Below are 117,898 nucleotides of genomic sequence, written 5' to 3' on the forward strand. Positions count from 1 at the left end.
CGCCGGGCAGCCCCTGGGAGCCCCCCAGGGTGGGCGGGTACCCCGAGCCTGCCGCGGGGAGCCCCCGCCTGTTACCTCAGCACCATCTGGCATCGCCGCTGCTGCTGCGGAACCACAGCCGGTGCTGCTGTGCCAGGAGGAGAGCAGGGATTTACAGCCCCGGGGGAACGGCTTCATCTGGGTACTGGCTGCACGCCAAAACAAGTAGCAATAAACACATTGGCCCAACCGGCTCAGTTTCTTACTTAAGTAATTTCCCGGACTGGGAGAAAATGCAGAATTGCACAATGTTCCTGGGCAGCTGTTTTCTCCCTCTTGTGTCACTTTAAGGCACAGGGGATGCCACTAAAAGTGACATAAAATGCTGAGTTTCAGGTGTGACCATATCCTTTGGCTTTTGATAAATTCAGTGAGTCTGTGTCCCTCCCTGGCTCACGGGAGCATGCTCTGCATGTGACTGGGGGAGAATGGCATAAAACCACGCCTCGGTTTGGGCAGAAACAGCATTGGTTTAGACACAAGTCAGCTGGGAGCTTTTGCAAGACTTTGAGGCACTGGATGAAGTCCACAGGCAACAGGAAATAAGCACTGCTCTAACATCAGTGCTCCTCGTTTGCAGCCTTCACTGCGAGCTGGCGTGGGTTCTGAAACTCCTATTCCAGCACAGAAGCGTTCACACTCCTTTATCCCAGCATCTTTAAACAGCCCCATTCTGTGCGAATATTGGTGGCCATTTTGCTGTGAATTCCAAGTGCTGAGATCTCAGCCCTGCACAACCCAAACATGTCAATATTTCAGATTTTCACCTGAGTTTAGCAAAGGCGATCCTTCATTCCCACTGACAGAAAAACACTGCATTTTCTCTATGACCTCATCATTGCTCTCTTCCTGACATGACTGCAGAACAGCTACCCGAGTAACTCGATAAGCCCTCCAGGGCTGGGTTGTTGGGGTTTATTTTTCCCACTTTTAAATCGGTAAGAACTCCATTGTTGCTACAGATAAGCAGTCATTTGGGGTTATTTGAGTGCAAACTGCAGATAAGAGAGTGTCTTCTGAAGGCTTTTGTTGTCTCTTTTTGCCAGCGGCTTTTTGTTTCTCCTATCTTTATGCATAAGCTCTCTGAGGTTGTTCTGCGTGTGAGGGAAAGTACAGCGATCACAACTGCTTCCACAAGTGGTTGGGGAATCTGTACTGCCCTTGGGACTCCCAGCCTCAATTTGCCAGTCTCACTTCCATGGTGAGGCCATTAGAACTTACCAACTGAAACATCTTCCACAGCCCAGGTCAGGGGGATTTAGTGTTTATAATCACTTGTTTTTTTCCTCTTTGCCAAATAATTGGAATCACAAAACTGGTATGAAGAGCTGACCTACAAGCATTGTTTCTGTGTGCAGATGAGCTTCTGCTGGAGTTGCAGCACGATACTCTGCCTTTCATCTCAGTTTTTGCAGCTCTCAAGAGCAGCAGGGAGGTGTTGAGACCATCCAGCACACATCTAGAGAGCCCAGGTCAGAGCCTTCTGTGACACCCTGACTGCATTCCTGTTCTTTGCTATCACAGCCCCAGGTAATAATCAGAAGGGAGTGCCCAGTCACGTGAGGGATGAGCCAGTCCAGCCTGTTTCCTGATTTTCAGGGTCAACAATTTCTTATATCATTCCATACTTACAGAGCATTTCCCAGATGGAACAGCTGCAGTCCACTTTTCAGTTCTGCCAGTAGCCCACAGCTTCAGGCAGACACTTTCCTCCCTGCCCTTCCCAGGTCCTGCAGGACTTTGAACAGCACTCATGTCTAAAGGCAAGTTTAGAGCTTGCCTACTAGGGCTTGCCTCCAAGAAGTACTCTACATAGGAGTCATCATGATAAATTACTCCTAATAAAATAACCAGCCTTCTCCAAAACCTTGTGAAAGAGACAGTTAGGTAAGTTCTATCAGCCCCAGTTTACAAGGAAATCAAAAGATCACCTGTGATATGTGCCCAGAGCTACATGTGGCACACAAGGAGGAGGCAGCCAGTTCTGCCTTCCTCTCTGCTGTCCTCTCCAGAGCATGCTGCCTCCAAACCCAGCCTTTGGCAGCACAGCCTCTCCTCAGAGCCCTCTTTTCTTCACCTTTCTACATGGTAGATTTTGCTTCTTTAACATGCAGGAAGAGGCACCTGAGCTGCACCGGTCTCTGAGGGGCCCACCCTTGTTCCAGGCTACTGCACCACTTACTAACCCTGCCTTGCATCTTGGTGGGGCTGTCTAGGATGACCACTTCATTCTAGAAAATACCCTGGGGAAAAAAAAATCCAAACCTAGCAGGTGTTTACTATTTCTGCATCTCCTGGTAGTCTTACTATTTCGTCTTGTGGTATATTTTCAATTTCTATGCATGCAACTACCTCAAGCCATATACCTTAGAAGCACCTGTTGAAAAGAAAGGGTTAAATACAAACGGTGTGTGCAGCAGATGTGCATTGGGATGACTTAGCTCAGTATTACCCCTCTCCATTATTCACAAGCTCCTACCAGTCTGCTCTCAGCAGGGATACCGTATGTGGGATTAAAGGAAGAAAGGAAACAAGAACCAAAGTCAGGTTTCCCTGGCAGCACAGCTTATGTGCCTTCCTAATGTGCTGCTTTATCTGTCTAACTGAATTGCAATAGCTGCTGCAGAAGAGAAAAATAAATTATGCCTTAATTAGGCACTTCTTGGATGCTTTTCTAGTGTCCCCAGGGAAGCAAGGCTGTGTCATTCTAACTCCATCCATTTAGGAAAAAACCCCATGTACACTTGGGACCCTTGGGAATATTCTGGAAGGCACGAAAGCCCCTGGTACACCCAGCACACTGCAGTCCATGTGGGGATTTTTCACTTGCCCAAATGCAACCCTCTGTGTTCTTTTCTCAGCTCAGCTGCTAATGTATAACTTTACTTTTCCTTCCTCTCTATAATTCCCAATTGATTCTCTTGGAGCAAAGCTACTGTGTTTGGGAATGTCAGGTTGTGCTGACTGCAAGAGCCTGGATAACCTGAGGTAACAAGCTCCAAACAAAGCATTTCTAATGGGAAAGACATTGCTGAGAACCTTTCTTTGGTGTCTAATCAGCAATGAGTTCATGCTACGGCTTGGCACTTCCATCCTAAGATTATTTTCCCTAATCAGGCAGGGATTTAATTATCACTAATACCTTTACCCTTCTATGACATTTGTTTGAAATAAATAAATACTTTATTAGGGAGTCACACAAGCTGCCTTGCTGTACCCACTACTTTCCTACAGGCAGACAGCACAGCGTGTGGAGCAGAACTCTGTGTGCCCCAGCTCCATGCTGAGAGCACAGCCCACTCTACCTGCATGCCTCACGCCCCAGGACAGTCCCTGGTTTGGACTGGGAGCTGTCTGTGGAATGACTAGTGCAATCAGAAGCCAATCTGGATTAGTCCCTCCACCCATCACTGTGTGGAAAAAGAAGTGCATTAAGCCTGGCCTGCTAAAAGCTGGGTCAAAATGCTTTGACCACATCACAGTAACAACACTTAACAAGGCAAAACGTCTCCTGTCAGAGGCTATTCCCAGCCCTCCCTCACTGCTGCACCAAGCGAAGCAGCCGGTTTGCTTTCCTAGCACAAGCTGACCTTCTGTGCAGCCAACATCTGAACCACATTGTCTGAGGAGAGGGAGCTGGATCTGGCAGCACTGAATGATGCAATCCTGCCGACTGCACCGTCCTGCAGAGCTGGGAGGCTCGGGGCCTGGCACACACCTTTGGGCTGGGAATTCTTTGCAGATGGCTGTGTCTGCTCGGCAGAGGGCAGAGGCAAACCCCACCGGGGACTCCCAACAGCTCTGCCCTATGGCAGAGGGGAGATGTGAGCACAAAGGCACCTGCAGCCCCGGGACTGCTGTTTGCCACATGGGCCAAGGCTGATGAGCTGAGCCAGGCAAATTCCTCTAACAGCTGGTGACAGTGGAACTTTCCCGGTTTGAAGGATACCAGAGGGGTCAGGATGTGGAGGGAGTACATGGAGCATTGGCTGAGCTAAAATTCCCAGCCTCACAGCACAGGTGAACAGCATGTTATTTTGGAGACATCTAGGACAACCAACAACTGCTAAAATTCTACAGACGTCTCATTTTTTAACAGAAATGCAGGATGGAAAAGGACCACATGGGTTCTTTCATAGCTTGAACATCTACATAAAATTATCAGCAACTCAACATCCTGATTATCCTTCATGAAAATACTTGGATGTTTGTGGGTTTGATATTTCTGATTTCCTATTTTAAATGTGAAATTTTTGGGGTAGATTACAGTGCTTATGGTTTGAAATGCTTTGTTTCATGTTTTGGTTAAAGGCAATACAATTGAACGAGGCTCTTGAATTTGGAGGAGTTTGCAAAGGGGGTTCATGGATAGATGGGAGCTGGAAGCATTCTATCGAATGCTCTGACCACAGTCTCATCAAAGGAACACCACAATGAAGCATTGAAGTCCAGTATTCTAAGTTCTGACTTCCCTAAGCTCAGTGAATATGTGGAGTAACTCCACTAAACCCACGGATTCATGTTTTATTATGCCCATTGTAATGGGCAAAATCTGACCTTTTGAAAAGGGTTCTGGGAAGCGCAGATGTGGATCACATAGACCCCTTTCATCTTCTAAGTTTAATTCCTCAGTGCTCTCCATGGTTTAAATAGACATGTCAGACAGAGGAAACATTCTCATCTCTGGTTCATGGGGGAGGCAGACAGACGAGATGATTTGCCCATGGCTATACTTTCTAAAAGAGCCAGGAACTGAACCAGACTGGTCCAGTTTCAATGCCTCAACCACAGGGTCATCATTCCCTGCCTTGAAATGGTTTCTGAAATCCTGCACTAAAGTATGGATATAGACTTCCAACTAACTCTGTGCTTATGCAACATTCTGAATACAACCACTTTCCTGCACTGAGCCCTCTGTCCTTATGATGATCAAGCATTATGGTCTTGTCAGGCCATATTCCCCCTCAGAACCAATGGGACCTGCACCCTTTGCATGGCAGAAACAGCAGCCAGGGACAGCTGCCTATTCCTTAGCTGCTGAATTCTCCCATTTTGCACTCAGAGCAGGGGTAAAACATACAAGCTGCTGGATCAGAGAAAACTCAAGTATGAGGGAAAGTGGTAAGGGTTTACTTTGTCCTTTCCTGTCCATTATGCCATGAATGCAGAAGGTTTCCTATTTGGTGCTGTGGAGTAAGAGCCAGAATTTTCAAAACTTTGGCTCAGCTCCTGCCAGCATTCAAGTTCTCTTATCTTGCTTCCGGTGCAAACTATTTCCAGAGATGGTGCTATTGAGAAAGTCAATGACTGTGATGGAAACTGAGGAAGAAGAGCGAGCAGAAAATCAGGAGACTGAATTCAAATGCTGACAAGAACTGGCCAAGACCATTCTCTCCTCAGACACTCTCAGCAAGATCAGAGTGTGCACTCATGCAGAACTGGGGCAGCTGTGCCCCAGCATGCTGGCAGTTACTGACAGTTTCTCCTTTCAAAATGAGAAACTCAAGTCAACAGTTAACGTAAAACTTATGCCCGTTTGATTTTATAAAGACTTTTACTGTGTTTGAGTGGACTGCAAGTGTGTAGCTCACTATTTCCTCTGGCATCATCAGAAAAAGGTTTATCTGCTTGTGCATTTGTTCTTGGTGGGTAGTTTGGGCAGCATCTGTCTCCTCTGTGAGAAATTAAGCATATGCATGAAGCTCTGAACCCCCATTTAAAGGAGGATTTGCACAGTCCTGCACAGAAAGTTTGGGCTACCATACTCCTCACACTCATGCTATGCATGCTATTAGCTGGCTAATTAATGGGTGCACTAAATAGCTTATGTATTGTATGAGTGCCATAATCCACAGCCTGAACTGTACACAGGGTTCAAGCAGAGATTAGGACAGTACATGCCCTTAAAGGTGAGGTGACTTTCAAGTGAAAAAAATAAGTCAGAAATATTTCTTTGCTGAGAACCAAGGTGTACAGAAACAGCCTAAAGGTATTTTAAGGACATCTCTTTTTATGTCTCTTTCACCTGACAAACTCCAGCTGGACCAAAATCGTTCACTATTTATAAACATACCATCAAGTGAAGACTGCTGGTACAAATGTCCACACCCTAATGGGATGGGAGCATCATTCTGTGAATACGAACAGAACCTTGCTGGCATCTCTTCACACCACCACAGTCAAGGCAACAAAAATTTGCAACTCTCAAGGGCTCACAAATCAAGACACAAACCTCCTTTATGTCACAAATTTGGCCTACAAATTTTCACAGAATAATAGGGGGTAGGTTTTTTTCTTTAACTTCAGAGCTAAAACTGCAGATTCTTCCTGCTGCTTTTGTTTTCTTTGTAGTCTGACTTGCCCTGGACCTCCAGGCTTTGTTTTAAAAAACTGCAATTGTCCAGTGGATGCTCAGTCACAGTTTCTGTGTGCCCTTCAGTACTTTCCTCCTAAACTTGAATTTCAAGCCATTGACTACCTTGAGACCTGACCCAGTTTTACACAGCATGGCACACAGAACCCTTGTTCCCAGGGACTGACACCAACTTGAACAGAGCTCTACACACAGCTTGTCTTGCAGCTGTGGTCTCTGGAATACAGCATGAAAGGAAAGGGTTAAGTTTTTTAGCTAGTTCTGAAAAATAGGGTGCCACTGTGAGACAGAATTAAAATGAGAATGAATCCAGACTGCAGTTCTTTAGGATACACAGTGTTTTCTATAAATCTCATTTTGCATCTTCCCTTCAAAATCCCACTCTGTCTTTAACACATATTACAAGTATTATGCTGTTCGACAGAATTCTCATTAAGCATAATTAAGTAATGTCATGAAATCTAGTAGATCAGAAACCAAGATTTTCCCTTTAAATATGTTTCTCTCCTAAACAACTTAGCACTACTGTAATCACTGTGAACAAAGAAAAACTGCCAGACTCTAATCAGCACACAGCCGGGATGGGTCATGGACACATTTATCTTCCTTCTCACAAGCCTCCCCTGGATAAAGGAAATGCCCTAATACTCAAGGCATCTTGGACACCAGATGGCTGATTATTAGACATTTTATGTAGAGGAAGGAAGTAAAGAGAAACAGCCTGAATTTTCATGGTACTGTAGGGATAGGGGAAAGGAGGGTGGAACAAGGACTTAATCCAAAACTTACTGGCTGGGAAGACACTGATTTCAAAGGACTTTGAATTGGAAGCAACTAAAGATCTGTGTTTGCTTTTCCTTCTGCAGATTAATTCTCAACTCTTCAAGAGTGAGAATGACTGATAGTTGCATAAAATGTCCTTTCTATTGTCATACTCTAAGGACTTCCTGCTGAGCCTTTTTTTTTTGCAGCAGCATCAGCAGACAGGTTTAAGTTTCTAAATATTCTTCAGAATGTTGCAAGCTTTCTTTAGGCCATCTGCAGGCTTTTCACAGACCTGCTTTCCAAGAGCCTGACTCAGTAGAGCAGGATCAGGCTGTGAGGCCAGGAGGAACAGCAGAACTCATGGGCAGTTGCACCCAGAATTCCATCTCCAATGAAGGAATGCCACAGGCAATGCCCCTCAGATGCATCAGGGCAGTCCCTGCACTCATATCATTTGGCCCAGCCTCTTTTACTGTGTCTCCATGTTTAGAAACCTGTAGAACTCAGCTCCTTCCATTTTATCTATGGCAGAGTTCTTGCAGCTCTTCTAAAACAGAGCTGTCAGTGCATGCAAGCTCTCCCCAGGGACCACTATGTAACTGAGAGCTACAAGACAAGCACCAGAATGCTTCAGAAAAAGATATTTCCTGGATGTTTCACAGGTGGAAGATGGCAATAGATCCTCCCAGGTCCCACCATGCACAGCACAGGGATACAGCTACATCAAACGTGCAGGTGGATCTTGGGAAGAACGTGGATATTGGATCTAGTGATCTTTGTGATGCTGCTCCTCCCATGGAAAGGGATGTGGAATATCCAGCAGACCCTGATGATCCCAGGACAGCATTCCTGCTAGGTATGTAATGAGACACATAATGTAGTGCTTGAGAAATGGCTGTGGTCACCCCACTTGAGAGGCACCGCACACACAGCTGTGGAGGAAGGGTTGCAGAACTGGAAGGGAGGCCTCCCACAGAGCAGGACAAGAGTGGTGGTAAAATCTCCACACAGAAGTGGCTGCATCAGGAGAAGTTTGGGGTTTTTTTCCTTTTCACCAGAAAAACTGGCATTGACTCAGAGCTGCCAAGAGACAAAGGGCACGGGGATGGGAGGAGTTTGTTCTCATTTTGCTAATCAACATAACTGCTGGCAAAGCCCGAGCTCAGGACCAGCCTCAGCGGGGCTGCAGAGCAGAGTCTGGGCCCGGGGCCCTCCCAGAGGGCTGTCACATCAAACGGATCCCAGCACGGGAATAATGGCACCAGACGATTAACCCGCCCAGCTCCTCTCCTTTATTTAAACACCAAGAAAGGGCTCTGGGGAATGAAGCTAATAGCCATGTGGAGTCCCAGCTCCAGAATCATAATGATGGACCTGGAGCCTTTTCTCACCCAGATGAAAGAGGGGCTGCTGCTGCAGTCACAGCGTGCTAATGACAAACACAACTAAAACCTTCAGCCTGTTTCAGACTCGGGCCTGTAATCTCCTTATGCAATACACTTGACAAAGCTCTCTTGTGGAATATGAGCCTGCTTTTTCCACCACGGTATATACCCCCTCCCTCACCAGACTGCGTGCTACTGGACTTGATAAATTGAATTATTTATTAATTATTTTTACTCTGAGAGCATTTAACAAAATAAACAGGTTATTTTGCTGCAAATAAAACAAACATCAGGAAGCTCTGCTTGCAGGGATATGCCCGTCTGAGGGGAAGAGCAGCAGCTCACCTGCTGCATTGTTCTGAGAGGTAAAGCTGCCTAATTATTTTTTATTATCCCTGTGTTGTTTCATTAACCAAATATTTGTCTTTTTGCCTCACACACATATCTAATGCCAATATACAAATTGCACAAGGGGATTATGCCAGCATGAGTCAATCTAGGGTGTGTTTATCCTTGGAGAGCCATAAGCCTCTGTTTCTAAAGGCGGGTGTTTCTTATCCTTGTTAGACCTACGAATATCTTTCGCCAACAAAATTTGTCACTTTTCACTGTTGGCACGTCTGCTGCTAGAACAAACCCCGCGGGCTGGCAGGGCTCCAAGTGGGGTGGGGGCTAAAGCCTCTGGGCCTGTAATTATTGAGTATTTATATTACAGCAGAGCTCAGAGGCTTCTCGCTGAGATTCAGGCGTTGCCGTGCAAGCAGAGAGTAAAAGACTCTTCCTGCCCAAACAGTTTATTTTACTGGTGATAAATAGCAGACAAAAAGGCAGCACTATTGCAACACAGCTAATGCTAAAGAAAGACTGCAAAACCCATGAGATTACTCTAAAAATAAATGTTAGGGGTTTTATTTGTTTTATAAAAAACTAAAATTCTTATGTTCTTAAAGCTAGAAAGTTTCTGGTTGCTGTAACAGCTGCAATGCTTGTTTACTCACGTGACTCCAGAAAGTAAGATGAACACATCACTGCAGTCCTCCTCCTCCCTGTCCCATCTCAAAGTTTCTTTCTGTTGAAGGGGAAGTGGTGGTGCTTAGCTGCCAGCTGGGGTTAAACCACGACACCTGTCCACAGAAAGCACTGAGTGAAGCTACATAGCAGTTTCTTCTGCCTTCTACTTGTGGGGCAGAAATTCCCTCAAGATTGCCCAAACACAACTGTTTTCCCCACCCATGAAAATTATTTTAAAGAAAAGGAGTAGTGTTTAATTTTCACATCTTTTCCTCCATTATTGTTAGCACACAGTTCAGTTTCCTGTATCTATCCCTGACTCACTGGGATTCACCACTGCCAAAGCTGTGGATTTGCTGGTCCATCCCTTGCATTTGACTGTGCCATTTGACACAGACAGCTGAGCAGGAAAAAAATCCATGGAAGAAGTGGACTTGGACTAAAATTTTTCCTAAAGGTGAAGGTCATATCTTATACTTGTGTGAACTGGTTTGGCTCAGTTGCAAGCTATGGAGATATCGAAACTGGGGAATGGTGAGGATTTGTTCTGGGAGCACCATCTCACCATCCTCACTTTCTTTGTATATCCTAACAAGAATATCCAGCAGCATGTCTAAAAATAGGACTTAAGTTTCTCAGCTTCCCAGCAGAGGAGCATGCCAGAGCTACTGTGTATTCCTGTGCTGTGCCGGGAGAGGAATACTCCTATGGCTGTGTAGGAGGAAGCCTTTGAGGGGAAAATCACTGATAATAAAGGCCTCTTTTATCTGAAATACCTAACATTTCAGCTCTTCAAATCCCAACACTGCATTTTCTTAAAACAGGTCTCTATTATGTGTTAAACACATCAAATAGAGCAATTCAGTCTCATCATCTAAATTCAGTGTTGTGATAGCTGAATGAAATTGGGGCAAGATAGCTAAAAAGGTAATAGAGGCTTTTCATACAGGCAGCATGTGAAATGCATGAGTGCTTTTCTTTCCCCAGGAACAAAAAAAAGGTATTTTTCCCCAGTGAGCTTATTTTACTGAATCCAAGACCATTGCTTTGGTCCAGGATTTCCAGGGGTGCTTAGCAAGGTTTGGGCTTTACTGAGGTAGCTAGAACCTGATCTGTGTGGGCAAGAGAGATGGGGGCAGTGGGGAAGAGAAATCCCCTCAATCCTTAGGCCAGCGGCTTAACCAAGGACTTATCAGTTTTCTCCAATCCAGTTCAGGCATTCCACATTTTATTGTTGTTTTCAAAACGATTGTTTTTTGACAGGGTGGCAAAAAAGGCCACTGTACAATGATGTTGACAATGTGGGTACGGTTCACTCAATTCAAGAAAAAAGCAGTTGTTTTAGTCTAGAGAATGCAGTTCTTATGTCCACCCTACATAAACTGTACATTAAAAGAAAAATCCTAACAGGTGCATCAACAAATGTGTAAAGTACAACACGAAATATGTCACTTTCTGAAATCTCTGGGAAAAGAGCTCATTCAGTGTGCTCACACGGTCCTCCTAGCATGGCCCAGGCATGGTATTTCTTTTTTCAAACCCTCCGATAAGCAGTGCTTTTACCCCATCTCCCGATAGAAGCTGTGGTTTCAGACAAACTACCAGGACTGCACACAAAGTCTGTGGTGGAAGAGCAGCCTGAGCTCCTGGGAAGGGCGCCAGCCCCACAACCTGCGATGCTGAGCGATGCTGAGCAGGGATGGACGCAGAGGCAGTGTTTAGTCAGCACATTCTTCCCGCAGGCCCAAGGGCAGCCCTGTGCGCTGCTGGGACTGGAATGCTGCCCACGGATGGCAGCCGGGTAATGAGGCCGGCACTCCCAGCACACAAACACTGCAGGGAATGCCAAGTATCCTGTGATGCACGGCCCACAAGTTTCCTAGGTTGCTTTCTTATGCAATGTGCTCAGCCTCTTGTCTGTAAGCAAATGGATATTCTCAGGTGGGTACACAGCAGAGAATGTCTACATATCCTGTTAATAACATTCCCGAGTTCCACAGTCACCTGTATTTGAGGATTTCAACCTGTCAGAGTCCTAGAAACTAAAATTTCCAGTGCTAAACTTCCAGTGCTCCTGAGCGCAGACAGGGTAGATAAAGGCTTTTTCACAAGGTCAGAAATATGGAGGTAATAAGCAAAGTTACTTTCCCAAAACCACAGGACTCATCAGATGGCAAACTAATTAAACCCTAATCCAGCAAAGCCCTTATTGCGTATGAAATTTGCAGCATGTGAATAATGACAATGAAATCAAATACTTAACCTGACCCACATTCTTAAGAAAATTACTAAACAGCATGTGCCACACTACTTGATGCAAATCCACACAAACTAATGTGGATACCAGTATTTATTTAACCATGAGAAAAACAGCTCAGTGCCACCTGCTATGCCCTGCTCCACTGCCTCATGTCCTAAATTCAGTTTATTTTTTTAATTTTTTTTTCAGGAATCTCCCTTCTGTATTGCCACACGTGGCTCAGATGTCATTTAAGCTTTTAAAACCTGATATCAATTTAGTGCAAATTAAGGAGGCTGTCTTCTTCTGTCAGTAAGGTACAACCTAACTGCCTCTCTGGATCCCTCATGTCAGGTGAACAGTCCCAATTCTATTAATCGGGAGATGAGTGGTTCCTGCACTGACAGCTCAGCTCTATGCAAGTCCATCAGACAGGCTGGATATGAAACCAAATGTAACACAGTTACCTGGACTATATTTCTCACATCACCATTGTGAAAACTGAAACCACAGCGATTCCACAAGGACATCATGAAGTTCCCCCCTGCCCATGACAGGGATGAACGCATATACCTATTGCAAAACTTATATTCACTAAAATATGTTTATCCTAATGCCTGCTCACGTCTCCCCTGGGCTGGACAGGCCGCCCCTGCCCCGGCCCTGCTTCCTCCAGGGGCGCGGAGGGGAGCGGAGCCGACCGCGGGCTCCTGGGAGCGAGCTGCGGGCCCTGACATACCTGAGGGGAGGCTGAGGGGCTGAGGCCGCGGCGGAGAGGGGAGAGAGACGGCGAAGCGGGAACCGAGGGGTGAGGCGGGAAATGAGGGCTGAGGGACACGCTGAGGGCTGAGGCGGGAAATGAGGGGTGAGGCGGGCGCTGAGGGGTGAGGGACGTGCTGAGGGCTAAGGCGGGAAATGAGGGCTGAGGGACGCGCTGAGGGGTCGGGGACGCGCTGAGCGGGCGCTGAGAGGTGAGGCGGGAAATGAGGGCTGAGGGACGCGCTGAGGGGTGAGGCAGGCACTGAGGGGCGAGGGACGTGCTGAGGGGTGAGGGACGCGCTGAGAAGAGCGCCCCGGGGCGGCGGCGGGCGCTGAGGGCGGGCGCTGAGGGCGGCGGCAGGGGCGGAGCGGGCGCGCTTGCGGAGCCCGGCGGCCGCGCATGTACCGCACGGTGATTGCCCGGCGAGTGCAGCGGGGCGGGCCGAGCCGAGCCGGGCCGCCTCCCGCCCGCCTCCCTCCCTCCTTTCCTCCCTCCCTCCCTCCCGCTGCCGCCGCCTCGCCTCCCGGCCTCCCTGATGCCGAGGGATGGATAGAGCGGCTGCCCTGCGAGCCGCCGGCATGCTGGAGAGGAAGGAGCGGAGCGGCGGCGAGGCGGCGGGGCCGCGGGGCTTGCCGGCCGTGCGGAGCACGCTGCAGCAGTGCGGGCTGCTGCAGGACCTCATCGACATCTCGCTCTCCAACCTGCGCGGGCTCCGCACCAAGTGTGCCGCGTCCAACGACCTCACGCAGCAGGAGATCCGCACGCTGGAGGTACGGCGCGGGCTGGCAGCCGCGGGCGCCGCAGCGGGGCCGCGCTGCCGCCTCTGCCCCGCACGGCCGGGGCTGCGGCCGGGGCCTGCCGCTGCCCGCCGCCCTGTCCCCTCGGCACCGGGGCCGCGTCGCGCCCGCTCCTTCTTCCGCGGGCCGAGCGCTGTTGGCGGGGACAGCGGCGCCCCGGCCCCGGCGCGGAGCTGTCAGCGGGCTCGGCGCTCCCGGCGCGGGGCCCGCTGCCCGGGGAAGCCGCGGAGCGGAGCGCGGTGCCGGCGGAGCGCGGACAGGTGCGGGGCAGCCCCTCGGGTGCCCCGGGCTGTCGGGCGGGTGCGCGGCATCTCCGTGAGGCAGTGTGCGGCCGCCCCGCCGCGCCCCGGGGCCTGTGCCGGGCTCCCGTGTCCCTGTGGAGCGGGATGCGATGTGAGGCGCGGAGCAAAGGTGACTCGAGGCTCGCTGGCAGGAGGTGTGTCCCCACTCCGCTGTCCTGGCGTGCTGGGAAAACTCCCCTTTGCCTCAGGTCCTTGGTGTTTGCTCCTGATGCTTCCTGTCCTCTGCTCCAGGCCTGTCTCTCTATCCCTGGCTCAGTTTCACTGATCTAATCTGATCCTACTTTTCCCTCTGTTGCTGTGGCTCAAACAGCACCATGGACCGGGCTGGAGAGACGTTCTGCTGTGCAGAAAGGTTATATGAATTTCTTCAAACACAAAACATGCGCTGCTGTGATGCTCTCAAAAAAGAGCTGGATCTGTATAAAAGTCTGTATAAGTACATAGGAAAGGAAACTATATGTATTTTTCCTTAGTTATTTTGACCTTTAGAAACTTAAATAACATTTTCTTTTACCTTCTTTGCAGGTAGTTTTGCTCTAAGCAATCAATCCCCTCCTGTCCCCTTCTTTGATTCAAGTTTGATGTAAATGCTAATGCTCCTCTTCTCTACCTGGCACTGGAGACAGTGGTGCTGGATAGAGTGTTAGGCTTTTTAGGAAGAAAGGATCATCACAACACTGTAACTGTAATAAACCTACTGCTGAAAAATCCATAATATGAGAGATGAAGGTTGGGAAGAAAACTATGAAACAATAGGTGGTAGGTAGCTTTTGGCACAGCCTCCTGGAAATCTATCATTCTTCCTTTATTCTTTGTCTGACTTTTTTTGTGGTTTTGGTTGGTTGGTTTGTTTTGTGGGGTGTTTTGTCTTGGTTGGTTCTTTTCCCCCAAAAATGTATAGTGCTGTTCTTCCTCCTGTCACCTCCAAATAGCATCCTAAAGGCTATTCTCTGTGAAACAATATTTGCATAGCCTTTTGGCAGCCCTGCTTGAGGGCCTTTTCGATGCCCAAACAATGTCAATCAGCATCATTTTGGAAAGTGATCATCACTATTTTGCTTGTGGACCTGTTCTAAAAGAAAACCTTTATTCACAAAGTATAAAGGCCTTTTATGATCTTGAGGCTCTTCTTAAAGCAACGAAAGCTGTTTCTGCTGATAGTTGTTGAGTGTGTGCACACCATCCTCTTCAGCATTTATCTGTTTAAACAAATGGGTGCCACATTCACCAATGATCATAAAATTTATGTTCAGAAGAAAATCTCTTTGATCTACAGTCCAGTATGTGATTTTTCTGGGAGTTCAACCAAGTGCTGGATCTCTGCCCGCACATGGAGCTGTGGGCATGGGTACAGATCCGTGTTCCTTGCACTGTTGGGTTGCCAGTACCAAAATACATGTCAGGCAGAGCCCGAGTCTTGTGCTTGACTGTGCCAGGCTGCAGTCACAGAGCCAGACTGCGGGAGCTCAGGGGCTGCGTTTGCTTCCCCAAGCTGTCATTGCTTGTGGTGCCCCTGAGGGGGGTGGGCCCAGAGCTGTCTCAGGCACCAGGTGGAGTTCCTGTGCCCTGATTCCTGTGCCAGCAGTGCCACTGTGGCTGTGTGCCTCTGCCTGTGGGCTCATGCCAGCAAAGACATGAGCTCTGGTCCTGCAGGGAGCTGGGTACTGGTGGGTGGACTCTGCAGGCAGCTCCTGAAGAGTCCAGAGTGCAGCTGGGAGCTCGGAGATCTCCAGGGCCTGCTGTGCTTCCCTGGTGGCCTCCACAAGTCACCAAATGGCTCTGTGGGTCATGATTAGTGTCTACTGGTGTTGCAGTGCTGTGAGCACTGTACTGTACCATACTATATCTGTACTATGTGTCAGTCCTGGACTGGGAGCTCATCTAGGCTGTGGCTGAACTCCCACAGGGCTTTTCTTCTGCAAACACTTCAGAGGAAAAAGAATTGTGAAAACTTAGTTCCGTTAATATGACTGGTAAACTGTGTAGTGATGTGTAGTTGCCAGGTAAAGAACACCAACCTAACCAAGGGCACTTGGGCTCAAGCTTAGCTCCCTCCCCATTTACTGCAATGCTTTAATTCCTTCCTCATTCCTCTTGCTTGTAAGGTGTTCTTGAAGTAAAAACACATGGTAGATAAAGATTTCAAACTGGACCTTGGCAGGTACAGATAAGCACTCACGGTGACTCAGAAGAGTTCAGGGAAAACTGAGATACAGGAAGGAGAGGAAAGAAAGGGCTGTGGGAATTGCTTGCAAAGGATGTGTTGAGTGTAATGTGTTATATGAGCTGACCCTATTTCAGGGTAGGAAGGCCATTTCTTAGAAGGGCTGGGAGTTTCCCTGTAGTGGAAAGTAGGTTCTGTTAGTTTGGTTATTAGCAGACTGTGTTCTTTGATGCGACAAGGTCTGGTTTGGGTTTTTTAAGCTTTATATCTTCTGCCCAATAAGTGCTTGAGTGTTTTTCTTTTTACCTGGTGCTGGTAGTCTGTGCTTTCAGTTCTGTCCTAGCATGTTTACTCACTTCTCAAGTTGACTACAAAAGTGAAATGGAAAATAATGGTAATTTTAACCCATATGTAAGCAAAAAATGTCTGCCGTGTAGTGAGCATCCAGTGTGTTTCCAAGCATCCTTGGAAAGAAATAGATCTGTCAGTCTTTACCTCTGTCCTTACACTAATCCCTTGTATGACTCAAATTGGTTTTGCAAAGTTAGAAGCGTATTATTTTTAGCTGTATTTCTTTGTGAAGGCAGTATCTTTCTGGATTCATTTCCCTGGCTGGGAAACTGCTGGTGGGACTAGACATCTGTGGTGAAGCACATCCAACTTCCAACTGCAGCTCAAGCCAGTCTGCTGGAGGTGAGCAGGAGAACACAGTCGCAGGTGCTGGCAGCAGGAAAGGTTCCTGTGTTTTCTCAGCTGGAAACAGCTGGTTTGGTGAGCTGTGGGAATCCCCAGACTAAGGGGGACACCTTCCCCCAGCACCCCCCAGTTTTGACTGCAGCGAAGATGAGGGAGGAAAGGCAAACTGCGAGACCTGGAGTGGATTTAGACTGCAGATGTATTTTCTTTCTAGCTGGGTTCTTGCCTCAGAAGAGCTGACTGCAGTGCCTCTGGCATGGCAGCTGCCTCCAAACTGGTTATGGTGGGAGTGTCGGGGTGAGGCAGTAGCACACATTCTGAGGTCTGCCTGCTCTTTGGGAAAACTGTCCTCCTGGCTCTCTGGCCAGACTAGATCCATGATAGAGACACTCCTGGCCCTGTCTGTGAAGGTCAGTTTGGCTTCTTCCTCGGGAATGTCTTCTGTTCAACACCTTCAGCAAACAGAGCACCAGATCAGAAAGCCTGACTCCAGCTGAGCTGTCTCACAAATAAGTCAGTCTGCTCTCCACAAATCAGCCATTCAGTGGCTGAATGGTACCTGTGCATTAAATCTGTTTGAACTTGCTTTGGCATTATCTCAATTCATTTGGCAATTTGTCTAGAAAAGGCTTATCTTACCAAGCAATCTCTGAACAGAAACAAATGCTTTGAAAATGGGGGGAGGCATGAGAGGAGAAGGATTGTAATAGTCCACACTTGCAAATTGGAAGCTGGGCATGCATAAGGGAAGGACAACTGTGTTTGTAAATTGGAAGCAGTGGGAGTAGTGGATTTTTCAGGCCAAACTGCAACCTGTAGCCACATGTTTATGAGCTTTGTTCAGCTGAAAAGACTTCCTTTCCCAGCAGGTCTTATGTAAGAGAAGACGAAAGTCTCTTACTTCATCTTACTTTTTGCATATATGCAACACATTTGTTTTTCTTAAAGTGTCTTTTGTTTTTTTAGGACTCTTTCTCCTTTCTAAAATTTGTGTACTTCTTGTACAAGATAGAATCTCTGCTGAAGACCATTTGAGTTGGAAGAAGGGAAGACTATATATTATTATCTAGTCTGCAGACATCATTTTTCCTTTGTGACAGCTATGATCAGAATTTCCACATCATAATGGAATTTAGCACATCTCTTACCACTGATTTTATATAAATGTTGTCATGAAAACCCAGCAGCAATGTTTTGATTTACCTGGAGTTCCCAGGACAAGCTCTGGTGAGCAGGTTTTCATCAGTATGAAGACACTACGAGGGACTCTTCACTTTTCTGTCAGGCTCAGTGTACTTCTTGCCTTGTGTTGGATTCCATGGTGCACTGATTGAGAAACAAGAAAGGAAGTGTCAGAGTAAGGCTCTGTGCTGCCTTTATCTTTGAGGCTGCCTGTGTGGTCACTGGTAACAAAGCATTATTGCTGCTCACCTTCCTGCAGCCCTGGAGCTGCAGGGCAGGAGCCCAGCAGAGCCTGGCTGGGAGCTCTGTCTGTCTGTGCCTGCACACAGCGACAGGAACCCACAGCCTGTGGTGCCACACCAGCCTTGTTCTCTGCATACAGCTTCTAACACAGAACTGATCTAATCAGGGAAGTAGCCAAGCTGGGCCCCAGCTGTGTCCAGCTGAGCTCAGGTCAAGCTTGCCCTGATCCCACCTGCACAGACCTTGGGCTGCTACTTCAGTTCCAATGCTGTGAACTGCATTTCACCCAAGGAAAGCCCCAATCAGTGTTCCAGCTGCATGCTAGAGACAGATGTACAGCAATGAGTCAGCACTGGGTACACAAATTTATCACCTGCTTAGGTCATAAATAGGAACACTTAACAAAGTCAGGTGACATACCAAATTATTTAGGGGATAGTGTCTGTTACAATGAGTTACAATGATATTTCCAACTAAGTGTAATCTATCAGATGCTTGAGGGATAAAGCCTCACCTTTCTTTTAAGATTAATATTTCTTACCCTCATTTTCAGCTTAGAGGGATTATTTTTTTTTCCTTTTCTTTTTTCTTCCCCGTAATAAAAGGAAAATGGTGATGAAAGTAAGCCTGGCTTTCTCCACTGTTAGGGGGTTGGAGAATGTATTGGCTGGATTACTGCTGTGGTGAAAGGCACAGAGTGATGTATGGATGATCCTGACTCAGCCAGCTCTCAGACTTCCCCTCCCTGCTCATTTCTCACTCCTGTGGAGCAATCCCACACAGTTGACACTACCAGCAGCGCAGAGTTGCCACAGCAGGCAAATACAGGGAACAGAAGCTCTCTGAATCTGGAAACACACCTGCTCCAAGAGAAACGGGGAGTTCTTCCAGCACATGACTTGTGAGCAGTTGTGCATGGAAGTGTCCTGGGCATTCCTGCTTCTTGGTGGGAGTCTGAACCTAGTCAGACTGGCACATGATTAGGAAACAGTTTGGCATTCTGGCTTAGCAGCCAGTCCTCAGTGGCATAGCCCCTGGAATCTAGGACAGGATCAGTCCCCAGTTAAACTAGATAAACTCTGCCTTGCTTGTGGGAGGACAACTGGGAAGCACCAAAGTTTACAGGTGGTCAGAGAGGCCTTTTGCCTTAAGCCAGAGCTGCAGAGAGCTCCTGTGCCACCTACAGATCCCAGAGGCGTGTCCCAGCCAGCCCTGCTCCCACTGCACACCTCCAAGGACATGAGGTAATCACTGCTGCAGCTGTGGTGCTCACTTGCACTTGGGCTAGGTGATAGTCACGTCTTTCTGTGCTCGGCTCCCTGTCCTCCTTGAAAACCTGCTTTTTGCATGACCTGTTTAAAATGAACCCTGGAGCATTCCTGAGGTGGAAACTCAAGCCTTCGCTTAGGCCCTGCTCTTGGGGTTCGAGGCAATCACAGCCCAGGCTGATCGTAGGTGTCTGGTGTTTATCCTGCTCTAAGTGCAGCACAGAGGCCTCAAGTCTGAGCTGTTGGGGCTGGAGGCAGAAAGAGGATCCAAATCTCATTGGATTTACACACCTGAGCTCAAGACTGTTCAAAATCTGTCTTTAAAGGTAAAATACAGTTGTCATTTGTGTATATATCCTAAATTGAGCAGAGGCCAAGTCTCTCATTCCTCTTATGCCTAGTGAGAGCATCCAGCTGGTTCTGTGTGCGTCTTGGGGAAGCAGGGAAGGATCACAGGACACTTAAGCAGCAGAGTAAGGAATCACGCTTTGGTCGGGGTTGTGGAGTGCCCCGATAGGATGATTAGTAGTTATCCCACATGGAAGAGGTCTAATAGCAGAGCCTGTGAGCTCTCTTTAGAGCAGTAATTAACGTGGCACTGAGGAATGCTGCTGGGATGCAGCAGATCCAGGCTCTGATCTGGTCTGATCTGATGCTGCCAGAACAGGTCATTGACCCCAGTGTTCAGCATGCAGCCAGGAGCCTCAGGGTTGGGGCCCTGAAAATCTTCAGAAGCTTTTTGCAATGAGTTTAGTACCTTCCTCCCAGTTCTGCTTCTAAAATGTGGGTTTGTCGATTTATCAAAGAACTTTCACTTCTGTTTGAAGCAACCTAAATTTGGAAAGAAGTCTTGATCTCCTTGTTGTTGTGTATGTGTTATTGTTGAGGCCCGCAGGTTCCAGTGTGAGGTTTTATTTATAAACTGAAGAGAAGAAATAATTCGTAGGTTTTACAGATTGAGAACTGCACACTGATTTTTGGCCATCAGCAGTAAAAGACAACTGCTAGAGGAGGTGATGGGTTTGTCAGTAAGTGCAGTCACGGGGAGATGTGTGTCCATGCCCCTCATGCTGCCTACAGTGCTCTTGGAGAACCTCTCCACACCCAGTTCCTACCAATTTTCTAGCAACATTTCTCTTCTTCCAGAGCAGTTTTTCCCTTTTATCTCTAGAGTAAGCTAGAGGATTGAATCCTGCTTTGGAATACAGTTACGTAGCTCCTCTGAAATGAGCTGAAGTAGGGAGATTTTGTTTTTAAAGGCTTCCTGACTTTTTTAGATGTCTCCTTAAAAACTGTTCTTTATCTGCCAAGCAAAAGACTTGAGGCCTTTCGTCTTTATGAGCAAAACTGAAACTTTCCACAGTTCTCTTAATGCAAAATGCTTCTGGTTCTTCATCTTTCCTAGGCAGGGCTCTGTGATGTCCTGCTGCCCAGTGCCTCCTGCCTGTGCCTGCAGTGGCTGTGTCCTGCCTGTCCCCACCCTGCAGTGTCTGCTCAGCTCTGCCTCAGCACAAGGTTTTGTCCTCTGGCCCTGGCGCGGTGACAGCCTCTCCGAGGCCCCACAGACATGGCCTGACTCAGCAATTTTCACACCTCTGGCTTGATCTTTCCTGCAGCTGTAAAACCAAGGTGCAGAAGGGAAGGGGAAACACATGAGGAAATGCATGGTCTGATCCCTGCCTCTCCCTTTCACTCCTCATGGATCCTCCACATAAATAGGCTGGCTCAGCCCTTTCAGTCTTCCTGTATTCCTGACAGGAGGAGCCTGGTGTGAGCTCTCTGCCATTGCAGGCATGGCCCCTTTATACTGCAAAGAATAAAGTCTCCACATTCAGGCTGTATTTTACATGCTGGGTTAGCAGCATGGTCTGTCAGCTTCCCTCACAGAGCCTCAGTGTTGTGGGAACAGCATCAGTGAGCTCTGCAAGTCTCTGCATTGCTAGAATTCTTTAAGAGTTCTTCTAAGTGCTGAGCCTTCAGCCTCTTCATGCAAGTAGCTGTGGCTCTGAGATTTATCTAACCTCAAACTCTGTGAGAGAGAACGGGGGGAAGTTAGAGAGCCACCCTGATGCATGGGGGAGTTTTGAAATTTATCAGTAAGAAACACTCATTTCTTTGGGGAAAATAATTTTGGGAGCTTTTCCCCTAAGACTGACTGACTGCAAACAGACTGTGGCTTCTGGGAGGTCAGGGTGGGTACCATGGCACAGCTTTGCTTTGATCTCAGGTAGCTGCACCAGGATCACATTTAATTACTTTGAAAGCCTGTCTCTGAGCAGTAGATTCTCTTCCCCCAACTGGGATGGACTTCATTATACAGAGGACAAAAGTCTGTGTTTTCTTCAGTAAATTCTTATTTTCATGCAAAACTTTGAACTGGGTGATAACGCATTTGAACTTTGGGGCTACTTTAGATTTATACCTGACGCTCTGATGTGAGTTTTATGTTCATATCTTTTCTTAGATTTGAGGTATGAAATAAAGCTCTTTTCTTCTTCAGAAGTTGAAAGACATGGAAAATCTTCTGTGAGCTGTGTTGCTTTATCTCAAAGCATATCTCATTTCCAGTAAGGTAGCTGTTACATTCCTATAACATATTGTCCAACTATTATTTAATCAATAAGACATATATTTCACAGCACAGCAGATACACAGCTCTAAAGCCAACAGCCTTGCAAAGCTTATAGTATTGGCTACCAAGTACTGTCCTCCAAATGATTTTCTCATGTTCCAATGAGCTTCTGCTTGCCATCTGCCCTTCACACAGTCGTCATATCATGTCTGTTCTTTAAAAGACAATTTAATTAGATCTTCTTTCAGTAGGTTTTAATCAAGTGTTATGGGGTTGCTGGTGAATTATTTACAGCCATATCACTTGATGGAACACTTGGTCTGCTAAAGGTATCATGTAAGTGACATCTGTAGCAAAGAGTAGAGCTGGCTTTGACTGAGAACCTCACTTATGTTCCTTGGGGTTGTCCAGTTGACATCAGATGAATGTCAGGTTATGTGAGCCCACTTTCCTTTACAGGAGTAGCAATTGAATGTAGCTGCACTGAAAACAAAGGAGTTGAAGCAGTTTAAAACTAGGGTAAGAGCTGAATTTAGCTCTAGTCTCTGCTGGCTCAGTTCTTTTATAAGTGCCTTTCAAGGCTGAATACCTTAAACAGCATGGCCTTGACCCCCACTTGAAGCTCCAGCTATTTAAACACAAGTACTGTTGTACTGTCTTCAGACTTAGTCTGATGTTAAAGTGTGTTTTGAATGAGCAAGGGACTAAAAAACAGCACTCACATAGCAAAGGATAACCAACTGAGAAAGGGGATATTTTTAGAATACAGAAGGATTCTTTCTGTGCCTTTTTCACCTGACTCTTGGTAGAAATTCTACAGTTATACCTTTCATTTTTCATCTTGTTGAATGCATGTTTCAGCAACATTGCTCTTTTGCCAGTTCAGCTCCCATTCTGCATGAGACAGCCCCAGCATGAGGCTGCCATCCACCCAAGTACACCTGGAAGTTTACAGCAATAACTGTTCAGCTCTCTCTTGGCATCTCGAACTGACAATTGTTCTTCTCCCTTTTAAGCCATGTATGTGGCAAGAAATTATTATATGATGCTCTCATCCATAACATGCAAGTGCTGCTACCCACGGCCTAAATAATATTCACTGTTTGTATGAAGATTTAATTTGCTCGCATCTATCTCTGAAATCTCTGCCACTGAAATGATTACAGGAATGCTTTAAAGTCCAATTACTCTTAAGCTCCTTCTCTGAATTTTTAAGTGCATGGACCTTTTCCTGGGGCTGATAGTGAACTACTAGTACAGCTGGCAATCAAGAACTGTATGTAGGAAAGCGACCCCTACCATTGTCCAATCCACGTGTTCTTTCAGTGGGTAAGTGCAGCTGTTTGACTTTAGGGAATGATGTACAGGGAGGTCCTGCAAACCCCCAGGAGACCAATGGAGAATTTAGTAGGTCATTGTAGCTGTTGGAGATCATTTTGTGTCATGAACCTTTTGTGAAGGACAAGACTAATTTACAATTTAATTGTGTTGAAATCCTGGATGTGTCAGCATGCTTCATAGGCTCCTCAGAAGGGACAATAGGCTGAGAACTTGTGTACTCTGCAGTTCCCTCTGCAATAAGAGGGACACTGCTTACACTCAACCCATGCTTTGATCCTTCCTCATTCTCTAGAATGACCTAAGACGAGGAGGGGATGGCAAGTGAAAGCTGAGTAGTTACAGTCTCAGAGGAACTGAAAGCAGTCGGCCTATGCATGAGAGGCTTTTCTAACTTCTCTTGGCAAGTAGCAAGGGCGGAGGTATTTCAGAGAAAGTGCTTCTAGTCCTGATTTTATTTAGTGTTTGGGCCAGGACAATGTGGAAGTTGGGATAAGAAGGGAATTAACTGCACCTTTATTGCCCTGTAATTCTCATATTGCTGCTGCAGATGGCCTGGCTGGGAGACAAAGGGAGCCTTAGCATTGCTTATCTGGGTTGGATATCTGGAGCACACACCACCTGACAGGTTACCTTCGAGTCTCAAGGTTCACGTTCAGGTGAGGCTATATAGTAGATAGCTTTATAGTAGTTCCTCTCCTTTCAGCTGCTGGGGAACCCACAGGTGTTTTCCTCTCTCTGTCTGCCATTGCTGTTTGCTCCTTCCATATGGATCATCTCTGGTCCCAAGCCTTGGGCAGCTGCTGGGAGAGCCTTTGCAGCAGAAGGTGCTGCTCCGTGTCACTGAGAGCCTTCCCCTCCCCCAGGTTGGGATATTCCTTGTGCAACGTGATCTAACCCAGAGTGGTTGGGAACTGATGGTCCAGAGTTCATTTCCAGTTATTATTGTAGTAGGGAGTCAGGCTGGATCGAGGTACTCATTTCCAGCACAGACCATATACCCTTTGAAAAGCATAAACAACCTCTAGGTCAGTTTTTCTTAGCTTCATACACAAGGGTTTCAGCTAAACAGGAAGAGCAAGCGGGAGCTGAGGCACTGCAAGAAGCTGGTTCAGCACTCATCCATACTGGACTAAGTTAGGTCCCTTTTTTAAGTAGAAAAATATATACATGGAGGACTAAGCTGTAAAGCAGAAGTAGGAGCTCCCTGTTTTTGTCTTTTGAGCTGGTCATCTTAACTGCAATGCCTTTTTTCTCATTATCCAGGATCCTACAGAAGCCCTTTGTAGACAGGATATAGGACAGCTTTGAAGGCAGGCATGTTCAGAAGTTATTGCCGCGGTCTCTTAGATAGCCCGGAGATTAAAGGGGCTGAACTAGGTGAATCATTACCCTCAGAGTATGAAATTGTAGTGTTGGGGAACCATCCCTGGTGTTTGTGCAGACCCAGCAGCAGCAATCCATGTGTAACTGCAGCCAGGATGGGAGCACCAAGTTAGTAGCAGTAAGGCCTCCCTCAGCTGTACTTTGCTGCAGGCTAATACAGCCTTCTGTTAAGATTTGGGGCTGAAACCACACTTTGCACAGTTCAGTATCTGTACATGGAGATGAGGCTAACTTGTGATGGTGGCTGTCATTGCCCATTGCAGCTGAATTTGTGCTGCCCTGGGAAACAGGGCTCAGGCAGCTCATGGAGCAAACTGGGGTCAGAGGCTGTTAAATTCAGAGTGCAGTAGGGCTGCACAGCCAGTGGGGAAGGGGAGCCTCTGGGCTGGACAAACAGGTCACACAGGTTTGCAGATGCTCTGTCCTACCTGAGCAGAGCTCCAAGGCTGCAGGAGCTGGGTGCTTTCAGGTAGGAGCAGCACCAGCACTCTGTGAGATAAAAGTTTGTCAGAATTGAGTTCCATCAAATACTAGTGTTTAAGCTTAGTTTAGCAGGCATCCATCAGAATAGTCAATAATTTGACTTCTTTGCAGTTAATAATTAAGTTCCTCCTACAAAGCACCACTGATACAATTAAATTTAATTTCTGACTCAAGATTAACAGCTTCACTTGGTCCTTGCTATAGCCTTTCCTTTAGGGAGAGACCAGCTTGGATATGAGGACCTGACCATTTGTGCCCTCTTTAGGGAGCAGAGGTCACATCCTGCTCTGTCTCTGTAGAGGTGACTCCTACACTCCTGCTCTTCCTGTTGCCTCGCTCGCTCTGCCCGTGGCCCTGCAGAGTAGCAGAGGAGTAGGAAGGAAGAACTAATCCTGTACAAAACCTCACTGAACAGTCAAAGACACCCAACAACTGACCAGCAGCTTTAGAGCAGAGTAGAACACACAGCTCATCCCAGTAACTTCAAAACAAAACCAGGGAAAAGGCCATAAATAAAACCTTTCTGCAACACCATCTTCTGTCTCACAGCCTTTCCCCACATCCCACATTTAACCCAAACTTCTTCAAGTAATCCTTCATTCTCACTGCAATTATACTGCCTCCATCAGTGGTATGGTCCTGGGCTTTCAGAAAGGTCTGCACAGAGGTTTGTCTGAGACTGTGATGTTCCTGATCTTGAGAGAGCCAGAAGGCTAACCTGAGGACGTGGAACTGCAGAGGGAGGGGGCTTTGGACAGGTGCTGGTGAGAACATTTATCTCTTGTGAAGCAAAGACAGCTGACCTTGGAAGCAGACCCACTGGCAAATGGCATCACCAGTCCTGGGGGGGAAGATAAAGCTCATACAGTCCACTGACACCCTTTTACTTTATAACTGTTTTAGGAGTCTCTCCTAGACCTGAGCTGTGGGGGACTCAGTTAATCTTGATAATTGGTGAGCAGACTGAAAATCTCTGATCCCACTGCGTGGCAGAACATACCAAAGCTTTTCTTTTTTCCCTCTTAAAAGCTTGGGTTATAGGTTCAAAGCATTTTGAACTGAGTGGGGTTTAGTGTATTTTCTTCTTCCTGACAATCCCAAAGTACAATCTCATAGCAGCTTGTTAAAATAAAGCTGTTTTGCTGTTTTAAAAGAGAGAATGTGGCAAGTTGCCACATTCCAGTTAAGCAATTTCCTATAGTTGACTTTTTTTTTTAATGTACGTTTTTTTTCAGCCATGTCTCTACTCTGTTTTCTCTGCAAGAAGACAGAATACCCCAGACAAGACAGAGGCCCCCACCTCTGTATTAATACTTGAAGCAAACTCCCCTTCCTGAGTCTCATCATGAGAACAGAACATGGAGCCTTGGCACGAGGGACTGTAGTGTATGTGGCAAACTGGAAGTTTTAGGAACTGTGGCTTTTTTTGGAAACAGCATTTTCCTTTGTGGGGGTAGATTTGCCCCTTTTTATTGCAGCAGCCCTCAGAAGCAGCTCGGCGATGGAGTGGTTGGGATCCCTCCGTGGGCAGTGCGGAGCTGTGAGCGGGCGGCTCGCTCCGCGGCTGCCGGAGGGGAGCAGGATGTGCCTGGCTGAGTTCAGTGGGTGGATGCGTGTCCTGTGAAATCGGGCTTTGGCAGGTGCATGCAGAAACTGAGTAACTGATTGAAGAACATCTGCTGAGTAATTGAGAAGGAGGAGCAGGCAAGTCCTCAAGGTAGTGAGTAATACTACAGCTTCCTATTTCTGGGTGACTGTGCTCAGTCCTCTCCCTTTCTCTTTTCAGCTGAAGGAAATGATTGGCAGTGGCTGTGCTGAAGAGGCAAGACTGGACATGCAGGGGCTTTGCAGGCCATGGAAATGGGCTCGAGAGCCTGGGCAGCCAGACAGCTTCTACTGAGCTCCCAGATGCCTGTGTTTGTAACCTAACCCAGCACAAGGCTCAGCTGTACTGCTGGGGTAACAGGCAGCACGGGCAGGACCTTGTCCAGCATTCAGGGAAATCAGGGTATCTGGAAGTTTCAGATAACTTCAGTGTTCTTTGAATGAGATCACAGCTGGAAAGCTAATAATAATGTGCTGCTGATTATTTGCACTTTCAAGATTATACTGTAAACAAGCTAGTTGAATTTATAAATTTCCTTTGCCGAAGCACAAAAGAGAAATAAGACTATCTGTGAAGGAAGGATGGAGGTAAAAAGGTTTTTTTTTTCTTTTTGTTCAAGACATTTTTGGATTCAGAAGCTGATTCTAAAGCAAGACTGCTGATACTTAGGGAATTCTGCTATCTTGTTTGCTCATCCTGAGATGGTGGAGCGCTGTAAGTTTTGCATTTGTGGAAGTCCTCAGCGTGACTGAGCTGTGGAAGGACAGCTTGTGCTCTGTTTTGGATCAAGCCAAGTATTAGGAAAGCTGAGTGTGGGCACTGACTTTGTGCCTGTGAGACAGGTAAGAAGCTGTCTGCAGATCTGCTGGATCCCTTAGCCATTTATAGGCCTTTACTGTGTTTCTGGCTTTGGTATTCTGGAGGAGTGCTAGAAAGAATTACTCCCAGCAGTGTTTTACAGCACACCTGGCAGGAGGTGTAGTAGAGCAGCAGTGGCATTTAGTCTGCCACTTATAGGTGTGGCATTGCAGCTTTCTACAGCATTCTCAGGATCCAGGATTTTCAGTAATGCCTAACTTATCCATGTTCCTGTTGGAGAGATCAAGGTGAAATACTGTAAATAAAAAGAGTTGGACAAACCCCTGAGTGATCTTTGTATAACGATGCAGAGCTGCTTGGCTGCAGTGAAAAATCTCAACTCCTGTGGCATGAATTTGCATCCAGCACTCAGAGCTGTCCGCTGGCAGGCAGAGAAATCCAACACAGAATCCCTTTGTGTTTCCCTGCTCCTTGGGAGGAGAGTATTTCCATGACAGACTAGCACACAGGCTGTTACAATGGCTTTTTCTTTTCTCCTCAGCAGTTTGGGGTTTGTGTGTTTCTGGTGGACGTGGCTCAGCACAGTGAGTCCCTCCTCTGGGCTGAGCAGGGGCAGTTGAAGCCCTGAACCAGAGCCTGCTCAGCTTCTCTCCAACACATAACCCAAGGACATTAAGACAAAAGGGATGTAACTCAGCACAAGGAATGCAGAGGGGTGATGAGGAAGTTTTCTGAAGAGTATTTCCTAAAGAGCCTGAAGATCATGAAAAGAGAAATGGAATGAAAGCATACAAGTGTATAAATAATGTTTTAGAAATGTTTCAAGGCTGATACTCTGGAATTTTTTCTGAATTCTGGAAGTGATGGCAAATGTGAGAACTTTGCTGCTCCAAAGGCCTTTTTCCAACCCCCAACTGGTGCAAAAATGTCAGGCTCAGATTTTTCACAAATTCTGCATAAAATACTTTTTGGACACACAAGCAAAATGCTTAAACTCTGATTCTGAACTGGCACATTTTCTTCCATTGTACATTTAATGCCAATTTTTATTAGAAGAATGTTTTGAGAACTTTAATTTGCTTCCGTAGAATGCTTTGAAAATGATAAACTTGGTTTTAGCCAACTGTCACAATACACTTCTCTTAAATGAACAAAACCAAAGGAAAACCAGCCCCAACCCCAACCTCCTGTTCTGCTTAGGTACAGAGACAAATGTGGTGTGTGAAGTTTCCGTGGAAATTCACGAAAGTGAATGGATATTGTACCTGCCTGAAAGATGCTGAGCTTGGAGCTTGTTATCTTTGTATCTGTGATCTTTTTTCAAGTGTTGATTAAAATCTTTCCAGGCTGCTGTATGATGCCAGGTAGCTGTTGCAGAACTGCCTGGTATATGGCCAGTTGCTGCTTATCAGTCCCCTCTGTATTTTTCCTCATACAACTATTACTGGGTCAGCAGCTGTACTTTCCTCTACTTTTTGTGTGGGGACAACATGGTTTGGGTGAAGGTCTCAGGGTCATAAGAAAAAATGTTCTTTTCGGGGTTGGGAATCTGGGTTCAGGTGTCTGCACTCTAAATCCTGTATTTGTATTTAACTAGTGATAGAAACCCCTCATGGTTGCTATGGGCAAATGTGAACCAGTAAGAGAGAGCCTCAAGGAGATTTTTTGAAAAACAAAATGTGAGCAGTGAGCCATGGCAGCTTTCTCACTCAGTGTCTGTGAAAAGAGAAATGTGACCCCAGTCCTTGCCAAAATAGCTCAATTCTTTCTAGCAGAAACCCAATAATTGGGAGCATTTCAGAGAATACAGTTTCTTAGCTGAGATTTCCCAGGGTACAGAGACAGAACGTCTTCAGCTCCAAGACCTGCAACCTGCTCCTACAGAGATTTAACACTTTTCTGTGTAAACCTCTTCCCCAAAGCCCAGCCCGGCAGCAGTCTGGGGAACTGTGTGTGCCGTGGAGGAGGGGAAGGTGGAACTCTGTAAGTGCTCGAATAATTGAGTCAAACAAGCAGAGGATTTGATTTTGTTGTGTTTTTGTTTCCTTCCCTTGGTGTGCTAATAAGCCTGAGAACAAACTGCTAATCTGTCTCATTCCCCAGCCAGTACGTGAGGGAATGGTAGAGACGAGGTTTGTGCTTGTATTTTATTGAGGCTACAGAAAAAGAAATGTGTAAGACAAAAGGAAGATGGCTGGGAAGGCAGGGGAAGAAAAATGGGGAAAAGCCTTTGGGATTAGGGACACCATCCTGGGCAGTAAAATGCTCCATTGAAGGAGTGTGATTACTTCCAAGACCTCTCAGTTCTGTCCTGGGGAGTGTTCAGACCTCATCCAAGGTGTTTGCCTTGGAGCTCACTGTCTGTGCCAGCTCGAGGTGCTCAGGACCTGCAGAATGAGGCTTGCACTGAGGAAAGGGAAGTGCAGGAATATGACGGGGATCCACAATTAGTCATTCTCTTCCTGACCTTGCTGAAGGAAATGTCTGGCTTTATATTGTCTGCTGTAAACTCTCCTTTATTTAGGCTCTAAGTTTACACATGCACAGCTTGGTGGTGTCTTTATTTCCACTTCCTGAATCATCAGCCAAATATACCTGAGAGTTCTTTCAGAGATGTGTGAGAATGATTAGTGCCATCATAAAAACTATGGAGGATATTCTCTTTAAAGGCACTTTAAGTTTTGAATTTTACTGAGAGATCCATGGGCTGTAACACAACTCCTATCCCCAGAGCATGGCCTGGTGTTTCCTTTCCAGATTCTGAGCCTTCCATAGTCTTTCTCCCTGTCACTTGCTGCCTTCTGCTGCAGTTGTTGGAAAGCCCACAGGGATGGGGGGTAATTGTTTTCTTAATGGGAGGAGAGGTCCAGTGGGTTTGCCAAGATACTGAATAATTATAGAGAGAGGCAGAGTATTAATGTTATGTTTGGGCTGCATTTGCCTCTGTAGGACTTCACAGGGTTGGGCAGGTACTTGTTTATCTGCACTACTTGGAGAAGCCTGTGGTATTCTTCACAGCAGGGTAAATCCACTGGCCTGCTCAATGGCCATGCACCAGCTCCACGAGGGATGGGAAACCTGAACAGGTCTGTAGGGCAGTGTGAAGGAACAATACCCTGCAGGAGAGGCTGGGCCAGGAGGGGCGTGCTGTGCTCCGTGTGGAGGCACAGCTAAGCCTGATGAGGTGTGGCTGAGGTGAAGAAGCTTGCTGGGTGCTGGAGAGCTGTGAGCTGAGAGGAGCAGAGCTGCAGATCTGATGTGGCAGCAGCAGGGCTGTGCTCAGCAAATGGCAAGTACAGTTCTTACTCTTGCAGAATGCTCTCAGTCATTCTGTTACACTTGTGTGTCCTCGGGTTGCAAAGGAAGGGGGAGGGCTTTCATTTTCAGTGTTCAGTGGGTGTGAAATCTCTGATCTTTAAGCAGAGGACTGTTCCTGTAGCTGCATTAGGCTCGGATGCCTCGCTGGGATGGAATCTTTGAAGAGAATTATGTTATGAGGCTCAGGGAACTACTTGATTGTGCAGTTTCATCCTCCCACTCTTAGCTGGGAAGGCCTCAGCTGAATGTTTACAGCCTCACTTGCTGGGATTGTGGAAAATGGAAGAGTGGAGAAGAAAAGGAGTGGTATGTGACCTCCAAGTGACCCAGAAATGATGCTGTCTGCATCATTTGACAAAGCAGAAATAACATACTGTAGTGTTTGGGCAGTGGCTATTGTGTCAGCCTCAGGCATGACTGAGGGTTCAAAGGAAAATCCATCCATCTGGTGTTCCATCTCTCCCTACCCCTCTACCTCTCTGTTCTTGTATTTACCAATTTCTCCTAAGGCTTTCCCCCCCCAGCACACCTTGCCTGCACATTTTCCTGCTGCTTTGTGCTGGGTCCTGTTTTGCAGGGTTTGTTTAGCAATGCATTGAGAAACTATTTCCTTTTCTGTTACAAGTGAGCCCAAAGTCCCTGAGCAGCACAGCTGGGTCCTACAGGAGCAGCAGGGCTGGCAGCAGGGCTCCATGGTGGGACTGCCACCCGGGGGCTTGTTCCACCCCTGACATCCTTCTAACACCCTCTGCTTTTCAGAGTCCCTGCTGCTGGGAGGCACTGGTTAGAGCAGAGCACTGAGAGAGCTTTCATGGCCCCTTTTCAGAGCTGCTCCTTCACTTTGTGCAAATTATTTTAATCCTTCTTCCTCTTTCTTGTTTTTAACAAGGTGCTACTGCATGGGGTCCTTTGAGTACATTGATGTTCCTGGGGTGTTTGTGGCATTCAGAGCAGTGTCACTGTTCTGCAGCCAGTCTAGTTCAAGGGCATTGTGCCTGTGGCCCAGCACAGCAGTCACCTCCAGAGCCTGTGACTGCACCTGTGTGAGCAGGGCAGAGGGGGATAGCAAGTGCACCCAAGCGAGCAGGAGCTCTGCTACTGTTTCAGCACAGCTAAAACTACAGAAACCAGGCCTCCCTTTCTGGACAGGTGTCCTGCTCACTGCCAAGCTTCTTGCTGAATGAGTCAGCTGGGTTCAAGTAGAGAATGAATTCCACAGGCTGCAGGTCAGAGGCTGACGTGTAAGTAAGTAAGTGAGCCCCTTTTTTTTCTCAGATGCCACCTCAAATAAAGCAAATGACTTTGCTGCCAGTTATTTCTCTGTAATATTTTGTATGATACCTATTTTACCATGCATGGCTGGTGAAAATACAGGTCACAATATCATCCTTTAGTAGCTTCAGCTCTATTGGTTTTGAGGGCAAAGCCATGTGGGTGACAAATGGAGTGACCTAATTTTTTAGGATACAAATAATTCCTTGAAATGAAGTGTTTTGCTTCTCTTCCTCGTACTTTGGGTCCTGTGCAGATCCTGTGCTTGCCTTGGGAAGAGCTGTTTGAGTTTCTTGCTGATCTCAAGGTAGTTTGGAAATTGGTGAGATTGTGAGACTCTCCAGCTGAATCCTGTATTATGTGACTGTTCCTAATGGAAGCACAGATGGGAAGGATGGTTTTCTCTGTGGCTGAACGAAGTGTTCTATGAACAGGTTTGGATCACATTTCACTGCAAATTGAGCATATGTCATGTGAAAAGGGTACAGACCCACTCTCTCAGTTTAAGCAAGCAGATTTGGTTCTAAACCAGTCAAAACCAGGCACTGGTTCAATTCTCCCTGTATGAGAAAGGGAACACTTCTCACTGTCATCAGGTATCTTTATACCTACAGGCACAAGGAGGAGTTCTCTGAACAGAGGGGGAAATGAGAATTTCTGAGGCTGCAGTTGGTGCTGGTGGTGCTGTGATCAGATGCTGATAACCATCCAGATAGCTGGGGGCACTCAGATGAGTCAGCTGCTGAGAGCCTGAGTTCACAAAGGAGCAGCTCAGTGCTCTGTGGGCAGAGCTGCAGGCACGGTTGGGTTGTTGTCAGCTGGAGGGCCCTGCGGCCCCTCACACTGGAGCAGAACTGGTTTGGATGGTTGGCTGCACAGCACAGAGAAGCCTGTGCTGTGCCTGCAGATCCCTGGCAGAGCTGAGCCTAGAGCTGTGTGCTGTGATGCCCCATCCTGGCTCCCAGGCACACTGGGAATACCTCAGCTCTCTGTGCCATGATTCCTCCGCCCTGTTCTAGGCCCCTCCTCAGACACTTGTCCTGGCCTATTCTTTGGAGACCCCTCTGGCCCACACCAGTGTTCAGGCTCAACAGCACTCTGATCACACCTGAGATTGCCTTGATTCCTGCTTTTGGGGGAAGGTTCTGCTCAGGACATGTTCAGCATTGCTGCATTTCAGTCCCAGCTGCAGAACCAGCCAACACTTCTACCTCTTTGGTGTTTGCTATTTCCACCAGTTTGGCATTCCCACACGGTTAGTGTGGGATCTGGGGGACCTGTTAGTTCTGTTGTGCTCCTCTCTCCAAAACCCACAAGAGCAGGGCTGCTTTGGAGGCTATTTCTGAGGTAGATCCTGAGGCAGACCATGCACTGACCCCGTATTTCAAGTGGCTGTGGTGGGTGCCTCACAGGGGAGGGATTGGTTCCTTGTGTGGGCACCTGCTCAGGGGCTTTCTGAGCTCTCCAGAGCCCAGGCTCTGCCCCAGATCTCAGTGTGCTGTATAACAGTGATATCCTAGGTCTTTCCCTTGCATGGATCAACCCCACTGTACCCTTTTTTCACTTTAAACTACATGACTGAGAGAAAGTGCCCTGAAGTATCCTCACATGCTGCTGCTCTCCCAGTAGCTGATGAGATCTTTATCAGTTTCTCACATGGTTGCCAAGCACGACTTCAGAGACAAATTTGGTAAGTCCAATTCTGACCTTTTTATGTTCTCTTCAGTGCTCAGATGGCCTAGAAGGATTTTTTGGTCTGACATAGCATTTGTGTATATAATGGAACTGGGGAGAATAGATAAGAGTCAGCAAAAGGTGTGAAGGGAATCCACTTTCACTGGATGCCTTCAGATGACTCGTCTGACTTTCCCCAGTGCCCCGTGCAGATAAACTCCAGCTCAGAAGTTTTGTCTTGTGTTTGAGGAGGCAGAAATGCAGAACATCCCTCGCACTGTGATCCTGATCTGGCCAGTGCAGTGTCCTGCTGCACCAGGAGCTGCTGCCATGCTTCAGGGAGTGCTCCCTGCCCTCTGGGCTGGTTCTTGGCAGGTTAATAGAGGAGTTCCTTCCTGATTAATTCCTGTCTGAGGCAAGATGGATGATTTGCATTTCTCTTAACCACATGCAAGAGCTGGGCCATACATTGATCCGATCCTTTTAAGGCCTCAGCCACCAGCTGGGTAAATTGCAGGGCAGGACTTGGTTGTAGCCTTGGAAGTTTCCGTGCAAGCTCATGTTTATTGTCTCTCCAGTGCTGCCAGGCTCCCTCAGATTTCATCTCCAGGCACAGGAGCAATAGGATCTGCTTTTGACCATGTGCTTGATTTGTTGACTAAATCATGACAGTTGTTTGTTTTGGGTATTGCAAAACTCCTCTTCTAAACATTGCGTATGTTTCAAGTCAACAAGAAAAGTTGCAGGCTTCACTGAGCAGATTATAACTTTTGTGAAAGTGTGAAAACATGGCATTTGGTTGTGAAACGTATGATTGAATCAAACTTGGTCTCCAACTGTTGATATTCTGAAGAAATCCTGGCTGGCACCTTGGTATAGCAGAGTCCTCCCTCTGCCTGTCCCCAAGTTGTTTAATTTATAATTTCCATTCTCTGCCATGGTTTCCCTTTTTTTTTGTGAATTGAAAATTACTATTTTTGCTGCATCTGTAGGGTATTTCAAGATAAGCAGATTAAAAGCATGGGACTAAGCTGCAGAAGACCTTAGAGAAATGGGGAGTCTTCTAGCCTTTGCTCCTTTTTCCATGTTTATTTGGATCAAGTGCATTGGATTCAGACTGGGTTTTGACCAAGTGCAGAAGCTGCAATAGGTCTAAGTTTAATGCCTTTTAGTGACTCTGGAACAAGATGCCACTTTTCTAAACATGAATAAAACATAATCAACAAGAAGCTTGGGGAGAGTTGACCCCCAAATGCATGAAACTTGATTTATCTGGTTAGTATCTCCTGAATTCTGCACCTCGGTGTCAGTGATCTGGTTTTTCAGATGCCTTTCTGTGCCATGTCTGCAGAAGTGCAGCTGAAAAACTTGTGGGCATTTGCTTTTTGTTTATTGTCCTCTAAAGTCCCAGCTGTCGGCTGGAGGTCATGGATGCGGGCAGACTTGCATCTCTAGAGATCTGCTGTTTATTTTGCAGAAATAAATAGAAAAGTACAAGCTTGGCAGTTTTCTCCTAAGCTTCTTGGACTTGCTTCTCATCTGTGCTGTAAAGGGATCTTTTAAAGGTGCTGTAAGGAGATGGACATGCATCCAGGAGCACCTGGCAGCATGTGCCCTTCTCAGAGCAATGAGGACTGGTGTCCTGGCCATCAGCTGCACCAGGCAGAGCAGCAGGGCTCTGCCCTGGAGTCAGTGATGTGCTCCAGCTGTTCCGTGTCCTGTCTCTGTTCTTGTTCTTTCCCATCTCTGTGGGTTCAAGGCAGTTGGAGTATTGGTCCTTCTGGTGTGGGGTTTGCCATTTGTGATGAGTAGGACGTGCCATTTAGCAAGCAGGCAGTGAGTAGCTACTATTGGCTTTATCTCTCAGTCTAGTTTGTGGTTGGAGACCTGTGTGCTAGTTGTGGGTTTTTATGTGCGTCACTGAACCCAGAAATTTTATTATATTCTCAGAAAAGGGTTTTGCAACAGCTCAGCTATTAAAGCCAAACCATGTAGTTTAGTAAAAAGTCTGGGCAGGAAACAACAAAATGAAATTCATCCTAGGGGAGAAGCGTGGTGCATGTAGGCTGGGACGAGAATGCAAATACACTATTTATAGGACTAGGGGAAAACAAATTTGGACTTGAGGAGTAAATACGAAAGAGTTATCCGGGAAAAACCAGCCTTGGCCCTCTGAGACACTCGGACCTGTGCTGCCAGGAGTGCAGCCCAGCTCTGTTCTCTTACTCATGTGATGCTTCTGGTGTTGCTCTGAGGCTGGCCAGGAGCACTTCTGTGAGGAGTACAAAAGCAGTGGCTGTACCTCAGCAATATCCTGCCTCGAGCAGCGTGCTGTCCTCGTGACACTGCACGCTGGAGTTGGATAACGTGGCGCACACACTTTCTGGGCAGTTTCTTTTACATAATTTGTGATTTTTTATTTATAAATAGATGCTAAGCCCTCCTTTCCTTCCACTGTGACTTTTGGAACAGATTCTGACACCTCCATTGCCTGCAGTTCCTTGCTTTATTCTGGATCATGTGCTACTTTTAGGGCATTTGCCTGTAATTAGTGTTCCATATAACGAAGCATGGAGCTTTGGCTTTACAGAGTATGCTGATAGCTCATCCTTCTTCCAGGAGAAATAAATCTTGCCTGATGGGACATCCTACACTAAAATAACACGTTACAGTCAGACTGCAGAGCCAAGCTGCTGCTTTAGACACAGACCCATCAGGGCTGGCTGTACCAGTTCCAAGATCACTGTGCAATCTTGCCTCTGTCCTTAGGTGCTCTGCAAACCTGAGGCGTTCCCAGGAATGGGGAAGGGTGAGGTGAGCCAGGGGCAGCAGCAGCTACATCCTGCAGTGCCCTGGGAATTCCATGGACAGGCTCACAAACACACTGAGCTGTTTGCCTGGGGCTGGATGTTGTGGTTGCAGTTTGTATATCAGAACACATATTGTCCTTGGCCCTTCCCTCGAGTGGCCTCTGGAAAGAGACAAGGCTTGGGTGATTTCTGTCTTCCTTCTCTTTTCCATGACATAGCTATTGCACAGTTGGGAAGCTGTTTCTCATTTGTGTAAGCTGATTTTTGGCATACTGGAGGCTGTTGAGTCTACAGACTTCCTGCAGCCTCTTCTTTCTGCTTGTCCTGAGGGGCCCTTGCCCATCTACTCATCCCAGCCTGCCCAGTGTCAGTGTCCATAGCAGGAAAAAGCACACTGAGAAGAAAGAAAATTTAAACCAAGCCCCGAGCAGGAAAATCCTTGGGACAGCACCTGCAAGCTCCTTTCTGCCATGGCAGAGAACAGGAGAGCCCTGTGGACAGGCTGTTGTGGGAAAGGACGTGTGGCAGTGAGAAAGCAGAAGGTCAGCACTGAGGCAGCCCGTGACACATGTGTGCCCCAGAGTGCACAGGGCTGCCTGGAGGATCCCAGCTCCCCTGTTCCAGAGCCAGGGGAACTCGGGGCAGGCCACGGCTGAGGGGCTGGTGCAGAGAGAGGGCAGCCAGAGCACAGCCAGCAGCAGCCCCTGCCCGTCACACAGGGCCCAGCACATGGCACACATGGCAGGCACAGAGCCCCTGGGCTCTGCCTGGCACACAGCAGCAACACAGCAGCGTGGCAGCCACTGGGGCCCAGGCACTGCTGAGCCCACAGCCAGTCCCTCCCGAGGCTGGCCCTGCCCTGCCCTGCTTGCTCTGCTCTGGCCAGAGGAAGTAGAGCAGGGGTGGAAAAAAGGAAGTGCTGTCAGCCCCTTTATATAAAAAGAGGTACCGAGAACGAGTGGTTGGGATTTCCAGTTCATTGTAGAGCTGGTGCTCCAAAGCCCTGTTGGGAAGTTGTGGTGAAAAGGCTCCTCTGGTTTCAGCAGGGGTGGTCAGGGTGAGAATGCAAAGGGATGGCTGAGTTTCTAGGACATGGCAGTCCTGGATTGCCTCTCCTGGGAATGGCAGTGCTTTGCATTGCTCTGGGCATTACAGGAATTGGAATCACTTCAGTGTTCACACACTTTTTGATAAATCTCCAGCTGCATGGCACTGCTGTCAGAATTTGGTGTGTGGGCAGGGACAAACTTGTTATAGTTGTAGCTGATAGTTGTAAGGAATAGATTGCTCATAAAACATGCTCTCAAGTAACTTCATAGGAAAGCACTTAAACTGTAAGAGACACATCATAATGGTCAAACAATCCATGTTTGTTTTTTCCTTTACATTTTCAGTCTGATCATGTCCCAGATGCTAAAATTTGTTGACTAAGAACATGTTTTGGTTTATAAATCATGGATCAGCTAACTTGCTTTGAGGCATTGTTTTGTTAGGAAGGTTTTGAAGCTTAAGCCTCCCTCACAGGAACGTGTGACACAGTGAGCAATCTTTGGAGAGTATTTTCTTTTTGATAAGCAAACATAAGGCACAAACAATACTCCTTTTTGCTGTTTTATTCTTTTGTGCCTTAAGTGAAGAATTCTGTGTAGTGCATTTGCCATGAGATGGTCAGGTGATAAAAGCTTTGGAATAAAACTTTAGAATAGAAGATGTGCAGAAATTATCTAGTCCAACTGCCTGAATTTTGGTTCTTTTAAGTTAGCTGGTTTTAATGTTGATTTTGTAATAGAAATGCCCATCACATAATAGGCCTCAGAGTCTTTGGGTACTTTGGTTATTCCTGCCTCAGAACTGCTGTTGATGGGGGCTCAGAGCAGGTCCTGCCTTCTGCTGAAATGCTGAGGAGCAAAGATGCTCAGTGCGAGGGAAGTGCACTGCACAGATTTCCCCGAGAGCTCTGAGGAGGGTGTCACTTCTGTGTCATGGAAGAGCCCTGCTCAAAGCCAGCACGCCCCGTGTAGAAGCACAGCCTGGGAAGGGTCAGCCTGTGCCAAGGAAGCTCACAGTTTGTGTTCTGGCTCCCAGGTGAAGCTGATTGACTACATCCACCGGCAGCGGCAGTGCAAGCTGAGCGTGCCCCTGAGCGACCGCACCGCCGAGCTCAACAGCTACCCCCGCTTCAACGACTGGCTGGACATCGTCAACGTCAGGAAGGAGGTGGTGCAGGTAAGGAGGGGACACAGCCCTCACAGAGCCCTCCTGGCCCTTCAGTACATTCCCAGCTGCCTGCTGGGTCTGAGAGCCCCAGCAGGACTTAATCACTCACTACCTTTTGGATACTAATAGTTCTGTGCTGCGCTGTGTTCTGTGTCCAGCATTAGCCAAAACAGGACCATTGTTACAGTCTCACACACACACACGTAGAGCTCAATTCACTGACAGCTAAACAAGGCAGAAAAGGCTTTTTCTGTTCTATTTCCCATGTTGCCTCTGCAGGCCAGGTCACAATGTTCTCATTCAAGTTTCCTTTGATCGCTAAAAAACCAAAATTTTTCTTTGACCTCAGCAGGAATCTGCCTGGGTGAAAAATTCCACAGATTTTCATAGAAGTTATTCCAGCTTGGTTCTGATGTAACTAAGTGGTCTCTGGTTAAACAGTGTGGGTTCAGGACCAAGTTGTTCCTTTTATTTCCTACTGTTCATTTTGAAGGTGGTTCTGGTGTTGCCTTCCAGCCCAGCGAGGTTTTGGGTGGCACAGCCAAAGGTGCAGCAGTGACAATGAGAGGACAAAAGCAGCCTGTTGCTGTGGCCAAACTGCCAGGCTCCCAACCAGTGCTGGTTTCTAAGGTTACTGGAATTGCCTGAGTCTAAAAGAATGTCTTTGTAGCTCTTTTATAAATCCTTTGTGATGCCTTACAGAAAAGAGGGGGGAAGAGGTGAAGGAAAGGGAGGAGGGAGGTGGACAGTTCAAATCTGCCACATTCTGCTAATTCAGGAAGCAGAGAGGGTTGAGACTACCCTTCTGTATGCGTGGTCACTAAAAGGGGTGAACAAATTCGGGTTTGGTCTAAGGCAGAAAGAACTTCCCAGATCTATATTATTTTGATTTGTGCTCTCTTGCTGCCCCCTTCCAAGCAATGCCCAGTTGAGTGAACTCTGTTCCTTCTGGGACAGAACTGTAAGAACTGTACAAAGCACTGAAATTCCTCTGGGATTCCAAAAATATGGCTATCTTTTAAGGGTTCTGCATCCATTTCATGCAGCTGCAGGCAGCTTCTGTAGCACTTGTATTAGCTGGACAGCAGAACTGCAACACCCTGTGGGTCATTAAAATAATTTCTGAGTAGGCATGCTGGAACAGGCTGTGAGCTGGGGGAAGCGGAAATAGCTGGGCTAATAAACTAAGTGCTCTGCTCTTGCAGTGGTTTTTTTTTTGGTCCTGTTATTTCACTGCTCAAAAAATAGCCATGCAGCCACTGTTGGTGTTGGACACTGACATCAGCACAATGCTGAGCTGTCTGGGATGAGTTACCTTTCAGAAATGTCTCAGGTATCATGGGATCATTCCTGCTGTTGTTTAGATTTCATACAGCACGTTGAACTGCATTTCACCTGAAAGCTTTCAAAATGGAAATCACTGACAGAAGGAGCTTTAATAGGTTAGTTATTACAAAATCTAGAGTGGTGTCCTGCTTCTTGCACACTGCCTGTGACAGGATGGGGAGGAGCCTTTGCAGACAGGGTTGAGCAGGTCATGCTGTGAAAATGGGGACCCTCAAGTGGTTCTGGCTCTGTGCTACTGGGAACAGCTTCCCATCTTTCAGATAGTTAGCTCGCTGTAAAATGGAAATAGGCATGCTGGGTTTCCTTCTTAACGCTTCCAAAAAATGGTGCAGAGAGGAGGAAAACTGCACAAGTGTCACAGTGTGGTCACGTGGCACACAGCCCTCTCTTCTTGTGCCTTTTAGGCTCTGAAACGAGTTGGAGAGATTGCCAAGTACCTGTGGAGTCTCAGAAGAGCTGCCTCAGCGCCCTGCCCTGGGCACCTCTGAGAGCTGAACAGAGCAGCAGGTCTGGCACAGGAGGAGGTGCAGTGGAGGGCTCTCTGCCTGCTGCCTGTCAGGGACAGACCAGGAGAAAGGCCTGGCTTGATGGAGTTTTTGCTTTTTCAAATGGCTCTGATTCCCTTTGCATTTCTCGTGCTACTGGAGGGAGTATTTTCAAGACTGTGCTAATCTGTGACATAACACTGTTGAAAAGCAGCCTAATTGCAGCAGTTCTTTAGCTCAGCGGTGAGAGGAACAATGCTCTGTTTCTCTGTCTCCCCTCCCCTCCCCTCGCTCCCCCCAGTCCTCTCCCAAATAAAGCTGCCATGCAGGGAAGCACAGAAGCTCCCAGGCTCTCCTGTCAGAAATAGAGCAGCAGCTCCAATTTAGAATATCTGCTGACTCCTCTACTCCTGAGTGAAGACTATTTTTGCTCAGTGACTTGCTCTAGACATTGTGAAGCTCGAAAGCTCTGGTGATTATAATTGCTGGGCTCCTTTATTTCTTTGAAAACCTATATTTAAAATGAGAATAATGACTGCCTGTAAAATCCTTTAGTTCTGGAAGAGATTACAGCAATAACAATGCAGTGTTTATGGCGTTGGGCAACAGCTCGAGCTGCCGAGAGCGCGGACAGCAGCGAGCCGGTGACGCTGCGCCGGGTGCGAGGGCTGGGCTGTGCCGACCTCGCGGGCCTGCAGGTAGGTGGGCACTGCCAGCCCCAGCCTGGCATCCTCCTTGGCAGTACACAGCTCCTTCCAGAGGGTAAGGGAACTTGGAACCCCCACCCCAACCTGTGCTAGTTCTGTGGCTTTGTTACTGGTCCTCTAATCAGTTGCCAGAGAGATTTTTATCATAGAAAGTGGTAGCAGGCTCTGCTCTGGAGCTGGGCTAATGTGGTGCTGTAACTTGCTGTTTAAGTGTTTTTCTAGGGAATGCTGGAGTCCTTGTTTTTGATTAGGAGTTCTAGAATCTGATCAGATTTATAGATTGATTAATTCTAGAGATTGATTATGTGTTTAATGCCAACAATTATGTATAAATGGTTAAATATGGTGGGGTGAAAGTGAGCAAAGAGGTACTTGAACTGAGGTCTAGAAAAGACAGGGCAAGGAGCCTTACAGACAGAAGGTGTGTTCATGCTATGTAGTCATCTTGAGTGGATAAAAGTTGCTCTGAAAATGGTCCTAGAAAAATACATTGATCTCGATTGTCCTGCTTGCCTTGGGAGTTGGAGTCAGGAATTGGGAGGGCAATGGGAGGGAAGGAGGATGAGAACAGAGTGCTCTCTCCACTCCTGAGCTGATGGAAGATGTCTCTTGCAGAGCTATTTACTAGGTTCTGAGCTTGGAGTATTTCTGTCAAATAGAAGAGACTAAAAAAAATTCTGTTGGCTTATTTTCTTCAGCCCAGAAAGCGATTTTCTCTGCCTTTATCACTGTGCTTCCCAGAAACATAACTATTGTATTTGTTCCCACATGTAACTTGTCACTGTCATAAAAACTAACTTAAGCACAGAGTCATCTTCTTATCATCTTCTGAAGCATGTCTGGGCCAGCCCTGCTGGCTGTGGAGCAGGAGTGCCAGTCAGTCAAGCTTGGAAAGCTGTTTTTAGAGTGGATAACTGTCCTGCACAGGGAGGGGCACATCCTGCCCCGGGGTCTGGCCATCAGCAGGGCTGTGTCACCAGGGAGACTGGGAGCAGGTGGAACAGGGCTGTGGTTGTTGCTTTGAGGCTGTTCCTTTTGGGAACAGATTTGAGTCCCAGTTGTACCCTCGTACCCTTTTCTGGGATAGCTCCTGCCTGCCTGTGAAGCCCATCCCCAGCCAGCATTGATGCCAAAGAGCTGCAGAGCTGAGCAAGGCAGGGGCAGGGCTGGGCACAGCAGGAGCAGAGCAGGAAGGGCTCATGCCTTGAGCAGGAATTGAGTGCCCAGAGCCTTGTGCTGCCCCTGTGAAAATGTCCCTGCCAAGGGTGAGCCACGGGCCTGGGGCTGCTGCTGTGAGCCTGTGGCAGAGGGTTCTGTTTGCACAGGGTGGCCCAGCTCACAGCAGATCTGTCACTGGAGGAGCTGTGAGGGGTTTTTGTGAGTGCATCCTTTGGATGGGGGATAGAAGAGGCAGATCTGCCTACGCCTATCAGGTTTCCCCAGCTGTATCCTCTCATCTTTTTCTGTCAGCATATCTGCATGAACAGGCCATGAGGACCATGGCTGTCTGTTGGGGATTTCCATGGGTCTGGCAGCAGAAGCTCTGGCTGGCTGGCCAGATAGCAGAGATCCTGGATGTGCTAATTGTGTGTATGCAAATTAATTCTGTCCTGCAGGCTTCCTTGAGCTATAAAATTCCTTCAGTGTTGCAGCTGAAGGCCCCTCCCCAGTGTAAACAGCTCCTGGAAGATAGTCTCTACCACTGCCAGGGCTCCCCTTCCCTGCCAAGGGCTCCGGGTGCCCCTTGCAGCTTTGGGCACTGTGAACCCTTCATGGCTTGAGGTCAGCCCAAGGGATCTGCAACTGCTTCACCTGTCTGCCACAGAAGAGTAGTGAGAGCAGCTCTCCTGTCCCCAAAGAGCCAGCTGGACAGGATGCCCTGAGCCTGTCAGCTCCCCTCCAGCCTCTGCTGTGAGGTGGAACAGTGAGGAGGGTGATGTTAGGTGGAACCATGGCCTGTTTATGCTCACGGCTTAATGCAAGCTGGAAATTTCAAGTGAGAGGCTTTCCAGAATGCCCATAAAATCCCCAGGAATTTAATAATACAGCAATTTTTCAGTACCTTCATTGCTGGGCACCAGAAAAACACTGCAGAATAACAACTAGCAGGCACAAGATGTTCTTAAGAGCATCTTTACATGCTTTGCTTAGAGCTATCAGTGGGAATTTAAGCACCTTATGTAATGGGCTTTCTCTTCTAGCATCTGCTGCTTCACGGGAGGATGATTGGAGAGGGAATGTATTGATTTAAGAGGAGGCATTTGGGGCCTTGACAACTGTCCAGCTTTACAGGAAGAGCTGTGGCTAGTGGGTCGAGGAGCAGGTCAGGCTGATTTTGCAGAGTGCCTGCAGCAGCATTAGCTACGTAGGCTTATTTGCAGGGTGGAATCTTTACCAAAAATAACCCCTCCACTGTGTTAGATACCAGCATTTTTGCCATGTTTCAGGGATTTAAGTTGGACACCAGGCAAGATTAAAGACTGTTGTGAACTCTTCACCCGGACTAATTGAGACTGACCCTTGGATGGCTCCTTGGATGCACTGGTACTCACTTTTCTCTCTTTAGACATGTGCACCACGAAGTGCAGTCTGTGTCTGATAAGCAGGAGGGCTTCAGGGAAAAGTCCTCTTACCTGTTGTAGGGAGGAGTAATTTCCTGCTTTGGACTTTTTAGCATCCCTTCTGCTGAGCAGTGCATGGTTAGGCTTAAGATTTTGCTGGCAGTTATGAGGTGCTGAAGATTGAAAGCAGATTCTGTCTTCTGCTTTTTCTCTGTTTTTGAATCTGACCTTAATAGTAGAGTACTGTCTGAATATCTTGCAGCTCTCCCTGTCACGACAAGGTGTGCCCAGGGAGGTGGTGTTGAGCTTGGTCCTGATGCAAGCCTTTAATCTGCATTTTTAAAGCTGTTTTTTAAAAAAGCCTCAGCACCCACTGAAGAAGCAGGTGAAGAGATGTCAGCTGGACCCACATGTCTCACCCTCAGTGGTGAAGAGTGGGAGTAACCCCTGTGCAAGGCCCCAGAGCTGCCCTGAGGGGCCAGAGGCCCCCACGTGCCCCTGAGCAGGGGCCCTTCTCCTGCCACAGCAGCTGAGCCAGGGCAGCAGCAGAACCTGTTTGAGAGCCACCCTGAACTAGTGACCCTCCTCACTGTCACACTGCCTGGGGGGTGACACACAGCCAAGGCAGAGCAGGCCAATCTTACAGGGATCAGGTTGACCACTTTTAAATTAAGCCACCACATATGTGCAGCACATGAGTGGCTGTTTAAAGAAAGCCTCTTACTTCCCCTCCCTCCCCCTCTCTGAAGGCTTATTTCTTTTGTCGCGTGTCATGGGGGCTGGCAGCAGGTTCAGAAAGTCTGAGCTCTCCCAGCTCAAGGTCATTGGGATTGTTTAAATATAATCTCCTTTTCTGTACTTTCTACTTTCCTACAACTTGCTATTCTGTCTTTCTAAAATGAAACTACTGAGCAGAAGAGGAGCTTGGGCTTTGTGTGTGGGTGCAGTCCCCTCAGGCAGGGTCTGTGTGAGAGCTGAGCTGGGGGTGCACAGCTGGGCCTTGTGGGGACCATCACAGACCAGTCAGCTCTGGGCAGAGAGAGACTGTGTCCTCCAAAGGGATGGGGCAGTCTTATGTCCTGCATCATGGTGGTGCAGGTGTGCAGAAAAATGAATAATACCCAGCATCAATTGTGATGGCTGTGCTTTTGTTATTCTGCAAAGATTAGTTACAGGGGAAAAGAAAGAAAGTCTACCCAAACTTCATTGAACACTGGCTCTGCTCTGGTCCTGCTTCGTGCTTACTGCTCATTTAAATTCCTGGCCTCCCCTTGAGTCAGCTGTGTTTTGTGTTTCATCCAGTTCAGGGCATGTGACAGAAGATACAGGATGTGTTTCTTAGACTTCTGCCCTTTCTTAATTTATTCTTTTTGTTTGCTTCATGCCACAGTTACTAAAATTGGAAACTCGTGTTGCCACCTACAGAGCTCCAAAGGTTGGGGCTGTTGGGCACTGTCACAGCTGAAAGTCCTGCGTCAGCTCTCAAAGCAAGAGTCTGGCTTAAGAAAGATGCAATTGTTAAAGGACATTCAACACATTCACGTTTGCTTTTGAGTCGGAAGTGGGGTTTAAGGACTGGAGGATTCCAAGCTTTTTGTTTCACCAAGCAGTGACACACACTTTTGAGTTTTCCCTTCAAATAAAGTTCAAAGCCTTTTATATAGTTTGATTCCAGGAGTCGAAACTTTAGGATAAAGGCCAAATATTGTGAAATTTGTGATCTCATTGTGAGAATAGGCAACAGGGAGGTTTGTTTAGGCAGAACTTTACAGGGAAATTCCTGGGTAACTGGGCTAAGTATCCTGGTTTTGTTTATTAACCACAATTGCTGCAGACTTACACTGGAAACATTTGAATGGGGGAGGAGAGAGGCACACAGCTCAGTTCTGTGTCAGGAAATACCAGATCATTTTGTGTTTTCCAGGCTCTTGTATCTTTTGTGTCTGCCTGATCTGAGCCTTATCACTGTGGGGCTTTGGTGTATTAAGATGTAGAAGGAGTTCTGCAGAGATATCTCTCCAGGCAGGATATGGGTAAGGCTGGTCCTCTGATGAAGGAAAAACTGCTTGAGGAGGAGGCCACTATCTTTGTCAAAACATTTCTTTTTTGTTCAAATAAAGAAGTAATTTTCCTCACTGTTTCTGCTGTTCACTTCAGTACTGAAAAGCCAGACATCCTTATCTGACTCTTTTTCAGGTTTTAGACCTGTTTTATTTCTGACCCTATTTTTAATGAGAAAGTTAAGTTTCATTAGTAGCTTTGCAAAAATTTTCCACAAGGGGAGGCGTATTTTGATCCCCTGTAATCCTAAGTGGAGTAGCAGAGGATGACCAGTCCTGGAGGTACAGAGCACACTCACACCCCAGGCAGGGGAGGGAGCAGCTGTGGGCACTGCTGGCCGTGCCAGAGGGGCACTGCCAAAAGGAGTGAGCCATGAGTCAGCCCAGGCGGTGAGACAGTGCCACTGCTGAAAGCACCCGACAGGTGACACTCCTGCTTATACACAGAGAGCAGCAACAAGGGTCCCTCTTGCTTTCCTGCAGAGAATACCAGAGGAGCTGACCCTGGATGCCTTACTAGAAATGAATGAGTCAAAGGTGAAAGAAACGATGAAGAGATGTGGAGCCAGAGATGAGGAGTGCTCCAGGCTCAACGGGGCCCTGAGCTGCCTGCGGAAGGTGACGGAGTCAGGTACACACTGCCTTGTTCTCCTGTGGCACTGGTGTCCCAGCAGCCCAGCCCCATCTGCTGCCTTGCAGACACTGTTTGGGGAAGTTCTGTGAGCAGCATATGGCTCTGGGGTGTGCACTGATCAAACCTACCTAGAGCTGTCAGCTGGGTTTGGTTTGGACATCGATTCAGAGAAATAAATGGAAATAAATGTATGTAGAATCCTCTCCTACTCAGTAGAGTATATCCTTATTAACCCTTTCTGTTCAGAGTTGTGTTTAATGCTCCAGTTCATTCTCCATTCTCACACATCCTTGACTTACTAAAATACATCCAGATTCCTTGTAGGTGATGCCTTTCCCAAATATTGCCAGCTCAGAGAGAAACCTTCCCGTAGCACTTCCACGGGCACTGTAAAATCTGTTTGTACAAGAGCCTCTCCCAGCAGACTGGGACTCACATGCACCACATCTTTCTTTGTAGCAGTTATCAATCTGTCACTGAAAGGTGATGTTTCCTGTTGGTATTATGACAGTTCTTCCAATTGCAAATGGTAAAGATTAGTTAATGGAAAAAATCAGCAAACAGCTCAGTCTCATGTTTCCTTTTTTCTAATCTTTCTTGTCCCAGGCTGTCAAATATTTCCCATCCGCACTGTATAAACCAGCCATTGCTCAGGAGTTATGGCATTCACCTCTTAGAAAGAAATGGCATTTTTAAAACCCCAGGTATATGTCTCCCAAAAGCTCAGATCAGGCCCTGTGCTGAGTTTTCGCAGCCTGGGGTCCTGCTGAGGCTCAGGGGAGATCATTGCCAGGTGAAACGGGCACCCGCAGCCCTGCCCTGAGCAGCGCGGGGCTCGGTGCACGCAGAGCCCTCCCTGCCGGCCGCCACTAACGCTGCTCCCTTGGACAGGAGGGGAGCTGAGGGACGATGTGCCGCTGGCCCTCCCCGAGCGCCGGGACAGCTCCTGCTCGCAGCCGGACCCCGCCTGGTCCCCGTGTGGCCCGGCCAAGGGCAGCCAGCAGCAGCCGCGCTCCGCGCCCACCGCCGCGCCCTGCGAGCCCTGTCCCTGGGCAGAGAGCCTGCTGGAGCCGCTGGTGCTGCCCGCGGCCGGGGGCAGGCCCAGGACCCCGCACAGCATCACCGTCACCCCCCCGGCCACGCCGCAGCCCAGGCGCCGGCACCGCCTGAAGCCGCCGCGGACGCCGCCGCCCCCCTGCCGCAAGGTGTTCCAGCTGCTGCCCAACTTCCCCACCCTCACCAGGAGCAAGTCCCACGAGTCTCAGCTGGGCAACAGGATCGACGAAGTTCCTCCAATAAAGTAAGTTTCCTCCCAGACTGGAGCTGGGGCTCTCCCCGGCAAAGGCTGCCCTAGGTAGGCAGGAAAAGATTGGCAATGCAGCAGCCTCAGGAGCCTGTGCAAAGCCAGAGGTGTCTGTAAACCTGACAGCACATGCTGCAGTTCCTGCTCTAGCAAAGTGTGTACCTGCCACAGGAGTATCAGTGCCTAAAAAAATCTATCTTTTCTTCTTTCTAGGTTCGGTAAGAGATTCTCACAGGGGCCTCTGCAGTGCCTTGCTGAGAGAGAAGAACCTGTGCTTGTCAGCTCCCTGCTGGCCATCCCTGGGCAGCCAGTGGAGGTTCTCCACGGGCCCTCCTGTCTCAGAGCTTCTGTTAACTGAGTGGGAGCTTGGCCTGCCACAGAACCACCGGCTTTTACTTGGTTCCACCTGGTATTTTCTAAGATGACACAAGCAAGGCAAAGGAATGCTGGTGTTTCAAGGGTTAAAGCCAAGGGGGTGCTTATCTGTGACCTCAGACAGCTGGCACAGATGCCTCTTGGTGCAGGAATTTCACATCTAACCATTTAGTGGCTCTGGATATGCATTGCCCAGTGTCTCTGCAGTGAAGTTAAGACACTTGGTGCAGCTTTCTGGGGAAGCTGCAGCATGTGCTGGAATGTGGGGTGTTCCCTGTGTGCTGAGGAGTCTGTTCATGTGGGTGATGGCTGGCAGGAGCAGGGCTGGGTTTCTCCAGGGCCACTGGGAGTTCTGGCCATCCTGAGGTGTGTCCCAGGCACAACCTGTAACCTTGGAAGCTAACAGAGAGAGATTGGAGCAGCTTGGAAAGTATCCAAAAGTATCTGAGTATTAAAAACAAGTATGAAAGTCCAAGCACTGCACATATAGCTAATGCCCTTGAAAACAAAAATCTCAGGAATTACTTTCAGAAATAGAAAGATTGTAAAATGAAAGTGCCAGCAGAAATCTGAGCATTTCCCTGGGGAGAGGAGATAATTGGTGCAATAAATGAAAAAGGCATTAGAATAAACTCAAACAGAAATGAAGGATTTTGATGCTCCTCTTCATACAGACCTATTGGCTGGGGTGAAGTGTCTGCTGTGGGCCCTGGTGAGTCCTGGACAATCCCAGAGTGGATGATATTCATTCAGTGAGGATTTACCCATCTGACCCAATGTTCACAGCCTTTTTTACTGCTGTGCTGGGATTGTTTGGATGGCCACACTAGGCCAGCAGCATTTCTAGGAAAAGCAGTTAGCCATTCCAGCCTTTTCCAAGAGGCTGAAGATCACAGATGCCTTTAGGAGCTCCCTGGACTAATGATAAAAAAGACTGTGGTGCCACCTATGGTCAAGTGAGGAGACTGGCTCTGAGCCAGCCCTGCTGCTGTGCTGGCACTTGCACGTTGGGGTTTGCCTCAGACGTGCAATATTTCTGTAGATTTCGTTCAGGAAATATGCCAGAATTCTTGGTATTGGAGAGTTTTCAGGAAGTTATGTGCTCTGACCACTGGCATGCTGGTTTGGCATTTGGAAGTCTAGATCTTACTTTCTGCACTTAGCAGAAAGGTGAGCTCACATGTATGTTTTCATTTTTCGGGGTTATGCTGGCCCTGTCTAGAAACCTGAGATAATTTTTAGTGAAACAGAATATTCTGAAATCTACTGACACTGCAGGAAAACTGGGTGATGGCATTTGTGGTAAACCAATTGGGAGTAAACCAATTAGGAGTAAAGTCTGACTTTCCACTTTAAGAGTGGCTTAGGCCTGATCAGATGGACTTCTGTAATCCCTAAACATAAAACATCATGATTTATCCAATCATATGGAAACAAATACAAGGGCAACTTCACAGGGGGCAAATCAGTGTCTGAGCTGTGACACCTCATGGCTGGAGGTGCTGACCTGGGGCAGTGACTGCTCAGTTTCTGTGCAGGATGGTGAGCACATGTCAGCAATGCTTCCCTGAACCCTCCTCTTGTTCTCCATCAGAGCTCTCCCAGGGATCCCCCCAGACGGTACGAAGAGACTTTGGCCTGGCTGTGACTCACAGGTGAGCAGCCAGGGGCTGGGGCTGGCTGTAGCTCACAGGTGAGCAGCCAGGGGCTGGGTCTGGCTGTAGCTCACAGGTGAGCAGCCAGGGACAGAGCCCAGCAGCCCAGGCAGGGCCGTGGTGGCACAGGACCCTGAGATGGGTTTGGAGTCGGGTTGGTTGTCTCAGCTGCCAAGTTCAGCTACCTACAAATGTTCAATTTCCCTTGGACCCCAGCTGATGTCAGTTTTCCCTCTCTTGTCTCTGGTAGGTTCTCTACAAAGTCCTGGTTATCTCAGATTTGCCAAGTGTGCCAGAAGAGCATGATGTTCGGGGTGAAGTGTAAGTACTGCAGGTGAGCACACGGGGATGGTCTCCTTCAGAACAGCCTGGACTCACCACAGCCTGCAGTAACTCCCGTCTCTTGATGCGATGCACTTTTGGCAGTGCCATCATTTTTTCAGTCCTTCTGACCTGGCAAAGGGATGCTCTGGCACAATTCACACTTGAAGGTGGCAGCCTGGCACATGAATGAACCAAATTTGTTTCCCTGCCACAGGCTTCCTACCTCATCCTGGGCAAATCTTGTAGTGGGACCTGGGTCCCTAAGTAACAGCCAGGATATTAATTTTTGCTTCTCTCTCAGGCTGGTTAGTCCAGAGGACTGAGATTTTACTACTTCATGGTTGCTGGCTGAGAGTCAGTTAAAGTAACTCTTATTAAAAATAAATCAGGTGCGAAGATATGTTTGTGGTTTCATTAGCCTGAATAATAGAATTCTCCATACAAATGCCTGCTGCTCTGGGGCTGAGCATTCCAGAACTCCTTCGGAGATTAGCATAAGAATTACAAATGAAGAGTAGGCTTCCTCTTTTTGGGAAAGAACAAGTTGCTATTTAATATGTAATGGTTATCTTTCAGATTAAAATGTCACAACAAATGTACTAAAGAGGCACCTGCTTGTAGAATATCCTTCCTTCCCAGTAAGTAATTTTGTACAAATTCTTTACACTTCAATGTTATCGATGGTATGGAAAGAATAAAAAGTCTCATTAAAGCTGTTTCTCTCCCTTCTCCAACCTGTTTTTCAGTAACAAAAATAAGAAGAACAGAGTCTGTCCCATCTGATATCAATAATCCAGTAGACAGACCCACAGAACCCCAGTTTGGAACTCTCCCCAAAGCACTAACTAAAAAGGTACAAGGTGGCTGAAACACGTCCAGGGTCCCTGCGGAGCTGCAGTAGGGAGAGGTTGGATCTTACTGGTTGGAGTGAGAGCTTTCACTTTGCAAGGCTTGGATATATTTTCTCCCTGTAAAACAGGGGTTGTGCAGAGCTCCAGGTGCTTATTCAGCAAAGCAATGCCACAATCAAGCCTGGGAACAAGTTCCCTCTGTCTGTTGTCCAGCAGACACAGGGCAACTCCTCCTTTCTCTTTATTGTTCTCTCACAAGTGTCTTTCCCTGCTTTGCAGGAGCATCCACCAGCAATAAACCACCTGGACTCCAGCAGTAATCCTTCTTCTACAACCTCATCCACTCCATCTTCTCCAGCACCTTTCCAGTCTTCCAACCCTCCCAGTGCGACGCCGCCCCCCAACCCGTCCCCCATGGGCCAGAGGGACGGGCGGTTCAACTTCCCAGGTAAACTCCTCCCTGGCAGCAGACTCTGCAAGAGGCTGACCGGGAATTCATAGGGACTTGTAGGTTTCTGAACACATGGTTGTGCCTTAAACGAGGTGTAAAAGTGTATCTTATTGTCTGATAAAATGAAAATGTCTTTGTTACACAATTTTTAAAGGGTATCAGCAAGATATCTTTGCAGGAAACAGATTATTAAGGAACATTTCTCCTTTTCCTTTTTGGAAAAGGACTGAAGAAAAAAGCTACTTTTTCTCCTCCTTCCCCCTTTGTGCTGTACAATGCATACTGCCTGCCATGTGTGCTCACCAGGGGCTTTCAGGCAGGAGGGAGGTGCTTGCTGGAGCAGGCTGTGAAAGTGAGGACTGGAATGAATTACTTTACCAGACCCTTCCAAAATATAACCCACAATCAACACCAACTTTTAAACCACTGTCAAACATGACTGGTAGAGAGAAGTTTACCCTTCATGCCCTATGGATTGAGAGCTCCAGTGAGCAGCTTTAACCAGAGCTGAGAGGAGCAAGTATCTCTGACAGGGGCAATGATCTAAACAGTGAGAATAAATGTAATTCCTTTGACCTGAAGTCACATGGTGCTTAGCAGCTACTACATCTGGCCTTCAACATTGCTGAATTTTGCATCAGCTTCTGACCTGTGAATTCAAGTTGCTGTTTGAGCCTGCTAAAAAGGACCAGAGGCAGGTCAGTGTTAGGATTCCACTGCAGTACTTTGCACTGGGACAAACTGCTCGGATTCACTGAAAAAATAAAAAAGGCAGATGGTTCATGAGCTTCAGCTTCTGTAGGGGCACCTCTGCAAAGCTGAGACACAAGAGCACATCACATCACACCTGATGTGGGCCTGCCTTGCACGTCCCTGGGCTCTCCCTTTGCCCACCAGGCTGTTTGAGAGAGGTGGCACAGCTTGTGTGTGATACCTGTCATCTGTCAGGGCCCTCCCAAAATGCATGTGCTGAAATTCCCCCCAGCAGGCTGATAATCCACTAATCTGTTCCCAGCAGTGACCTGGGACTAATTCATTGAATGCACATGAGGCACTCACTGATGATCCTCTAACTTGTTTGTGTTGTTCTGTTTTGTTTTGTTTTTTTTTTTCTCCTGGTATTTTTTTTGCTGTTCCTTTTTTACAAAACCCCAATTAATTAAAAAGCTGCCTACTACCTTCAGCATAGACAACAGTTTATCTTCCCAGGTGAGTTGATTGTTTTAATTCTACTAACCAACTTCTACTGCCAAAATATGACTTGTTTATAAACCTCTGCATGCTGCCCAAGAACAATCATTCTGCTTTAAAAACCTTTCTAAAACAATCCAGACTTTCTCTTATCTCAGTGTGTACTCAGGCCTCTCTCCCCTCATCTGAGGTAGTGATGTGATTTATGTATTGAGATGGAATTTTGAATATTTAGCTGTAGAACATTTGTTTTCTGCTGTGGGATTCTATTCACATCCATGTTCCTCCTCTCTGAAGATTCACTTTTATGGCTCTGTGCCTGGCCAAAAGGACTTTACAGATAGGTGGGGAAGTGGAAGAGGACTGGGCTCAGCCAACATGCAGGCATAGGAGAGATGAGCATAGTTTTAAATCAGTAAAAGAATAAAATCTTCCTAGATAAGAAGCAAATAGTGGCTATTGCAATGTTAAAACTTGCAGTCTAGAGGAGACTGAAGTGTAGAAGATGTATCATAACTGTTTCTACTTTCCCAGAAATTCCCAGTCCTGCACAAACAGCACAGCTTCCAGAAACTGCTGCAGACACTAAGTAAGTAGAGTTTTAAATCTTTTCATTTGTACAGCATTTCCCTGGTAATCCTCAAGTCAGCCCAGAAGTGCTGTGTTATGGCCAAAACCAGATTTAACACCTGAGAATTCCCAGGGTAACTTTAGTCGGTGAGGGTGATGCTGGTATTGCCAGCAATATGACATCTGAATATGACATTTAACTCTAAATGGCACTCTAAGGAGTCCAAGCCTTTAATATCTAGTCCTGGTTTTGTGAAGGGTCAGATGAAACAGAAGTTGGAGTTCTGTACCTTGAAGGGCACGGCACACTGAGCTGCAAGCAAACAGCTCTTTCAGGATCCCAATTTCAGGGCATGGAAAAGCTTCCAGCCTGCATTGCCAGCTGCTCCACTGCAGGTGTTTCAGGGGTAGGAATGGGAGCATCTATTCCTGGAACACAGTGTAATAACAGAGCCATGCCACTGCCAAATCAATTCCTGCCACTTAATTATCAAGAATCACTTCCAATCTTTGTCCCTTATTTGTCAAAGTGAGCTTAGAGTCCTTCTCTTTTACATGGAGCAGGAATTGTATTTTTCTCTGCTTCTGTAACTGTCAGGATCTGTTCTGTATTGGCTTCTTCTGCTCCCTGATGGCAGGGCCCCCATGCCCCAGTGATGTCCAACGTTGTTCCCTCTGCTCTGTTGCAGCGCTGCCCAGCAGCCGGGCACGGGCGGAGGCGCACGGGAAGCACAGGTGGGTTTATGGCTTGCCCCGGAGGTCTCTGGAGCAGCCTGTGCTGCTGGGCTGCTCTGCCACCCCCGAGGGACTGCGAGCACACCTTTCCCTCCCCCTGCTGTGGACAGGTGGAGGAAGCAGAGGCGGGTAAGTCGGAGCCCGAGGACGATGAGGATGAGGTGGAAGATTTGCCCAACCGGCGGCCGCACCTGCAGGGGATGATCTACCGCAAACCCAGCCAGACCAGCGTGTACCTGCAGGAGTGGGACATCCCCTTCGAGCAGATCCAGCTGGGGGACCCCATCGGCCAGGGCCGCTGGGGCAAGGTCTACAAGGGCAAGTGGCACGGGGAGGTGGCCATCAGGCTGCTGGAGATCGACGGCAACAACCAGGATCATCTCAAGCTCTTCAAGAAGGAGGTGATGAACTACAGGCAGACCCGGCATGAGAACGTGGTGCTGTTCATGGGAGCCTGCATGAACCCCCCTCACTTGGCAATCATTACCAGGTAGGGAGAGAGATCTTTCCAGTGGTTCTACTAGATATGTATTGTGGAGGTAGCTAATGTTCTCATATATAAACTTTCCTGTAGCTTCTGCAAAGGAAGGACGCTGCACTCCTTTGTGAGGGACCCCAAGATCTCCCTGGACATCAACAAAACCAGGCAGATAGCACAGGAGATCATTAAGGTAAGAGCTTGTTATGCCTAGGGAGCCTTTGGTTAGGGCCTCAGCCAGAGCTCAGAGCTGCACACAGGACTGGGAGCTGCTCCCTGAGCCTCTTCCCACACCTTCCTGCACAAATCCCACAGGGGCCCTGCTCCCAGTTACAACTAATCCTTGACCCTGGAGTTAGGAAGGGGAAATGTGTTAGAAAGCAGAGTCTGCTTGGAAATAGTAAAACCCCAAAAACATTTCCATTTCTGCTGTGTTTCCCAGGGCATGGGGTATCTGCACGCAAAGGGGATTGTACATAAGGATCTGAAATCCAAAAATGTCTTCTATGACAATGGGAAAGTTGTGATCACCGACTTTGGATTATTTGGAATTTCGGGTGTGGTTCAGGAAGGAAGGTAAGTGGAGGTTTCAGTGCTTGGTTCCAGCTCTGGAATGACAAATGGTCAATCAGGGAAACATTTCCTGCAGTGCACAAGAAGCATCCATTGGTTTAGTCCGCACTCAGTGTGCATTGTGCATGTTTGCTTTGTTTTCCTTTTGAGCAGAGTTCTTCCTACAGTTGCAGTAGCACAGCTAGAGAGTTTGGATTAAGACTCAGAGCACAGAACAAACAAGACCTTAAGCCCAGGAAGGAGCTTGTCAGGCTGACACGTGCCTATTTGTTAACATGGCAAGAAAATTAGAAACAAAACATCAGCAAAAACATTGGAGTAAATAAAGCCAAAGCATCAGGTGCAGCACAGATATGGTCTCCACATCAATGTTTTAGTCCTGCTTCTTTCTTTTGGACTCAGGAGGGAGAATGAACTGAAGCTGCCTCATGACTGGTTGTGCTACCTGGCCCCTGAGATTGTCCGTGAGATGGCCCCAGGGAAAGATGAAGACAAGCTGCCTTTCTCCAAAGCTGCAGATATCTATGCCTTTGGGTAAGAAAGGAGCACCAGGAGTACCACGACAGCTTGCTCAGTGAGACTGGCTACTGATCTAAGCCTTCCAGTCAGTGCTCCCCTTCCCTCAGGATTCCAGCTGGGACACATTTTCCTCACCTATTCCAAAAGTCATGGGTGGAAAGGGTTTGCTGCACAGCCTTAGGCACCTCCCAGAGCTCAGCCGAAGCAGCTGGAACAGTGCCAGCATTGGGTACTTTGTCTGTCGGGAGCAGGCAGAGGCCTGACACATCTGTTGGCATTGCAGGACCGTGTGGTACGAGCTGCAGGCACGGGAGTGGCCCTTCAGGACCCAGCCTGCAGAGGCTCTCATCTGGCAGATCGGCAGCGGCGAGGGAGTGAGACAAGTCCTTGCCACTGTCAGCCTGGGCAAAGAGGTCAATGTAAGTACCTCAGCTGCAGGAGTCCCTCACAGAGCTGTTTGTTAGGGAGAGAGGGGCTGCCTCAAGAGAGGTATTACACTCAGAACTCAAAAGAGAAAGGGCAGGAAGAGAACAGATGAGAATGGGATAGGTTTAGCCTGTGCCTGTAACTGAGGTGTAGAAGTGAACATCCCCAGCACAGGACACTCTTGGGCTCTGACAGCCTCCAGGCCCTCTGTGAGCAGTGTCTGCCTGGGCTCACACACATCCCAGTGCTCAGACAGTTTCCTGGTCTGCAGAGTTGGCCCATGATCTGAGATAATGAGCCACCACTGTCCTCTGCAGGAAATCCTCTCGGCCTGCTGGGCCTTCGACCTCAGTGAGAGGCCCAGCTTCACTGTCCTCATGGAAATGCTTGAAAAACTGCCAAAACTGAACCGCCGGCTCTCCCACCCAGGGCACTTCTGGAAGTCTGCTGAGTGAGTACCTGCTGCTGGTCACAACACTGATGCCGTGCAGTTTGCTAACTGGTGTCACTTCTGAGCTTTACTTGCTTTCCTGGGGCTGTCATCCCTGACAGGGTGAGAGCACTGCTCCTCTGCTTCTCTAGTCCCTGGGAAATGATGTGACCAAGCCATTAACCTCAGACAGTTCGTTTCCTACTTCACCATATTCACCTCTCTCCAGCAGCTGACTGATCCCCCTGTTTGTGTCAGAGAAATCCACAGCAGCATTGGAAAGGGCCCACACTGACCCCAGAGTGGTCAGAACTTCCCCAGTGATGGTGATGGCAGTACTGCCTGAGGAAGGGAAGGACCCAGGAACAGGCCACTGTTTCCCTCTGAAGTGGTTCAGGCTGCGTGGGTTTGAGGCCACAGACACGTCTGTGCCCAGTGCCCATTCACCATGTCCTTGGCTCAGTGTTTCTTTTCATCTCCTCAAGTGCTCGTATTTACTTTCTCTCCGTTCTGATGTTTAACCCACCCCTTCTCTTCCTATAATCCTTCACCCTCTTCCTGCAACACCTGATCAGAACCACCCAAACTCTTGACCCAGGAACTGTCGTGGCAGTTTGGTCTCTGCTGGCTGTGGGGGCTTTGGAGTTTGGGTTGAAAATTCTGCACTTCTGTGCAATTTCCCCCCCATTTGTACTGGATCCCTGACACACCCGTGATGTCCAACAACTTTAAACTGCAGAAAGCTTCCCCCAGACAGAAAGCTTCCCCCAGACTCTGGCCTCACCCTCACACAAAGAACAGGCACTGAGCAGTGGAGCTCCCCCCAGCACACCCAGATCCTTTCACACACTGCACTAACCCCTGCTGCAGCCTGGTCAAAGCTGTACAATGTCTAGTTCTCAAGGGCTTGCTTTAAATAACTGAAAACTAACTCTCATGGTGTCTTTTTCCCTTCCCTCCCATATTTCTTTGTAGGTTGTAGCTACTGGTGCAATAACGGGCTCCACCTTGCATGCTTCCATGTGTCGTATCCTAACCGGCAACTTGGACAATCACCTTCCATTAAAAAAGCAAAACCAAACCACGAAATTAACCCATGGACATAATCAACACTTTATCCGAGTTCTCCTCTCTGCCTTTCGCTTGGTGTGGGCTGTAGCTTCAATAACCACTCCTGTCTGCGAGACCCTCCTGGCTACCCCCGGGCTCCTGTGCCCCGGCAGCTGAGACTCCTCTGGGCAGGGCACGGGACCCTCTGCCTGACCAGGTGCACCCCAGGGCAGGGTGGCTGTCCTGCCTGCAGCTCAGGGCTGTCCCCAGACTGCTGCACCTCTGCGTGTCCTGCGAGGCCCCCGAGCCCCTCCGGGGCTGTGTCCTTAGGGCTGCAGCTCTGTGCCTGCAGGTGACAGGGACACTGTCACAGCACTTGCACTGCAAACCAGCAGGAGCTGAGGCCAGGCTGGTTCTCCCTCAGATGCAGAGCCAGCACTGCAGCCAGGGTCAGTTCTTGAGTGGAAAGAAGGATGGTCCTTGCTCTGCTTGGAGCAGCTGAGGGTCCTTTGCCCGCTGAGAACCAGGCTGGGGCAGGTCCACGTGGGTCAGCTGGGATCAGCTACAAAGCTGTATCAAAGAGGAGGAAAGCAAGAGCAGCCTTCAGCTCCTCCCCTTGCAGATCCAGGCCTTGGAATGTTACAGTTTGCTTCTGTTTACATCGCTGGGCAGCAGAAGGACTCAATGTAGGGCCTTGGCAGAGTCACAGCTACCACAGCAAACATGTGCCTTCTAGAAAAGGTCTGTCTTCACTGGTTTGGGGGGGAGAGGACAGGGACAGAGGAGAGCACACACCAAGGCGGTTTCTGCTGCTTGAGGACAAGCTCCCACATCATTCCCAGAGCCTCCTCAGGAAAGCTCTGAGCAGAAAGTGCTTCTGGCTCTGCCAGCAGTGTGAGAGACCCCTTTAGATGTTTGTAGAGCCTGGGGAGGAGCAAATGGGTTTGGGTTTGTTCTGTTGGGGTTTCTTAGCCCGTTCATGTACCTTGTCAAAACTCCCCTTTCTCTTACAAAGAAAATTCTGTCCGTTTTTCCTTCTCTTCTACTTCAAGAGAAGCAAGTGCCCACTGAAAACCAGTGTCAGGCTTCTACCCACGGTAGAGACCTGGGAAAACTTCCTGCTCCTCCCCCTTGGGCAAATCAGATTGTGCAGTTTCTTCCCACTGATAATGCCTGCATGAATAACTCCATGTGTTTGCTGCTGAATTACTTGAGCATCTCTTGGGTGAGCTGAAGTGATGCGAGAGCAGAACCAAACTCATTGCAGCTCCTGTGATAGGGCAGTAGCGTTGGAAGATGAATCATCAGTAACTGTTTCCCCCTCCCTTCTCCTCTCCCTCCCCACTCTCTGCAGCATTAACAGTAGCAAAGTTGTCCTGCGTTTTGAAAGATTTGGCTTGGGAATCCTGGAGCCGAGTAACCCAAAGCTGTAGCCCGGTGTCATTGTGACCGTGCTGGCTGCCTGCTCCCACACAGCACCAGAAACCCTCCCTGGCTGCTCCACGCCGAGGCTGAAGGACCATCAGCTCAGCCCCGTGTCCTGCCTGAGCACCAGCAGCTATTTAACAATGTTTACATGATACTTTTGTGTGAACTCTATTTTTTTAAACATAATAAACAGTGAATCGAGTTGAACTTCAGCCATCTCAAGTAGCACTGAGAAAGAGCTGAGCTGTTCGTGGTTCCTCCTTGTGTCCGTGGTCAGTAGGAGCCACTCTGCCCTCAGAGCAGGGTCCTGGCAGTGGAACAGCCATGTGGCTCCTGCAGGTGTTTCCCTCCAGAGGTCAGCTCTCTCCTGAAGGCAGAGCCCAGCCTGCTGCACTGGGATTGCCCAAAGCAGCCATTGTTCCAGCAGGCTGCTCCAGCTCTGGGTCAGAGCTGCTGCAGGCAGTGTCTGGCCGTGGGGGCTGGCTCTCAGTGACTCAAGTGCTCTTCTCCACAGAACTCACACTGAAACCTGCTCCTTCTCATACAATCCCAGAGGAATTAAGAATTGCTGGCCTTAAAAAATAAACTCATGACTTGTCACAGCTCTGCACAGGGACCAAATTCTTCTTTTGAAGTTCAGACACAAGTTTGAGTTCAGGGAAAAGCAAGAGAAACAGGACAAGGGAAAAGCTGTCCCTAAATAATGCATTAACTAAGGCCTCGATGCACAGAGCTTCAGAGCCCCTGCACACACACACACACACGGTGTTGCCACTGCCTACAGTTGGCCACGACTGAGCCTGCAGGTTCTTTGTTTGAGAAACATTGGACCAAAGCAGTTGCTTTGAGGAAAAAACCTTTAAGAATAACAAATCTTGTAACCAAGAAGGCAATAGATGGGCCTGGAAGTTCTGCCTGACCCCAACACCTCAAAGTTGTTTCAGAGGTTGGGTTTAAAACCAAATCCCACCCCCTCCTCCAGTGCACAGTGTGGAGGTTATGGAGGTGACAGCGAGTGACCACACTGAGGTGGAAGATGCATCATCCCCCTTGGAAATCAATTGCAGGCCCTGGTACCAGAGGCTCCCCTTTCCCATCCCTGAGGCTCAGGGGGAGCTCCCAGATCTCTGAGCAGGCAAAGCACCAGCCCTCAGTTTGGCTGCCTTGTGTGAGGAACTAAGTGGCACAAAACCTGAGTTCTGTTGAGGAGAGAGCCTCAGTCCTGTGTGCAAGTCCATTGTAGCCTCTTACAAGTGCTGACAAAGACATTTTATATGTGTCTCAGCTCAAAAAGAGAAATGGGTTTGGCATGGCCAGGCACTGCAGTGCTGTCCTGATCCCTGTCCCCCTCGGGCTCTGCTGTTCTCACTGATGGGGCCTCAGCAGCCTGAAGCAGAAGTTTTTTTCCCCCAAGTGCTGGTGAATAAGGAGCAGCACAACACAAACCCAAAGCAGGGAAGAAAGGTGCTGCCCCTTGGCTGGAACCCTCTGTGGCCTTCCTGCCTTAGGGAGGGAAGGGCAGGAGCTGCTGCTGGATCCAGACTGGCCCTTAGCTCAGTCGGTGTCGAGGGCAGCAGCAGCCTCAGGGTGCTCCTCACTCGGTTTTTGAGTGCATAAAGCAGGCCCTGAGAGCTGGGACACCAGAACATTCTGTGTGGGATCAGTGGCCTGGCTCCTTGCAGCCCCAGACTGACCCCTGGTCCCTCCCGTGCAGGTCAGGCCCTGGCTGTGGAGCCCTTGTGTCCTGCCCTGCCCCAGTCAGGGTGCTGGACGTGCCCAGTCCTGGCACAGGGGCTTGTTCACAGCCTGCCCTTTTGAGGGGCACTGGGATCCAGCCTGACCTGGGTGGGACACCCCTGAACTGCCCTTGAGCACAGAGCTCATCCTCTGCCCCAGTGCAGCCAGAGGAGAGGCCGACAGTGTCTGTGGGGTGCTTTTAGTTTTGGTCAGCCTCTGAGGAGTGGTTTGATTTTGGTCAGCCAGGGGCACCCAGGGGAGGCCAGCAGGGCTCTGGGCACAGAGCTGGGGGCCATGGAGCTGCCCCAGCCCCGCACACCAAGCTGGCCCTGGCTGGTGTTTGTGTCACACGTCCTGCCCCGTGGAGCTGTCAATGTGACAATGCTGTGCAATGCTGCTACAGGAGCCACATGTCAGTAGTGAATGTAAATGGTCGTTATATGGTGAACATGGACACGTTTTCTTTTCAAATGTGATGTAAACTTTGTACAGTACAAATTTTTTTTTATATTTTCTATGAACTGAGTGTCTTCCAAAATTGCTATTAAATTAATTACAAATTGTTAGAATTAACAACAGTTTCTGTATTAGTTTATGCAACCAGAAAAAAAAAGAAAAAAAAGAAAAATTAAAAAAAAAAAGAGTGCACTCTATGCTACTGGAATTCTGGACATGTAGGAATCTTTTCAGTGAATAAATCTTCAGTCTGGATAAAGCAAGTGTTACTGAGTCCTAGTTTGACCTCTCCCTCCCACTGACTTGTAGCTGAACCAGAACAGGAGCAGACTCCCACGGAGACCCCCCCCAGCACAGCAGCTCCTCCACCCCCTCTGCTCCCTGCCCATTCCCTGAGGGGCACCAGGTGATCTCCCCCTGCACAAGTCCCTTGGGATACCAAAGTATTCCCTCCCAGATACGATGAGTCACATTATTAAATGGGTAATACAACCACCACGGAGTTTTCTCAAGGCACCAAACTGTTTAAGGTGCTGCTTCCCTCCCAAAAGCAGCACCTGAAGCCATTCTGGGACCCCCAGCACCTTCTCTGTCCTTTGCTCAAGGTCCTGCCACCACCTGCAGAGTGGGGCAGAGCTCTGCCAGACACACCCGGCTCTCCACCCTGGGGGCAATTACCGAGTGTTAATTAATCGCAGGAAGGTTCTGCTGCTGCCAGCAGCTTTGTGCCATCCTGCCAGCAATGGGTCAGGGCATCATAAAAGCACAGTTTCACATCTCACCCATCTTACCTACATCTCACATGCAACAATAAAAAGTTTAAGATAAGTTGAGCTTTGTTGTCTTTTATAAAGAATAAGAAATAATAAATTTAATTCTCAATTATACTTGAAGGGCAGAGGAGTTTCATTTAACAAACCAAAACACACCAACTCCAGTCCCCCAGCACACAGACTCTGTCCTGGCTGTGACTGGAGCAGTTTGATGTTTCCCTGCTCAGCTGTACCCCAGAACTGCCCCAGGAGGCACCACCATCGGGGTCCCTCTGCCCTGGGAGAGCCGCAGCAAACAGGAGCAGGAGCAGCCAGCACACACCCCCCAAGAGGGACAAACCCAGCACAAAGGGAGCATTTCCAGCCCCTGCCAGCTGCACTGCAGCACTCAATGGCATTCAAAACCCCCACACCCAACAGGAACATTTCGCCAGCCCAGCAGAAAGCTCGACAGCAAAACATCCCAGAGCAGCCACAGCAATGGGGTTCACACAAAGGAGACACCAAATAACAGCTCACAAAGCACAGCTCAGGCTACAAATGAACTGAAACTGACTGGAGCAGGATCTGGGAAAGCTGGACACACGTCTGGCCTCAGCCTCAGACCTGCTCCTCCCAGCCAAGGCAGCAGCTCCAGCCCTGGCTCCCAGCAGGGCTACTGCGGCAGGCAGAACCCCTGTGCACATGGACAATGTAACACAGCATTACCAAAACAACAAGGAGAAGAAAAAGCCTTTCTCCTACCTGGCCTCACTGTCTCCAGGGCCCAGAACTCCACAGCCTTGCACACCACCCCAACACAAGCAGCATCTGCCAGACCCTGCCCCACAGACCTTTGCTGTCCCTTGTGAGCCTCAGGTGTCCCTAACGAGCCTCAGGTGTCCCTCATCCCCCAGCCCCTGGCTGGCCCCACCAGCCCCCAGCTTTGCTGCATTTCCCTGATGCAGGGCCTGACCTTCTCTCCCCTCCCTGCACTCATGGACTGTGTCCACACATTCCCTTCCTTTCCCTTCAGTCAGTAGTTTTATGAAAATCAGGCTCCAAGGATATCCTGATGTCAGACTGCTCCCCAAAGCTCAGGGATGCACCCTGTGCACTCAGGAGTGGAGGGCTGCCAGCCCAGGCTCTCCCAGCTCAGCCCTGCTCCTGGGGGTTTTTCCAGCACCCAGAACCAGGTACAGAACGAGGCTAAGAGCAAGGTCTGTCTGCACCTCAGTGCCCTGGCACACAGCCTGTTCTGGTTCCTGCATTCCCTTAAAGCCATATAAATTTGGCTCAAATGTCAATGAAACAAGGCCCTAATTGCTTTGGAAAGTGTGAATCTGTAACTCCCAGTCCAGTCCCAGCCCAGCAAGGGGCACACCACCTCAGTAACCAGCCCAGTTGCAGGTCCCATGGCTAAGGGCTGTCCTGAAGCACTGTGAAACACACTGCTCTCACATAGCACTGCTGACTTTAGAGTCTCAACTCTGCCTTCATCAATTCCAGCTCCTGGAGACCAGGGATGGCTGGAAAATCTCACCTTTTTAATATGCTCATATAGCCCTGGTAATTTCAGAGAAAGAAAGAATATTTCTGATGTAACTGCAACACCTAGAAAGAACCCAAGTCCAAATACAACGAGGGCAGTTTCAAGCCTCTCTCACTCCCTGGTGCAAACTCACACTTGCCTGGCAGTAACAAAAATGCAAAACTGCTGACAGGCAGACTGTAACTGCTGGAGATGCCCTCAGCTCAGGGAGGAGCACTGGCTGGAGCCAAACCCACCTCACCACGGCCTGAGAGCTGTTTGTTACCTCTGCCTTTGCAGGCTGGAGCCAAGAGCAAGAGGAGGTTCACTGGTCCACACGCTTTGTGTGAGCATAAAGACAGATTTTATTACAAACAAATCAAGTAAACCAGAGCATAGCATTCAAATGTACAAAGTGCTTTGGAATTTTTGGAACCTTCCTGCTATAGGCTCTGTAACAACAGCTGATGTTCATGTACCTGAGTCCCACAAAGCAGAATTCCCCATTGCTACCTGCTGAGCAGACACATCTGAGGTGGGTGCAGCAGGTGGTGCCACTTGGGGACCAGCACATTATTATTTCATTGGCCAGACAACTACCAGCAACACAACCATGCATTCACTTGCTTTCAAGTGAAGATAATATGCAAGCAAACCAATCTGATATAAATAAGGTCACAAACATAAACAGTACATTTAAAAAAAAGATTTCAGCTCCAGTTAACTTAGTACAAAACTGTAGATTTTCCTTGTATGTATAAAAAACACCAGATTATACTAGCATAGATGGTATTAAAAAAATAATTTGCACTTTCACTATTAAGGTAATGTATTAAAATGTCAGAATAAATAGCAATAAAAGTTAAATTTAGTATTACTTAATTAAGGCTGAGGTTTGAGTCAAATCCTACAATCCTATACCCATGCATAATTGAACAAGTATAAGAAGGAGGATTTGACTCTGTTTTTTGAAAATAACAACAAATGTGCAAGTATTGTCTAAAACACAAGTGGATTTGTTCTTCAGCTGGTGGGTTGCAAAGCTCTTTTGACTTCATGTGGGAACACAGCCCCGAATATATCTTCATGGTATCGCTTTTGGCTCTGCAAAAAGAAAGGACACAGACAGGATGAATGAAATGCTGCCAGCTACTCCTTATGCATCAGTTCAGTAACTAAAAGGCCTTTTGCATTTGTAGCACTGGTTCTGTGATTGTAGACTTTTGTTACTGCCAGTGAAAGGGAGCTCCCTGAATCCGGGGCACAAACGCACCAGGATGAGTTCTGATAACAAGAGGGTCTGAAAAAGCAGCAGCCCCAGGCACTGAGTTCTTAGGGATGGGCCCACAAAATTCCTGAACTCACTTTTCCTCTGTTGCTACAATATAACCTCAAATTCCTGGAGTTCCCAACACCCTGCAAAGCTGATCCCCAGGACTTCCCGTGTAGGAGCAGAGTCCCTCTCTCACCCTGACCGAACAGCAGCCGTGCTGGCAGCCCGGGGGCACCGAGCTCACGGCAGGCACAGCACCCGAGCCTGGCTGTGCCCCACCCGCGGCAGGGAACGGCCTGTGATGAGAGCTACCTTGAGCTGCTGGAAGTACTCGCTGGCCTGCTGCTGGCTGAGGCGCAGGGCCCGGGCGAGCAGCGCCTGCAGCGCCGCGGCCACGTCCCGCGCCATGCGCACGTCCCCGCACACGTAGACGTGGCCCCGCTGCCCGTGCAGCACCTCGCACACGCGGGCCTCCAGCTGCCCCTGCAGGATGTCCTGGACATAGACCTGGGAACACAAAACCCGTCAGCACACCAGGCTTCTGAAACGCTGCTGTGGCTGCTGGCTCCTCGGAGCCCATCGTGGGTCTGGGCGCTGAGTGTGCCCTGTCTGGCCCAGCTCTGTCCTGCCCCACGGCAAAGGTGAAAAATGTCTTCAGGTTGCCCTTTACAAGCCCAGATTTGGAAGCTGGGCCTGTCTCTTGATCAAACTTGAGCAGACAAAAACTCTTCTACATGCCAAAGTCTCCTAACTGCCAGGACAGCTAAAAAGAGGATAACTTTTATTCTGTTCTGTTTTTTCCCAGTCAAGATTCTTCTACATAAAATTAATTTCCATGGTCACTGTGTCATTGCAATGGGGAAAAATGGCCAGTGCCAACTCATTTCTAACTCATGGGCTAATCAAATCCTGCAAAATACAAGGTTTCTGAAAACGTTCCAGTTCTAGTTCCAAAGGCTGTTTGCACTGGATGTGCCTCTATGGCAGTGAGGGGTTATATTTATAGCAATCTATAGCACAGTTTGCTTGTGCTGGAGTGCACCAGCAGATTTTCCTTCATTTGAAGAATCTCAAACCTGCTCACAATACACTGAAGCAAAATGCTAACGTTTTTTTAAGAACAAACAGAGTCCAGCTCTTAACTAGAGGGATGATTCTGGAGGAGTTAACCCTTAAAGAACAAAGGAACCAGCCTTACTTTCTCTCGGCCAGGCAGTCTGGAGTAAGCTGTGTAGACATCTCTCAGGACTCCCCTCCTCTTCATCTCCTCAGTCTCCTCCCTGTAGATGTGATCCAGGTCTGGCTGCCGGCAGCCGAACAGCAAGGTCATGTCCCCTCCTCTGAGCCCTGAAACCCAAGTGGGACAGTGGCAGTCTGAGTGCCTGGGCAGCCCTGGCACACAGGCCGTGCCCTCCAAGTCCCCAAAGGACCCCTGCCCCCGGGACTGGTCCCTGGGGGATGGACTGGCTGTGCCAGTGCAGTGCCCCATGAGCCTGGGGTGCTGGTCCCCGCAGGGGCTCTGGGCTGGTGTCTGTGGGTGTCTGTGGCTGCAGAGCCCTTGTCTGCAGCACTGGGGGTGTCCCTGAGCCAGCCCTGCCCCAGGTCCCTGCAGGTACCTCTGTGCTCCAGGTCATAGAGGCGCTGCAGCCAGAAGCTCCTGAAGGGAGCAATGCCCGTGCCCGAGCCGATCAGAATGCAGGGCTTGGCTGGCTCCTCCGGGAGGTGGAACTCGTTAGCACTGAAAGGCAAGGATCTGTTAATTAGCTAACTGGCTTCTGACTGAAACTCATGTTGAGTTGCTTGAGCAGCACAGCCCAAGGCCCCACTGTGAAAGCAGCAGTAGGGCTCAACTGGGTGCTCCTTATTCCTTCCCCTTTCCTTGCTCTGCAGTGGAGAATGGGGTCATAGGAATAGAATTATTTCAGAATTTTCTAATGATTTGTAATTTTACTAAACATAAGGCATGGTAAAAGATCTAATCTCTGGAAGGCAGGGAATTCCCTCTCTTCTCAGACACAGCTGTTCCAACTTCAACTCACCAATCACTTGAAAATATCCAAAGGAAAACCCACCGAAGAAGCTGAACTACAAGCTGCTCTTCTTTGTTTAATTGTCTTTACCTGCGGATGAAGCAGGGAACGGTTTCGTTGAGCTCTATTGTGTTCAGCCACGTGCTGCAGACTCCATGGTGCAAAGGCCCTTCTCCATCTAAAAGCAGAGCAAGGCAAAACACCTCTGATAGCACCCAAAAGCCTCTGGTTTTAAGAAAAGCACACTTTATACTTAAAATTATAGCTTTAAAATAAATGTATGTCTAGTAATGATTTATAAAACATGGGTACACTGATGATGGCACAGAATTTTAGCAAATCTTGGCCCAGGAGGAACACCTGCCCTTCAGGTGCTATTCTGCAGGTATGACAACACAATTTTTTTATTAGAGATATGCTTCATGCTGTATGGCAGACAGGTATTTTTTCCTGAACCACAATGTAGTCTAAATACCATTTAATTAAGAGAGAGATGAAAACAACAGTTCATTACCTCTTGTCCTGTAGTTGACAACTGCAACTGTCAGATGAATCTCCCTGGCTGTCATGTCACAGGAGGAGCTGACAGAATAGTACCTGGGCTTCAGAAGTGGCAGCTGAGTCAGCAGGAAAGCTGTGGAGACCTCAGCAGAGGAGAATTCCTCCAGGACCTCCAGGATGTTCGGGCTGTTGTAAAACTTCCATTTGTTGTACTCCTCTGTGCTCTAAAAGCCAAAGGGCATCACAACAACATTTCCAGGTCATGCTGAGTTCAGGAGAGTAGGCATATTTGAAATGTCACTTATAAATAAGATTCCTGCTTTACAGTCAAATAAATATTCAAGTAAATCAACAAAGAGTTCTCACAACTTTGCCAGGACCAATACTGGGGTTTCCTAAAAAATAGTTTAATTTTGAAGACAGAAGTTCAGAATTCCACTACAATGTTCTCAGACACCTGCTCTCTCAGTGAGGATGCAGGTAGAATTCTGAAGTAGAATTCATTTCTCAGCTCCCTGTCATGGCACATCCATGAAATTGTGTGGCCCCAGGTCCTGACCCCTCCCGAGCCTCTCTGAACCTGGTAGGAGGAGCCAGCATTCACCACAGCTTCCTTAAAGCCACATCCCTCTGACTCTCAGGGTAGCAAATTCTCTGACAAAAACATCTACCAGCTCCCCTGCAGCTCCTCCACACACAAAGTGAAAGGTCTTCAGGGGTGTCTCATCAGAAACCACCGTGAGGCAAGAGAACCAGGCAGGCAAGTGACCCACCCAGAACCACACAGGAAACACCAGCTGTTGGCTCCCACACCCAAGCTGAGCCTCAGACCCCTCCTTCTCTCATTGTGGCTGACTTTCTAAGACCACAGAATATGAAATAGAGGCACAAAAATCCATCACTACAAAAAATTCTTAAGCTTCTGCTACAGAGTCAAAGGGCATCAGAGGGCCCAGTGGACAGTAGTGCAAACAAAACTCCAGCCCTAAGGCTCACCTGACACAGCACCTCCAGCCTTTGCTTGTCTCCTTCTGCTGTCACCAGCTGGGAGAGTTTTCTTAGCAGTTGTTGGGAGGGTGGAGTAGTGATATCAAGCAAGTATGTCAAAGCCTCGGGTAGTGTGCAGGCTGGAATCTTTTTGTTTCTTGCCCAGTACCCACCTAGAAATGAGGGAAAGAAAAGGACCCTTGGCAACACCTGCGGTATTTGACAGCTGTAGAGCTTTGCAAAACTCAGTGTCCTTCAAAATACTCCTTCAGGTGAGGGTGCAGCAGGTCTAGACCACAGGGCCCTTCTGAAAGAGGTTATTGTGAGGTTTTGAACATTTTGTAAGGGGAGGATCCGACACAGAAAACTTCATCACGACAAAACACCACTTGGAAAGGCACAGTCTTTCGTTTGGGGAAACCATCTTTCTGTGTTCCAGAATCCTGTGATTGTTCCTGCTAATATGGGAAAGATGTGCAGGACAAATATGTCTCTTTCAGGACTTTTACATGTAGCAATAAGCAAACTGCTGATCAATTTAATTGCAGTCAATGGCCAATTCAGCAACTGAATTACAGTGTCACCTTGGGTACCTCTGCAAACCCTGGTGAAGTCATGGTTTTTCCAAAAAGGGCAAAATCAGAACCAAGAATTATAACTAAAAAGCAGCAACAAAATCCTATTGAGACTTGAGAAAAGGATCATAGAATCAAATTCAGTCAGCAAAAATTCTTAGGAATTTTAAAGGAATCTGTCCAACATCCTCTGTTGCTTTGTCTAAAGAGACCCAACTTACCATCAATGCAGGTTTCAAGCCTTATAGTCTGATCAGCTGGAGGGGCATCCTTGACACGTGCAATGATGCCATGGACTAATTCTGCCTGGTTGCCTGGGAAAATCCCAATGTGCTCCCCAGGAAGGTAGTGCACTTCCTGATTAGTCTCACAGTGAAGTTTAACCAGAATGGTGACACGACTGCATAGCAAAGAAAGAGAAATGAGACAGATCTTGTTACATGGACAGGATTTCCCTTGGAAAGGAACAAATCTGCAGTTGCACTTGGCAAGGGCTCCCTTGTGTTCATTACCAAATACCAGACCAGCTTAGGGCTTCACAGAGACTTAAACAAATCAGAGTCCAGGCATGTGAAGTACTTGTATCCAAACAAACTAGGTGCTGAAGTTCTGCCTGCTATGTCCAGTACAGAATAAACATGCCTGGAATCAGCCAGTGGAAGTGCTGCCCCACTGCAGACTGCACAGCTCACATGCTTCGGCTGAGGACAGTACAAAAATCCAGCATCTTTTGTAATAACCTCAGGGAGAAGGTGTTTATAACCAGGCACTTCAGGTGTTTCAGATTTTAGTAAAATGTAGTATTGCAATATTCAAAAGAATGAGGCAGCATACCTGGACTTCGAACTTTGAAGATTCTGCCTGAATTTCAGCTTCATGGGAATTACATCCTTGGCATGAAGGTTTGCAAGAGCTGGTGAGAAAGGAGGATATGACTCTTGGTAACTCTGTGATTAGGTTTGTTTAAAATGCCTTCAAACAATATGCAGAGGAGAACTGAACCACACCTGCCCTGGAAGGTGACCAACCACCAGTCAGTTGTGTGTACCCCATTCCCTGACTAAAAGCAGCTCATCTCAGCTTTTGTTCCTCTGGGGCTGTACAAATGTGTGATAGTTCCAGTGTTACTGTGCTGGAAAAGATAACTTACACAATGTAAACCAGTGTCTTTTTAAATCTGACCATGTACTTCATTATCTGCATTCTACCACCCAGCAGGGCCAAGAGCACTTCTGAGAAACCTTCACAGTGCAGCCCCTCTGAAGCAGCAAAGGCAGAGGGAGGGGAGGGTGGGAGCAATACCTTTAGCCAGGTCCATGGGCTGGGAGTCATGCACTACTCTGTAACTGGTAGGGTCCCAGCTTTCCTCAGAGGTGTAGATCTCAGGCAACTGAATACTGTGTCTCCCACGGACATTAAAAATGTCACAGGCAGCCTAGATAAAAAAACCAACAAAAATAAAGGCTCTTCACAGTAAAAAAATATTCTTAGCATTGTCACAATCCTAATAAGGAGCTATCAGTTTCACAGATTGCTGGTTTTTAGTGCCTCTGGTGTGTGGGTTCAGTGAGTTCAGTAAGGTTCCACTTTTGTAGCAGTACAGCCAAAAAGGATCTACTGCAAAATATGTTTGATGCTACACTCGTTCATACTGAGCATTCCATTATTCAAAAGGGTTCACACAATTTTGTGTGGATATTAAAAAGTAATATAAAAGGGACCCAGTTCACCAGTTCCCTCTCCTTGTTAAGCAAGCAGTAGAGAAGAGGGGAGTTCCAAATTCAGATATCAATTCAGTTTGGTTTCCTTCATTTTCCCTCATTTTTATGGGAACTGAACTAAAATGAATGGATGAGTGACTAGAATATGAGATGTATTTCTATATTCACCTTGAAAGCACTGACTGCCCAGCTGCGGAAAGCTTCTTCTTGCCCATTGAGCTCATCCCCTTCCCCCACTGGAGTGAGCTGGGAAGCCCCGAGTTGGGCCAGTTTTTGGTCAATGGCATGAGCAAAGGCACAGAACTCTGGGTACATGCTGGACCCCAGACCAAACACAGCATACCTGCAGGAGATGAAAAGAAGATTGCTGTGTTATGCTATATGAAGTGCTAAAGGACTCAATCACATGCAAACCAAACAACAAAGTATTTTTACCTAATTTTATTTCTCAGCAGTTTCAGTCTGAGCAAGGAGTCCTTCAAGGCCTGCAAAAAACACATAAAATACTTAAGGTTAGAAAAATACTCTGATTTAAGACAGAATACTCTGATCTGAAGCCTGATCCATATCTTACTGAAGGACATGAGAGAAATGAAAGGTTTTTGTCTTTGGTCTTTGAGCTGAGTCTCATACACACTTCTGAGGTGAACATACCTTTCCGTTACCTGGAGAATCTCCATTTCCAAAGGTGCTAGTAACCACTAAAAGAAGTGTTTCTTTTTCCAGGTCACAAATATTGTACTCATCCATGCACAGGATCTGGAAGGAATAAAGCTCATGAGACATTGCTAGCAGACATAAGAACTAGCCTTAGATATCTCAGATGACTGCTGACCAAACTCACACGGCATTATGCTAAAGGACTACAAAGTCAAAGTTCCAGTCCAACTCGTATTTACACAACGTTCCAAACACAGGTCTGGAGAATGGACAAGCCTGCAGAAGCCAAACTCCTGTCTCCATGATGTGTGGCTGATTTGTACTGCTCACCTTGGTGCTGAAGGCACAGCTGAACAGGCTGCACAGGTTGTTGGCGAGTGTCTCTGACTTGCCCGTCTCTGTCGCGTAGATCACGGTGACCTTGGCCCTGGTGGCCACTGCCCCTCGCATGAGCGAGGATGCAAAGAGCACAGCCCTGGGGAAAGAACAGTCACACACAACTTTTAATGGAGCTACACCAATTCGGGTGGATTCACAAGCAAGCTAGGAAAGACTGAGCTTGAGCATAGCTTTTCTTTGGAAGATGGTTCAGAAGAACACACTCTAGATAGGCCTGAGCAAGAACCTTAGACAGGAATGTTACCTCTGTGTGGACAGGTCAGGCTATGACTCAAACCACTCAAGTGGTCCTTATTGTAATAATGTTTTTTAAAGAACTAGAGCAGAAACATTACAAGAATAGAATAGTTGGACAAAGCATGAAGAATCTTAATTTGAAGAACTTACTTTGCCAAGATGCTAAACTTTATTTCTTTTTTCCTTGGCCTCCGGGTCTCATCATGCCACACATGAGTTTTCCATGCATCCACCTTTAAAGAAAAAGAAGTTATGCTTTCGGTAAGGAATGCAAAATAGTAAAGAAACAATTTGTGCATCTCTAAGGGGCCAGATCAAATGGAATCTGTATATACAATCCACTGAGTAAAAGTATGCTATCAGTCTCTGTTGCATTAAACTGCATTTTACTTAAAGCCAGAGAATTCAACAAAACTAACAGCACCTCCCACATAAAAGAGCTCCTGTCTGCTACTTCTGAATCTGTCTAGTGAACTTTCATGAACCAGGGCTTGGCACCCAGACTCCCTCAGGTCCCGTATCACATCTGCACTGCTGAGGTCGTCTGCTAGAGTCGGCTTTTCTTTTTGATGATGATTACCTGGTAGTAATAGAAGGGAGTGAGAACATAGTTCAGCATCTCTTGGTGGAACACGGGGGTTATGCTGCCTGACATGGGAGGCACAATCCACACCCAGTCGGCCGGGCAGCCGCCCCGCGCGCGGTACTCGCTCTGCATGTACTTCAGGAAGGACTCGGAGGCCGAGTGGTGATCCATGATGGTCACATTCTGTTTCTACAACAATGGCAGAAAGAAAAACATGCATTAAACACCCTATTCTGCCCTTCTACCTAGTATAGCTAAAGTAATCCTTTTGCTTTGGTCAATATTTCAAGGACTTTACTCAGAGTAAAGGGAGAATTTATGAGAAATAAATTACTATCAGCAGTTACTGTAAAGATACAGATTGAGGCGCGGGCCTTTGATTAAGAACTCTTAGATCTTTTCTTTAACATCAGCATTTTACCTCTGCAGCACTGGGAGTGCATGTTGCAAAGCCTCTGACTCACTTTCACCCACTTTTCGTGTTGTCATGATATGTTAAACTTGAATTGAAAATAAAATATATTAATCCAATGGCTTTACATAGGTTTTGAAACATAGATAAATGTGTTAAAAGGATGGAAAATCTTTCCCTTAATTTCCTTTGCTTCTTTCTCTTCTTCTGCCTTCACCTGTGAGGAAATATGGATTCCTCCATTTTCTCAGGTGAAAATCAAGAATAACTCTGTTGGAATCATAATGTCATCTCCGCTGAGTGAGAGGAAAAGGGGACAGTGAGTGTTCAGTGTCTCTCCAGATCCCACACTCAGTGACTTACCTGGAAGCTGTGAAGCACAGCCACATTGATCTCTACAACAGCTCGATCCTTCCATAATGATGACAGTTTGTTTGTTTCCAGTCCCATTCTCCTCCCTACCTCCTACATGTGATAAAGAGAGAAAAAAGGGAAAAGCAAATTTGCTATATGGAAATTAGACCCCATTTCTCAATCTCATCATCTTTGTATCAGGAAAAAGTTGTGCAGAAGAAGAAGGGGAAAGAGTCAGTCTCGTGCTGGGGAAAGTGATGGCAGCAGAAACACCTGAGATTAAAGGTAAACTGGAATTTTGGAGTTCTGGCTCTTGAGGATGTTCCAGCTTCACAAAGCAGGAAGTGGTTCTCTCCCATGCCAGTGAACACTGACAGTGAACAGTGTCTCTTTTCCAAAACTTCCCTCACCTTCCCTCCCCTGCAGCCCAGCCCAGCTCCCCGCAGCAGTCACCTTCAGGACGTTGTAGCGCTGCGCGTCGCAGAAGTCGCGCACTCCGATCTCGGTGCCCATGTACCAGCCATTGAAAGGGCACGCGGTGAACTCCAGCCCTCCCACCTCCAGCAGCATGCTGGCCACGGCAGGCAGCGCGTACCACTTCAGCTCCAGCTCCTTAAACCACTCGTACCTGCCCAACAAGCGGCTGGAGTCATTATCTGTTTGTCTTTTCCTTGAAGACCAGAAAAGCCCCAGAAGATAAAGAGTACCAATTCTAGACGGAACCCCTGGACCAGGGTCTGCAGAAACTCTCAGCAGTTTTTATTGCTGTATTTGGGTATCACCAGCTACAGGAACTGCAGAACCATATTACAGAGTTCTGCAGTCTGCAGGCCAGTCCCAAAACAAACGGGAAGAAAAAAGCAATGAGGGAAAGGCAAGAAACACTGTAATGAGTGCAGTGTGACATGTGTATTATACAGCATAAGAAATCAGGATTTTTAAAATTCTCATTATAATTGAAATGTAGATTGTGAAAAACGTTTTCTAACAAAACAGTAATTTGCTTCCTTAATTTAAATCCCATTTCAATGTTCTAACAGGCATTTTATCTTTCAGGATGATTTACCATCATTTCATCCTGACAAAGAACTCAGAAAACAACTGCCACAGGCGCAGCCCAATAACCTGCCAAGGTGAGGCAAAAATGCAATTATCTAAATCTTGTGTGCTTACTTTGGATGCTCCATGGGCACTTGAAGGACAATTTCTGGAGGTAATTCAAATATTTCTGGGTCTTGGCCATTTGCTTGGAGAACAAGTGGAAGTACATCAAAGCGGCCATATTTCGGCGTCCACCCAAGCTCGATGCACAACTGCAAATACAGAAAGCACATTTTGTGTTCTTTTCAGGCTTCCCCTCCAGATCAGAAGACAAAAGAATTTTAACCCTCTGAAACCTGCAGAGGTAAATTCTAAGTGAAAAAGGTTCTCTTTGCCATTCAAACAATGTTGAGCCATGCTGATGAAGTGCTGGTTGTGTGCCTGGTTGTGCCCCCTGACAATATTAGCTCACCCTGTTCTGAGATGGAGGGCAGCACTTTTGTATCAGAACTGTAGGAAATTTTTGTTCCAGCCTGCACCTGGAACTGGTGGGACAGAACATCCCATTTACTCCTCACCTCCCTACCACTCTGCACAAAGGTGGGAGGAGGGAGCCCCAGGGAGGCGGGTTAGCCAAGATGGGAAGCAGCTGTGGTGGTGGGTTTGGAGCTGTACCTGAGTGAACTCCACAGTGGCAGGGTCTCCAAGGACAGAGCCATCTGGCATGTGGTAGCCAGCGTAGTGGATCAGCTGGCTGTTCCAGACGCGGAAATCGTGCTGCCCGTCCGTCCTGGGCGGGAACACCGTGATGGCTGACCTGCCCGGGACAGAGGAGACACCTTACAAACACACCCTCACTCTCCACACAGAAACTGGTACCAGCAGAAAATGTTTTACATTTCTAAACTGAACATTGGTAGAAATAAAATCATTCCACCTCTTTACCCACCTCCCCAAATCTTCAAGTCATCTCTTTTCCCAAGGAATTGAAAAAGGTTTTGTAACATCAGCTGTGAAAGTTATAGATTTTCAAGATGGTTGATGGAACACATGAGAGGAAGATGTAAGTACCAGGAAAATTAAGAGCAGAGACAAGTTGTCAAAATGTTTAGATAGACCATTTCATGTGTTTTTGATGCCAGATCTGGATGTGATTTTTATTGTTTAAAATTAAAAATAGAGACCTACCTTATATTACCATTGTTTGTGGCATACTTAATATGATGACAGATATGCTCAAACATTTCCTTGGCTGTTTTACAGTCCCGTGCATCAAACACCTGTGTGTTTCCAACAGAAATGTAAAGAAGACTCATTTTGAAACAGTAGTGCAAAGTTGTTATTTTTCCCATGTAGTTAAGGAATGGAAAGATTGCGGGTCCACTAGGAAAGGTTCATTTTTATATTCTTGTATGCATCATTTCCACCCATAACAATCCACCAAGGACCAAAACCCTTACTGGGTTCCATGACACACCTGGTTCCCACACTCACACCACTACACATTTTCATTCAGCCATGAAGCAGAGAACTGCAAAGAAACCAATCTCCTGATATGAACTGGAGAGAGTCCTCCTCGACTGAAAGAGTGGCATGTTCTAGCAAAGGCAAGGCCATTCCTGAGTCACAGCAGAGCCTATTTGGCTACAGCTCAGATGTAGATCCACAGCTCACCTGCAGGTTGGACCACTGGATTCTCCCGATGCACCTGGGTGCATTCCTCCAGGCCTGCTTGGCAGCAAAGGTCAGCTCATCCTTTGTCAGGTGGTAGGTTCCTGTTGTTTCTATCTCCTTGGTCACTGCTTCCAGCCGGCCCAGCTGTTCTTTGGTTTTTGGCCTTTTAAACAGGAAACAGCCATGAAAAGAAAAAATGAGAATTTCATTCAAAGTGCAGACATTCTCTTTATATTTTGTCTTCAGAATTTAAGACTTGTCCTTATGGAGTGCAAGGACAGAGCTTACTGGCCCCATGAAGAAATTAGCATACTAGAAATTTAAGTAGTGACACCATCCTTTCACCACCCAATACATGCATGGATTGGCCACAAACTATTCTGTGTAAGTTTTTGGTTTAAATTTGGATTTTCTAGATGAATTTGAAAAAAATGACAAGGAAATAAAAACCAGAGAACAGGTGAGTTTCAGGGCATATGTAGGCTGAGAGTGACTGTCCTCTCAAAGATCCATTGTGTTTACAAGGCCACAGCTCTTCTGAGTAAAGTAAGTACGACTTTCATTCCTAAAGGGAAGTGCTGAGCAATTCCTTTGTCAGGGAAACCAACTCTAAAATTCTTGAGTTTGATAACAGAGAGTGAAGTCAAAACATTAGAAAATATTTATCACAGCAGAGACAAAAATTGTTTTGTTGTCTTACAGACAGAATGAAAATAGCCTGCACTGTCTGAGAGTTTTCACATTTTCAGCAAGATGAAAGATCAAGGGCAAGCATATGAGATAGTGTAAATCAATGTGATCAAACAGCCATGAGCAGAGACACAGGGATGTGCAAATGCAATAGGCTGGTGAGGACAGCCTGTGTGTAAGACAGGGACTTTCAGAAAGATTCAGAGGGAAGAAAGATTTGAAAGGAGTTCAAAGTGTCTAAAGAAGTGGCCATTATGTGGCTGAGTCCCTTTGAAAGTTTGATGATGTTTTCTAATGGGATGAGCAAACACTGAACTGTTGCTTGGAAGCTCATCATGGGGAATGTCACTGCAAGCCCTTGGACATCAACCAGCTGTTCCAGCACCTCCTGCAACAAGATGCCTCTGCACCATGGCCGTTTTTGTGAAAACACAAACCCCTCTTGGAACGCTCCGTGAGCTTAGGCCGATAGCACAGAGCAAGGGTGAGAAGCAACACTGGCCTTCCAGTCTTTGGCTAAAGCCTTGAGAGGAACACAGAGAGAAGATACTTGGAACAGCACAAACAAAAGGCATTATACACACTGAGACTGATCTGAGTGCAGCTAATCCCAAGAAAACAGAAGGTAATGCTGGCAGAGAGTCCTCAAAGTACTGAATACAGCACACTCCAAAGGGATGAGGTGAGGAGTGCATGGTCCAGAGTCCTTCCCTGTGTTCCCAAGATCTTGGATTGGCAGATGGAGCACGTGAAGTGCAATGACAGTTCTATCTGGCATTTTTAACAGTCCTTATATATTTTTGAATGCATGCTATGTAACAGGAGAGTTATCAAGAGCTGTGAAGAAACCAAACCCTCCTGGAGGCTCACAGACAGGTAGGTAGAGGATTTTATACCCAAAAATCAAGCTGACTTACTCTTTAAATGAACTGTAATATTGCTTGAGGAAGTCTCTTGCCTGAGGTAAAAGATCCTCTAGTGGAACTGGCCCATCTCTGGGACCTCTCACCAGGCCCTTTGGGGTCATGAGTGACCCTTGGCAGGCTTTGGTCTGGCAACTGATCACCTGAAAAATAATCAAATGTCAAAAAACAATGTTGCACTCTGCATATTTTAAAATTTATGAAAGCTCCCTGTTCATATTTCCACATTTTACCTGTTTTGCAGTCAGGTGTAGTGTGTCAAGAAAGCTGGATCCATTTTCCAAGTTTCTTACTCTTACATGTCTTGGACATCCTGACATTTGGTTTGAAACTTTGATGTCATTTGGAGGGAGATTCTGGGCAAAGAACAGATAAAAATGCAAACTGTCTTCAGACCTATTGAATATCTTTCAGTTTCATTTTAGATTTAATGTTAACATCAAAATATTTCAGATTAAATTCAAGAAACTAGATATAAATGTGATCTGCTCCAACAGGATTATTTGACTACAAAACTACTGAGCTAATCTACAGTTTGATATGAAATGAGGGAAAAAAGTATTTTTGTACTAATCAAAGGGTTTGCCACTGCAAATACCTTTATAATTTCAGTAAGTCCTCTGAGTACCCTTCAGCATTATAGTCACAGTCTCAGGAAAACGGTGAACCAATTTTAGAGACAGGACGGGTATGTTACTAAAGTTTTGCAAAGGTATATAAAGGAATCAGGCATCCCAGTCCCCATGGGGTCATCTCTTGCTTTGAGTCTGATCAATGCTCTGTTTTTGCAGAAAAGAACTTTCACCCAAAGACGTCCCAGCAGTCCTAACCTCCTGCAACCACAGTCAGACCTCTCAGGAGGACGTGGAGCAGTTGTGAGCAACAAGCACTGCTCATGTGAACTGTTACCATCACACAATGATGCTGGGAACAGACCTCTCCTCCCTCACAGGGGTTTGCTGAAGTTAGGATAGGCAGCCTCTCCATCTGCTTCTTGCTGGGACTGTGCAATTTGGCATCATCCTTTTCTGAGCTTCAATAGAGAAAGAAAAGTCAGCACAAGGCAACGTTCTTTATGTCAGGCTTTGCTTTCAGCATCAGCAGGAGATGCTCATTGCTGTCTCTGCAGTATGTACTGAGCCCACAACCCAGCAGTGCCAGTGGGCAGGAATCAGTGGTAAAGCCACAGTACCCCCTTCCCAGAGCTCTGTGTGGAAGGAAAGGAAGGAAGGCAGGGTATGAAACCTGAATTAAGTAACACCCTGAAGACTGAGAAATTTAAGATGCATGTGCAACTTATTGTATACAGTGTTGTGTATGAACTGCATCACAGAACTACTTCACCAATTTAATTCCAGTAAAAATAATCACTTTGCTATTTTTATAGCACACACACCTCCTGAAACTTAGAATACATGAAACCATGTTAGCACACCAAATAAATTTAAGTCTATGAAAGAGAAAGCAAGATGATTTATATCCTCAATGACTGTTTAACTTTGACACAAATGTTTAATGTTCATTACCAAGTTACACCATCCAGAGACCCACAGTTCTTTGGTTAATATCAGTATTTTGGAAACACATTACGGGTTTCTCCAGAACCCAAAACACTTAATATCTTCCCTTTTCAAACCAAAGATAAGCTATGAAACCATTAAAACCAGGATCTTACCCATGGATCTTCCTATTTTTCTCCACGTTGTTGTTGATATCCTTCTCTCTGGGGTACTGGCTCCTGGCAGCACGAGATTTGAACACAAACTGCCACGGGCACAGCATTTCGTGTGGTTTCTTTGGGTGGTTTTACTTCACTGCGCTGAAACCTTGTTTTGTGTGATGTGGGAACACTTCTAAGGACATAAAAAACCCAACAAGGTCAGTTTTTACCAAAGAGGGCAACTCCCTTTTACATCTTCCAGAAACTCACCAGCCTAACTGATCTGATCTAATATCCTGTGTTTAAAATGAGAATGGCTCAATTCTTAGGATTGTGATACTAAAAGTAACACTTTGTCAGGGTAATGTGCAGCCATCTAAAACACTGGCAAGAGAATTTCAGATGACCCCTGGTCGTGTAAAGCAGCAAATATTGGTGTCAGAGCAGACCACGAGCTAGAAAAGGGATGTGAAGTGTTGCTGTGTTAATCACACAGTAATGAAAAAATCTTGTTCATATGTGAACCTAACCATTTTGCAGTGTATCCACCTGCCAGAGACAAACAGGATTCTGAGAGGCTGAAGTCTGTAATTTCTAAGATCTGTAGCACTTATTTCAATGTAACACATAGCATTTACATAAGAGTGTACAAAGTTTATGCTGTTCATTTTAACATACGTTTTCTGCTCATTTCTGAACATAAGATGGATTTTGTGCTAGGGAAGGTGTGACAGAAGAGAAAGATCAAGCCAGTAAATTGCAGGGTTAGAGAGAATTAGCCCCAGCATTTGAATCTGGTTCATAACAGAAATCAAAACCTGATGTTTCCAAGAAGGTAGAGACAAAGGGAGAAAATAGACATTGTCACATATTCCTTTTGTAAATTATGTCTTGTTTTGATATTTATATTACTTTTACAGTAAAAGTTTAATTTATGCTGGGCTCTGAAGATACTATCTGCTATAAAGTCACACAAGAAGAGAAATCCATTTAACTGTGTGTGCAGAAACTGCAAGGTGTTAAGATTGTTTGCTACTCCAGGTGAGAGAAATAATGTGTTATAAGCATTTCTCTGCAGTTATAAAATAAGGGGAAAAAATCTAAATTATTTTTCTGTAATAAAAAATGCAGTGATGTGCCTCTACAATTTTGAAAAACACAGGGGGAAAAGAGAGAAGAAACGGAGAGGGGGAAGAAAAGAAAGAAACAAACAAAGAAGGAAAGAAAGAAAAAAGGAAAAAAGGGGAAAACCTCACAAACATAAAAAAATACACAGGGAGAAAAAGGAGGAAAAGGAAGAAAAGGAGGATAAGGAGGAAAAAGATGAAAAATAATAACAGGAAAAAAGAAGGATAATAATAAAAAGAAAAAACAAGAAGAAAGAGCAGAAAGAAAGAGAGCAGACTCACATTTCCCTTCACTGGCGCTCAGAGCAAGAAGCTGCTTTGTGTCCAGCCTCGTGGGGTCCTGTGGGTAGCACTGTCAGTGTTAGCAGTTACATGCACAAACCTTTAAATCAGCAGAAAGGAGGGACAAAGTTTTCAGAGCAGCTGGACTGCTTGGAACTAGAGCAGGAGACTGAGTCTGACACTTTGCTCCTAACAGAGAAAAAAAAGATACAGTTTGCCATATAGTGGCTTAGCCTGTGAGGGGCAGTAAATGAATGACAGAACGAACACCTGGACATGGTGCTTCTTACCGTGCTTTGTCAGAGGTGTCCCAACCCTGCCAGGAGAGACTCCTCTCTCTCAGAGCTTCTTGCCTTCCAGCTCCCAGGCTCTGTATCCCTCCCAGGAGGAAAAAGCATTTTATAGTGCAGACCATGTATGCAAAATAGCTCTGAGCAAGGCTGGACATGGATAGTGCAACTGGGGATTCCCCTGATTCCTGTCCTGTCCACTTGGAGAAGTGGAGGGTGTGTGGCTGCTGGGTGAGCAGCATTACACAACCGCTGTGAGGAGGGAGGCAGCTCCTGCTGCTCTCAGCATCCCTCCTTCCCTGCTGCAGCCTTGACTCCTGCTGGTGCTCCTGGAAAGGGCAGGGTATCACACTGAACACTGTTTGCAGCCTTGCACACAGTGTTAAAATGAAAAGGGCTTCTTACAGCTTTTATCCTTGTGTGGCCAGTCTCCAGGCATCCTCCTGTACACCAGCCATGGCTGTAGGAAGAGTGAGCAACTTCAAGAGAAATGTTACAGAGCTGTAGAGTTTTACAGTACAAGCCAGGAAAGCATTTAACCACATGCTTATAACTAAGGACAGGTATTTTAAGTTTCACCTATACACACTTCCTTACTTTTCATCAAGTTTTAAAGGATCTTTCTCAATAGAGTATTTGTAGAATTTCTTGGTCTCCAGAGCTCCCTGTTCTGCCTGTTGCTGCTTGTGAGATTTGTCCCTTGGTGCTTTTCCAAAGTATTGGGAATACTGGAAGGAAACTGCAACTTCCTGAAGTACAAACCATTCCCACCATGCTGTGAGTGGGAATCCCAGAGGGACAGCTGGATGAGAAAGATGGGATTGCTGAGCTGATTTTCAATGTCAGACAACATGTGGACATGTACCTTTTAGAGAAGCAGGCTTCTCCTTGGAAGAAGGAAGGCCAGTCTCCTTCCAGTCTGGAAGGCAGAACCCCCTTGGGACAGGGCTGGCAGCAGTGCCCAGTGCTGTCAGGCACCTGCAGCCCACGAGTCTGGTGCCAGACAGTGCCCCAACAAGGATTTTGACCTGCCTTATTTGTTTCTGATATTATGTATGGCTATTTTAAGGAAACTGTTTACAAATTAAAGATGACTAATAAATCTGCCGGATAATGTGAATCAAATGAGGTACATTGATAACTAGGGAAAGATTTACAGTGGCTGACCAAAGACCTACAGAAATGAGGCATAAGGCAGCCAGAGAAATGAGGAAATGAGGAAATGTGTGTTCTTTTCTCATCTGTCACTCTTTTACTGGGCAAGCTTGGGCAAGGTGTTTTCTTCTCTCTGTGTCTAGCTTCTCTATTTGAAAATGAATATTAGATGATTGTGTAAAGCATTTCTAGAGGCAAAGCAAGTGCTGTGCACACGTGTTCATGCACGAGATCTCCTGTATGCATCCCATCCAGGATTGCTAGAGATGAACCTCTTGATAAACAGACCTGAGTTTTCTGAGCATTCATCTGCTTGGCTTTATCAAGGCTGTGCTGCTTAGCATCCACTGCTCATGAATTTTCACAGTTGGATTTTTCTTTAATGTGGTGCCTTTCTTCTCACCAGAATTAGCAGGTGAATCCCTTTGTTTAAAATATTCCAGTCATCAGGCAGATGTAATCAGCAGGCAGAAACGATGTGTGAGAGCTGTGCCACTCAATGCCATGCCAGAAAATTCTGCCTTTACATTCTTTTTTTGCATTTGCTACTTTATAACAGGGTTTTAAAAATTCTCTTTTCATCCTTTCCTTTCTTATTAACCTCTTTCTTCTATAGAACATGGGGAATCCTAATGTCTATTACTGTAAGAAAGAACATATCTTAGTAGAAGTTCATTTGAATTCAGTGGGTTCTAAGCTGTTATGATTCACCCTCCTTATTTCCCTGTGCTTGGAACTGCTGAAATCTAGGAAAGGTCATGTAGGGATTGGACATGAAAAATCAGATTTGGGATAACCAGAGGAGGAGAAACATCTTTCCTTAGGATAACTGTTAAAAGGATTGGCTCAGGTACAGCCATTCAGGGAAGTGCTTAATCACTCCAGTTGCTCAAACAGGACCTGATTTTTTTACTCACTTGAAATCAATAACAAAACCCTCTGTATAGTAAGAACAACAGAGAACCATTCAATCCTCAGCTGGATCAGAGATTAACTAAACAAGCTCACTGGGCACTCCTTCTACAAATATTCTACAGGGCTTGGAAGGTTTTTCCTTCAGAAAACCAATTCTGCCCATTTGAACAGACACTTCTTCCTCTGCCATATCAGAGTGCAAAAACTGGTTGCTTTCCTTGCATTAACTTTGATGAAAGAGGTGTCCTTTCAGAGCAGACTTTGACCTATTCAATGCTGTCATCTTGACTTAAATTTTGTTTTCTTTCTGAGTGTCTGATGGTTTGTAGCTTCAACAATCAGCTCTCTGCAATCTCCTTCGAAATGAGTCACATTCTGTGTCTGATATTATAATATACATCATATCTGCAAGATTCTGCATGAGCTCAAGCACTCATATTCCTGAAAACATTTACAAATCAAGCTCTGGCTGTAAGGTTGCTCCTCTGAGATCAGGGAATTTTGAGTCTTCAAAGAACTACGACAACTGAGGCAAAGTTGATGACAAGGAGGGCTGATCTTCCCAACTTCATGGAACCCAAAGAGGTGTTCAACTGTCCCAGCATTTCATAGGTCATTAGTGAACTCCTTCTAACTCCCTTTCCTAACTAATGTAACTATTGTCTGAGATGTCTTTTACAGCAGTGCTGCATGTGACAGCACAATAAATACAGTACTGCAACCCCTGTAAACACTCAGCATCTTAGATTTGTTAGAACTACCCTCACATCTGGTGGTTTCTGACAAAGATACAGTTAGTAACAATATTAACTATTGCAGTTCCCAAATATCTCCTCTCATTGACTACCATCAGTCATCTTCTTTTACACTGGTTTGGTTTTTCATTGCCCAAAGAAAATTTGTTTGGTTTGAATCTTCCCCCAAGCTTTGCAATGGCAGCTTTGGGGTTTTTTTGTTTGTGTTCCTGATTGCTGACTATTCCTTTAAGGACTTTAAGATATTCACCATTAACTGTAGGCCCTTCTTCATTGGCTTCTTTATTATTTCAAAATGCTCCTGATAAAGTGAGGATAATAACTCTACCAAAAGCAAAATAAAAGATCCAGGCCTTGGCACTTGAAAACATGCAAATAAAAGCAGGATCCCAGCCCAGTCTAGACTGTTTTTCAGTTTCTGCAGGTTTCAGGTACGTTTAAAGCAGCAGTTTAGTGTGGAAAGTGCAATGTTTTGTTTACCATGTCCTGTTCTCCAGTGGAAGATTGAATGTCAAATGATGGCAGGGCAGGGTGGAAAATTTCCCAGTCTGACCATCCGAGGGCGAAAATGAAAGTTAAGGAGAGTGCTAAACTTGCAGAGAGGTGCCAGTAAACCCATTCCTTCCTGTCTACTCACTGTCAGTTAGGCCAAACTCAGACATGCAGAAAGAACAGAATTCCCTCATCAGTCACCTCTCCAAAATTCCCAGGGGTGAGGAAGTGAGGGAGGACCAAAGCAGTCATAGCCAGATTTTGTTGTGCCTGGCTGCACGTTGGCTCAGGCAGAAGCGATTGCTGAGACTCCTGACTCACCCCTGAGATCCTCAGCCACAGCTGCAACAGCAAAGACAAAATTACAGCAAAAAAAGAGCAAAATAGCAATTAACAGTTGACTGGGCCTAAACCCTGGTGTCCTGCATGTGGCTGTCATGAGCTAGGCTCTGTGTCCTGCACTCCTGGACATCATTTCACTACACTGAAGATGTTCCTGTGTGGAGCATAAGGAAAAGCTGGCATGTGGATCTGGAAAAAGTATAGAACAGTGGTTGGTACTTCTCCCGCAATCCATGCTTATCACAGCAGAACAGGAAAAAAAAATTACTGTGAGATTACTGTGGGCAAAAAGAGTTTTATGATTGCAAAATAACAGTGAACTACAAAGCTGTAAATGTCTTCTTCAGCAAAATCATGGTCGAAGAAGAAACTCCAATTTCAGTAACAGAGCACTGGCTGAGGCCAGTGGAATCTCTAACCAAGGACAGGTAACAGAAGAGATTTGAATAGAGGTTTTGAAAAAACAACCCATAAATTTCTGGGCCAAAATGAAGAACACAATATTGAAGTATAGAAGTAGCTTGAGTTCTGAATCTAAAAACTTTGGTGTTTTTACTCCAGAACACACAGCACTGTTGGAACAACTTCAGTAAAATGTATGTGCTTCTGTTTATTGGTGACCTCTGAGTCTCTTTTCCTTACACCTGCCTTTATCTACTCAGTTGTTTCCTGCACATTGAGGTGTCACACTTTGGACAGTGTACCTTAGTCTACACAAAACCAAAGCATGCTGACCCGCTTTCCTTGTTTCCTGCATGGAGACAGGGGTTTTCTCAGGTAATTTTATGGCTCTGCTTTATCTATACTCACTGTTTTACTGCCTCAGTTGTTTTTAAGGACTCCTTGCTAAGCACCACAGTTAGGCCAGTCTTGCCTATGCCTGCATGACTTTCAGTGTCTGCATGAATTACATCACATTTTCAAAACTTTCCATGAGAGTGAAATTGCCTCCCCTCTGCCCTTCCCGACAGGGAAGTGGTGCCAGAGGGTGTGGGGTGTGAGCTTACAGCTCCTTCTCTAGCAACTATCCACCTTCCCCTACTGAAAAAGACAATTTCCATGGCACAATCTTCAGAGAATGTTTAGTCAGTTTTCACTGATTTGGAGCTGCAAGTCCAGCTCAATTGGTTCTCATCTTCTCACCCCTGCAAAGAGCCTGGCTCCATCTCCTCGGTGACCTGAAAGCCACTGGAAGGCTGCTCCTCTTCTCCTGGCTGAAGAAGCCCTGTTCCTCCAGCCTCTCCTCATGAGGCAGCACCATGCCCCAGCTCCAATTATCTTGATGGGCTCCACTGAACTCACTCTTTGTGCACTGGAGGCCCAAACTGGACTCAGTAGCTCACCAGTGAAGGATGCAGATGCTCCAACGGTGATGCTTTTCCTTCTCTCCTTCTATAGGAATTCCAGGCTAGGGACATACTATTTAGCTTGGCTTTCATTCAGTGAACAAACACGCTGCTGATTGAGACAACTGATTGTTGACCACAGTGACAGAGAGGATGGTCTTTGAAGCTACATTTGGAATGGGGGACACCACCTGGGAGCTTGAGAAGTCACTTACTGAAAATACAAAAAAGAGAGATGGAGGAATATGTGTTGACAAGGTCAGGTTCTAGAAAGTGATGGGTGGCTTTATGGAGGTTAAGTCACGGGGGTTAATCTATAATAAAGGGTCCTGGTACACATGTCAAAGGATTATAACAGATTAATTAGCAGGTGCTGTTATTAGCCATAACAATTTTTGTCTCAGTTTCTGAAAGGATAAGATGAAAAACAATTACTTCATTCAGTCTAAATGTTTCACCCAACTCTTGCAGCGGGGGGTATGTGGACCACAGCCTCCAAAGCAAGAGGAGCTGATGCAGAATGTGTATGTAATTTACAGGACAGAAATAGCACATTTTTTGGTCAAAAAAACGTTCTTGCCTCACCTTGTTTTTATGATGATTACTTTTGATTTAGTCATCTGAAACCTGGCAGAAAGGAAAATAAAGGGGAATTTTCTGTGACTTACAACACTGTCCATTAGGTTTGAGCAGCTCAAGAGACCTCTCTGACCAGTACAAGCTGAAAACCACTATGACATTTCCTTCTTTCTTCTCATGTACCAGCTTCAAAGACTTAACTGCAATCTGAGAATTCTCCAAAGGAACACACCACTCCTCTTCCTAGTGGTGTTTTTGGGGACCAACAGTTTCTGTACTTCCATGAAGTGTCAAAGTCCTTGTTCAACATAACATCTCTGATCCCGATTTGCTCCCAGGTTTTTGCTTTTGAAGTCCCATTTGTTTTTAATGGAAGAGCAAAGCCACATGTGTGAAAGAGAGCTGACTGCAATGACTCCACATTCATAAGAGAGAAATCCTGGCAGTTAATGTCTTGATTTGGTAGAACGACCATTGCAGAAAAGGAGGCTTCTCAAGTTTCTGCCACCTTTTGAAAAGGATGCAAGAAATGAGTGCCTGAGCATGGTTCTGGTAGGGTCTTGTAATAAGCTCCTACCCAGCTGGATGATAATTCTGCAGGGTAGGAATTACCCCATCCCTGACTAACCAGCAAATTGAGTGTACCATGGAGAAGGAAGGACCCAGGCCAGTGGTGAGACAAATGAGCACGGTATAAACCACTGCCCAGCAAACCATCAGCATATTTTTAAACAGATTGCTGGATTTAACACTGATAAAGTTAAAAACAAGAAAAAAGGAAGGCAGTTCTTCAGCACTAAAGGCAGCAGCAGAACTTTCAATATTTATTTTTCCAAAAGAGCATATGAACATGGGAAAAGAAAGCAACTAATTACTGGACAACAAAACTTCAGAATTCTTTCTGCCTTCCCCTCACATAAAATGATGCCTTTGGGCCCAGATTCCAAGCTGATTTATGGAGAATATATTTGCCTTCAGCATCACACCCACCTCTTGAACTTGTCTATCCATGCTGCTACAGACACAAAGTTTTGTAAAACTGAAAAAACAAAACTGTTTCACTTTTAATTCTGGTAACCATGATTGAGCACAGGCAACTACTCTGAGTATTTCAGGTAGTGCAAAATGGTTTAAGATGGTGAACACTGCTGAAGTCATGGAGTGCACATGGGAGCCTTTGCCTTTGATTCCAGTGGCTTCAGCTCAGAACCCAAGAACAGCATGGAAAGTAAACATCCTGGTAAGCAATTTCCAGACTGCCTTTGTTAGTACAGACCAAGACAGAATTTGATAGAGCATGAAGGCAAGATGGGTGTCTCCCATTTAACAGACAGTCCCTATGAATTCCAGAGGTTCTTACGAGTGTTATGGAGTTCTGTGGAGCAAAGCTACATAATTATGAGCTGCAATTTCTTTCAGGTACTTATAAAATTGAAAACACTTCCTATGTAGTAAATAAATAAGGCTCTCCCCATATAGTGCAATAAAGTGAGCAGATTACAGGTTCAGTACTGTACCCAATCTATTCCTTTCAAAGCCTCATTGTTACATCAAAGGGTTTGTGGTTCTGTTCCTCTCAACCAGACGTGGATTGCATTCGTTACTTTTTATGCTAAATACCACTCATATTGTGTATATTCTTTGTATAATTATGCCAGCTATAAAATCTGCACCTTTGCTTATGAGGATAATGAAGTTAGAGTGCAGGGACTGGCTCTCCATCTCCAATTTCATAATTAACCCTGGATGCCTTTTTACTGCATTTAATCAATTAGAAATAACCAGACCTGGCATAATGTCACTGTGACATCCTACAGGCTCTATTCTGTCAGTTGGGAGCAGGATTTGGAGATCTCGGTATTTTTAAACCATGTTTCTGAAACAGTTCTAAAATGATCATTACCATGTCAGTACCCCCTACCTCAGAGCCATGCTAGGAGAGAATAAGCAATTTCCTGCTGTTTGTCCCCCGAGTCCCAACCTGTCTGAGAGCTGCTGTGTGCCTTTTAAAGGTTAAACACCTCAAAGGCAATCTGAGAATTACTTTTGAAATCCTGGCCAGAAAGCTGCAATGTACTCTGTGAGATACTTCCAGCTAGAAAAAGGACAAACTCAACAAAGCACTCGGGGAAGAGAAAGTTCCAGGATTCAACAGGTGTCTGCATTCTGTACTGTAAACTGTGGTTTAACACACCATTTCTGTGACCTCTAGAAATGGGAGGGGAAAACAGAAAATAAAAGAGAAAGCAGCCCTTGCAGTTGTGAAAACCAAAATATTCTATTTTTAAGCATGAAAAGTCAGTCCCCATTTTGACTCAGTATAAGGAAGGTGGCTCCAAAATATACAACCTTTGCCTGTGCCCACCATCATGACACAATATTTTCCAGACTAACTTCTGTTTGCCATTTGTTTTCAGTTTTCCTTGTTCCTTGTTTCACACTAGCTGAGACACAGACCACTTTCTGTAGATGAAATGACTGCTAAGAAATTGAAGCAAGACAGAAAATCCCAGATCTTACGTGATTTTATTTAATGCAGAATGTAAGTCAACCTCATCAGCCACAAGAATTTATTGTCAATTCTGCATCTTTTAAAATCCATTCTGTAGAAGGGGAGAATATAATCAAAACAGCAGCAGTTTTAAACTCCTCTGAACAAGAATTAATACCAGAGATGGTGCAAAATATAAGGAGTAACAATAAAAAGATATTAAGTGCAGTGTTTTTTAAACAGATGATGCTGAACCCCAGCAGAAGGAAGCCCAAAGGTAATGAGGCCACTCAGTCTGAAGCTGTGCAGCTGCAGCTGGAAGAAAACATTTTATATGGGGTAGTGATATAGCCTCAAGCTGTGCCAGGGGAGGTTCAGGTTGGACATCAGAAGGAGTTTCTTCACAGAAGGGTTGTCAAGCATTGGCAGGGGCTGCCCAGGGAGGTTTGGGGGCCCATCCCTGGAGGTGTCCAAGGAAGGGCTGGAGGTGGCACTCAGTGGCCCAGGCTGGGGACAAGGTGGGGATTGGGCACAGCTTGGACTCCATGGGCTGGGAAGTCTTTTGCCTGAATGATTCTGTGAAGCACCCAAACCAAGCTGGCTCAGAAGCTGCTGATTAAAAAAACAAAAATCAAATGAATCCTTTTCAGAACAGATTCATGCAGAACATGAAGGCAGATTCTTCTGGGGGTAAAGTCACCCAGGTTGGTAGTTACAGAAGGGGTAAGTTCAGTGTCCACAGGTGAAGACAGCAAAGAGCAGTCACAGAAATTTCCTCTTCAGACTCTACAAGTGCAGTGAGCAATGCCAGGGACCTCTCCCGCAGTGACAAACACAAACACTGTCAAGCTCTTAGGTGCAAGTGACAGATGCCTCCCTCTGCTTCTAAACTTTTAAAAACCTATTTTAAATATCAAACACAATTATGAGGAAAACAGAAAACAGTCCTCAAAGAATAGGGTTTTTTTCAAGTGAATGTGTCTGCCCTGCTTAATCACAAGCTGAAAGGAGTACTTGATGACTGGTGTATACTTCAGTTAACACTATTTCATAAAACTTGGCTTGACAGAAGTATAAGATAAATTAATCAAATAATACAGAAGTTGAAAGATGCACCAGCTGGCTCGTGCTCCAGCAGACGTAGATCAGCTCTGAGCAGCAGACAATGCTGCAGGAAAGGGACAGACCAAGTGGGCAGTGCAGGTTCGTGTCCAGCATGTTGTGTGTCAGGGACTTGCTTTAGACTGCTCTGGCCAAGATCTTGCTCACCCCAAATCTCCCCTGTCTTTGGAGTGACACTGAAGGACATGACATTGTGGAGCATAAAGCTCTAACGACTCATTCTCATAGTTTCAGGTCAGGGAGTCTCATAATGAATAGATATTATGATATTGAGTATTTTAGACTCACAGACCTGCTGCCCGTTCAGTTTGCAGCTTATCAAAGTTTTATATGAAGGCACAATTTATAATGCCATGTTAAAAGCTTTTACAAATAAGAAACTGTTTCCTCTAAAAAAGATGTGAGAGAATATTATTTGTTTCTCCCAGAAATAGAGTGCATTCCTCTTCTTTACAGCATCACAGTAAAGATTACTTCCTTATGACATTTGAAAATGAGCCAAATACCACAGAGTTGAGATTTTTGTTTAGCATCATGTCTTTATGCTCAAGTGTCCCTAAACAAAAAGCAATGCCTGTGACATAACCCACCACGTGAGGAAGTTTACAAAGTGCTAAAGAATGATTTAAAGAATATTCCATTACTGACAAATGGTGCTAAGCAAGGCCTGGCCTGGGTTGGAAATATTCTATTCAGTACCCACAGGGCTCAAATGACTTTGGTGGCAGTGTGAATGGAAATCAGTAACACGTCTGACACAAGAATGTGATCAGAAGTGTATTTGTCTCTGGCCACGTGAAGGGTGGAATGCTATCCTGGATACTACATAAAACAGGAATTTACAATCTTGTCTGTACCAAAACCTGAAATGAATAAATGAATTACAAAAATAAATAAAAGGGAAGATTTTCACTACACAGGACACTTCTGCATGAGGCTCCAAGGCTGGTAATAACCAAAGTGGTCTTTACCATTTCTCTGTGGACTTAAGAGCAGGAACACAAACACTAAAAATACATTGACCAACCCACTGCTACTGCTCCATCTTTTGACATGTTGCTTCCCTATTTGTAACGTACAGATTATTCACACTCAATTTCAGCTCTAGGTTTCCAAGGCCGTGTATACACAAAACAGAAGGTATAGCTCCAGTGTTGGTTCTGGCCTTAGACTGGATGCTGGTAAGTCTGTAAAGGGATTTAAATTATTAATTCTCTACACTTCAAGAATGTAAAGCATGATATCACTTTATTAATCAGAAGTCTCCCTTTGTCTTTCTTTGTCTTAATGTTTGTCTTGCCCTTGCATAACAAGCCTCCAGTGAAACCCTCACTACCTTAATCAAGAGCTGCCCGCACACAACGTTTGAACTCCTAACTTCACTCAACTCATAACTTTGGAGTACCCAGAAGAAGTTATTGACTCAAGATCCTACTGGAACTAGCTGCAAAAGTGTTTTTGGCAGTGTTTAGGGGTTACTGCAATCACCTATCAATGGCTCATCACTTACCAGAACTGGCACAGAAATGGGTTCCTCATTGCAGTAAAAGAAACTGAAGCCTATGAATACACTTGTTTCCTTTTACTGACATTATCCCTTGCTCTGTCAGCAGCCTCGTGAGCATCATGAGCTTTTTAAACTCTTCAAAAATAATTACAGAACACAACACAGCCTCAGTTACCCACCATCTTTATGGTCAGAGACTCTGGAGGACTGAAAATGGGAACACAGGTGCACCAGTGTATTTGGGGTTGCTATTTTCTACCCAATTGTCACAGCAGAACTTGGGAGGACACTGCCTGTGACTGTGCCTTTGTCCCCACGGGCAGTAATTGCCAGCACAGCAGCACCAAGGGAACAGGGAACAGCTCTTCAGGCTCAGCAGGGCTGGGGGCAGAGAGGCAGAGAGCTGCTCAAACACAGGTGAAGAGAACTCACTGTGCAAGTCTCAGGTCAGGCAGGTCAGTGAGTGATAAATTTGGACAACTCCAGGGTCAAATGACTTCTGAGCAGAAGTTTTAGGAATAGTAATTTTGGTCAAAAGTACTGAAGCTCTGTCCAAAACCCATTTCAGAGTTCAGGTTCTCATCTACATCTGAGTTACTACAACATCTTTGGTCTCAAATTATGCTGCTGGAGAATGGAATTTGTATACTGTCCTGAAAACATAAAAGCCTGAGCTCTGCAGCTGAAGGACTCTTCAGTCCAGTCATTACAGAAACATGTCTGAGGTATTGGGGTTACTATTGCAAGGAAGTAAATAGTTGTTAGCATCATATCTCCTCACCAGCAGGAAAATTCCTTGGATATTGAGTAAATAAAGTTATCTTTGACTCTATTAAAAGTCTTTTTACTTCGAAAACCAGATTAAGTTTGTACAAAAGTCCTTCAGACTTCTCCTCATGCCTCCAGCTGAATTACTACTATCAAAATACTTAGTCATGATGTCTCCTGCCTCACCAACCATGTTCCCCATCTGTACCCTATTGAAAATTGAATGCTCTATCACTTTCCAAACCCTAAAATTCACATCTACCATACCTCTGGTCTGATGCTCCCATATCCCAGCTGGCACCTCAGACATCTGGAGCTGCAGACAAGCCATGGCTGTAACTTCCAGCTCCATGGTCCTTTCCCTCTTGAACTAACCATAAATTAAATAACAGGTGTGTAAGAATGATTTAAACACATGCAATTATCCTTTTTGTAACTGAACAAAATATTACATCTCACACTACCAAAAGTCAATTGAAGCCATAGAGAGGTGTGATCACTCCACATTTAAAGTTCAGGAAACTGCCATACACTGTTAATCCCACTAAGCCTGAGAGTTTTTAATCACTATTGCAGTGATACAAAATTCAGTGCATCTCTGTGCTACAGATCACACTCACAGAACAGACCTGGAGAACAGCACAGGTCACCTATTTGCTGGTCTTGATCAGGAGCAGCACATTCAGAGAGCTTCTACCAAAAAATGCTTGAGCTTTTTTATTAGTCTTCAAGATCATACTGGATATTCCTTGTCAACTGCCAAGGTTGAAGATTTCTGTGCTCTGCCTTGCACAAAATTATTTTGAAAGTTTAAACCAGAATGGCTGCAATTTAAAAAAAAATGTACCTAGGTAGAAAGACAAGTGGCTTTCCTCACATGGAGAAACACCTACTCTGTTGAGAAAGTCTATTACCTTCCTGCTTTATCTGAAGTTAAGCAGAAGGCTGGCTCCAGCATAATACTGAGTATCATCTGGTGCAGAAAAGGACTTGAGGAGGAGAAATAAGGCGGGTAGAGAGACAAGATAAGAACAGCATTAAGGAATAGGTAAAACAAAGACAACAAAAGTTAAGGGTGCATAAGGGTGACATGAAAGACATGGGAGCAGAGAGAGGAACAGTAGTGACGATGGCACAGGGAAGTGTAACAGAGAGCAGGAATTCCAGGAGAGGAGCGTTAGCAGAGAAAAGGAAGTTTTTTGATAGAGTACTCTGTGGATTTCAGTGGCGGCCCCATTTCTGGCGCAGTCCTACCAAACTCTCCTCGCCGCTGGCGAGCCCGGAGCCCATCCCGGCCCTGCCCTGCCCGCGGGACAGCGGCGCCGGCCGGCACCGCCACCTGCAGGCGGCCCGCCGCACCTGCAGGCGGGCGGGCACGGCGGGGCCTGTGCCCAGCTGCCCTCCCTCGGGAAACACAGCCCGGCACTGCGGGGCGGGCTGCTCCGCAGGGACACAGACCCCTGCTTAAAGGACATTCGTTATGTGCTGCAAGGCCTTGTGAAGCCTCTGAATTGCAGAGCATCGCACAGGGCATTGACCTGGCTGAACGGGCACAGACCCCATTCCGCGGGCACAGACCCCATTCGGCGGGGACAGACCCCACTCGGCGGGGACAGACCCCACTCGGCGGGCACAGACCCCACTCGGCGGGCACTCTGACAACACCGACTGTCCCAGGAGAGGCCGATGTGACCCAGCAGAGGGCCAGCCATAACCAGCGTCACACACACAGAGGATGAAACACTCAGTCCCCAAAGCCACAGCGACTGATGCAGGGGCACCTTGTCCCCAAAGAACCTGCACAACAAGCGTTATCACACACTGCTAGGGTTGATCCAGGCCCAACAGTATTATGGAATAAGTTACTCAAATGTTAGGCAAGCTTGGGCTTTAACTTAGAAGTTCATGATTATACAAAGCAATTTACAAAATTAAATTTCTTCAGAAATATTAATTTAGCTTCATGACATCCCAGTGAAATGATTGTGCTTATATTATCCAAGAGAAAACTTCAGGCAATAATTCTAATATAGTACTGGGCTTGACTGCAAGTCCTCTAAGGGCATTTACCAATGTCCTCCTTGGTTTCATCCTTCTTCTTCTACTTCTGGTTTTTATACTGAAAAAAAAAAAATTGTGGGAAAGAGCACATAACTAAGTAAAAGTTCATACCAACAAGGATTTACAACTCTTCTTCATGATCCACATACATTTATGTCCATTTTAAGTTAGATTGAAATTTGGTAGGTTTTCCCTTTGTAGTATAAAACAATAAATCAGGCACAATTATTGACTAGATTGTACCTGCTGGGATTTGGTTACTGCTAAAATATCATAATCTGGGACTAATCTGTGCTTGCTCCTGTAACAATTCTCATTTGGATTTCATGGACTGGCAGAGAGAAGGACTTAACAGTCACTTAGTAAATTAAATCACAGATACTAAGAGAGAAAGTTGAACTTTTGACTTGTTTCATTATACACCATGTTAAGGTATCACACTCCCCAGCCAGACTGAAATCCCAGGAAGCACAGGTGACTCAGCTAATGGAAACCATCCTCATTCCTTCATCTGAGAAACCAGTCTGACAGCACAGGGGCAGATCCACTGGGTGACAGCTGTGCACAGGGGGGGCCAGCACCACAGCTTTGCCACTGTATGGTCTATCCCTGATCTCTGCAGCCATGGGCAAGGTCCGAGGAAAAGCAACAGTATCTCTGGAAGTTCATGCAAATTGTCAGAGGATAGAAGCTGTTAGGAAAGCAGATGATGCACAGCAAGGTGTGGCTGGCAAAATGCTGTATTTTAATTTTTTGCTCCTATAACAGAGTGATACTAGCCACCACTGATGATATTTAATAGAATTCTTCACGGAAACAAAGACTTACACAGAGACCAACCTAAATTGTTACTGGTTCTGAAAAAAGCCCACCATTAGTTTATACTGACTAAGAGAATTTTTATACAAAAAGTGTCAATCACAGATTCCTCCTGCCTGGGTATTTCCTTTCACCCAGACGCTTCAACATCCAGGACAACAATTCACTATTCAGAACTTGATTTCCAATGTTTTCTTCTTTGTTCTGAAACCAAAATGCAGACAATCTGAAGCACTTACTTTATTCATCACCCAGTCAGCATCTTCAATGGCTCTCTTAATGATCTGCTGGATTCGCTCAGGATCATCTTCATCAGCATGGACTTTGAAACTCTGCAACATTCCAAGAGTCACTGACTTCTCAACACAACAGTTGTCAAAATAAAGATAGCATTGAAATCTCAGAAAAATATTTGTTGCAAATAAACTGATGGTCTAAAAAGGTAAAACTACACATTGTAATACCTGGCCATCCTGCTTCCATAACAAATCTGGTCATATGGAATTTCATGATAAGTATTCTACTCCTTTCATACATGAACAACAAAAACCCCAGGGAACTCCAATTCAGAACAACTGAAATTGTCTGGTATGTTAAAACTAGAAGAGGACAACAGGTATGATCAAAGGCATGAAATTACTTCCATTTGAAATATAGACTATGAACAGTCAGATGGGATTTATCCCAGTGGGGGGATATATAAATGACTGACATGGAACCAGTAGGTTTCACCATAAAATATGTGTTTATGGAGTAAGTAATGACTGTTCACTCTCTTGACTAACACAAGAATTAGAGATGAAAGCCAAGAGAAATATGTTTCAGATTCAAAGCAAACAGAAAGAAACAGTGCTTCACTCACTCCCACTATACCCTGCAGATGCACCAAGGTCTCAAGCCTGCAGGAGAGCAGTTTTTGTTGGTTCAGCGGCAGAAGAGCCCCGGGACGCACCTGCCGGATGGCGTGTCGGTAGTGCTGCTGGACGGGCCCCGCGGGCAGGCGGCGGCAGCAGCGCAGCAGGTACCGGTACAGCTGCAGCGAGCTGCGCACCAGCTCCGCCTCCGGCAGCGGGGACATGGCCGGGCCCGCGGCTCTGCAACACAGCCAACACAGCAACCGTGAGTGCCAGCGACAGCACGGACACAAACCGCCAGCTCAGAGCACACAATGCCGGCAGGGGGAGGCTCGGCAGCAAATCCGCAGAAACTTTAGAATAAACCCCAACATGAAAGGAACGAGAACTTGGTGAGTTTATGGACAGACGGGGTTGACTGTCACTGCTCTAGGGAGTAAAGCACAAAGGGCAGAGCTCACTCCAGAGGATCGCTCCAGACCGCCACTGTGACTTTCAGTGAGTACCCAAACGTGTATCACAGCCCACAGCCAGGATCCAGTCCTTCAAACTTCCAGTGCTTTCCTTGAGCATCCCTAGCAGCTCATCCACATGGGGTCTCTTTAGAATGAGGACACTCATAATGGCTACAAATGGTGCTGGAATTTAACAATGTTCCCTGTTTTGTCATTCTGTCAAGAATTTCAAGGCTTCAGCTGGAAACAACATAGATAAATATAGGAGAAGACAGAAAGAAACATTGTTAGGTTTGAAATTTTACATGTATTGGTAACAGCAACAGGAAAAGAACAAATCTACTAAGTTTCACTTCCATAACTATATTTACATGTCGTAACAGTAAGTCCATCCAAGTCCTATAAAGTGCTAATCAAAGACTGTAAATGCCTTGTCATTTAACAGATGGTTGCCATCTGCAAAGAACTAAATTAACATTTGGAAAAAGGCACTTTTTACATCATTACTCTTAAGAACAGAGATAATAAATAAACAACTGAATAATGAAGTAGGTGCGTGCCTACTTCATTATTGTTTTAGCACCCATTATGATACCTACTCAATCCTTGAAATAATTTTTTCCTTTTTCTTAAGTAATTTAAGTCCTTTAGCCAAATGTATTTCAGAGTACACCACAACAGCTATTACATGCCTGGGCTGTATATTTGCACAGACTAAATCTTGTTGCAGTGGGGAAAATCTCCTTTCTATGCACCTATAAATGCCCATCATAATGGGATCCAAAAACTGCCAAGCTTCAACACATTCATCTCTTGTTTTCTTCCAATGTTTTCTGTCTGTAAAATATCCTTTTCTCTTTGCAGTGAAACCTATGCTGGGAATCAACTCCCATGCATTTTTGGTTTGGCATTCAAGAAGGGGAGGTGATTACATGCCCGACAGTCAGCTGAGAGATCCCTGATTCCCCTTCAAGCAGCAGAAAGACAAGCAACTCCAAAATGTGACTCCTAACATACAGACTGAATGATTTCCTGCCCTTCTCTCCATGAGAGAGAGAAGTTTTTATCATCCAATACAGAAAACTGAATAGGTAGTTGGATTCAAATTGATCTGAACCCAAATTTAACTTTACGTGCATTTTTTGGGCTATATTCTTGGCTGGTAAGAATTTGTACAATTCCACTGACCATAAGGACCCAACCCTGCATTTCACATATTCCCAGTTAATACAGTGAAACATCCCAAAATTCAATACAGATCCCAAAATACACTTTGGGACCAGAGCCAATTTGTGAAGTTGTTTCTAGGCTTTGATGTGTAAACTCATCATATGTCACTGTGCTCTAATTAAACCTAAGTGGTGCAATAGATTTCCTGTCAGAAATGCAAAGATCCCTCATGTGCTGGGACTGCCCAGGACAGCTTGCTCCAGCACACAGAAAAGCAGCTCTGGGAGAGAGGAAGGAACCAGTCATGGAAACATATGGATATGGAAAGATGAAGCTGATCAATGGAATTGAAAATGTTTCACTATAGATAATTAGGAATTTTCCACTGCAGTAATTTTTCATAGGAAAATGATGAGCTGTTGAATTCAAATTGTGTGACAAATACATTTTCATGGATGAATTTTTTCATCCTTCGCCTTTCATAAATACTGGATTTTCTAAAAGGTTTGAAGATGGAAATTTTCACCCCATCTACTATCAAACTTAAATTCTTATGAGGCTCTCATATTCAAATTAAAAAACCAAACCACCTGAGTTCTGACAGATTCACAGCTCCAAAAATGCTACAAATGCTGTGATATGGGCAAGCTTCACAGGGAAGTTTATCACCAAATATCTATGTTTTTCTTAGGATGTAACTTCATCCAGTGAAAACTTCACTGGAAATCTACCACAGCACATGGAAAACTTCATGGCTGTTTCGGTGAAGTGGCTGTTTAATAATAAATAATCTCATGACCTGCCCATTGTTCAGTTCTAAGATACTGGTGCCCTGTACAAGCACACCTCAACAGGGACTAGACCCTGACAACAGGTAATGCTACCCTCTGCTCTTGTGCACCCTGATGCACTGGAGGATCTGCACAGCCTCTCCTGTGATTTGCCCCTTCCTCGGCACAAAGAGGACAATGAAGCACAGTAAGAATCTGCACTGTTGCCTTTTGTTCTGAAAACATCTCCCCTCAAATCCCACAAACATTACCAGTTTTATGTGCCACGCAAAACCCCTCAACCTCACAAAATCTGGCTATAATACTGACTAATAATGTAAATCTCCCTCTGATAACTTAAATATCATGCACAGCACAACAAACAAACTATCTACACTAAGAACTGTTGAGTCAGAAATAAAATAATCTGCTAATTGTGCTTTTCTGGAATGGATGACTGTATAATGTCCTAATCAGAAGGCTGAAATCACATTTGCATTTAGATAAAGCCCCGTTCACAAAGAGACAAGTATAAAAGGAGACACTGAGACTATTGTGGCATTTCTCTGCATTGCATAATCATTTACATTCCTGATAATGATATTCAGATAGTGAAGCAAAGGCTGACCAAAGCCAATTAATCTTCACTCTGCATTAGCAGGTTTGGCAATTGACCCCATGCACAGCAGAACCCTGATGAAGCTAAGATGACACTATGTCACTGCTCTCAGTTTACTTTTTTCCCCTGCTATTGTGAATGTTTTTCAAGCAAATCCCCACAGTTCAACAGTCATGATCCCAATCCCTCTGAACTAGTTAAACAGCCTAAAATGGGCTCCAGAGACTAGGAGTGTTAATTAAAGGACTGCAAGAGTTACCTGAGCTGTTGCTGTTTACAGGTTGGCTCCTTTCCGCTCAGCCCTCTCTCTCCCCAGTATACAGGCTAGAAATGTGTTTTACTACTTTGAAGTATTACACCCTCAGAAGTCTTAACTCAGGAATTTAGGATTCCCCATCCTCATCAAACCTCATGATCTCAGGAAAAATAAGAATGCCAAAATAACAAAGAAATTTGAAGCCTTTTGAAACCTCTTTAACCACAAAACATCTTAGTTCACCTTGTGACATCAGTCCAGGAAGGCACCCAAGTGAACTGCTGCTACCCAGAAGGTTCTTCCTCTTTGGTCACATCTGCCCTCCCTTGCAGGTTTCCCAGACTCAGGCCTGTGAGTCCAGCCCCGCGTGCCTGCAGCAGGGGCAGAACTCCCCACTGTGGGACACAGCTGCCCTCACTGCTGATGACACTGTCACACCTCCCCACAGTCCCCAGTGGGTCAGGGGAGCGCCTGGCACATCCAGGGCAGCACGAGGGGCTCTGCTGCCCCAGGCAAACCAGCCAAGGTCTGTCTGTCCATCCGCCCCTGCCTGCTCACAGGCACTGAGAGGCTGCCCTGCAGCCCCAGCCCCGCTGTGTGGGTGAGCAGGGACAATGCTGCAGTCACTTCCAGCAGCCACGTCTCGCTGAGATCGCGGCTCTGACGTGATCACTTCTGACGAGCCGGGGCCGGGCACTGCTGGGGCTTTGTCCTTTCTCAACATGAGCTGCAAAGTGCCCTGCACGAGTGATGGTAGCCAGGCCTGTTCACTTCTATTTCTGCTCCTCTCCCCTTTATGCTCTGATGGATGCCAGAGGCAGAAGCAATGTCAGGTGGCTCAGCAGAACAATTTGGGGGCACAGCCCTGCAGTGTAAAGTTTGCTTTACACAATATTTGTAGAGCACATGAAGGGTTAAGAACTGGCAAATGACACATCCTGAAAATCTCTTTGTTGACAAGGAATCACCACTGCTTGGACACCCTTCATGCAGTTCTACAGCATCAGGATCAGGCCCAATGCTATTCAACATCACCAGTTTAAAAATATAAAACATAATAAATCATAAATATAAATACAAAATATAGAATTGTAATTGATAAAACTTGAGAATGACAGAGAGTGCTAGAGCTGGGCATAATGACTACTTGTATAAATTAACCAAAGCCACAGGGCAGATGTCTTACCTTACACCCTGGTTTGGTATCACACAGCACAGACATGCAATACTGCAAATAAAACACTCAGGCTTTGCAATCCTACACCAATGAGGAAACATGCTGCCCATGCTGAGGCCAGATTACCTTGTTCTGTATAATTAATAAGCATGATCAGACTAATTAGAGTAACCTTCTTTGATGCATACTCACTAGTGAGGACAGGAACCTTCCTGGTTTAGTTGCAAGTCAAACTTCTCCACTTTTTTCTCCTGAAAATGATTCTCCTGGCTTAAAGGAAATTCTGAAAGGCACAGTCTCAAAAGAACTTTTTCTTCTCAGCTCTGAATTGCTCAGTTCAACTGAACAAAATTAATTTTGTTCACAGTGGCCAAATCTGTGCGTATTTACCTTTGGGATCATGCCTGAATAGGAATTGAGTTATCAACTTTAAGCCAAAACCGCCCGTTCACTCCTTTCTTGTAAATATTGTATTTTGACATGATCCAATGCTTAGTTCCAGTTCAGCAATTGTGATTCTCCCAACTACTTCATGTCAGTTAGTGCAACAGCTTTCTGGCTGAGGTTGTATCACCTTCTGAAACATCCAACTGGGCACCAAATAAGCTGTCACAACTGTTCTTGACAGACAGATACCCAGCTGGCAGCATAAGGCATGGAAGTGCCTTTGAAGGGCAAAACCATGCTGTCAGATTAATGACCACATTAACTCTATGAACTATGGCTCAGACAAGCATGGGAAGAACAGAAGTCTTACATAAGGTTTTGTAATGGTTTCTCACTGTTGTGGAAGGACTGAAATTGGTTAAAGTTTATTTTAGCATTATTCTTTAACACATCCTTACTTTTCTCATGCAATTCAACTTTATAATTTTTTCAAGAAGAAGTCAAGACAGTAAAACAAGGAGCTGTCCATGCAGAAAGAGCTCTTTCTTTCTTAGGAAAGTACAAGAGTTGACAAACTCTTAAAGGTGGAGAGTCAGAATTTCAAACAGCAAAAGAATCACACTAGTGATCCACACTATTGACTAAAGTTTAATTTTAAAACATTTGGTTTTTTAAAGCAAAAATAACATATTCCTCTGAGCCTTCCTTTAGTGCAAACATCCCACCCAGCCTACAAGGGAATAAACCCTGTGCAGTGTGACTTCTCCTTTCCTTGCTCCCCCCAGCACATCCCTTCCAGCCCTGGCTGTGCACACAATCCCTGGATGGTGACAATGGGGCTTGTGCCCTGCCCTGGGATCTACACCTCATCCTGGAGTCGTCCTTCCCAGCTCACATTATCCTACACAGCAGTGTCAGGAACAACTCAATGTCTATTATTCCAAATCCACACCTGCTGACATTTAGCATCTGCCAGTCCTTCACTCTCAGAGTAATAATCTCAACCCCTTTCCTGGCATAAACCCTGTCTGTGGTGGAATTAAACCACGGATGAATTTGACCCACCACATCCTGAGCAAAATCCACGTTCCTGGGAGCAGTGTTTATAAGCAGCAGTATTACAGGACATGTAAGTCTGGGAGCCTTTAGCCTCTTAGGGGGACTGGCCCAGCTCACTAATCAGGGATTGTTTCCATACCAACAGCTAATCAGGGGCAGATGCCACCATGTCTTTGGGACACTTCTGAGCTCTTAAAGCCACAGCTCAAGTTTCCCCCAAAACTTCAGTGTCACTCTCCAAGGCCTAGTCTAGCTCCAAGGCAGTCTAAGGAAAAGGAAGGTATGGGCAGCAAGAAGCTCTCACAAGTACAGACATCCCCCAGAACCCCACAGGACATTTGCTCTCAGTGGTACAGGGCTCACTCTTCACTGATTACACACAACACACCAACTCTGCTGAGCAACTACACTAGTTTGGAGCCCTGGCAGAAATGAAGGGGGGTGAGAGAGAATTCTTTTCCCTTTGCATTTATCAACACTCATCTGAGTGAACGAGCATGGCAGGACAATTCTGAGTGGTAAAAGGATTTCATGGAAATGGAGCTGCCTTAGGTTTCACCCATGATTCTGGTTTGTTTACATTTGGTGAAACCACAGGAAAAGGGGGATAAAAGCTTTGGTTCAATTGAAGTCCTGGTGGTAACCTCCAGTGGTAAGAATTAACTCAATTATGCTGAATTAATTTGATATAATTATCGGTGATGAAGCAAAGACAGTGGCCCAGAGAAACTTTGAGAGACAGGAAGAACAGAAGTCTTAACAATACAAAATACCCTATTAATAGCATTTCTTTTTCCCCCAAACTGAGTCAAAGACACAAAATGAGTTCATTACAGTCATCTGGCTTCACTCAACCCTCCAAATTACCCCCGTACCCAGACAAATAGCTGTGAAATCCAGCAAGTGCACTAGAATTACAGCAGGCCCTGACGAATTTGACATAGCACTCAGCACAAGTGTCTGTCCCCATCCAATTACCTAAACAATGAAGATTTAATAATACATTTAAGAGATCCACAATGCTTCTCCTTTAACTGAAGATGTTAATTAAGAACACTTTTCTGTTATACTGTTGTCAGTTGGGTGTTTTTTTTTTGAGGAACAATCTGGAGGAGGCTGCTTATGGAGTCTTTTCATTTGATCTGCAGTTTTTATCTAGTATTTTCAGACTTATTCAGTTCAAAACAAATGAACCCCAACTATAAAAACCAAACATCTATCCTTTTCCTCCCCCATTTAATATTTCTGTGATTTGCTTTGAAAGAGTATCACAGAAATGCCTTCCCTGCTATGAAAACACACACATTTTTACTGAGGGTTTTTTAATGCTTATGTGTTTAAAAAGAAGAGAAAATGTCAGTGGAAGCAAAAATCAGATGTGGTTAAGTCTTGGGAGGTGGGTTAAATGACAATGAAATCCAAAGAATTCGATGCAAACTATTGCTGGAAGCAGCAACAGAAGGTCTCAGGACTGTGCCCTGCTACCTCAGCCTGCAGGAAGCCCCCCTGGCCTGTTTCAGGGTCAGACAAAGCCTTCAGCACCCCGAGCCCACCCAGGGCAGAGCACCCTGGCAGAACACAGCCCCTAGGCTGTCCCTGCCCCTGTGCAGCCCAGCACAGACCCCACACGCTGCAGGTGGGGCTGGAAAGCCCCAGGTAAACTCTCCTTGCCTTCTTCCCCTCCAGGGGCACTGTGTGCAAGGATTTTGCACTACGGTTAGTCCTTGCCTGTTGCAAGGAATTTAACAGCTGGCAGCATCACTCTATTTAACGTTTTACAGTCCTGCAGGACCAGTGACATCCAGCCAAGGAGACCTGGGTGCCTTTGCTCTCTGGCTTCAGCCTGAAATGCTACTTGACTTACCCTGTCACAATGCTGTAAATACACAAGTTTCCAAGCTTCTACTGCATTTTTATTATCCTTGGTGACAAGAATAAAAATATTACCTCTATCATCACAAATTGCTTCTGAAGAGAGATTCCAAGTGCTTAGATGTAAGAAATGAATAATATTTTTCCAATTTGCTTAGTAGGTGCTGCTCACACGCCCCCAGATCACTTCCTCCCTGAGTTCTGCTGGTTCTCAAACACAGCTGATCTTTCAGAACTCGATTTAATTGCCACCAGGCTCTGATCAGACTCATCAGTTCAAAGCAAACTCCACTGTATCCATAATTTATGTATTTGATTCCAACAGATCCTTTTGTGCCCAATACTGAGGGGGCAAAAAGCGTTTTCCATGGGGAAGATGCTAATGTTTTCTAAAGAAGTTGTTTTAAAAAATATTATTTCTGTAGTGACACCACATTTTAAAGTGGTGTGAGGGATTTTTCAAAGGCTCCAACACTTATCTGGACAGCCACTCAAATTTTGTCTATGCCTCTTTCCTACAACAATGTCTTTCGTTTAGAGAGCTGAGTTATTTCTGCATGGGAGACATCCTCGGGGAAGGGCAGGCACAGGCTGGAGGGAAGCAGAGCTCTCCCTCGCTCAGCCAGCAGACAGGAACGAGCTGTGGCCTTACGCAGCCCAGGCGCACCTCGTGCCCATCTGACACACAAGGGTGTCTGCGCAAGTGAGGAGCTGGGCAGGCCCTGCCAGCACCCCCCAGAGCTCCCTCTGCCCACCCCCAGCCCTGCTCTGCCGTCACAGCCTTCATTTTCCCTTTCATGGATTTTTGCTTGAAAAAGCATCACTGCCTCGATTGTCTATTTTCAGCCTGTATTTAAGAAAACCCTTTGGTTCCATTTGTAGCCACATCCTGTCTCAGCCTCCCCCTCTTTTTGTTCCTAAATATAAGGCTGATGCAATTTGATGTGACATGACAAAATAGCACATTTGCATTGGCAGAAACTTTCTCTCAGCAGCAGTAATTAAAGGGAGTAGATGAGACATTGCTGAAATTGGTGTTTATTTAGCCTGGAAATAAAAGGCTTCAAGATGTCTTGAGAGGGATGTTCAAGTGTGTCACGACCATGAAACTCATCAATGAGTGCTGCCTTCTACAGGCTTCCTTTCTGACAAAGAAACGGTCACTCAAACTATGTCATTGATTTAAAGAGAGTAAAAAAAGAAATCAGAGCTCTGTACACCATATTCCTAACCAGTGAAAATTACTTCATGTGTTTCTTGGGATTAGAAATAGTACCAGGACACTTGTGGTTCCATGTAAGACAAGGCCAGTCAGTCTCTAACTTTAGAGCACAGGCTCTCTCAGCATGAGAGGAAAACCAAGATTTCATTGACCACAGTGAGAATTAGGAACTTAAACACCTGAATTTTTGATCTGAGATGCAGCAGCAGAGGACAGGTACTCACCTTCACTTACAACACAGACTTTTATTAATTGTCAAAGACAGAAATCCAGGAACAGCAGCCTGAATCCTGTAAGTTCAACAGGATTCACACTACAGATTAAAATTCATCTACAAAACTCATGAAATAATTCACTGTGTCCAGTTTTGCTGAACAGATGCATAGCCTGACAGAGTCAGGTAATGTCAGCTTTCTGTACTCTGTTCCATTATTGATGACAGCACTAGAACACAGTAGTGGAAGAAGAGCAATATTGAGAAGTTGTGGGGGTTTTCTTGATATTTAGAAGGTAAATTTAGTTTACTTAATCCATATGAAGAATTCGGGGAAAGGTCTGGTAGCTGTTCCACAGGCTGCAGGATTTAGCAGACATAATATGGCTTCAAGTGAAACTTCCTGCCCAGGAGCATCTTCCCTCTCCTTGTGCACACAAGGCTATTCTTTCAAACCCATCTGTGATCAGCTCAAAACCGGCAGCCCACGTTTTGAGCAGGCTCGTTTCCATCCTAACACAGATGGCACCAAGAACAGGGCAGGCCAGAAAAAAATCAGTTTGCATATTATGCTTCAGTTTTTATGGGTCAGATTACCATTCAAAGCCATCAAAATGGCAACCCATATGTGATGTGTCTGCCATGGGAACTGAAGTGATACACCATCAAAATCTTAACGGGGCTGGTTAGACAGCATTTGATTAACCATTGACTAAACTCTGATATTTAAAACTAAAGACATTTTCCTTCCCAAGAATTTTTTCTCTGACAGACCAATAAAATTGCTTTGGTGAGTCAATAAGGAAAAGACATTTTGCCATCTTCATCTCTGAACAACTGCATCGGCACGGCTCTCTTGGCAGAAGGGAGCTCAGCTTCTATGCCAAATATTCGCTTCCTCCGTGAGCCAGGTGCAGATGTTGGCTATGTCATCTGTTCCAACTTCTTTGTTCTACAAGCCAGAAAATTGTTCCCACAGCTTTGGGGAGAAAATGGGGATCTGAAGAGCTCTTTGCATGCTTTCATTGGTGGAAGATCATCAGATGTTTTAAAGACACTCTTGCAGAAGTAAGAAATGTGTCATTCCCCCCACTTGTGATAATTAACCCACAGAGAGCCGTGTCCTATGGATCCCAAAGGGATGCTGCAACAAGGTCAAAGCCATGGCATTCTGTTCCCAGCCTCCTCCACATCCTCTGCCTTCCTGCAGTGCCAGCTACAGCCCATTCCCTGCTCTAGGGACGGCATTGTCCCAGATGCTCCAAAGACTCTACTGCCACAGGCACAGGTTTTAAAGTGGGCAGGCCTCTTCTGGGAGAAGTCTACTGAACAGTAAAGGGTATTGGAAACGTCCCACTATGTTATCATGGCACCTGGAACTCAACTGCCAGGCTGACAGCCAGGGCCACCACCCTGCCTCACTGTCAATGACAACATTCTTCATTCACAAGTTTTTTCAGCCCTCTAGCCTCTCTACATGATATTTTGGTCAGTGCTGATACTTCAGGTGCATATTCTCAACCACATACAAGACATACAACAAAAAATTCACTTACAGCATCCACAGTAGAGGAACTTTAATTATCTTCACAGATTAGGCCTGTCCAAGTCCAAAAGTAAGCAAGAGACCTGCAGAGAAGAATCAATTTTCATTATCTGTTTCTCTTCAACTCGCTGCTTGAAGTGCCATTAATAAAGAAGTGCTGAGAAGCCCATCCACAGCTCAGTTTATCCCCGTGGGAGCTTTTACTTTCAACTGACCAGTTACATCAGACATGAATGTATGGCTTTAACATGAGCAGGCTGTTGCTTTCAGTCATTGACTCTGAAAAGCTTTAAAAAATATACCCTACAAAAGATTAAAGTAGAGGGAAATTCTGACTGAGGAGAACTGACCCTTCAATATTTCCTGATAAGAGCTGCTGGAGGTAAGAAAGCATTTACCTCCTCTAAAGAGCCACAGTTTCTCACACTCAGAACTCTGTTCAATGACAAAATAATTACTTTACAGTATTCTGCATACAAAAAACTGCTTTGGACCCAGGCAACAACAGACGGCACACAAGAAACGGCTTTTTCTCAAATACACGATTGTACAGTGAGTAAAGCAAAGCAACTCATTCTCTAAAGCCAACACTAATTTGTTTATTTGGAACCTCTCCTAAGTTTGTCGAAGTCAAGCAAACTGATTTCTCTGGCTATGCAAAGACATCTGGATCAGGTTTTATCTCAGATCCTGTCACAGAGATTTTCAAAAACTACTTAAAACAGAAGTCCTGGAAGATAACAACGACAGAGTCTCTGAACTGATCTGTTTTGCCTCCCTTTGAAAGACACAAGTCTTTGAAAAATCTAAGGCAAACCTCTCAAGCACATTTACAAACACATGGATCAAAGACAGCTGTGCCACGGATTATTTTTTCCCCCCAAGTATTTAATAGTGGCACAACTTGGTGACATACAATGATTGACAACAGCTTGGGATGTTCAAGTTTTGGTATCTAATGTCAGCACTTATATTTGCCCTCTGAAGGCCATATCAAGAGGCTCACAGGCAGACTTGCTGTAATAGGCAATGTGGAACAGGAACCCAGAAGAACAGATTCAACTTTAAAAGCTCATCCTGAGTGAGTCCACTGACACTTTCTAGCTGTGGTACAAGAACTAAACACCAAAAGCTGCCTTATTTTCATCCTTCACCTAAATCTTCCTTTCTGAGAGCAGAGGACCTCTTATAAAGATCTTGGCTGAGTGCTGCAGAAAACACCTCTCATTAGCATTGTTAATTAGCACTTAGCAGATACACCTGCAGTTCCTATCCCACCGGGACATTCACCACACCCTTTCAGAAGTGCAGCCCTCCTCTGTTAACTCATATCCAATGTAATATCCAGAGAGCAACACAATTAACTTCTCCTTAGGCTGATATTCAAACCAGCAGTTACTTCCATAATTCACTTAGCAGAGCATCAAGCACCTGGGCTCAGAAAGCTTTCCAAACCTACTCCAAACACACCCAGCTGAGCTTTGGGAACACAACAAAACAGTATCAGTTGCTCTGTTTCATTGTTCAGCGATAAACAGTGCTTAAGGTCTAACTTGAACTTCCACTTTAGAAGTGTCTTTTAAAGAAAAGTTCATGTCAAACTTGAGGTTCCTTTGTGCTGTCAGTGTGTAAAGAGCACTGATGTAGTGAATTACACTCCTGACACGGGTGCTAACTGGTTTAAGTTAGTTAAAGCCAATAATCTCCAACTTGCTGCCCTATTTTTACCTACTAAAAGCCCAGTGCCTTCTTGTGATCCTCCAGTGCAAAGCTGACCTGCACTCAATCCCTTTTGTGCATCAGACTGGTGACAAGATTCCTGCCTGTTCATATGCCACCTCCAAGCAGCTGTAGCCTGGAACGATGGCTGCATGATACTGTTGATTTTATATAACTTTTAAAAACAGATAATGAAATTCTAGTGTGCCTCTAAAACATGTTTGAGAAAAACAGGCTTACTTTCCATGCACAGACATATTTCCAAGCAAAACTTGGGAGCTCATGTTCATTCATGTCTATGAGGGAGCAACAATATTGCTGTTCAATTTCCTATTTATCCTGTATCATACATGCTCGCCATATCCAAAAGGAATAAAGAAATGCTATCTGTAAAGCCTTTACACTTTAATAAAGTGATTGACAATAATTGACTGAAGGTAAACAGGTATAAATCTGCTGTTTCTAGCACCCTAAAACTTATTTATCCGTTTGTCTTTATGGAAATTTGTTTCAGTGGGCAAAGATCAAAGTCACACACAGATTATTTTTCAGAGGGCTGCCAATGTTTGTTCGTGGAATGATGAATCCCATTTATTACATTACATCCCTGTCTCTGTATGCCACAACTCTGCTTCCCATTGGTGTGAGAACAGGAACAGGAGTGGAATCAACTGCCCTGCTCACACCTTTCTTCCCCAGCACGAACTGGTCAGCTTCTACTGGGAGAAACATTTCCATAACAATCTGACCAGACTTCTCCCTCATTTGTTTGCAATGAAAGAGTTAATATCTGTGACCCAAATATGGAGACCCATTTTAAACTTGCTGAAAATTGCTTTTTAATCCTAGCTCTCGAGGATTTCCTTTGAAACCATCTGCCATGCACACTGGGTACTCTTTCCCTGTATGTATGCAGGATTACTATAATATGGATTCTTTTGTGTAACTTAATACATTTCAGCATATTAAAAAATTAGTTGAAATTTCCATTCTTTTCTGATTTCAAGTGCCACAAAAATGACTGTAGAAGTCAAAACCACTGACAAAGCCAGCACCCATATTTATCTTATTTACTGCAGTATTTACATCGCAATTCTAATACTTAGTCAGTCTGACACTGGCTGAGTTTAAGGAATAGTTATGAGTTATTAATATAACTAACACACATGCTTCAAATCAAGTTCAAGAATTTTGCTGGATAGGAATGGATTTAATCATGTGCTTTACCATGCTTAAATTTCTCATGCTTACTGTCAAGTCTGGAAGACACAACATCATAATTATTAGAGATCAGAAAATATTTCCCAATATTATTTCAATACTATTGCCCAGCTTTTTCTATTTTATTGCTATGAACCTTTAAGCAATAGTATTTTTATAGTACATATACTGAAGAGAAAGAAAACCATCATACTTGTAAATAAACTGAATTTTAAGATTGGCACATGCAACTATGTCTATTTTAGCAAATATCCAAAACTTAAACCAAAGAAAGTATATTGCTTACTATCACAATATTCACAGCCAGAGGGATTGAAAATAGCAAACATTCAGCAAGCTAGATTTAGAATCAATTTATTGAATCAGCATATTAAGAAAAAAAAAATCAAAATCCCAGCACAATTATCATGCATCTTCAGAGTGAAATACTTTTTAAAAAATGTGATTTCCCTGCAAATATTCTGAGAACAGAAAATAAGGACAATTATTTGCATGGGTTTAATCACATAATGTGACACTGATATTTCAGGAGCCAGACAGCTGACAGCCTGTGAACTTCTTTGTTCCACATAAACACATCTCAGAGCACCAAACCTGTGCCTGGGCTTCCTGAGCAGCCCTGGGCCCTCGCTCACATGATTCATTTCACAGCCAGTCACCCAAGAGCTAATGCAAGGTAGCAGCAATGCAGAATCCCCCTCCAAACCAAGGGGAGGTTCCCATTCCCTTTGATGCCTTTTCCCTGGAAAGGAGCTGTGATAGATGGGATAAAAAAACAGGCAGGATAGAGCTACACAAGCAGATGTTGGGAGAATATAGAGAGGAAAAAACAAGGAAATCATTTTGTTTCAGCAGTAACAGATGCTGAAGCATCATCCTGCAGACATGTTACTTTTAATACAATACTGCTCATAAAGTGATGGGGGGAGGACAGAATCAATGCCCAATTACCCAGTTTTTTCAGGGTTTCCATTTTAATGAGCTTCCTGGATGATTCTGTCCTTTTAATTTTCCTCCTCTAATAATCCTATCAAATTAGTTTTGTCTAAAACATCAGCAAAAAGAAAATCAGCTGTCTAACAAAATCCTAAAATTGCTGGCAGCAGGTTCTTAAAAATGACACGTTATACATCATTTACTTCTGTATAAATGCAGAGCAATTCCCAAGATCCTGCAGCACTGCTGGGATTAGACTTGAGTGACTGAAAACAGCCTCATGTCCCGACACATCTGCTAATGGCAAACGGATAGAAACAGACTAACAGTGCAACGGCATTTGCAGATAGATGAGTGCTGAAAAAACAACCAAATGCAGAACAAATAGATTAAAGCCACCTTTCTGTGGCTAAGGATTAGGGGAAGCCTGGCCTGCATTCCAGCTGCAGACTAACCTGCTTTCCTGCCAGACCACATCTGCCACTCTCAGTTACCAACAGTGGCAGTGACTTCCCACCTGCCACCAGGAGCTGGTGACACCAGGGGTGGCCGCGGGGCCACTGCTGCAGCCAGAGAGCACACAGAGCTCACATCTACTGAATCTACCCGGCAGCACAAGCCAAAACAGCCCTGCACACCCTCTGCAGTGAAGCAGGAAAGGACACCCTCTGCAGCCTCGCAGGAAAGGACAGGGCAAGCACGAACAAGAGCTCCAGTGATGGCACCCACGACCGCTAAACAAAGAAGTCAAGACAAACCCCCAACAGCCATAACTGTTTACAGAGCAGCTTCCTCATGACCCACTGGTCCCCCAATACCACAGGAATTAGTGATGCAGAACTAATTGATACAAATCTCCTGAGGGGAGAATTGCTGCTGGTTATCTCAAGATGAGAAATTTAGTCCAGAAGGATAAATTGGACAGACAGCTGAAAGGCTTTAGTTCTCCTGGTAGGAAAGGAATTGATCTGGTAAAGAAAGCCCTTAAAGAGATATTAACATGTCAAAAAAAACAGGACTAGGAAAAACATTATGAGTCTTAAGACAACTGAGAAACTTCTGAAAACTGTTTATATCAGCACAGCTAATTATTCCCACCTTCACACAAAAGATGAAAAACTGAATATGTCAAAATTTTAACATTTCTCCTGGTTAAACTTATGTTCTGAATATAATTATGAAACTGCTATAAAAATCCCTGTTCCTCAACTAGTGATTTAATTTTTGCATCTAGTATTTTTACTTATCAATTCCCCTTCCACCAAGTTGAAGAAAAATAGAAGTATTCAGATATTCACAGGTATGTAAAAGATTCTATTTACAGATTATTCAAAAGATTCTGGCAAAAGGTTGTATCAGACTTTTCTGGATTAATTTTACTGCCCAAACCCTCAATTCCATGAATTACAACAATTTTATTGATAAACAAAATAACAACAGTTCATGTGCACGTCACATGTGCAGCCTGCGTTTTTTGCTCTGGAGCACACATATGCGAGATAGACTTTTTAAAAAACATCAGATTTCAAGGACAGGATTATGAAGCAACAACACAACAATGAATTCTCAAAATGCACGTGCAACCCGCAGAGCACTGGCTCATCAAGTTGTGGGACATCAGGACGTGAGCCCTGCGCTGTACTCAGGGACAGTGGGATGTCACAGCCTAGCAGCTCACACCATCCCTGCTGCTGTGTTCTGCTGCTGGGCCCAACGCTCTCCTGAGGCTGTCAGGGAATCAAACACCCCAAACTAGCTGAGGGTAGGAAAATCTCAGCAAGAGCTCCCAAATCATACCAAATTCTCCATGTACAACCAATGCCTGTTTTCTGTCTAACCACAGAGACAGAGCCTCGCTCACCTGAACCAAATCGCCAAGGAAGGGAAGATTTCCAAAGCTGCTGTCTTCCTTGGACAGCAGGTTTGAATTGAGACAGGAACTGAACTGCATGATGTGACTCAGTGCTGAGTTCAGCCTTTGGAGGCCGTGGCACACCGCACCAGCTGAGAGTCTCTGCTCTCCACAGGGGCCACCTTGAACCTTAGGCAGGGTAATTCAGAGCACCTCTACTCAGCTTGTGGCTTGGCATTGTTTCAGCTACCAGTTTACTCCAGAAACAGTGGATCAGGGAGAACAAGGTCAATCAATGTATTTGAACAAGCAGCAAACAGCGATGCAACTCTTGGAAAAAACATAAATGTACCATCACACAGAGATTAAAATCATGCATTGCTTTTTGCCTGGAGAGGAGGAAAAGGAAGTAGCCTGCTTCTCTCCCCTCTCCAAAACCCATCATTTAGGGATGCTGCTCGCACAAGGACAAGTGCCTTGTGGTGATGCTTTCAATTCTGCACCTTCTAGGGAAGATAACACACTGTGGAGCTATTTTAAGAACATCTCATTCACAAAGGTCTCCAATTCCATCTTCAGAGACAGAGACGATTTTCTTGCTGCTTCAACATCTTTACTGGCTTGACATTTGCTTCAGAGGGAATTCATTTGCTGTTCCAACATCAGAATGGAGCAAGAGCAGCTGCCAGGAGAGGGATAAAAGGAAACACTGTCGACAAAGAGCAGCAGGGTCATTTCTGGTGCAAAGAAATATAGAACAGAGAGAACCACAGAACTGACACTTTCTCCAGAAAGCAGAAGGGGATAAAGATGTCCCCTCTGCCTCCTGCAACTGGTGTTTAGGAAGGGACTAAATAATCAGGCTTAAGTTTGTAAATGACTAATTATTACAAATCAACTGTAAGCCCCTGAGCATTCACACTTAAAGCCAAGTTCATGCTTAAATGCTGCAGTCAGCAAAGAACTCAGTAAGTCCTTCAGAACTCTCAAAACAAAACACTTCTAGGTAGAAAGCTCTGCAGAGCACAAGCTCACTGTTTAGGAGGTGACATTTTTGGGATTATTTCAAGCTGCAGTGCTAATCCTGACCATCATATCTGTATATGGAGCACACTGGACAGACTTGGGGCAGGGCTGTGATCCCACCACAAAAAACTGCTCTTCAAGAGCCAGAGGGGGCTGATGGGCCAGGGAGGCAAAACAGGTACCCGTAGAGTCTGATATCCAACATCAGGGAGAACCTCAATCTTGGATGACACCATCTGTCACTCACACCAGTTGTCCCCTACCCCATGCCAGGCACATGATGCTGCCCTGCTGCAGGAAGCACCATTCCATCATTTAATTGCTGTCCAAGGCAGTGCCACATTCCCACAGCACTGCTCTAAAGTCACCCTGCCTGCTGGCCTGACTGACAGCCTCCCCATAGCTCACCTGCTCGGTGGGATTACTTGATTCGTTTCCCTCTATCTTATTAAAAAGCTGACCTGAGCAGGGCATCTAGCAGGGATTTGTCCCTCATTCCACAAGACAAGCAGATCCTGCCCTCCTCCTAGATGAAGGAATATTGCCATCCTTTCAAAAGTTAAGACAGAAACCTTTATACACAATCAAAGCTAAACCAAAATATTCCTTCCCCTGCTCCTCTCTGAATTTTATTAATGGAGGAATTTATTCTTTTCCAGTTTCATGGAGAAAAGGTTTTAAAGACAAAAACTCTTGAAAATTATTCCTTGCAAAGAAAAGGGCTAACATACTTGAACAGCAATTTTAATCCCATGATATTTTTGTGTATATGCTTACTCTGTTGCACATTAGGATCACAGTTTATTTGGAGCGTGGTATTTATCTGACTAACCAAACCTGCTCAGATTCACAAGCATGAGCACTATGTTTCTGACACCTTAAGGGCTCCAGCATCAGGATTTATGAATTAAATATCTCCAGGGTGTTACAGAACACTGAGGACTGTATCTGCAGAGTGTTATATCAGGGTATGTGTGGGCTTGCCAAACACCCACATGATAAATTATCAATAGTGCAGCTCAGAGCACCCCTTTTGTGGATCAGAGACAAATCCGTGCATTTTATTATGCTTTGTTCCACTTAATGTTATTTTTTTCTGCATTAAAGTTTCACAAAACCCCTACATGCCTAAATGCTGAAGGACATTCATACACAACACACAATCAAAATACTTATTCTAATATTTCAAGTCCTGTTTTCACAGCTAGTTCATGTGGGACAAGAAAAAAATGCTGACAAGTTATGTCTGGAACTGGACAATTACATTTTATATTGTTCAAGATGATACAATCTTTTGTGTTGAATTTTAAGGTTAAAACACTGCTGAGGAGCATTAAAGAAACAGGACTAGCTGATTACAAAGTGTCTATCATCCCTTGGCTGTATGCAGAGCACCTTCAAAGAGATTATACCCCTGCAAACCACCTGTCAAATCCCAGAGGAAAATAAATCTCTCAAGAGTCAGAAAAGACTAAACTTGAAGCTGTGGATTTTCAGAAATTAACAACTGTGAGCCCTGTGTTTCTGATGCACAGTATTGACTTCTACATGCAGTAACAAACCTCAAACAAAGGGTCTATTAGGATAGCACTTTGCAAGTTTCATGTTTTCCTTACTAGCCTTCTGTTTTTTCCTTACACATACTTCCCTATGAATCAACTTGATCTTGTCCTCCTTAACTTTGAGAGCATGAACAGCCTAAAAGCAGTTGAACTGAGAGCTCTTAAGTTTCACAGTGTGACAGAGGCCAGGGACACCAGTTGAAAGCGTTTATGAACCCAGTGTGCAAGGAAGATACACTGGTTGGGGTGGGCCACCCAATGCTGGCACCTGACAGAACTCCATATGGGCACCAAGATAAGTGCATCCCTCACCAGGCTTCACCTCACTGAGCGGGGCTGCTGCAGCTTCCAAGGGCAAACAGAACAACATGGCTGCAGCATTTAGTGCATCTGAAATCAATACAGTGGGTCCCAGATTTTACCAAGGCTTTACAGATGGAAGCTGGGGAGTGCAGTTTGGAGTCATCTGGTCAAGGACTGTCAGGAAACACGTGCCTGTGCCAGGACTGCACACCCTGCACTTCTCCCGCTGCTGCTGCTGAGAATCCACCAGCATGACAGCATCCAACAACATTTTCAGGGTGCTTCTAAGGCAAGACACTTATTTACCCAGTAAAGTACCTAACTGAACAAACAGTTGAGGTGACACTGTGTGCTTAGACTTGAATAATGGCACTGAGACACTGACCTGCAAATACACTGAGAACCCAGCTTCCCATACAAGGATTATTAGGCCACTGCTCCCTTTTACTACTTGAAAAGGTTTTGCAGAAGAGAGAAAAAGAAAAGTCCATCATGAAAATGTGTGGGAGAGTTTTAAAAGCCTTCCAGTCCTGCCAACACAGCCCTATGCCCTTTTGTACCCACTTCCTTCTTTCTCCCCCACACCACACCTCCCCAGAGCCCGAGGGGAAGCAGAAACCAGGAGAACCCTTGGGCTGCCCCATATCCGGACCCAGCTTGTTACCAGCTCCCACAGAAACCTCAACCAGACAGCTACAAATGGGAGTTCTAAGTAAGTATTCTGTCTCTTCTTCCAATAGGTGATATAAAATGGCTGTAAACCAAAATTTGCTTGCTTTTTTCCTTAAGTGCAGTCTCTGTTTTTAAAATGTTTTTAAAATGGACAGCAAAACTCTGATATAATTCCAGACTGGGCTGTTAGTAACTGTATTTCCAAATACAACAGGGATAGCTTTAACAAAGGAACCCATCTTCAGTCCTGCAAGACTCTTCTTGTTTATATTCTCGTAAAGCAGGCAAACATTACCCAAACCCCATTGTTATAAAGTATCTCCAAGGTATCAAACCCATTTTTGCAAAGATTTTGCACTGAGGTTTCGGGAATCACAACAGGCTGTCACATTTACACTCTCTCTTCCTCCCCCCCGCAGAGGAGCCCGATGCTGTCCAGTTCTCACAGACAAACAGAAAGGCCAGATGACAGGACTGCACCTTCAGGGACCTGCTGGGAACACCTCACCACTGCAGCTGTCCTGGCACAGCTCTGCTGGGCTCTCTTCTGCCCAGACAGGAGCCAGGGGCAGCAAAGCAGAGGCTGTCAGCTCTCTCCCAGCAGAGCACCAGCAGATCCCCCCTCAGTCCCTGACTGCCTCCGAACTCTCAGTTCAGTTACCTGAAGGAACCTCTTTATCACCCTCATGGTAATTTAACTCCGCCACCATGGGAAAGGCTCCAGTAACCTGGGAGAGTTTTTCTGAGGTAAAACTATTAATCAGATATGATTAATATTCACATGAGAGAATGGAAGGTGTTAAAACTGTCGAGTTTTTACCCACCCCTGTGTTTTAGGGAACACTGATGCCTTACCCAAAGACACTGCAGTCCCCAAGCATGCAGATTCATAGCGTGAGGGAACGAGAACAACAACCACAGAATATTTCGGTCCTGGTTAACACGTACCTCGCTGTGAGACCCCTGAGCATGTTCTGAGCACACTGAAAGGAGCCTGGCAGAGACTGCCTCGGGCAATGGGCCGCGGCCGCGGTGCTGGGAGCATCTACACCTTCTCATTAGCGTTTATTTCCCTTTCCTGCCAAGGGGAGCCCAGGCGCGGCGTGAGGAGGTGCCACCACCTGCTGCCACAGCCCAGGGGCCCCGCTGCCCGCCCCGCATTCGCCGCTCTCTGGTCTTTAGAGACCGAAAAACACGTCCCAAAACCCCACAGACCCCCACGCCCTTCGTGTCGGCCTCCCGTGCTGCGGGACCGGCCCCGGCGGGACAGAGCGGGCTCGGCCTGCAGCCAGCGAGACCTGAGGGCACCGTGACCCGGGCGGGAGCAGAGGGGGCACAGAGGAGCCGCTGGCGGGCACCGGGACCGGGCAGTGGGAGGGCACCAGGGCAGCGGCCCCGCAGCCCGCCCTCACGGCGGCTCACGCTCCGCTTCCCGCCGCCCCCTCAGCGCCCACAGTGACCCCGCGCGCGCCGCGTCCTCACCTCACCCCGCCCCGGGCCGCTATTGGTCTTGTCCGCCGTCCGTCAGCAGAGCTCCTCCGCCTATTGGCCCCTTGCCGCCTGTGGGCGGGCGCTAAAGCCGCTTCCTTAGCCGTCACGCGGCGCAGCGCTCCGTGATTTGTGGAGCTGCGGCTCCTTCACCGCCCACCGGCTCCGACCACTGGTGAAGAGAGCTGTCGGTCAGGCCGCCGCCCCGCCTCCCAGTGCCATTGGCCCAGTAACCTCTTTTCGGGCTTTCGTTTCTCTTCATTGGCTAATTGGATTGGATGGGCGGCTGCGATTGGGTGAAAAGCGGGTCCCGGGGGCGGGACTTGGCTCAGAAGCAGAGTCCATTGGCCGGCGGCCCGCTGTGAGTGGCAGGAAGGTGAGGGAGGCGGGGCCGCC

General features: G+C 46.1%; 3 protein-coding genes across 8 annotated transcripts; 1 reads left to right on the top strand and 2 right to left on the bottom strand.

The window, feature by feature from the left end:
- Positions 1-13,079: 13,079 nt before the first annotated feature.
- KSR1 (kinase suppressor of ras 1) lies at positions 13,080-61,324 on the top strand. 2 transcript variants are annotated; one of them, XM_059865670.1, is made up of 20 exons: positions 13,080-13,342; positions 38,588-38,728; positions 46,363-46,510; positions 47,405-47,813; positions 48,030-48,034; positions 49,786-49,846; positions 50,097-50,180; positions 50,747-50,808; positions 50,917-51,023; positions 51,301-51,469; positions 52,640-52,681; positions 53,198-53,252; positions 53,923-53,968; positions 54,079-54,458; positions 54,543-54,639; positions 54,889-55,022; positions 55,422-55,553; positions 55,822-55,957; positions 56,282-56,415; positions 58,799-61,324. In XM_059865670.1, the coding sequence occupies exons 1-20, from the start codon at positions 13,118-13,120 to the stop codon at positions 58,875-58,877; spliced, it is 2,646 nt and encodes an 881-aa protein (XP_059721653.1). In that variant the 5' UTR covers positions 13,080-13,117; the 3' UTR covers positions 58,878-61,324. The 2 variants fall into 2 exon arrangements, with proteins under 2 accessions (XP_059721653.1, XP_059721652.1); XM_059865669.1 differs by lacking the exons at positions 13,080-13,342; positions 38,588-38,728; positions 46,363-46,510; ... (1 more) ...; positions 48,030-48,034; positions 52,640-52,681 and having other exon boundaries at positions 48,193-49,846.
- A 2,365-nt stretch (positions 61,325-63,689) lies between these two features.
- On the bottom strand, positions 63,690-106,776 carry NOS2 (nitric oxide synthase 2). 5 transcript variants are annotated; one of them, XM_059865613.1, is made up of 29 exons: positions 106,734-106,776; positions 95,362-95,454; positions 94,313-94,361; positions 79,087-79,264; positions 78,348-78,444; positions 77,645-77,767; positions 77,406-77,554; positions 75,799-75,961; positions 75,313-75,404; positions 74,800-74,941; positions 74,257-74,396; positions 73,537-73,711; positions 73,093-73,194; positions 72,312-72,506; positions 71,882-71,964; positions 71,426-71,570; positions 71,090-71,194; positions 70,871-70,920; positions 70,604-70,778; positions 70,017-70,149; positions 69,549-69,627; positions 68,936-69,114; positions 68,149-68,312; positions 67,166-67,376; positions 66,742-66,829; positions 66,238-66,359; positions 65,820-65,968; positions 64,934-65,128; positions 63,690-64,452 (listed from the first exon to the last, which is right to left on the bottom strand). In XM_059865613.1, the coding sequence occupies exons 4-29, from the start codon at positions 79,191-79,193 to the stop codon at positions 64,372-64,374; spliced, it is 3,444 nt and encodes a 1,147-aa protein (XP_059721596.1). In that variant the 5' UTR covers positions 79,194-79,264; positions 94,313-94,361; positions 95,362-95,454; positions 106,734-106,776; the 3' UTR covers positions 63,690-64,371. The 5 variants fall into 5 exon arrangements, 4 of the variants coding, with proteins under 4 accessions (XP_059721596.1, XP_059721595.1, XP_059721594.1 ...); XM_059865612.1 differs by lacking the exons at positions 94,313-94,361; positions 95,362-95,454; positions 106,734-106,776 and adding exons at positions 80,481-85,989; positions 86,361-88,713; XM_059865611.1 differs by lacking the exons at positions 94,313-94,361; positions 95,362-95,454; positions 106,734-106,776 and adding exons at positions 80,481-80,669; positions 80,771-88,713.
- On the bottom strand, positions 94,193-106,808 carry LYRM9 (LYR motif containing 9). The gene is made up of 4 exons (XM_059865614.1): positions 106,734-106,808; positions 96,075-96,216; positions 95,362-95,454; positions 94,193-94,361 (listed from the first exon to the last, which is right to left on the bottom strand). The coding sequence occupies exons 1-4, from the start codon at positions 106,736-106,738 to the stop codon at positions 94,344-94,346; spliced, it is 258 nt and encodes an 85-aa protein (XP_059721597.1). The 5' UTR covers positions 106,739-106,808; the 3' UTR covers positions 94,193-94,343.
- Between the last annotated feature and the right edge of the window lie 11,090 nt (positions 106,809-117,898).

The sequence above is a fragment of the Haemorhous mexicanus genome, chromosome 22 (genome assembly GCF_027477595.1).
Source record: "Haemorhous mexicanus isolate bHaeMex1 chromosome 22, bHaeMex1.pri, whole genome shotgun sequence".
Taxonomy (NCBI): domain Eukaryota; kingdom Metazoa; phylum Chordata; class Aves; order Passeriformes; family Fringillidae; genus Haemorhous; species Haemorhous mexicanus.

What these genes read in the sequence shown, in the direction of transcription:
- KSR1 (XM_059865670.1), top strand. Translation starts at nt 13,118, where the DNA reads ATGGATAGAGCGGCTGCCCTGCGAGCCGCCGGCATGCTGGAGAGGAAG. An exon ending in CCAAAGCACTAACTAAAAAG is followed by an intron (nt 51,024 to 51,300) that starts GTACAAGGTGGC and finishes CCTGCTTTGCAG; the next exon opens with GAGCATCCACCAGCAATAAA. An exon ending in CGGGCGGTTCAACTTCCCAG is followed by an intron (nt 51,470 to 52,639) that starts GTAAACTCCTCC and finishes TTAATTAAAAAG; the next exon opens with CTGCCTACTACCTTCAGCAT.
- NOS2 (XM_059865613.1), bottom strand. Translation starts at nt 79,193, where the DNA reads ATGCTGTGCCCGTGGCAGTTTGTGTTCAAATCTCGTGCTGCCAGGAGC. An exon ending in TATTACAGTTCATTTAAAGA is followed by an intron (nt 75,962 to 77,405) that starts GTAAGTCAGCTT and finishes CCTGTTTAAAAG; the next exon opens with GCCAAAAACCAAAGAACAGC. An exon ending in CTATGACCTGGAGCACAGAG is followed by an intron (nt 65,969 to 66,237) that starts GTACCTGCAGGG and finishes CTTGGGTTTCAG; the next exon opens with GGCTCAGAGGAGGGGACATG.
- LYRM9 (XM_059865614.1), bottom strand. An exon ending in ACCGACACGCCATCCGGCAG is followed by an intron (nt 95,455 to 96,074) that starts GTGCGTCCCGGG and finishes GGAATGTTGCAG; the next exon opens with AGTTTCAAAGTCCATGCTGA.